A 144,179-nucleotide genomic window follows, 5' to 3' on the forward strand; every position below is an offset into this window, starting at 1 on the left:
AAGTAAAGAATATCAATAAATGCACACGGAAGAATAAATAGAACGATGTAAATCTCATAATTTCTGTGAGATAGAATATATATATATATATACATATTCACTAGTCTATTTTTATGCTCGCTGGTATCATTTTAAGACTAATAATGCTACCAAAACTGACAAAACAAGCAGGTTACATAATCCAATTCCAATTTACAGGAAAAAATCTTGGATCAAACATGAGTCAAGTAAAGTTTATTTATGTATCGTACACAGAAAGAGCACTTGAAGCCTCATCCCCAGGACACACATAGATACACACATATACACAGACACACACATGCGTACAATACACACACATGCACATACACACAAACACACACATACAGTACGCACGTACACACATGCAATACACACATACGCATGTATATACACATACACACATACAACACACATATACACACAATACATACACATAAACACACGTGTACACACATACACATACACACAGATATACACATACACACACATTTAATGATACAGTGCACTTAGCATCACTTTGGGTGTTTTCATATCCAAATATACTTGACACATTTAGTCTGGGTCTATCCCATAAATAAGCATTCACAGGAGTGCCATGAAAAGTGACTCAGATTTGATTGGCTGTTTTGTTTTACTTTGCTTCCTACATGAGTCTCTGCTAAGGAAGGGGCAGAAAGAGTGCTTCAGATCCATGTCTCCAGATTTCATGGGACATGCACTCTCTTGCATCTCCATTTTTTTAAATGCCCCTTTTGTCTTTTTCAGACGTGCATCTTCTGTGTCATCAGCCGGACTACCAGCTCCGAGCATGGATCGGGGACACATCTCAGAACACACCAGGCCTACGGCAATCACCACCCGACCAGCTGACCTCTGACCAGGTCTGCAGTCTACAGCTTCACTCTTGGTGAACTGAAGACAGTCACCTAATCTCATTCCATCTACACTGATATTGCTACTGATGGCAGACCTTTTCCAAAGTACTGGACAGCTCTTCCAATGGATCGCTTGCTTAGGTGACCGGAGGGAACATTTTGATCAACCTCAGACCTACCAGAGGATGATGGCTCTGGCTTTTTCACAGAGGCGGGAGACCAGAGATACTGACTCAAAATTTCCAAGTGACAATCACATTTGCTTAGTTTCAGGAACATCTCAGGGTCATCTGTATTAGACCTGGGAGTCGCTTTCAAAAAAAAAAAAAATAAGTGCAACATCCGAGGCTCAAGCCTCGACTCTCCAAATAGCATCTCTAGAGGTGGAGCTCCAGAATCTGGATGTATACAACGTTTTCCAGGAGGTTTATTCGTTCACTGAAGTTTGAGGGCAACTACCTCATGGCTTCAAGAGAATGTTGCTCTAGACAGAAGGACAGATCCATTTTCTGGAGAGAATGGTATCCTCAGAGAAGCATTCAGTTCTCCCAGACGGTTACCATTCAATCTCTTAGATCCCAAAGCTGAACATTTCCCCTCCTCTGACCATTTTGAAATTGTACCCCATTGTTTATCTTTCATCCAAATGATCCTCAACTTCTCAGTAATTACCAGTGCATTTCCAAGGTGACAGGATGTTTCTGAGGTTTAATTCATGAAGGCTTGGAGAGCATCTGGAGAAGTTTTGTATCAGCATTCAGTATTATTATTTATTTGTAATGCAATTTGAGAACTTTCTCTCCATAATGGGCAAAAATGACGAGTATCCATTTCATTCCTCAGGGTACTGAGGAGTAAAAATCTGGCTATAGGAAAGCAGGGAATTAGCCCCGTCTTTGCTATAATAACCACCAGCCTGGAGATGAAATAAGAATATGTTAACTGCAGGTGGAAGGTTTATCTGAAGCCCCTAAATGGGGCAGCTGCTGATACACTCATAGCGGGTATAAGCAGAAAACCAGACACTCAAACCCCTCCCCCATTTCCCTTTAAGACATCAGCACAAAAGCCCAGAAACACCCAGTGTGTGAAGATGTCAGTGACAATAAATATTTTTTTCAGTTAATGGGCTTCAAGAATACAGAGATTTTTAAAAGTTAAGACAATTACCTAATTTCAACTCACCACTTGCTAATTTACTAATTCATTAACTCTAGGAAACGGCCATCCTGCAAGATGCTGGCCTCCTGACAATGGAGTTGGTCTTGGCAGGGATTTATTTCCAACAACATCAGGGACAGAAAGCAAGAGATATTTTTGAAGAATAATAAAAAATGGATTAAAGGGAATAGAAATAATTTATCATGTGCAGATGTGCAGAAAGAAAAGATAGTGGCTCTGCAGTGCGGTTTTATAAAAACAAAACTATGGCGAAGGCGTCTCGTCCAATCACCCATTTGTGAACACAGGGCTCTAGGTGTCTGATGAGCTATCAGGTGTATTAGCTTGCATAAAAACTACATCATCAAAGGAATAGTCAGTAAATTTCCCCTCTTCTTACTAACCCATCTAGCAACCTTGATGAGAAGAGAAAGCAAAAAAAAAAAAAAAAAAAAAAAAATCTAGCAGGTTCTTTGTTGAAACCCAAAGGCTGTGTGCATGTCAGTGCCTCTCTAAGGAGGTTCACAGCTGCCAAAGGACTTGAAAGTCCTCTACCATTCTGCTATGTAAGAAAGGATGAAAGAGATAAATCCAAGAAAGGAAGGAAATATGAATTGAGGTATGACTTGCAGCTTCTAGAATATGCCAAGGAGGAAAGCACTTCCAGAAAATACTTAGGGGTACTTTTCCGCATCTCAGAAGTATATGAATTACCAGTGAGTCCCACTTTCGTAAAGGGCTAAAATATTTTATTCAGGGCATTTACTTAAAAAAAAAACACAAGAAAAAGTGTCGTGGTTTTCAGAAAGATTTACAATCAAAATACCTATTTTGTGCTTGTCACACTCTTAGATGTGCCCTTTGATGAGTAATTTATTAATCTTTTTCTTTCAAGTTAGTGCTTTTTCTGTCTTGTTCAAAAAATATTTTCATACCTTAAGATCATGAAAATATCCTTCCATAAAACCTCCCAAGATAACTTCTAAAAGCTCTACTCTTTTGGCTTTTACACTTTGGTCAAGACTCCATTTGGAACTGATTTTTTTCCACTATAGATATTTGTTTGTCCCAGAGGTGTTTTTTTTGTTTGTTTGTTTGTTCTTTTCAGTACGCGGGCCTCTCACTGTTGTGGCCTCTCCCGTTGCGGAGCACAGGCTCCGGACACGCAGGCTCAGCGGCCACGGCTCACGGGCCCAGACGCTCCGTGGCATGTGGGATCTTCCCACACCGGGGCACGAACCCGTGTCCCCTGCATCAGCAGGCGGACTGTCAAGCACTGCGCCACCAGGGAAGCCCTGTCCCAGAGCTTTTTAATTAATAAGACTGTCCTTTCTCCACTACTCTGAAAGGTTACCCCTGTATACAGCAAGTCTCTGTCTGTATATGGATCTGTCTCTGGATTTTCTCTTCTGTTCCACGAATCTGTATTCTTATCCTTGCACCAACACCATGTTGCCCTGTGCTTTGGTTTCCGAGGTGCCTTGATATCTGGTAGAGCAAGTCCTCCTTCTTCTCCTCTCCCTCCTCCTCCTTCATCATCATCTTCTTCTTCAGGAATATCTCGGCTATGTCAGTTTGCCTTTGCTTTTCCACATAAATGTTATAATAAGTTCACCAAATTCCATTAAAAAAGAGAAAAAAAACTATTGATATTTTAACTGGAATTGTATTACACTATAGAACAATTTGGGGAAGAATTTAAGTCTTTGCAATATTAATCTTCTAATACATGAGTACTCTCTGTGTATTCATTTAGACTTTCTCTAATTTTTCTCAATTATGTGTTATGATTTTCTACGTGGAGGTACCGTACATTTTTGGTTACATATATTCCCGTGTCTTAAATAATTTTGGGGATAATTTTTGATAATATTGTAAAAGCAATACATGTACACAGAAAAATATATGTTATATATTCAGGATATATTTTTTTGAAAATGTAAATAAAATCAAAGAGACAAAAAGCCCAGTAGGAAAGTAGCCAAGAAATTGGAAGAGTCCTTCATAGAAGAAGATACCCAAATGGTGAATAAAATCATAGAAGGCCCTCCATCTCTTCAGTCACCAGGGAAATGCAAATTAAAACCACAATGAAACTAAAAAGAAATTGACAAAATTAAAAAGATTGACAATAGCAAATGTTGGCAAGAATGTGAAGCAAAGGAGAACTTTCATAGACTACAGGTGGGAGTGTCAAGCTGCTTTGGGAAACAGTTTGATACCTTTTATTAAAGTTGGTGATATCCCCTGCGACCAAACAATTCTAACCTAGAATCTGCTAGACAAACGTGTATTTTTTCTCCAGAATTCATACGCAGGAACATTCACAGGAACATTCTTGATAATAATCAGATACTGGAAGGAGCTTAAATGTCTATGGCCAGAAGAATACTAAATAAATTGTGGAAAGTTCATTCAATGGAATATCATGGCAGAATTAAAACCAACAATGTCCAAGTACACATAAAAGCCAGGTAAATCTCACAAATGTAATGTTGATTGTAAGAGCCAGGCAGAAAATAATAAAAATTACATGATTCTATTTATGTCAAATGTATATCCAATTTAAAAACAGGCAAACATCATAAAGAAATGCAAGGTGCTAAATACCACAGAAATTAGTCTTGAAAAAGAAGGGACATGTGATGGGGAAAGAGAACCAGAGGGCTTCCAGGGTGTTGGGGAATGGACTTTTGCTGAACTGTGTGTGATGATTGATCTTATAACCTTTGAGTAAGATATAGATTTTCTGTTTTTCATAATTTTCTATATGTGGTTACATTACAAAATGCTGACAGTAAATAAGATTTTTACAATTTAAAAAGCTTAGAAAATCACACACACACACACACACACACACACACACACACAGTACCTGATTCTTCAAAGTTTGAGGATTGTGTCTGTAGGCATGTAATGCAACATGGAGGTTATATGCTGGCTCATAAGTATTTCAAATCTTCAATTGCTAATTTACCAATTCAATAACTTGAATAATCTTTATGATGTGAACCTGTTGATTATAATGCTCAGCTTTGAAGAAATTTATTCTCAGCACCTTATTATATCAATATATATTTAATTGTAAATATATGTCCATAAAAATATTGAGGGATTTATTCTTTTTGCATGAAGGTTAGTAAATAGGTACTTTTGATAATGAGACTTTCTCCTGGGAGAAAGCATATGTCCAATTACATTCTATTTTGCATTTTCTGTTAGGTACTCATCTGTGTTTTGAATTTATAAACATTTAGATGATGCGAGTATAATCTCCCATAAAGCTGCTGAATGACTTTTATATGGCTTAGGAACCACCAGAAATAATTTCCTTTCCTCATTGGCTAAAATGAGACTTCTTATGGCCTTCATAAATAACAAAAAAAATGATTAAACAGAGTGGATCTCTATTAGAAAGACACAATGCTACCTGAATTTGGATCATTTATTTTCCCCATTTATAGTGTGTGGGAACCACCCCATTTATACCCTCACATATCTCTTGTAATGTACCACAGAAGCAATTACGTGCTAAGCAGAGTTATTTCAAATAATGATAGATTACTGGCCGGTTCTCTAGTAGATTCTCAGTAACCAGCAGTTGAAGAAATAAAGAGGAAAGAAATAAAGAAGGGAGAAAAGAAAGAAGGGTAGGAAGAGTAAAAGAAACTGTAAGACAAAGTTAAAGCCTAAAGGGTCAATGCATAAAGCAGTAAATGGATGAATGGATAAAAAAATTAATGGATGGATGAAAAATGAATAGATGGATAAAAGAATTACTGACACTTTAAAATCAATGGATGAATGAGTAAATAAATAAAGAAAATATATAAGAAGAATAGAAGGAAATGAATTTTAAAAAGGATGAATGAATTTACTAATAGAAATGAGTGAATGAGAGAAAGAGTAGATGGATAAATGAAGGAAGAACAGAAATGAGTGAATGAGAGAATGACAGAAAGAGTAGATGGATAAATGAAGGAAGAATAGAAATGAGTGAATGAGTGAATGAGAGAAAGAGTAGATGGATAAATGAAGGAAGAATAGAAATGAGTGAATGAGTGAATGAGAGAAAGAGTAGATGGATAAATGAAGGAAGAATAGAAATGAGTGAATGAGTGAATGAGAGAAAGAGTAGATGGATAAATGAAGGAAGAATAGAAATGAGTGAATGAGTGAATGAGAGAAAGAGTAGATGGATAAATGAAGGAAGAATAGAAATGAGTGAATGAGAGAATGACAGAAAGAGTAGATGGATAAATGAAGGAAGAATAGAAATGAGTGAATGAGTGAATGAGAGAAAGAGTAGAAATGAGTGAATGAGAGAATGAGAGAAAGAGTAGATGGATAAATGAAGGAAGAATAGAAATGAGTGAATGAGAGAATGAGAGAAAGAGTAGATGGATAAATGAAGAATAGAAATGAGTGAATGAGTGAATGAGAGAAAGAGTAGAAATGAGTGAATGAGAGAATGAGAGAAAGAGTAGATGGATAAATGAAGGAAGAATAGAAATGAGTGAATGAGAGAATGACAGAAAGAGTAGATGGATAAATGAAGGAAGAATAGAAATGAGTGAATGAGAGAATGAGAGAAAGAGTAGATGGATAAATGAAGGAAGAATAGAAATGAGTGAATGAGTGAATGAGAGAAAGAGTAGATGGATAAATGAAGGAAGAATAGAAATGAGTGAATGAGTGAATGAGAGAAAGAGTAGATGGATAAATGAAGGAAGAATAGAAATGAGTGAATGAGTGAATGAGAGAAAGAGTAGAAATGAGTGAATGAGAGAATGAGAGAAAGAGTAGATGGATAAATGAAGGAAGAGTAGAAATGAGTGAATGAGAGAATGAGAGAAAGAGTAGATGGATAAATGAAGAATAGAAATGAGTGAATGAGTGAATGAGAGAAAGAGTAGAAATGAGTGAATGAGAGAATGAGAGAAAGAGTAGATGGATAAATGAAGGAAGAATAGAAATGAGTGAATGAGAGAATGACAGAAAGAGTAGATGGATAAATGAAGGAAGAATAGAAATGAGTGAATGAGAGAATGAGAGAAAGAGTAGATGGATAAATGAAGGAAGAATAGAAATGAGTGAATGAGAGAATGAGAGAAAGAGTAGATGGATAAATGAAGGAAGAATAGAAATGAGTGAATGAGAGAATGAGAGAAAGAGTAGATGGATAAATGAAGGAAGAATAGAAATGAGTGAATGAGAGAATGAGAGAAAGAGTAGATGGATAAATGAAGAATAGAAATGAGTGAATGAGTGAATGAGAGAAAGAGTAGATGGATAAATGAAGGAAGAGTAGAAATGAGTGAATGAGAGAATGAGAGAAAGAGTAGATGGATAAATGAAGGAAGAGTAGAAATGAGTGAATGAGTGAATGAGAGAAAGAGTAGATGGATAAATGAAGGAAGAGTAGAAATGAGTGAATGAGAGAATGAGAGAAAGAGTAGATGGATAAATGAAGGAAGAGTAGAAATGAGTGAATGAGAGAATGAGAGAAAGAGTAGATGGATAAATGAAGAATAGAAATGAGTGAATGAGTGAATGAGAGAAAGAGTAGAAATGAGTGAATGAGAGAATGAGAGAAAGAGTAGATGGATAAATGAAGGAAGAATAGAAATGAGTGAATGAGAGAATGACAGAAAGAGTAGATGGATAAATGAAGGAAGAATAGAAATGAGTGAATGAGAGAATGAGAGAAAGAGTAGATGGATAAATGAAGGAAGAATAGAAATGAGTGAATGAGAGAATGACAGAAAGAGTAGATGGATAAATGAAGGAAGAATAGAAATGAGTGAATGAGAGAATGAGAGAAAGAGTAGATGGATAAATGAAGGAAGAATAGAAATGAGTGAATGAGAGAATGAGAGAAAGAGTAGATGGATAAATGAAGAATAGAAATGAGTGAATGAGTGAATGAGAGAAAGAGTAGATGGATAAATGAAGGAAGAATAGAAATGAGTGAATGAGAGAATGACAGAAAGAGTAGATGGATAAATGAAGGAAGAATAGAAATGAGTGAATGAGTGAATGAGAGAAAGAGTAGAAATGAGTGAATGAGAGAATGAGAGAAAGAGTAGATGGATAAATGAAGGAAGAGTAGAAATGAGTGAATGAGAGAATGAGAGAAAGAGTAGATGGATAAATGAAGAATAGAAATGAGTGAATGAGTGAATGAGAGAAAGAGTAGAAATGAGTGAATGAGAGAATGAGAGAAAGAGTAGATGGATAAATGAAGGAAGAGTAGAAATGAGTGAATGAGAGAATGAGAGAAAGAGTAGATGGATAAATGAAGAATAGAAATGAGTGAATGAGTGAATGAGAGAAAGAGTAGAAATGAGTGAATGAGAGAATGAGAGAAAGAGTAGATGGATAAATGAAGGAAGAATAGAAATGAGTGAATGAGAGAATGACAGAAAGAGTAGATGGATAAATGAAGGAAGAATAGAAATGAGTGAATGAGAGAATGAGAGAAAGAGTAGATGGATAAATGAAGGAAGAATAGAAATGAGTGAATGAGTGAATGAGAGAAAGAGTAGATGGATAAATGAAGGAAGAATAGAAATGAGTGAATGAGTGAATGAGAGAAAGAGTAGATGGATAAATGAAGGAAGAATAGAAATGAGTGAATGAGTGAATGAGAGAAAGAGTAGAAATGAGTGAATGAGAGAATGAGAGAAAGAGTAGATGGATAAATGAAGGAAGAGTAGAAATGAGTGAATGAGAGAATGAGAGAAAGAGTAGATGGATAAATGAAGAATAGAAATGAGTGAATGAGTGAATGAGAGAAAGAGTAGAAATGAGTGAATTAGAGAATGAGAGAAAGAGTAGATGGATAAATGAAGGAAGAATAGAAATGAGTGAATGAGAGAATGACAGAAAGAGTAGATGGATAAATGAAGGAAGAATAGAAATGAGTGAATGAGAGAATGAGAGAAAGAGTAGATGGATAAATGAAGGAAGAATAGAAATGAGTGAATGAGAGAATGACAGAAAGAGTAGATGGATAAATGAAGGAAGAATAGAAATGAGTGAATGAGAGAATGAGAGAAAGAGTAGATGGATAAATGAAGGAAGAATAGAAATGAGTGAATGAGAGAATGAGAGAAAGAGTAGATGGATAAATGAAGAATAGAAATGAGTGAATGAGTGAATGAGAGAAAGAGTAGATGGATAAATGAAGGAAGAGTAGAAATGAGTGAATGAGAGAATGAGAGAAAGAGTAGATGGATAAATGAAGGAAGAGTAGAAATGAGTGAATGAGTGAATGAGAGAAAGAGTAGATGGATAAATGAAGGAAGAGTAGAAATGAGTGAATGAGAGAATGAGAGAAAGAGTAGATGGATAAATGAAGGAAGAGTAGAAATGAGTGAATGAGAGAATGAGAGAAAGAGTAGATGGATAAATGAAGAATAGAAATGAGTGAATGAGTGAATGAGAGAAAGAGTAGAAATGAGTGAATGAGAGAATGAGAGAAAGAGTAGATGGATAAATGAAGGAAGAATAGAAATGAGTGAATGAGAGAATGACAGAAAGAGTAGATGGATAAATGAAGGAAGAATAGAAATGAGTGAATGAGAGAATGAGAGAAAGAGTAGATGGATAAATGAAGGAAGAATAGAAATGAGTGAATGAGAGAATGAGAGAAAGAGTAGATGGATAAATGAAGGAAGAATAGAAATGAGTGAATGAGAGAATGAGAGAAAGAGTAGATGGATAAATGAAGAATAGAAATGAGTGAATGAGTGAATGAGAGAAAGAGTAGATGGATAAATGAAGGAAGAGTAGAAATGAGTGAATGAGAGAATGAGAGAAAGAGTAGATGGATAAATGAAGGAAGAGTAGAAATGAGTGAATGAGAGAATGAGAGAAAGAGTAGATGGATAAATGAAGGAAGAGTAGAAATGAGTGAATGAAAGAAGACATGACAGTGTGCATGAAAAACAAGTGAATAACTGAATTTGTGAAGGAATAAGAACCAAAGAGATTAGTCAGATACCTTCACTTTACAGTCATGGAAATAAGAGCTCCATGGGATTAAGTGACTTGCCTGTGATGGTGACAGAGCAGCTAGACCCTAGATTTGCTGAAAATGAGTCTTGTACACTTTTTACAGAGTGATTCAGCTTGGCTCTCCTCAGAGCAGAGCCTGAGACAAGGATTTTGTCCAGGTAATTTATTTGGGAGGTTGTCAGGGAGCAGGAGGAAAGCTACAGAATTAGAGAGTGTTGACCGAAAAAAAAAAAAGGCACAACCTAAAAGTTGGGAATTATGTTTTATTCGGGTGGATGTTCTGAGGACTCAAGCTAGGGAGGTGCCTCTCAGATTCCCTCTGAGGAACTGCTCCGAAGAGGTAGGTAGGACCCAGGATATATAGGAGTTTTGAAACAAAGCCCAAGTAGTCGAACATCAAAAGATAACCGTTAATTTAAAACCAAAAACAAAAAAAAGGAAATCTCAAGTTAATATATTTAGCACTTTTCTGTATATGGGAAGATGCAAGAGTCTGAGCTCATTGAAATCATTCCTTTGATAGGCACCTTAGCTCTCTAGAGCAGGTATTCTGCTTTTCTCCATCCTGAATCCCCTCAGGGTGCACAGTCGGGGGTGGCTGCAGTGGCCGATGGCCACAACAGCCTTTGATTATTGATATGGTGGGCAATATTTTTCATCCAGAAGTGTGTTTTTGAGGTCACTTCTGTAGGTGATGGGATGAGGGCAAATCCTTGGGAACTCCTCTCCCAGAATTGTCCACCCAAAGGATCGGGGCAGGAGCATATATCTGTCACTGCTCACTAACCTTTGGCTGAGTGTGGTGCCACGAGGATGTGAGCCCCAGGCTGTTCATGTATAATAGGCAGTGTGACCCCCAGCAGGGGTTGGATGAGCCCAGGGGACAGAAAGGAAGAAGGAAGCCTATGCCTGAGACTAAGGCTGCTGGCGGGAAGTGAGTGAAAGCCTTACTGCCTGTCCACCCTGAGGTGGCTAAAACCAGAGGTGAGCTTGTGAGTCATGGAACCAGAAGCACCAGGAGCACTTGAACACATGGATTTGTTCTAGGAAAGTTCTAGAAGGTTCTAGAAAAATGTTAGAGAAAAGATGACTAAACAGTCATGATTTAGTTGTATGGCTAATTATTACCAACCCAGCTACAAAAACAAAATCAGCTTGAAGTTTCTGTTTCCTTCAGGCTCCAGACATTTTATAATCCTGTGATAAATCATAGTACTAATAATAAACTATTCGAGACTTAAAAGTTGCTTTTATTTTTCTTTCAACTCATAGCAAATTATTAAATTTGAAATAAAACATAAAAGGCTTAAAAAAACAGTCAGTATGTAGAAACATTAAGAAAATGAGGTATTTCCCCTGTTGAAAAGCCCTTTAGCACCAAACAACAATGTGTAGATCTTATAAGTGTAGGGGAGGAAAAGAAAATTCTTTTCCTCTATCCTCTTATATTTAGTGTCTGGGGCCTGCAAATTAAACTTACAAAAGATAGATTCACAGGAGAAAAGGCATAAAAATTTTATCTGTTGTTAATATTTTAATGTTACATGCATGGAAACCTTCATAAAAAAGAAGTGAAGTCCCAGAGAAGGAGTTAGACCTGGGGGCTTATACATCATTTTCACAAAGGGCAATAAATTTGTAGAGGAGTGACAAGGGAAAGGAAAAGGGGATTGGCTTCTAGGAGCAGTAAATTGTGGGAAAGTAAATATATGGGAAACTAAAGGAAGATAAGGATTCTGTTAGTAAGGTTCTTTTGTGTAAACCCATCTCAGTGCTGACTTTTTGTTTCTTGTGATAGTGGATGTTTCTCCTCCTCCTGGTATGGGAGGGAAGGGAGGAGATCTTCTCAAAGAGATATTTATGTCCCAACTTTTAGGCAGATGGCAGAGGGCAGAGAGCTCTTTCTGAGTTTGCTGCTTCTTAATTGTCTTCAGGTCAAAACAATCCTTATGCCAAAGTGGCAGATTTGAGGGTGGCATATTCTCATGCCCTTCATAGGTAAAGCCCACTCTCCATGCATTGTTTCTTGTCTTCCCTCTCATCACAAGTTAGGGCAATTTTGCCAGAGTACACTTTAAACTTTGAGTGTGACTATTTTTCCAATCTCTGCACCAGTAACACCCAGTTCAGTACCCTGTCCTCTTCCACAGGCTGAGCAGGAGAGGAAGAAAGCATTCACTATTTAGAGGATGTTCTCCTTCACGTTCATGCTTGTCAGGGTTTCCCCAGTCATGCCTTCCTGATATCCCCTTAGCCTCCTAATGTGTTCCCAACTGCCTTCATCAGTAAGAGCCAGTGCTGAACTATGATTCTCCTTTAGGAGATAATATCTGCCTTCCTTCCATTGCCAACGGTTCCTCTTGCCAGAGGGCCAAGCTGATAATCTCATTCAAACTAACTTATTTAAGGCTGGTCATGGCAAATCAGGTCTCCTTCCAAAGTAGTGTCTATATTTTAACATGAATGTTGGTGTTGTAATCCCTAATAAGAAATAATACAGAAATTGCTGGAACTGTGGCAGGGCCAAAGGGGGAGATTGCAAGGGTCATGAAAGATTTTGCCTCCACTGCCCACCCCTGAGATAAGCCTTCCCTGGGCCAAGAGTTTTGCTCCCAAATGCCCCTCCCACCGGGAACCTTATTCGTCTCCTTTGTTCTTTAGCTCAGTTAGGATCCTCATCACCAAGCCAGTTCTCAACCCAGGAACCATGACATCAATCTCCACTCTTTCCCTTCCCTAACACTTCCCCATGCCAATCCTGCCAGCTCTCCTGCCTAGGCGCCTTGTCCAGTCATACTTTCCTCTCTTTCAGCTATTCCAACTCAGGCTTCCAGAGAGGTCTTCAGGTAACTTGTACCTGATCAGGACACCGTCCGCTTACGATCCTTCAATGTCTCCCCGTTGTCCTTAAAGTCTTCATTCCCTTTCATGTGACCCATCTGCCTGTCAACCCCGTTTTTGGCCACCCTCTCCTTACCTTGGAGACTACATCATGCTCCCTCCTGGCTCCAGGATTTCACACGTGTTCTTTCTTCCGCGTAGAAGATTTCTTTTCCGTCCCCTTCTCCTGAATATACTCAAAGCTTATCCTGAAATTCCAGCATGAGCTTCACTTCTCTCAGCAGCTTTCCTTGACCCTCACCAACTCAGATTTGGCCAGATGTCAGCCCTGCACCGTTCCCTTGCCCTACCAGGTTAGTCTCCTGTGGCTACTGTAAAATTGACCACAAACTGGGTGGCCTCAGACAATTGGAATGTATTCCCTTTCATTTCTGAAGGCCAGAAGTCCAAACTCAGTGTTGGTGGGTGGCGCTCCCTCCAGAGGCTCTAAGGGGAGGACCTGGCCCTTGCTTCCTTCAGCATCTGGTGTCCAGTGGTGCTCCTTGGCTCGTGGCTACATCCCCATGTTCCATCTTCACATCACCTTCTGACTTATAGGGATATTTGTGATGACATTTCGGGCCCACCTAGAGAATCCAAGATTATCTCCTTATCACAAGAGCCTTAAGGCAATCACATCTGCAAAAGACCTTCTTTTCCAAATAAGGTAACACTCACTTGTTCCAGGGATTTGATATGGATACATGGGTGCAAAGCATTTTCAACCTAACACATCAACACTACTCTAAGTGACCCCATCATTGCACTTCTTATTTTTCCCTTGTTTAATTAGTTCCCATCTTATAGACTTATCAAGCTTGTTTGCCTCTGATCCACAATTGAAAAGAGCAGTTCAGATCTCTTCAGACAGCCAAGTTCACTAAATATTTAATTTTTGCAGCCTCCCAAAACAGATCCTCTGCATGGTCCACCTTCGTGGTCAACACTCCAAGTATCTGCTCTCCCAACAGATTCTTCCCAGGATGGCGGCTAGAGGGAATTCCCTCACCAGTTCAGGAAGATTCTGACCCAGCAGATGATCCCTCCTGAACAACCAGTCAGAGCAGGGAAGGGTCTTCATACCTAACAGGGTGGACTTGACCTAGCCCAACTTGCTGCTTCTCCTGAAGAACCTCCCCAAGGGAGCTGGCATCCCTCCTAAAGACCATTATGCAGAAGAGCACAGGTCTGACAGCACAGACCCCCGAGGACCACAGGCCGGAGTTGGTCCTTTGCTTCCCCACTGGGGCCAGTGGTGGCCCCGTAGTCCTGGGCTTTGGTAGGAGGGGTCCCATAGACTTACTGCTGTGCTTGCCATTGCTGGCCTCACCCAGGGCATCTGATCTGTCCTCCCTCTCTCAAAATTTTCCAGGTCCATCACCTCACCCCTCAATGTCCTCACCAGCAGACAAAATCCAAACTCTCTTCAGTCTCTTTAGGGACTCTTTGGGCAAAAATAATTTCAGTCTTAAATTCAAGTGTTTATTCCAAAGATTGCTTCCTTCTTTTCACGCCTCAGCTAAGCAACCAATATCTTGTCTCTTTATTATTGAGGATCACCAGTTACAGGGATCCTGAGTCTGCGACATCATTAAAAGTGTCCCTCACACTTTTAGGGACAAGAGGAGGGTGTGCCCCTGATTTGGGACACAGAGTCAGGACTTCCTATGTCCTCGTTCTAGAGTGCACAGATACCTTCAGTTGTATCCTGTAGACCCTGTAGGTTTTAGTCACGTAAGATCACACGAACATAATTGTTAAGCATGCGGTCTCTGAAGTCACTCAAGGACTTGATTTGCATCTCAGGTCCATCAATAATTCATCTGTGTGATCTTGAGTACATTTCTTTAAGTCTCAGTTTCCTCATCTATGAAACGATGTAATACCCATTTGTTGTGAGTTTTGAATGAAAACACCCATACATAAAAAAGAGGAATTTCTCCAAGATTCTTAGAATGCAGGAGATGTTTTGGTCCTCTCTACTGATGACAGGCTTTGCCAGATGGACATTTTCAGGGCAGTTAATGGGCAGTTCTCCCTGGTCCTCACACAGAACACCTCTGAGAGCTGCAATCCAATAGAGTCTCCATAAAGTCGGCTTCTGAGTGGAATTTTTTTTTCATTTGCACAGGAATTGGAGAGCAAAACCCACCCATAAGTGTCAAGAGACACTAAGTGCTCCAGAGCTTAAAAAATCCAACTATATTTATTAAAGACTGAGATTGCCTGCAAGGAGGAGGGACAAGCATCTTCTTTCCTTTCTGGATGCTTGCTGAGCTAGTAAACCTGAGACCCATTCTGCTGCTGTCTGGGACGTGGAGAGGAATTGGATGAGAAATTTCTTGAGAGAGCTTGGCATGGGTCCTTGGGCAGGATACACAGGTGAACATTATTAACAGATAAACTACATATTGAAGACTTTATTTGAGCAAAAATTGATTTGAATCAGGCAGCATCCTGAAAGAAAGAGATGCTATGCATACCACCTACAATGGAGACCTCCATTCCAGCAGAAATGGAAGCTGACGAACCAGAGAGGATCCAGAGACATTCTCCACCACCACTGTGCCAGCAATGATAAAAGATGTTACTCTATCCTACTATCACTACTTGCCCTTCCACCTCTCACCTTTGACAGGGAAGAGGGGAGAGGTGGGTGCATATCTCAGGGCAGACTGGGTGCCGGAGTGGGAGGAGGGAGGAGAGAGCAGACAAGACACCTCCTCACTCCACAGACCCCTGGCCTCCCACCAAACCTACACCACGGGAAGCAGAGGTGCTGAGATTTAAGTTGAGTTTGAGGTTGGCATATTAAGCTGGGTAGGTTTTCTTTTTTACTAAATTTGTAAAATTGTAGTAAACTATACATAACATAAAATTTGTCATTTTAACCATTTAAAAGTATACGGTTCAGTGGCGATCCCAAACTGAAACTCAGTACCCGTTAAAAAATTACTCCCTATTCCTTCTTCCCCCGCAGGCTCTGGTAACCTCTATTCTACTTTCTGTCTCTAGGAATTTGCCTATTCTAGTACTTCATGTAAGTGAGATCATACGATATTTGTCCTTTTGTGTCTGGCTTTTTTCAGTTAGCATAATGTTTTCAAGGTTCGTCTATGTTGGAGCATGTATCAGCATCTCATTCCTTTTTAAGGCTGAATAAACTGTATGTATATACTATATTTTTTTAATCCATTCATCTTTTCATGGATATTTGGGTTATTTCCACCTTTTGGTGAGTAATGCTGTTATAAATATGGGTGTGCAAGCGTGAGTTTGAGTCCCTGCTTTCAATTATTTTGGGAATACAGCTAGGAGTAGAATTTCTGAATCCCATGGTAATTCTGTGTTTAATATTTTGAGGAAAAATCAAACTGTTTTACACAGTGGTTGCACCATTTTACATCCCTAAATGCACCAGCGTTTCAATTAATCCCCCTCTTCTCCAACGCTTATTTTCCATTTTTTGGATAATAGCCCAATGGAAACAAGACTTTCTCCTTGACCTAATTTCAGTCAGCCTCCTCTGAACTCTCTTCTTGACTAGGCCTCTTCCTTGGGTCCTATCTTCACCCTGGTGTACCTAGTCCAGTTGTAGCAAAAATCCTACTTCAGTTTAGTAAGGATGCCCCCACACTTGATATCTGATCAAGTTCCTCATCCCTCACCTTTGATGTCTATGCCCTTGACCTGCCTTCAGCAGGAACTCTGTTAAGTCGGTTTAGCAAGAATCCCTTCCCCTGATGTTTCCTCTTAGTAACATTCCATCCACTGACCCCCTCACCCTACTTGATGGCTGCAAGTCCCCAACTGTCTTTTTTGTATTCAAAATCGAGCCAGCTCTCTCCCCTGTTGCAGTAGTCTTGACACTTATCACCAAAGACCTGAATAAAGTCTTCCTTACCATTTTAACAAGTATCAGAAGAATTTTTTTCTTTAACAACAGGTGTGAAGTGGTATCTCATTGGGGTTTTGATTCACATTTCCCTAATGGTTATTGGTGAGCAACTGAATGGGCTTTTGATATCTGAAAGTATTTGGAAAATATGGTATGTGCCCCAAATTTAAGGGACAGGAAAGAGATTTTTGACAGAACATGGTTAAAGTCAATATATTAAAATAAAGAGAGAGAGAGAGACAGATTCATGTTTACCTCTCACCAAGGTGAGACTTCTCAACAAAAAGGTCCCCCCCCCACAAACCTCCACTCTTCTCACCTACAGGCAACCATCACATCTCTCTCCTTTCACTCTCAAAGCCCAAAGTCTCCATCTAACTGCTCCTTCCCCCTCCCCAAATTCCAGGTAATCCCTGGTTGGACCTACACTGTTTAAAGGCCAGATTCTCTGTGGGCAAGGAAAACCTAGGCCTTTAGCACTCAACTAACCTCTTAAGACATGGACACACAACAAGAAAACTGGATGATAAGTGCGTACACAGAGACATCACTTCTTCCTGACTCCACCCCTGAACACTAATCTTATATCATTCTTTGATTTTCATCCAAACAAAAGCATCTACCCCTGGACAGCAGGATGACTAGGGGAGGCAAATCTAGTTTAACAGATGAGAAAGATGAAAGTGGCCCATCAAGAAGGCAGGGCAATGTTGGTCCTTGGAATTGCAGACCTAAGAACTCTCTCCAAAGCAAACTACTTCACAATACCCTGTGGGGTTAATGTCTATTGGCCTTTTATGAATTGTATTAATTACACTCTTAAGCTCCATGCAAATTGCAAAATCATTTTTTCCAATTGAGTTAATAAAGCCAGTCTAGTACAGGCACGCTGTCTTCAGCAGAAAATTAGCCTGGCATACTCTTTGTAGATCACAGAAATTCGGCGGCTGGATGGTGTTCCTGGGTTATGATTGCAGTACGTGCTGGGATGCCTGCTTTGTGATTTTTCTTCTGTGTGAGTGTGATCCATTTCCCTCTGATGGAGCTGGATGTGCAGGGCACTGTCACACTTTCTGATGGTGTTTTATCCATCACTGGGGAGCTGCAAATTCATTCTCAAGGTCTCAATCCTGAGAGATGTTATTATCACTTGGGAACTTTCAGGGAAAACAAGACTATCTTTGAAAGTGGCTGGCCGCTTCTGACTGATCTCACCTCTAATAGTCTTAGTGTCCTTTCCTCATGAAACCCAGGCAGCAAAAGAGAAAGTATCTCCTCTCCCCTCCTGGCTGTCTGCAGAGGAACCCTGTAGGAACCGAAATTCCTCTGCGTTTTCTGACCTTGCGGTCTGGAAAGCAGCTGGCCTGAGCCATTCAGTAGGACCTGTGGCCCTTTTGCTTCCCTTATATTATCAATCTTGTTGGGAGGCTTAGAAAAAGATGTCACTTCCAGGCAAAGCAATTGCAATTAGCTACCCCTCTGGGAATCACCCCCTTTTGTGTATTATGGCCGCCGGTAGGTAGCTGTTACCTGTCTACTGACGGCTTGTGTGGGACAAAACCCACACACTGGTTCCTGGTGGCCTTTCCCACAAGGACAAGTCACAAGATGCAAATAGGTGGTTTGTCATGTGCGTTTTATAAGCTCCCTATTCTTTATTTCATAACCTTACGGCTATAGCCGTGGTAGGAATGAACCCAATGAAGAAAATTCACATTAAAGCAAGAATGGCTGTTAATAGTTTACTGTACCCTCTCCCAGAAGAGTTACCTTTATTCAAAAAAGACTGAAAATGTTGAAATATTCCATACGAGGGTTAGCCAGAGAGGGAACCGTACTTGGGTGAGGAGATTTCAGCTTGGGCCTCTCAAGCAAGACAGCTCTGGGCCCTCTAGTCAAAGCAGGAACACGTCAGCCACCTCCGCTCGCCAGGGGATGGGATTTGGAAGTGGTTTTGCTGCTGTGCAGTCCCAGGCACCACGTGACTCATTAACTACACTTTCCCTCTTTCCGCTGCTTTCCGCCACGTTGATCCATCCTCTTCCATTGCCTGGAGTTTGAAGCCTCCGTTAGAATTCTTTGCTTCACTTTGGTCTGGTACTGAGCCTCACCCTGTCTCTGAAGGTGGAGTTTTCAGCTCCATAACGCCCACTGCCGACTGGGGTCGCCTAGGAGGGGACTGGTTCTGCTCCCTCCACGACCCTGACCCACTGGGAAGGGCCTGTGTTCACTGAGCATGAGACTCTAGCTTCCCTAGAGGCTCCAGACTGCATCTGGGCTAACTCCCCAGTCCCTGGCACTGTCTATCCCCATTTATTCCTGTCCCACGTAGGTGGTCCCTGGAGGTCCCAGCATATCCAGTATCTTGAATCATCCCAAATTAATATCAAATAAACCTTTTCAGTATGGTTCCTCAAATCATATACAGTTGATCCAGGGACTAAATACCAGTCATTACACAAAAATTTATAATTACCATCTCATTTTATCCTGGCAACGATTTGAGTGAGGTAGATAAGTTTGGCATTACTATTCCAGGTGAGAAATAGTGATAGATGAGCAAATGGAGGTTCAACGTGTCCTACTTAGAATCACACAGCCAACTCGTGATGGAGCTTTTGTCCCAGTATCTCAACTCCCCTTCTTGTCACAATGCCAGGCTTCCCTCCTTGCCCATCAAGGTCAATTTTAATCTGGAAATGGTTCCCACAGGAGAGCATGGCAAACTGAACTCCATGCTCCACCGGCTAAACTTCCATTCTTCCAATTTTGCAAACGGAACAGTACTTTAGCCTGCAGTTTTCAGGAAACACAGGAGATGCCCTGCTGGAGGCAATTTAGATTTGGGACCTAGAAATAAGGAGATCCTGTGGTTCCACCTTCAGCAGAGAACCCACAGGGCTCCTTGTTCTTGGTTCCTGGTGACAAACCCTACCTACTCTGGGGTGCAGCGGGCCCTGCACAGATGGCTCCAAGGTGTCCTAAGGGAGGTGAAGCAGTGCATGTGAGGCTAGGCCAGGCAGGTACATTGAGTGTGGTGGTTTTTAAAAGGGGAGCAACTGTCCCACAATTGATGGGCAGAGGTCTGAATGTGGTGGAGACTACAAGTTTTTTAACTCCATTTCCATTCCAAGTCCCCAAATAAATGTGATTTATTTACCTTTTTTTCCCTTGGTTAACCTTGATCTCATTTTACCCAGTGCAGTTTAGACCAGGTGTCAGCAAATGTTTTTCCTAAAGGACCTGCTAGTAAATATTTTTAGCCTTTGAAGGCCCTATTTATGTAACTGAAGGGTGAGGCTGTGTTCCGATAAAACTTTATTTACAAAAACAAGCCGTGGGCCAAATTTGGCCTGGGGACATGGAGTGCCAAGTCCTGGTTTAGACGGATGTTGTCTGTGCATTTTTGAAACTAAAAAAAGTTACAGCATTCATTATCAGCAGGGGGCATCCCCATAAACTCCTTCCATGCTTACTCAAAACCATTATTCCAAGCATAAGTGTCTCACTAGAAATGAAAGCCCACCGAGGCCCAGTAAGAAAACCTTCTTACTGAATTCAGGAATAAAATCTCTGTTTACTACTCCAGGTCCAAAATCAACTTACTGCTTGAGTAAGAGAGTGTACCTCTATTAAAGATTTGATTAATGGAGACAATTGGCATTATACAAGAATTTTGGAACGTGAGAAGCTTCACCTTTTATTGGAAAAATTCGATGGTTTTCATTCTCTGACAAAGGTAGATGCTTTATCTAAACAACCCGATAAGTAAAGACAACTATGACAAAAAAACATGTGCAATCAATACATTTTAATTAATTTTTCCAAATAAAACTGTTAGCTCTAATTCCTTCTATACTATAAATATGTTAAATCATAAATAAAATATGAATAATTCTGTATTATCAAGATTCAGATTTATTCATATTTTATGATTTAGCATATTTATGATATAGAAGGCATTGCAGCTAGTATTTACAAAATTAATTTAAAGTATATGTGCTCTACATTATTATAGAATATGTGTAACTATATATAAATATGTGAGGACATCCTATCTATCTATCATCTATCTGTCTATCTGTATATGTGTAACTATATATAAATATATGAGGACATCCTATCTATCTATCATCTATCTGCCTATTTGTCTATCTGATCTCTTTAGCTCTTTGTGGAAATGCTGCTTATAGGACAATACTCAGTCGATTAGGGTGTGAGGGTCTGAGCACTCCTCTGCATCTTTGTCTCCCGGCTGGCAGGACCCTGGATCTTAACTTCTCTGTCATCCCACCTTTCAGAAGTGAGGGATGTTATTAATGGGAATTTGCTGCTCAGGAAAATGGTGTTAGGCGTGGAAAAAAAAAGAAAGAAAGAAAAAACCGTCAGAACCTCTACGCTCAAGCAATCAGCTCCTGTGTGTCATGATAACGGGTTGACTTTCTAGGGGCTTGGATTTCTTCTGGAGCCTCAGCCTCAGCGCAATCATGTCCAGTGGCTCTCTTATCACACTACGCGGTCCTAGTAGCCATGTCTTCATGTACATAGCGCAGAAAGAACACATTATAGCTGCACAAGCACCGTGCTCAATGCCCTTTCCCGTGTTGGACTTTAGTAAAGATATTGAAGCAAGAGGCACTGAGGCCGAAGGTCCGTAATATACAAGATTTTATGAGGCAGCATCCAGTGAACTCCAAACCAGATGAAAAGGGGCCGAAGGTGAGGAATCCCAGAGGGACGTCTCTACTCAGGCTTCCTTAAGCTCATCCTCACAGAGGAAACAGAAGACAAACAAAAGTTCTTCAGCCCTCACACTGGGGATGGGCCGATAGAGCATCCTTACCCCCGACCACCTGACTACATCTATACATGGACCTGAAGGTAAGCTCTTCCCAAGACCAGATTCAATTTAAGCCCCGGTTCGGTGCCTTTCATTAACGATCTCTGTAAGGATTTGACGCTCTGAAATGGATGGCACATGCTTGGCATTTTTGTCAACCTATGAAATGCACGCTTTAAGCTCGGAGGTGCCCCTTCCTGGTTTCAGCTGGTCATTTAAGCAAGTTCTTCAAGTAAATGCATATCCTGAAGCATGAGGAAAAGGGCTAGCCTCTCCAATTCCTTTAGAGCTTTTCAGCCATCCTCACTGAAATAAATGTACTGGAAACAGCAGAAGTAGGAAATAGCACAAAGACGATAATGTTTGCATAAAGAACCCATTAGGAAGGTGTGCCAGTGGAACGACTGTGTGATGTCACATAACAAATGCACGCTTTGGTTTAGTTATTTTAAAGATTCTGTTTATCTAGTAGTTTTTTGCATTTAAAGAGCATGATGCTGAATGATTATCCACCCCTGAGATGCCAGCGGCTCTTGGAAAAGGATTCACAGAATGATTAAAAGCATAATAAAAAAGAGTAAATCCCGATGTAATATTTATCCAGCGTGAATTTTCGGCTTAATACATCCAAACCCATCCCATCCCCCAATTTGCACAATCACAGCTTAATAAAGGACATATTTTAAAATGTAGGCCGTTAGAACAGTGAGAGAAGCCAGAAACAGAACCACAAAACTCTCCCAAATGCCTCCAAGATGGAGACGTACAGACTCGAAACTGGATGGAGATTTCTAGGTGTTGCCTTTTAAGTTCCTCTCAAAGCGGGGAGCGGAAAGGTCCTGGATGGCCCAGCAGGAGTGGTCCTACAAGAGTATGAAATTCAAGAAAACTAAGTGTAGATGCCCAGAAAGAATATGGAGAAGGCAGCCTCACAAGTAATGCAAATTAAAAGGAGAAATATTGTTCTAATCTATCAAGTTAGCAACAAGTAGGTGGTCCCTTAACTGGGGCCCCTGTAGTCTCATCTGAGATGCAGCCTGAGTGCCAAGCCTGCGGCAAGTGGAGTCTCTCCCCTGCTCAGGACCTTCTGGGCTCCTTCCCACTAGGAACAACCTTCCATCACCTGCTGCCCACCGGCTGTGGCTCCAAGCATGAGCTCACCCCTCCCCCTCTCACTGCCCTGCTCACACCAGCCTCCTTGTCAGCTCTCAAAATGATGGGGCAGTGCCAACCTCAGGGCCCTTGTCCCTGCTCTTCTGCTTGCTGGAATGCTGTTTCCTTGGAACTTCACAAGACTTCGTTTCATTCTGTTCTGGGCTCGGGTGTCATCTCCTGTCTAAACTAGGTAGACAGATCCATCCAGAGTAGCATCAACCCACTAGCCTGCTTTACCTTCTTTGCAGGACTTAGTGCTGCACAACGACATACTGTGACTGTATTTATTTATTTTTGTCCGTCTTCCTACAGGATCTGAGTGCCTTGAAGACAGGAAATTCTGTTTGTTGTTGTTTGTGGCTGTTATCTCAAGGGCCCAGAACCGTACCTAACGCACGGTAAATAAGTGCTGATGGAATGGACTTAAATGGCACGATCTGGGATCGTCAAGGCTGTTCTACCTGTGTTCCCATTCCAGGACAGTGGGGAGAGGTGTGGGTACAATCAGGATGGGAAATAATCTGACATATGTTATCAAACACCTCTAAAAATTTTCTATCCTTTGACTCCATTTACCACTTTTAGAAATTTACACTAGAGAAATACTCAGAGAGCCATACAAGAGTTTACATACGAAGACATTTATTGCGGTGTTATTTATAACAGTGAAAAATGGAAATGGCTGGAATAAATAGGGAAAGAGGTCCAAGAGATAGGTGATATATGTATACATATAGCAGATTCACTTCATTGGACAGCAGGAACTAACACATTGTAAAGCAATTATACCCCAATAAAAAAATAATAAAAAAAATTAAAACAACAAAAAAAATAGTAATACTGGTAATGAAATAGAATGGCTACACTGATTGAGAGCAGTTATTAAGTGTCGGGTAAGGTGCTAAGCGATTTAACTGTTGTGTAAACGAGTTGTGTCCAATTTGCAGGTGAAGACACAGAGGTAACTGGCCCGGGGCATCATTCACGGGCCTTGGGAAAAACTGGAACTCAAGTTCTTTCTGGCCAGCCTGAGCTAAGAAATCATAAACTGCCTGAATTACAAAGCTATGCTGAGCGTTCTGTCGTACTCGGGAGAGGCTACCTGCGAGAGAGGAGAATCAGGGGCACACTGGAGCGACCAGGATCTCAGTGGTGCTTTGAGCATCCCCAGCTCCCCTGGGCTGTGCACAGGGAACTGGATCCCTCGGTCCTCTGAAGTTCGTTGTGTGCAGCCTGAGGACTTTGCAAACATTTCTCCCTGACCTTTAGTAGATCAACATTAAGCAAACAAACTCTTTCCTCTACCCCCGCCCTCCCTTTTTCTTATTGTTGCCAGGGTCCACGGTTTCCTCTCGAATCCCTGAACCATTCTCCGTGGAGTCTCGCTCATTTCCTGTCCGGGGAGCCTTGGCATCCGATCCGCGGGCCAGAAGCAGGCGGAGGAGCCGGCAGCCCTGGGCCCTGTCTCTCTTCATTGGCCTCGGGGAACCCACGGGCTGCTCTGCTCTCCTCGCAGCACCCAGAGCCGAGCCCTGGGTAGGATGCCCCCAGACCTGTGGATGGGTCCCCTTCCGCCCTCGCTCCACCCCACCCTTGTGCCCCTTCCCCGGGAGGAGACTCAGCGCCCCAGATCTCGCAGCTCCACTGACTCCCATCCTCAGCTCCAGATGGTCTGGATTCACTTTTCCAAATGGCTCTGCCTCTAATTCCTGGGCTCACTTTAAGATTGTGTCCCATCCATGTTTTCTCCTGCTACATTTGAAATTGTTTTAATTTAAAGCTGATACTGCTCGGCTAATTAATCAAATTTCTGCCAACCACACCACCCTCCACTGCATTTCAGTGTGTGTGACTGTGTGTGTGAGTGTGAGTGTGTGTGTGTGTAAGAGGGAAAATTCCTTTCACATGGCCTCTTGTCCCCAGAAATCTGAAAGTGCCTTTGTGTTGGCAGTTGTCCCAGAAACGCCACCCTCTGCCCTTTTCTTTGGCCTATTCTTAGGGTATGTTGAGAAAAGCCCAAGGGTTCCTGCACTGCTGACTTTCACAACTGCTAGGAGTAACAGGGCCAGCTTGACCCGGTTAGGGAAATCCAAATTTACCCAATGGAGGATTCGCTGGAGCGGAATTATGACTGTTTCCCTTGGACCCTGGACCCCTTTCGTTGATCCTTTTGTCACCTCCCCTCCCACCATCCCCTGACCTTAAGTAGCGGAGGACCCCTGACTATAAGCAGAGGTTCCAGACCATTTCTTCTTTACCTGCCTTAAGTGTCAATTCCTCGGATCCTTTCTGGGGAAATAAATAATGTGATCAGTTAATTAAACAAGCATTCAGAGCTGATGGGCAACAGTAACCTCAGGCAATATCCCTAGCACTTAACATTTTGCTGTAGAATCAACAACATCTTAATCCAAAGGAGTCCTTCATATGGGAACTTCAACCCCACAGAGTGGGCAAATATTTTCAGTCACCCCACTTCTCAATTTGGTTTGTTTTTGGCCTCTTTCCTGTGACTTTAGACCACAGGGCAGTGCCTCCCCGTGAGGGTGGCTCTGACCTTGAACCTGAGCAGGGCTTGATCTTGGAGGCGAAGCCCTGAAGTTACTCAGGGCTGCTCTGCTCACCATGGACGTTTCCCTGGGAACAGGAACGTTCAAACCAACAGATCCAATGAGAACCTCAGTATGGACTGGATTTCTAGGGGCCTTCTTTCTAATATTGTTTTTATTGATGAACAATCATCTCACTCCATTTCCTGGCTCTCTCCCCGGCTGCAGTGCACTCAATTATAGCCTTAGGATTGTGTGCTACAGAGATCATTCTGCCTTATTCTTTTAGAAACTGGTTGGAATTTCAAACAAAGGGGAGTGTGTTTTTAAGGAGGAAAGAGAGGGAGGGAAGACTCCTCTGTCTTTCTGGCTGCAGACAAATGACTATTTGGAGAGCTTGCGAAACCTGCCAGGCTGCTCTCTTTGTCCCTGTGTTCATTTCTCCAGCTCCAAAGGATGCCCTGAGTCTCTGCTAGAAGACTCTGCTCCAAGGAACTGCACTCCCAGTTACTGGAAAGACAGAAGCTGCGTGCGGACCAGTGTGCAGGGTAGACCTGGCCCCCATGGTTCTTAGAATGACCAGTCAACGCAGACAGAAAAAACTGTCAAACCAATCCACCAGTGCCAATAGTTAAGAAGGTGAGTGGATTCATGTAATCTCCGGGTGGTAGAACGGGTCAGTAGCCAAGAGAACTAAGTGTAGTTTTTAGCTCTCCACTTGGCCAGCTGTAGGTCATGAAACACAACTTCAGCCTCCCTCCAGGTCCTAGTCTGCTAGTTGGTGGAATAAGGCTAGGAACATCGGAGCTGAAGATGGGGTAAAGTGTCAGTGGTGAAACACGAATCTTACTCGTGAGGGTTACGGATACATAACCAGTTGATCTGTGTAATAGGAAGTAGTTTGGTCTTAAGAGCATGTCCCCCACGCCTGTCCCACAAAAGGGAAGGCACCCTGTCTAGCCCCCAAGCCTGAAGGGGAGAGAAGACAGTGCAGGAAACTGGGTGGCTTGGAGAGTTGTTTGGCCCTTTCTAACTCTAAAGGAAGCCACACGTTTCCTGTATAGTTTTGTAGATGCTGTAGAATCACTGTGGGGTCCATCCTGAGTCAGAGAGGCGGTCTGTGCTTCTCAAGGATGCAACACCTCTGCGAAGGACCATCTTTCTTACACACACAGAGCTGCCTGCAGGGCCTCCATACGTGGGGCCTCATCAGGGCATTCCTTTTCTGGTGAAGAGGAAGGAGCCATATGATTTATGGTAACATATGGACTGTGATTTATTTGCTGGTGCCTTGGCTTCTGGCAAAAGAGTATTAGCTGTAATAACCGCCATCTAAGCATTTCTCAACTAAACTTCACAGGCCTGTGAACCTGAGGGATTAGCTCCCTGCACCAGGCTGAGTTGCCTCATCCAAAATTAGTTCCGAAGACGTACCTTGGGGATTCCTACTGTCAGTTTCTTAATTTTAAAATAAAGCCCCAGTTTTCTTAGTTGAGTCCTTTTATGTTTTCTTGTTCCTGAATGCTCCTTTGACACCAAAGGTATTGATATATTCTACCCTGCAGGGAAATCAATAAAAACTTTAATCACAAAATTAAATAAAAACCAAAGCTACTGACATTACACGGTAACACTCACTGAAGCAACAACTTCAAGTTTTATGGTTCTCCTGCGGCTGGACTTATTATTTGCAGGAAAATCAATATCATCTTTAGAGTAATTTGGGATGCATCTTGTCGTCACAGAAAACAAGTTCCTGGTAGACTTTACTAAAAAGGTACGAATGAGGCATCAGAATGTGTTTGCCCATCCAGAAACGGATGAGGCCTCGATAGCAGGAAAGAACACAAGTAGGGTGGTCTCAAATTATGTCGCCAACTGTGTCCCAAAGTGTGTCAACATCCAGGGCCACCTTCTACAAACATACTCTGCTGCATTCGTCGATGGGTCACAGGACTTTCCTGGAATGATGAAAAGCTTGGGGGAGTACATGAGTTAAAATGTCCCCGGAAATGCTGCCCACGCTTCAGAGAACATATAGTAATAACACCATTTGTCTATGACCTTAGTGCTGTTAGGTAACGAAAGGTCCTATTTCATGTTTTGGAAAAAAAAAAAAAAAAAACTTTTGCAAGTCACAGGATCATAGAATCAGATGTAACATTAAGAGGCCTTAAGCTCAATAGGTCTGACCTCTCTGGAACACGGGGAGCTGCCGTAGTTATCCCTGAGGGATGCAATTCCTCTGAACTGTCATACTTCCGGTCTCATCATTTAGCAGCAGTGCAGATCCAGAAGCATGCGTCTGTATACAACGCTTTATCTTCATGAGCCACACGCTTTCCAGTTCTAATGAATTATTAGGCTACAGGCTTGTTCTCCTCCCCATAACACAGTCTGTGTGGTAAGCCACAGAGCGTAAAGTGAAACCATTGGCAGCCCGTACCATTCATATCTTCTCAGATGGGGAAGTGGTAACACACTTGCAGTGAACTTTCGGAGAACTCTGAGTTGCTGCAAAGGTTTATCAGAGTCTAACTCAATATGCTCAGTACGCTTCAGTCCCCTGTGCTCTTGTTTCAGAACTTCAAAACACCTTTTTTCCAAGACTTGAGACTGCTCACTCGGAATACAAAGCAGAAGCAGAGTGTGCAGCCCGATCACACGTGGCAGGAGCCAGCTGGATGAAGAGTAGACATTTGGAAAGTCAGGAAATGAAAACCAAAAGATTTTCCAAGGGTGAGACCAATCACACACCCAGCCAAGGTCAGTGCTTAGGGGCCCGGAGTCACCAACTTTGTACCAGCAGAGCGGGGCTTAGAATCCAGACCCTGAGCTTAAGAACCGTTTTCCAAAGCAAGAGTCAAAATCCATGGCTGGATGACATCACCCTTGGGAAGCAGGAGGGCTCGACATAAGAGATGACCGTGAATCAATAAGATGCTCAAGGTCTAATATCGGGGTACCACGTATTAGAGGGATTGCTGGTCAGGGACACTGCCCCAGGGACTGAGGTAAGAGTCAGGTAGATAGAGGTTCTCGGGCGCTCCAGGCCAGTAACTGCAAAGAAATCGGGGTGATTCAGACACTTGCTGGCTTCTGCGTCGGCTCCCTCGGTCATAGCCCTTCAGTTCTAACATTCTTCTCATTTGGAGCAACTTCCCTGATTAAACAACTAAGAGCCTCTTCAGTATAATGTTTTGTTTTGTTTTTTCAATGTTGAGCCTTCTTTTAATTTATTTATTTTTATTTCTGGCTGCGTTGGGTCTTCGTTTCTGTGCGAGAGCTTTCTCTAGTTGTGGCAAGCGGGGGCCACTCTTCATCGCGGTACGCGGGCCTCTCACTATGGCAGCCTCTCTTGTTGCGGAGCACAGGCTCCAGACGCGTAGGCTCAGTAGTTGTGGCTCACAGGCCTAGTTGCTCCACGGCATGTGGGATCCTCCCAGACCAGGGCTCGAACCCGTGTCCCCTGCATTAGCAGGCAGATTCTCAACCACTGCGCCACCAGGGAAGCCCCAGGATAATGTTTTAAAGGCAATCTGTTCCAGACGGTTCTCCTTACGTGCATAGCCCACATATTCATCTTTTGTGACCAGGGCTCCCCCAGCAAGCCTACCCAGCCACTTCTGCCCCATCTTCAATCCACACTCCCCAGCCGAACTGCCCTTTCTTATGCTAAAGGCAAAGAAATAACTACAGCAAAAAACATGCATATTTCTATCACTGAGTGTAACAAATGGTATCTGAAAGTTTACACCATATGAAATGGTCAATAGCAATCTTTCTGGACATAACAATTGGCTTTGAACCAATTTCATATGGTTCAAATGAATAATTCTCCCTTTCTGTGTCTATATCCTCAACCAGACTATGATGAAGGACTTTGGTTTTCTGCTTGTATAATCAGACTTTAATACATCCTGGCACACCATTGGTCTCAGTTAATGGCTGATGGATGAATGATTAAGTTGATTCTGGGCTTTAGGACCCTGGCCATCTTCTTGGGGAGATGGCTGGGGCCGAGTATCTGACAGTAAAGAAGTTATGTGACCTAGAAACAACCCCTCCATCTGACAGACTATAAACAGTACACATTTCTCTAGATAATCTACTTCCTCAATAAAAACATGGCTACACTGACAGATAAACACACTATTTTATGCCCTGTCCCAGTGACTTTTCTCCCAGGTTAGCATGTCCTCAGCACCTCACAGGATGAGAGCCAGGCTGGGGTCTTGCCCTTTTGTCGGCTATTTACATGTGGTCAGCTGACAACAAAGGCCAACGCATGTCGGCTGAAGACACTGGCTTTAAACATTACTGTACAGCATCACACGTGGCCAATATGTTTCCTGGTTAGATGCTGACAGCCGTACAGTTCTCACTTCCTTCTCTAGGTGTTGACGGTGTCGAGCTCACAACCGTGCTGTTTCTCTTGCCACACTTGATTCAAGGATCAAGTAACTTGAGAATTCGTGATCAATCTGCTTTAATCATCAACTTGCAACATTTCTGAGGAATCCTGCAGAAATGTCTTTAAGTCAAGATATTTTCATAACGATTGTCTTTGGACTTCTTCCAGAATCAGATGAAGACATTCTTCCAACCAAACGTAGGATCATTTCTAGCACAAAACCTTCTTTTAAGCAAAGTGACATCACCTAAAAATTAAGACCAGGAACTTCTAGGAAAAAGATGGAGGAGGACAAGGAAAAGCATCCTGCTAAGAAATGTTTGAAGATGATTTTGGCTAAAAATGATGTTCATTTCAAAATACGTACATCGGCTTTAACGACTCTTCAGTGAATCTATGGGTAAAATTAGTGCATTTGTTTTTCGTTCAGCTTTCACCATTTTTTCTCTCTTTTCGGTGGGCGTTGCGGGGTGGGTTGAAAAAGTCAGCAAATTTGGAAAAATAAAGTTCTTGCTCTTAATGTTCAATTTCATTCCTAAAGTCGATGGGTTAGTTGCTCTAATGACTGGGCTTCTTTAAGATCTGCTCAGAGTTTAAGAGTCAGATACTGTCCACAGGGAGGGCCAGGCGCAGCAAGTGATGTGTGGGGAGGGGCTGTTGTGAGCTGGGGGGCCATCGCCGTTCAGACTGAATTTCAGTGTCCACACTCCTTTGGCTCATGAGGCCAAAGACAGAAGCCATGTGAGATATAAAGCTCCATAGGTTTGTAAAGGCATATTTTACACCAACGAGTTGATCTGCACTTGACCTTCCGATGTCAGCACCTTTCCATGAGGAATCAAATCAGATTAGCAGTTTCTTAGTCCTGAGAGCAGTGGGTGGGTTAAGTGATAAACTATGAAGCCGACTTAAAAGTTTCGAGAAGGCAGTGAAAAGCAGAGTTCCGCTTAGGGACCTCAGAGTTTTGTTTCCCACTGCCCCTCTGGGTTTGCCTGATTTAGGGGATCAAGAGAAACAGGTGGTGAGATCTACCGTAACGTGTAGCTTAAGTCGAACGTGTTCTATTTATGTTTGGATTTAGATGATGTTGTATAAAACCTAACTCCTGGTTTCCCAGACTCTGTCCGCCTGGGGATCCTCTGGGGCTTGGGTGACAGCAATCCCAGTGGTGTTTGGTGCTGGGGCCGCACCCTGCTTCATTACTGAATTCCACCTCCCTCTGCAGAGGGGACCCAAGGGCCCAGGCTGCTTTGTTCTCCTGGGTGGTTGCCACTGTATCCCCGTTCACCTGGCAGGTGTTTCTGCTGAGTCTGGCACCGAAAGTGTCCCCTCTCGTCATCTGCTAATGCCCTAAGTAAGGGTGTACGCACTTCCAACCTCTCTATGCAGGACAAGTTCTTGGATTTCTAGGGGCAATGATTCACTTCCCTCACTCTCATCCAGTTGGACCCTTCTGTGCTTCTCTCTTTGTTCGAGTCGTTTTTTTTTTTTGGATTTTTGAATTTTATTGTATTTATTTTTTTATACAGCAAGTTCTTATTAGTTATCCATTTTATACATATTAGTGTATATACGTTCAGGAGTCTTAAGAGTACTTTTTTCTTTGAAGTATAGTTGACTTACAATGTTGTCTTCATTACTGCTGTACAGCAAAGTGATTCAGTTATACACATATATACATTCTTTTTTTAATATTCTTTTCCATTATGGTTTATCATAGAATACTGAATATAGTTCTCTGTGCTATACAGTAGGACCTTAGTGTTTATCCAGCTGGTATGTAAAAGTTTACATCTACTAACCCCAACTTCCCACTCCTTCCCTCCCCCAACCCCCCACTCCTTCCCTCCCCCTTGGCAACCATCACTCTGTTCTTTTTTTTTTTTTTTTTCTTTTGCGAGTCGCAGACCTCTCACTGTTGTGGCCTCTCCTGTTGCGGAGCACAGGCTCCGGACGCGCAGGCTCAGCGGCCATGGCTCACGGGCCCAGCCGCTCCGCGGCATGTGGGATCTTCCCGGACCGGGGCACGAACCCGTGTCCCCTGCATCAGCAGGCGGACTCTCAACCACTGCGCCACCAGGGAAGCCCATCATCAGTCAGCTCTTTATGTCTGTGATTTTGTTTCTGTTTCATAGATAGGTTCGTTTGTGCCATATTTCAGATTCCACATATAAGTGATATTATATGGTATTTGTCTTTCTCTTTCTGAAGAATCTTAATCTCAGTTGAGTGTCCTGAGGACCTGAGTAGCAGTCTCAATATTCCTTTCACCATTTCTCTCCAGGATGTGTGGGGAGTACAGGGATTTTATGCATAGAAAAATCTGCTTGATACACCAGAGTTTTCAAATAACGGTTACCTTCCCGGACCCACATATTTGACATGACCCTCAAGACAACTGCAGATCTTCAAGCACCTAGTGGAAACCTCCCAGGAATAAAATTCAACAGCTCTGTTTTTATGGAAAAGGAAATGGAGACAAAAGTGGTCGTTATATAAATAGTGAACAATTTGTAGGGATCAGTTATTCATAGAAATGGTCCAGTTAGGAAAGGAGGCGGTGAGTTACTTGTCACTGGCCTGACACAGAGCTGCCTGGTGGGACAGAGATCTCTTCCAGAATCGAACAATAACACCCGTGATGGAAGAAAAACAAGATTTTCACTTACCTTCTCCAAGGAAAAATAGGATTTCCTTTAAAAGAAGTTCTAACTTTTAAGTGGGAAAAAAGTAACTGGTCAATAGGCAACTATGTTTTAAAACATCCACTTAGATGTGTTTTCATATGGTTTTTAGTAGACACATCCCCTCAGGCTAAAATAACATTTAAAAGAAAATCTTTGAACAATGTGTAAATGTTCAGTAGGTCATATAAATGCATGGACTTTTTATGTATTTGACTTCTCAGCATATGAAATGCTAGGGCTGCTCACTGTTATTTCACAATACCCCAGGACTACTCTGCTTGGGCTTGAATTTTAATTTTGGAGCGCTTTCTCACAGAAGTCGGGAGATTTATGCAGAAGAGAGAGACACACTTGATCAGGGGTGATAAAGTTTCCCTCCAGAGAGCATACAGATGTTTCAAGGCAAGCTCTCAGGATTTTAAAGGGCTTGCTAGGAACCAGAAGAAGCCCTATGGGAGGGATTGGCACAAGCCAGAGCCTGGGGCTTCAGCCTTGGAAGAGCAAAGGCTGGGAATTTAGAAATGGTCCCCAGAGCCAACTTCCTGGAGACAGTGAAGCTAAACCAGCATGTTGGAACCAAGGCCAGCCCTCAGCACAATTACAAGTTTGTTCTCAGCACTTCTTTTCTTCATCTTCCCCGTCCACGTGATACCATTATGCACTCGAGATTTACATCTGAGAATGAAGGCCCTGAAGCTCAGACCACGCCTCCACGATCACATTCTGTTCTGAGCCCCTGCTCTGAACCCTGGCTGCCCTGGTATCTGTGAACCCATCTAGGCTCATGGGCTATCTTCCACTCAGAAGATATGTTCATTTAAAAAGGGGCACCTTGGAAAAGCTATTTGCCTTCATCCAAATGAATTCAATCATGGAAACATTAAATGCTGGAGACTCAAGTGGGGACCTATTTGGAAGACAAGCCGGGCCCCTTAAATCACATGATGTAAATGGCTCTTCTGTCACATGCAAGTGTGACCTGCTCTTACACTCTGAGGTCCTTTCTACGTCCCCAAGACATCAGAGATCAACGTCAGCTTTATCACTAAGAGCTGTTCTCGGTCCAAGAGCAAGCAGAAACCTTTCTCACTCAGATTGTCAAAAAGGACAATCTGAATCAGCAGAGGGTGAACCGTGGAATGTGTTCCTATAAAATGCATACAATTTATAGATCTCGATTTTTTTCAAGTCTAGTAGAGGTCCTCGGGGAGCTTGTTTTAATGAACTGATAAGAATGATTTGTAATTCAGGCCTTAATTGCTTGTATGTAAATAGCTACTTCTGAAATGCTTAGGGGTCTGTCTGAAACCAGTTTGTTCTCCTTACACCTTAGCCTGCCATTTAATTTGCATTTGCAGTTTACTCCCAAACCCTTTATTTTGTTGCTCATGCAAAGGTAAATTTCAGCAAACGAATCCATATATGAGATCCAAATTTCTGTGGTTTTTACCAGAGTTGCTGGCTTTGAGTCCTGGGGTATCTGGTGTTTTATTATGACGAATGCTCAGTTTTAAGGCACATTTAAAACATGCAGTTTTGCTCTCCTTGCTTCGTGATGCTAATTTTAGCCAAGGCTGCAGTTATAAAAATCTACATAAATAAATACATAAATAAATAAAATCTACAAGGCTTCCTGGAACTACCACTTTCCTGAAACAATAGTTTCCAGAAATGATTCTAATTAGTGAGTGTTCCATTGGCTCCAGTGGGCAGTTTTATAGATGGTTTCCATTTGCAGTAACTTGTTCACAACACGCATCTACTTTCATAAACACACACATACACATGTGTGTGCTTTGTTAGCTTGTTGGCTTTGGTATGTGCCATCCACAGTTCAAAATATCCTGAAACCACATATTAAACATGGATTTGTAGGGTTCTGCTGACACTCTGAGCACATATCACGGTGGAAATAAACAGAGCTCTCTTTTAAGAGATCTGGTTGCTGATAAATCTGTAATCCCTTTTATAACATTTCTGTACATTGAAAAATAGGGATCCAAGATCCTAGAAATACACACAATGGAAATCCCAATGGCAACGAAGGGGATATTTTGCAGGTGGCCTCTTCAGTCTTGGGAAAGAGTTGACTTCCCATGTAGCTCTTCCAAACAGCTGGAGAAATCCAACCCCAGTGTCAATCAGATTCCAGCGAGTAGAGGTCAGTGCTCACATCTGGCTAGCTCAGCTTCCTGCAGCATACCCTCACATTCTGATCCTTCCCGCACGTGTTCACTCTCCAGGAAATATTTTATTTATTCCACCATCTGCAAAACAAGATGGCCTCTGGAGCATAGACAAGGGATGGACCTCTTCTTCCAATTTGTCTTAGGTCAGTGAACAACTGTGCAGCAGAAAGGGATATTTCTGCACTGACAGAGTGATTAACAACACTCACCTCTCTTTGGGGGGAGTTGGGGCTTTTATTACGTCTCCTATGAGCAGAGACGAAGCCATGAACTTATAGCGATTTTCTTTTACAGGGTGAGAGAATGACAGCATCATATCAATTAATGTTGGCACAAGAAAAATGAAACTCAATAGTTTTCGATGCCCCAGCCTCGGGAAAGCGCCCACTGTTGGAGTTATCCAAGAGACTCATGACGTCAGAGGTCCACACCACTGACTTTCCATCATGAACCCTCTTCTGATCCAGAGGGAGGGGCTGCCAGGAGACCTCAGGCAATGGACAGGCTCCAGACTTGGGGACTCTCTAAAGATGTAAATTTCTGTTTGTGTTGGAGGAGCACCCTCCAAATGTTGGCGGACCATGTAAGGATTTTTCTTTTGTTTTGGAACTTGCTTGAATGGAACCGGGCTCTGCTGGAATTCTCGTCAGAACAGGCTCTCTCATGGTTTCTACCATTTCCTGTCTCTGGCCAGGCTGCAGCAATCCCAGCAGAGCTTCTCATAGTATTTTATCCTGTTTGGACTCAGTTCCAGTACAAACCTGAGATTAAGTTGAGGCAATGGAAAACAAGAGAAAAACTGTTGAGGAAAAGATTGGCCTGGCACCTCGATCCCGGCTAGAAGAGCGTGAAAGTTTATTATCGTTGTTTATTTTAGTCGTAGGTCAGTGGAGAGGAAAGCTCACCACATTAAAGCCAGGGACCTGAGCTCCGGCTCTTATTCTGCCGCTGCCTAAGGTTGAATTTGCAAAGATATTTGGCCTCATCTGTAAAGGGGACTGGAATTTCTCTCAAAGCCCATCCAGCTTTCACAGAGCCTATGCATGTTCAGAGGGCCTATGCATTCCATTCTGAAAAGGCTTAAATACTTGGAAAGGCTGCTTTTCTGACCTAGTTCTTGACCTTAAGTCAGAGCACTGATCATCCGTGGAGACTCTATAACTGGGCATTTTCACTTTACCACCGATAGTAACATTTCAAGCAGGTACCGTAGGAATTAGTTACAAACACATTATCTGTAGTTGACAGTTTTGCTGATCCAGGAAAAAACAAAGCTTTTTGTCCTTTTAAAAATAAGAGAATCTGATGCCATTTCTCCCTTCAAATCTTCCCCTGTGTAACAAGAGAAAGAGGAAAAAGGGGTCTCCCTTCCCAAGCTTACCCAGGTCCTCCGTGCCCAGCCTCTCAGGTTATGCACTAGACCACCCCACAAGATTCTATTCACCTGGGAGACAATGAAACGATGCCTTTTGGAATCATGCAGAGTGATGGCCTTGACCTCCTTCACACCTTCCTGTTCTAATCACAATGGATTACTTGCCTTTCCCGTAATAAGTCAGGCACTTTCCTGCCTCTGTATTTTTGTCCACAAGGTTCCCCTGTCTGAGACCTCCACTACTGCATTAAAAGTATTGCTTTTAGTCTAGTTCCTCAAACACAATACAATTCTCAAAGGCATGCATTCTGCATGGTGCCTCACTGCACAGGTAAATAAAAGTCTTCGGAAAGCGGGCCGACTTGCTGTGTCTTGCCCAGTTTACATTTTCCAGAAACACAACTAATGAGGAGAGGGAGAGATTAAACATTACATTGTAGGGCTTCCCTGGTGGCGCAGTGGTTGGGAGTCTGCCTGCCGATGCTAGGGGACACGGGTTCGTGCCCCGGTCCGGGAGGGTCCCGCGTGCCGCGGAGCGGCTGGGCCCGTGAGCCATGGCCGCTGAGCCTGCGCATCCGGATCCTGTGCTCCACAACGGGAGAGGCCACAACAGTGAGAGGCCCGCGTACCGCAAAAAGAAAAACAAACAAACAAAAAACATTACACTGTAAGTGACACACAATTAAAAATGCCTTGTGGCAATCTACACAAACCAATTTTAACCTGTCTTCTCTTGCTTCTGACTTAACATCCCCAAATCAGTCAGAGTCTGTCTCCCTCTGTCGTCTTTCTCTGTACCGGCTTGTCATCGAGGCTCTGAACTTTCAGAACATTCCAGAGGGGCAATAACGATTTTCCATATTTCTTTCAGTTTGATCTTTCTTCCATTGTTCGGCATACTGCCATTTTAAAGTGCATTTTAATACCAAAAGAAAAAGGAAACATAAAAGAAGGCCCACAGCGCATTAAAATTCAGGGAAGTGGGATAAGACAGACATATAAGGGGCCAGCAAATAGAAAAGGCATCAATGGAACTGTAACAGCACAGCCCTGACAGGGCGGTGGTTGGGAGCATGGACACTGGGCCCTGAACCTTCCAGATTGAATCACAGCTCCAACACCCGTTTAACATCTCTGTGCCTCAGGGTTCTCAGCTCTAAAATGGGAATTATAGGGTTGTTCTAGGATTAAACGCATTAACATACGGTTGAATTGCGTTATCTGCAGTTACCTGCGGTATTTATGTTCTATCAAGTTGCCAAGAACTTTGAATTAGTGAATACTGAACCTGGCTCCTAGGAGAAACACGGGCTTAGCTTTCCGTGAGCCTCTGGTCCCAACATTTTGGTCAATGGACCAATACATAACCCTACTTTGTGTATGTTTTTTTCTTTTAATAAGACTTTTCTTTTTTATTGAAGTCTAGTTGATTTACAATGTTGTGTTAGTTTCAGGTATACAGCAAGGTGATTCAGTTTTATATATATATATATATATATATATATATATATATATATACATATACATATATATTCTTTTTCAGATTTGCTCCCACTAAAGTTTATTACAAGATATTGAATATAGTTCCCTGAGCTATACAGCAGGTCCTTGTTGTTTATGTATTTTATATATAGTAGTATGTATCTGTTAATCCCAAACTCCTAATTTATCCCACCCCCTGTTCCCTTTGGTAACCACAAGTTTGTTTTCTATTGTCTGTAAGTCTAGTCCTGATTTGTAAATAAGTTCATTTGTATCATTTTTGAAGATTCCACATATAAGTGATGTCATATGATATTTGTCTTTGTCTGACTTACTTCACTTAATATGATAATCTCTACATCCACGTTGCTGCATATGGCAATATCTCATTCCTTTTTATGGCTGAGCAGTATTCCATTGTATATATGTACCACATCTTCTTTATCCATTCTGCTGCTGATGGACATTTAGGTTGCTTCCATGTCTTGGCTATTGTAAATAGTGCTGCTGTGAACATTGGTGTTGCATGTAACTTTTCAAATTAGCGTTTTCCTCTCTTCTAGATATATGCCCAGGTATGTGTGTTTCTTTACATAAAGACACTTTATTTAATATACATTGTTGACTCATTAACATTGACCTCACATTCACAGCCAACAGCAGTGTATAACTCGTGCCTGAATGAAGCTTATCTGACACACGTATTTTCTTCGTAAAGCACATCTCAGCCTTCTTGTGTTTAGGACGCTGGACGGCACTTTAGCACTTGCCTGGGGGCCACTTTAAACAGCATAACCACCACCAAAAAGCACAAAAATGCAAAACTGTGGCACTAAATGGTCAGCGGGAAGGATGACTGTTTACAGTCAGAGCTGAAACAAGCAGGCAGAATGTTACCCTGCTCGACCTCAGACAGAAACGTGCGTGTGTGGTGACAACGATTGCTCATCCGTGTCCACAGATGACCATGAAGTGACCACATGGATTGATGTGGGGATTACAAATAAATTTTAGTGTGTAGATGGATCTACATATACAGAATCCACAAATGATTAGGATCAACCATTTATTTTAAGATCTAAGGACTGTTTCTGGCACATGGTAAGCCCCATGTACGTGTTTTTTATTATCATACACGGTATTATTATACAAGGTAGTATGCATGCGTGATGGCTCATTTCTTTGCTGTGATGGTGAATTTTACCTGTCAACTTGGCTAAGTTCTAGTACCGAGGTGTTTAATCAAACAATAGCCTAAATGTTGCTGTGAAGGTACTTTGTGGATGTGATTAACATCTATAATTAGTTGAATAAGTGAAGGTGGTTACCCTCAGTAAGGTGGGTGGGCCTCATCCAATCAGGTGAAGGCTCTAGGAGCAGATTCTGAGGTTTCCTGGAGAAAAAAATTCTGCCTCAAGACAGCAGCATCAACTGCTAGCTAGTTTCCAGCCTGTTAGCTTGTCACTCCCCACAGTCACATGAGCAAATTCCTTAAAGTAAAGCTCTCTCTCAGACACACACACACACACACACACACACACACACACGCACGCATCTTCTATTGCTTTCCTCTGGAGAGCCCTAACTGATAAATTCACTTTTGATGATTTTCTCGCTTGTGATGACCAGTCAAGAGGGAGGGGCACTGGACTGGAAATCGGGAGGACCAGTCCTCGTCTCATCTGTGACTCCCCATTCCCGTGGTTGCACTGGCCATTCTCTGTGGGTTTTTCCAGTTCCCTGATTCCCCAGGTAGCGGAAATAGCTGAGCAAAGCCTTCCCCTCCCCCACCCTCTCTTCGGATTCTTCCCATGGAGTGTGAGAGTTGGATAGAACCTTCAAGATTATATCATCCGAGCTTTTTGTTTCTCTATTTCTTCAAGTACAAATGGCTCGCATTCCCTTTCTCCCTCCTAACACGGGGCATAAACTCTCATAAGACTTGCTCGGTCTGTTGCCAGATTCTCTGAACCCTTGGGAAGTCCTGCCAAGCGCGGCTCCGACAACAAAAAATTAGGAGAAATTAGTGGTGGGAGTGGGAAGGAGTGGGGGAGATGGGACTCTTTGAAAGCCCTGAAATGCCCCAGAAAATTGATCAAAGCTGAGATGAATTTCACCCACCTCTTCTAACGAGCTGCTAACATTGGAGTGGCAGCCTTGTCATGATAATTTGTCACACATGCCACCGTGTGGGCTGAAGCCCCTTCAGAGTCATCTTCCCAACCCACTGCCACAGGCAACTTGTCTGAAACAAAGCTCTAAGACATAATGGAAAGGGAAATGCGGGAGGTGAGGGGGTGGGGAATGACCACCCACTCCCCCAAGTCTCCCCGTCCTCAAGTATCCACCCTCATTAGGCTTGAAGAGCCTGCTGGGACTTCCATTACATTTGTGCTGTTGCCGCGGCTGCAATGCCCACTGCCACAAAGATGCTGTCCAGGAAAAAACACCACCTCCTGAAAAATAACACGGTGTCAACACTTGTTAGCCGACCAATAAAGCTCTGTGATAAGCGAGACTCCCCCCTGAGGCAGGCTGGCAGGGATCCCTCCACCAGGGCGAAGTTCTCTCGGGCAGAATGACTGCTTGTGACCCCAGAGGGCCCTGGATCTGAGCATCAGACGTGGGATGTGTGCTCACACAGTGAGTCCATCCATCAGAGGGGACCCTGGTACTCGCCTAAGTGGCTCTCGGGCAAACCATCAGTTGGCCGACGCTGTTGTCACCACTGAGGCTCACAAAGGTCCCATTCTTTCTACTTTTAACATAAAAACATCAACAAAACATCTATTGTGTGTAGACCAGAAAACAAAAAGATGGAACAGAATCCAAGGTGCAGTGGGTACTGGGGAGAAAAATAATGCCCATGTCAGAGGCCAGGTTATACAAGGTCTCTTCTGAACTGAGCTGTTCAATGTGGAGAAGAGAAGGCATAATTTCCCCTTATTTTTCTGTAGCTTTAACAACATGCCAAATTATAAAAAAGCTGCATTGTGTTTTTTCAAGAAAGACTTCAAATTTACCTAGAGGTTGATAGATCTATTTATACACAGCCCGCTCCAACCAAAATAGGTTTGAAGATACATCATTTCTGTAACAATGTTAATCGCATAACCTTTTTATATGGAAGCTACTCAACTAAGGCAAGTTAAAGACTAGTCACGCTTATTCTAGGATGGTATCTTCAATACCATCCAGCCGGGCCAAATCCATCTTTTATCAGAAAAGTGATTTGCCCAGATTGGTGAAGTGACTTTTCAAAACTCATACAGCTAGTGCATGGCAAGGCATGTTTCAAACCTAGATGTCCTCAAAACCCAGTGTTTCCCCTATGACCACCATGTTAATTTTATAGGAGTAAAGAAAGAATGAAAGCCTAGGGGGAGCTCTCTGTGAACAGGGAGGGGCATCTCAAATTCAAATCCTCAATTAGGGCTCAAAAGTCATGCCATCTGGACTGGACAGGCAGCTAGAAAGTCAGGCTTAATGCCAGGAAGGCAAGGAAATAGGATCCTAGCTAGGGAAGGATGTAAAAATGGCGGCAACCAGGAGATAATACCAACTTAAACAGTGGAGCAGAGAAGGAGTTAGGTTAATATGGAGTAGACTTGAAAACCTTAGGAAAAAAATTATTCAGACTATGAAATCACTAAATCCAACTGAAGTTTTACACTAGGAAAAGCAGAGTGTATAACCGTGTTGCCAGCCTCTTCTGAGTAATGTACAGGTTTACTTACCCGTCAGTCAAGGTGTTCCTTAACCTCCAGATGTGAAATTGCAGTGCTGATGACAGGTAACCTAGAAGTTGAGTTAGAGAACATGGCACAGGTACATCCCCACACCCCACCCAAAGGTGGGTGGTGACAACGTAGGGGAAGAAAGGGAAGCAAAACTCTCGTGAAGTTTTAAATAATCTTCCAGGAGGAACAGCAAGGCGGCATCATGCTATAGAAACAGCAAAGGAGCGTGAACAAATGTTTTCTTGCCCCTTTACTCTGCTCTCTGCCTTCCCCTCTGCCGTATTTCATGTCTTTTTCCATCTGTGCTCTATATGAGAAGGAAATATACAGCAAGTAAATTCGGCAGGTACTTTTTTGGGGAAAAAGTCCAGAGAGAAATATTCCTCTAACCGGATGTTGGTAGTCAATTTTACCCATCTTTCTTCTGTTGTACTTTTTCGTCCTTGTTCTCCTTCCCCAGTCAGCCAAAGTAAACAGAATCTAGATGTTCAAGATCTTCGTGAGGCAGAGTTTTAAAGAGACCCATTTATCATACATCATAAAAGCAACTGGGAAGCAGAGGAGTAAAGGGCTCAAATGCATGACCCCAGCAGCTGGGGGTCTCCATGTCTTTCAACTTTTCCCAACAAAGGAATCGTTGCAGAGTTTCTCAGTCCTTCTTAACCCTGTTGCTGAGTTGCTGAATTCCCCTGCCACTTTCATTGATCCACGAATGATCCAAATCCTCAACTGCAGAGCACAGAGAGGCTCCAAACAGGTAATGAAGATAACGCATGTAAAGCACAGAGCACAGGGCCTGGCGTGTATAAGCATATTGTAGCCACTCTTGTCATAATTCCTATCCTCTGTCTCCTCTTCCTCTTGTTTCTTCTCCTCATCATCTTTATTATCATCTCCAAGGAATGATCTGGTTGTTAGGTCATATTTTGTGTTCCAAGTTTGCTATCAAGAATGAATGAATGAATGTTAAATTTTCTTAGAGTCTTTCAAATGTCTCTAGGGTCTTTGATGAGTTTGGGGAGTAGCTCAGAGTTTAGCAGATCCAGAGTTTCCTTCTCTCTCTCTCTCTCTCTCTCTCTCTATTTCTCTCTATCTCTATCTCTCCTTAACTTATTTCTTGGGAAGATAGAATGTATTAAATATTTTGAACCAATATATGACTATATGAGATCCTGTGATTTTTAATGATAAAATTTCACTTTCATGGTATATATAATTGAAAAATCATTTAATGGTTTAGTGACCAATTTTGATAACTAAAACTATGAATTACCTTGCACTTAATATCATTTTGTATTATTATAATATTTTTAACATTATGCAAGTAATACAACTGCTTTATCCATTGCTTCTTGCATTTTTTTCCCTGAAAATATGTTTATTGTATTCTACCTTTGAATGATAATTTAGCTAGGTATAGAAGACTAGCTTTTATAAGTTAGGAATTGCATCTGGCTGCATGAAGAGCAATTTGATCGATGAGGTTGGTTTGGGAGACTTACCAAAACAGAGATTATTTCTTTTTAATGTAGTAAGTAGTTGGAGATTGGAAGTCTTAGGGTGTTGCAGTTGCTCAGAGAAGTCATCAAAAGCTCCTTCTACTTTACAAGTCTGCATCCCTCACCATGTGGTTTTAGTTCTTAGTGTCACAAATGGTTCACATATCTATATTCATTAAGTCTATGTTCCAGGCAGGAAGAAGGAATAGGGTAAGGACAACATGTACAGGCAGCTTTGTCTGTCTCTTTTATTAAGTAAGTAACAGATTTCCAGAGACCACAGCCCAAATAACTTTCTGCTTCTATTTCTGTGTCACGTGGCCAATCCTAGTCCCAAGGGAGTTTGGGGAAATGAGTATTTTTAAGCGGGTACATTGCTGTTCTAAGTAATAGTAGACTTATGTTAGTTAGCAAGAGGTGAAAATAAAATAAATACTATGTAGAAAACTAGCAGTGTTTGCCACAAAGATTCATAATTATTTCTTTTCTGTACAGGAAATTGCTCCATATTTTTTTTTTTTTTTTTTTTTTTTTTGCGGTATGCGGGCCTCTCACTGTTGTGGCCTCTTTCATTGCGGAGCACAGGCTCCGGATGCGCAGGCCCAGCGGCCATGGCTCACGGGCCCAGTCGCTCTGCGGCACGTGGGATCTTCCTGGACCGGGGCACGAACCCGTGTCCCCTGCATCCGCAGGCGGACTCTCAACCACTGCGCCACCAGGGAAGCCCTCCATATTTGTTTTAATCTAGTTGATGGAAAATCTGATACTAGTCTTTTTTTTTTAAGTCCTCTTCTAATTATTCCATTGATTCTATAGTCTTTGTGTAAATTCTTCCATTTGTTGATGGTATTGCTTCTCTTTCATCATGTTGGCTTTCATCAAATATTGGAGGATTCTCACTTGAGCACCTGTTTCTGTAACTGAGTTTCTAGGCTAGTTTGCTGGCTGGCTCTATTGTACTGCTGCTTGACTTGACCTTCCAGGGTAATCTGGGGAGTGGGGGCGGGGGGGGCGGCGGCTGCTGTAGCACAGGGCATCTCAGCATTTAATCCTCCATATGGGGCAACCCTGTACTTTCTGGGAGTTGCAAGCCAGCTCAGGCTCTGCCAGTTCTCTCTTTCTTAAGATCTGAGAGTCGTTCCTCTTTTATGAGTCAGATGCATCTACTACTGCTGCTTGTAGAGTAGGAAGAGCAAAGTACAGGGATAAACCCACCTGGCCCCTCCCTCTGAGGTATCACGATGAATCACCCTCCTGGTTGTTCTTGGTCTCATTAGCCTGCAGTTCCCTCCACCTCCAGGCAGAAAGATTGTTCAGTGCTTCTTCCATCTGTGTGTTGCAGCTTCCTCCTAGGCTTGTCCTGGCCTCCAGCCTCACTCCCTGGCTGATGTTGCCTCTGCCGTTTTCCATTTGCATTCTTTTAAGATTTCTCATAGTTCCTCTCCTCTCTTCTTTCCAAGTAAGACAATACATATGCATTCATTTCCAAAGATATGATGGATTTGATGTGAGAAGAGGAAGTCTGCAGTCTATGCTTTTTTCCAACTTGAAAATTAAAGCCTTTTTCAAATATGTTATGAAACACATCTATATGTTTTCTCTCATGAGATTATCTCTGTTGCCCCATAAAGTAGCTTGTGTAGTTAATATGACATGAAATTCACAGATGAGGAAACAGCGAGTAGGGTTAATTATGCTAATCTCCTACATCTAAGAAATACCTTTCTCTTTGCATAGCATTTGCGTTTTTATAGTTTCATTTGCTGTATGTCCTTCTGCTTATATTTTCACTCCTGAAGGCCACTTGTTTCACCATTAGGGAAATTTGAAAGACAAAGCACCAGCTCTTTCTTTCCTGAGTGATAAAGCCCTAATCAGCACAGTAACCCACATGGCATCCCAGACTGAGTCTGTCTCCCACCTTCTCTTGTGCCTGGTGTTCTTGCTTCCACATGGATATTTCTGCCTTGGTCTCTCCAGTGCCTTCTAAAACTTGTAAATTTACCTCTCTTGTGTTTTCAGCTCCTTACCCTCCAACCTAGAAAGAGGTCAGAAAAGTAACTGACCCTAAGCTTTGGTGCTTGAAACCAGAACTATAATAGCATAAAATTCATGTCCCAAATGTTCAAGGTAGGGAGAGTCCAAAGGGAATCGAATCCTGTCCTTTACAAAGTTAAAAGGAAGAAACCCAGGGAAATGAATAATCTCAAGGGATAAAAGTGGTGCTAGACAGAATCAGAGCCGAAGAGTAAAAATATAGAAGAATAAGAAATGACAAAGAGAAACAAAAAGAAGAAGAAGGGGGCTTCCCTGGTGGCGCAGTTGTTGAGAGTCCACCTGCCGATGCAGGGGACACGGGTTCGTGCCCCAGTCCGGGAGGATCCCACATGCCGCGGAGCGGCTGGGCCCCTGAGCCATGGCCGCTGGGCCTGCGCGTCTGGAGCCTGTGCTCCGCAACGGGAGAGGCCGCAACAGTGAGAGGCCCGTGTACCGCAAAAAAAAAAAAAAGAAGAAGAAGAGGAAAAAGAACAGGAGAAGGAGGAGTAGGAGAAGCAGAAGAACAATGATTACTGCCACAATCACCATCACCACGGATTAAGGGCCTTAGATAATTTTCTCAGACTGAATTATGGTATATGAGGCTCAAATGTTCTGGCTCCTGGTAATCTGGACTGTGGGTGGGTAATGTTGACGTAAAGACACAGGTTTAGAGTTAGCACCCCTCACCTTTTCTCTCAGGCCCTTTCTCACCATCAAAGCTAGAAGTTCTGATGAATTTAGGAGACTAACATGTTATTCTCTTCTATGCAGTGTATTTAGAATTAATTTCAGGTCCTACATACATCTCTTTAATTTACTAATGAGAATTTGGGGCTTCATAAGAATGCTAGAGTAGGTCATTTGGAAGATGTAATAGAGAGTCTATATTCTCTGGAAATTTGGAATTATCTTATTGTCCAAGGGGAACCTTGCCAAGAACAACAGTAATTATTTTCAATTACTCTAGACATTCCACATCTGAGTGAAGATGAGGTGTGTTTATGCACATAATAAATTAATGGATGATATACCATCTTAGCTATAAATACCTCTTTCAAGATGGTGCAACCAATATCAGATGTAATAATAATTAGGGGGAAGAGAAATAATAGCTTTGGGGAGCTTTGATAGTCCTATGAAGTAGATATTGATAGGCAGAGTATATTTGCCCAGTTTCACTTTTAGAGCTTTTTCACCTTAACTGTTACAGATAAAAGCCTAATGAAACTGAAGGGTAGAAGACGACAGAGCTCTCTGTATTTCTAGCATATTCTTTACAAATGATGCCTATTTATAGATCTTGCCATCTTTCCTGGTGTACATGACTCCTTTTCTTTCTACCAGATCAGCTTGCCTCCTGAGAGCTTGCTTTTGTAACTCCCAGGACCTTGCTATTCCCGTGGCATACTGAGCTGCAGAGCAAGCAAGAGGAAAGTACGATGACAAAAACAAACTCCAAAGTAGAAAGTTCAGTTCTATGGATCCCTGCAAAATCTCGCAGCTGTGATACAGAGAGATGCCCATTTTGCATATTTCTTCACTAAACTCTCTCAGGTGTACCCTCACACCACCAGCTTTGTTATGAAATGACCCCATTCTTCCTGTGGGTTCTGGAGGAAGGAGCCTGAAATGACCCGTGGGATAGACTAATGGTCCTAGGAAGAAGGTTTAACGGGATGGAGGTTGCTCTGAGCTTACTTAAATTTCATCTCCTTCATAAAAATTTACCTGGCTACCCAACTGAGGATGCTTTTCCAGTTCTCTGAATTCCTAAAACCCTCAGAATATATTCTGATTTTTAGCTTATATTCCTAAGTACATTTTTCTGGTTGCTGTTGGTTTAGAACTGGGTCTTCCCCACGGAGGATCATCTCCATATGTTCAGGGATGATGGCTCCCAGCTCTCAGGGCTACAGAGAACCCAGAACACTGGACACAGGGACTTAGTAAATACTGGTTCACTTGACCTTAGAGAAATTGACCTCAGGCCAATAAGCTTTTATTTAAAGAAAATGAAGCCATTTTTAATGTCCACAGAGTCCTAAACAAAAGGAGTCTGACATGAATCCAAGAAGGAGAGATTCCTTCAGTCAGGCCCAGAATATATGCAAAAAACCTCTGCAGCCGTGGCTGGTGCATATAGGAATGCTTTGCTCCATGAATGCTGGCGACTAATGAGATATCAACTGAAAGTTTCTCGGGTAGGTAGGAGGCTGCTCCCTGACTCTTTGCTATAAACCTACTTAAATCACAGGGTAATAGTATGAAGTGAAAAATAAAATGCTTGTAAGATAAATCCAGCAGAGAGATGTTTTTAAAAATAAAGCAACAATATTGAGGTTTCTTTACAATAAAATGGACATATAATAAAACGTACCCATTTAAAGTGGGTTTGATAAGTTTGGACAAATGTACACATTCATGTACCCAACACTCCAGTTAAGATAGAGAATATTTCCAAATCTGCAAAAGGTCCTTGCTGTTCTTTTGCTGTCAATTCCAACTTGCCCCCCTACTCACAGCTGCAGGCAACAACGAATATGCATTCTGTGGCTGTAGGTTACTTGCATCAAAAACAATAAAATACTTAGGAATAAATTTAACTGAGAAGGTGAAAGACCTGTATATCGAGAACTACAAAACACTGATAAAAGTAATTGAGGAAGACACATATAAATGGACACATATAAACAAATAAATGGAAAGGTATTCCATGTTCATGGATGGGTAGAATTTATATTGCTAAAACGTCTATACTACCCAAAATGATCTATAAAGTCAATACAATCTCTATCAAAATCCCAGTGGCGTTTTTCACAGAAATAGAAAAAAAATCCTAAAAGTCTTATGGTATCACTAAAGACCCTGAATAGCCAAAACAATATTAAGAAAGGAAAACAAAGTTGGAGGCATCATACTTTCTGATTTCAAACTATATCAGAAAGCTATAATAACCAAAACAGTATGGTATTGGCATTAAAAACATACTCACAGACCAGTGGAAAAGAATAGAGACCAGGCATAAACCCAAGCATATACAGTCAACTGATATTTGACAAGGTTGCCAAGAACATACATTGGGAAAGGATAGTCTCTTCAATACATGCTTCTTGGAAAACTGGATAATTACATGCAAAAGAATGAAACTGAACTCCTATTTTATTATTTTCTTTGAACCCCTATTTTATACCACTGCATTGGGGAGCTCATAGTTGATGTATTAAATTAAGAATATGCAGATCATGACCTGCTGAGTGAGGAGGCACAAGCTACCCACATGAATTGGCAGGTAACTCACTTAGCATCCGAATTCCTACTCTGGGGAAGTGAAAACCCCGGGGTTGTTTTCATTTAAGGCACAGATTCAATGCACCCACACAAAGGAAGCAGAGGGAGAAGGACACAACGAGCTGGGGAAATGCAGTCTTCCATCCTAGGTCACAAGTGAACAGGAAATAGAAAGCAGGGTAGCAAGTGCCTATTATTTATAAGGTGGCTGGGGAGGAGGTCACTGACTTTTTCCAGGCTCAACTCTAAGTGTTTATTCTAAAAGGTGCCCCAGGAAAAGCAAAGCAGGAGCTTGAGGCAGGAATTCTAAGCTTGGGTCCTTATCTAAATGACCAGACTCTGGTGTGAGCAAGGTCGTCATACTGTAAATGCCAAGGCAGCAACTCAAAGTAGTTTTTTTTTCTCATCTCAACCATTCACAAACATCAAGTCAAAATGGATTACAGACCTAAAACCATAAACCTGCTAGAAGAAAATATTGGAACAAAACTTCCTTGACATTGGTTTTGGCAATGATTTTTTGGATATTATATCAAAAGTACAAGAAACAAAACAAAAATAAACAAGAGGAAGTGTATTAACTAAAAATCTGCACAGCAAAGAAAACAGTCAACAAAACAAAAAGGCAACCTATAGAATGAGAGAAAATATTTGCAAATCACATATCTGATAAAGGGTTAATATCCAAAATATGTAAAGAACTCATACAACTTAATATCAAAAAAACAAATAAACTGATTTAAAAAAATGGGTAAAGGTCCTGAATAGAATTTTTTCAAAGAAGGCATACAAATATCCAGGTATGTGAAAAGATGCTCAACATCAATAATCGTCATGCAAATGCAAATCAAAACCATAATGAGATATGACCTCATACCTATTAGGATGGCTTTTATCAAAAAGACAAGAGATAACAAGTGTTTGTGAGGATGTGGAGAAAAGGAAACCATTGTACATGTTGGTAGAAAGTAAATTGGTATAGCTGTTATGAAAAACAGTATGGAGCTTCCTCAAAAGGTTAAAAATAGAAATACCATATGATCCAGCAATCTCACTTCTGGGTATATATCTGAAGGAAACAAAATCAGTATCTCAAAGAGATAGTGGACCCACATATTTATTGCGGCATTGTTTACAAAGCCAAGATATGGGAACAACCTAAGTTTCACAATGGATAAATGGACAAAGAAGATATGGTATCAATTATGATTCAGCCACGAGAAAGCAGGAAATCCTCTCGTTTGCAACAACATAGATGAATCTAGAGGACATTATGCTAAGTGAAGTTAGCCAGACAAAGACATATTCTGTATGGTGTCACTTATATATGGAATCTAAAAAGAAAAAGTCGAACTCGTAGAAATAGAGTGGAATGATGGTTACCGGGAACTGGGAGGGTAGGGGAGATGGGGAGGTGACAGTCAAAGGGTACAAACCTTCAGTTATAAGGTGAATAAGCGCTGAGGATCGAATCTATAGCAGGGTGATTATAGTTAGTAATACTGTAGTGTGTAGTCGAAATTTGTTAAGTGAGTAAACCTTAATTATTCTCATCACACAAATAGTAACAAAGTGAGGTGGTAGATGCATTAATTAACCTGATTGTGGCAATCATTTCACAAAGTATACTATGTCAAATCATCACGTTGTACACTTTAAATATACACAACTGTATTTGTGAATATTACTTCAATAAAGCTGATAAATAAATACATACTTACATAAATGCACAAATACGTACATACATAAATTTTTTTTATTTTTGCGGTACGCGGGCCTCTCACTGTTGTGGCCCCTCCCGTTGCGGAGCACAGGCTCCGGACGCGCAGGCTCAGCGGCCATGGCTCACGGGCCCAGCCGCTCCGCGGCATGTGGGATCCTCCCGGACCGGGGCACGAACCCGTGTCCCCTGCTTCGGCAGGCGGACTCTCAACCACTGCGCCACCAGGGAAGCCCCATACATAAATTTTTAAAACAGACTCCTTTCCACATTAAATTACCTTGGCACCTCTTTCAAAATCAGTTAACCGTATAAGAGTAGGAGTATTTCTGGACTCTCTATTTTTTTCCATTGATATACATGTTTATTTTTATGCCAGCACCCCACTGTCCTGATTACTGTAGCTTTACGGTCGTGTTTGAAATCTGGTAGTGTATGTTCTTCAGCTTTATTCTAGTTCTTCTCTTTTTTTTTTTCAAAACTGGTTTGGTTTTTATAAGTACTTTGTTTTTATAATATAAAGATTAGAACCAGCTTGTTTACTGGGATTTGTGTTGTGATAGCATTGATTCTATTGATCGGTGCAGGGAGAACTGTCATTTTTTAGCAATATTAAATCTTCCAGTTCACAAACATGTTATATGTCTGCATTTGTTTACATTTTGTTTATTTTCTCTCAGGTGTGTCATATACTATTTCCACAGGTATTAAGCATATTTTGTTAAATTTGCCTCTAAGTATTTCATATTTTGGATACTAATAACAGTATTCTTTCCTTTCGATTTTCAGTTTTTCAGTCTCTCTTCCTATTGGCGGCTCGCCTGGGCGTGATGAAGTTAGGGTCCCACTCCTGCTTCTTGTGTCAGCTCTCACACTTCTTAGCATGAGGTCTGGGTGTCTTATAATTTGGCCGTGAGAACAAGATGCTGAATACAGATGTGCCTTCAGAAACCCAGCTGCCTGACCATCCCCTCCCCCTTGAACACTGGTCCACAGGCTTCTCCCTCTGCCTAAGGTTTTCAATTGCTCGGACAATTAAGAAGATATTTACTAAAGAGGTCTGCAGTGTCTAGATTCCAGTTGTTGTTTTCTAAACAGTGGCTACTAAACGAGCAGCTGTGCTTGTTCAGATCTGATTGCCATGCGCGTTTCCTATTCTATTCATTAAGGGGTGAATCATGTGTTTGTTAGTTGAAGCACACCCCTGGAAGTATGCTTGTATTATTAGTCCCATCTGAGAGCAAAGGAATGAGTTTCAGTGAAAGAACATCATTAAAATGCCTCCTCTTTGCATACTACCCTACACCTTCGCTTGCATGATCTCATCTGGTTTTCAGAGACCCTCCTGGCTGGGTGAGTTACTTGCTATGACCTCTATTGCAGCAGATGAAGAGACAAGGATGGTTTGACATCCACGGTCCTATAGAAGGTCAGTGGTGGAGCATAAAGACAGAATGCTGGCCTTCTGCTTCCCGGCTCAACCCTCTCTCCACCCCTACATGCTCTTAAATTATAGTGACTCAGTGGGATGGGAGGACGGGAACAGAGCCTGGACAGAAGACAAGGCAGCGCTGACATCAGTGGACTGAAAGGAAGCCAAATCAAGGACACGTCCTAATTGCCCAGAAAAGGATGAGGACTCTGTTGAAGGTCCTTCCTAATTGAAGGTGCATGTCTCACTGCTTGGGCACATCTCCCAGCCCCAGTGGTCCTCCAGCCCAGAGAGATCAATGTCTAGAGTCTTGGGCTCAAGATCTCCATTCACTGCTAGCCTAGAAGCTTCTGCAGAAAGCTGCTCCTCTGTGATTTAACATCTTCTCTTTTGCTTCTCCCCTCCCTCCAGCCTATTGGGTACACCGACTGGAGCTCATCAGAAGCTCTCACCGGAATGCAAAACGGTTTCAGAGGGGATGTTCCCTAGAGGAATGGGATGCTCTCCTGTCGCTTTTGTACTGACCTGGGTTTTCATCGGGGCTGGTGCCCTTTGCTCAAGAGAAGAGAGCTGGATTTTTTTTTTTTTTTTCTAATGCATTTTCAAGCACTTAGAACTATTTCTCTAGAGGGGAAAAGGGTGATTATTAGTAGGAAGAAAGAGGTGATAGAGGACCAAGTCCAAACATGTCCTGCCAGGAAAGGGGCTCAGTATTTCCCTTTATTTGCTCCAGCGAAAAGAAAATGCCAAAGGTGACTCCAAGGTCAGCGACTAACAGCCCCCTTCTCCTCTACTTTGAATGAGATCTTTGCATCAATTCTACTCGTTTTCGGAGAGTAGGCGAAAAAGGAAATTGACATTTCAAACCGATGTGGGAAGAAAAATATTTGGGGAGAAGCCTAATGAATATTATAGTTTCGGGATTAAGATACAAACAGTGAGGGAATCCCAATGGTAACAACAATATCTCTAGAGATAATTATTATTGAAGTAAGGCAAAATGACTTGCCCAAGGCCTAAAGTTTGTAAATAGTGTAAATAGAGTTTGGAATTAATTCTATTTGGTTCCCCAGACCATAATCCTTGGTAAATGTTTATATGTTTAGCACTGTGATCAAAATGCTTATTTCTCTAAAATGACAATATTAGGGACTCTGGTGTCCCAGACTGAGGCTCCAATGAGTATCGCACCTCAGTGGGGTCACCACATATGTCAAACACTGAAGGTTTGGAGACTCAGCTACATGCATTCATCCAAGGATGACAAAGCCTTGGTGAGTTGATCTGTAATAGCCAAATTTATAAGAGCATGATATTTATACCAGTAGACTGTCCACTCATAGCAGGGTGATTTCTCCTTTCTGAGCATATTTAGATCAATTCCTTAGAAGGATTAATCTAGCACTTGGAGGTAGGTAGGATTGGATCACATCAAAGAGGAAGATGGGGAGAACACTTTGGAATAAAAGTAATAAGTACAAGAACTAGGATAATGGAACTGGAAATAGACAAGAGCTACTGAAACTAAACTCTACCTGACTTGGCAGCTGTCTGACTTTAGTGGGGGGTGGGGGGGAAGAGGAATTAAAGGTTTTTCAGTTTTTTAGCCTCATGCGGAAAAACAGGTGATCTCTTTTTAGGGAAGTAAATAATTACAGCATGAGGTGCATATAGATTTGAACATGGGGACTTTAAATTTCAAGTAAGTTCAAAAGAAGATGCCGATTTAGCAGCTAACATTGCAGGATTAATTAGGATAAAACAATGGTTTAGGGTTTTCAGGGAGCACTGAAGATACAGAGGACACCTAGATTGAAATTTTATTGGGGGCAGGAATTATGACTATTAGTTATTTGTATCCCCCTATAACACATCCCCCTCCTACTATCCAGCTCCAATGCCACCTCCATTCTCAGCACCCTAGATTCTTCTGTAACTTCATGTCATGGACTTTGAACAAGCTTTGGTTGAATGATACAGTAAAGCATATACACTGGGGTCCCTTTGTTTTCAGCACTAGAGAAGCATTACCTGCCATTCAGGAATGTTGCCTTTAGTTGGGGGAGGATGTTTCCCTACTTAGTTTAGATACTGAGCGTTGCTATAGGGCCCACCTACAGGCTTTTATTTATTTATTTATGGTTTGCATTGGGTCCTCGTTGCTGCGCGTGGGCTTTCTCTAGGTGCAGAGAGCGGGGGCTACCCTTCGTCGTGGTGCGCAGGCTTCTCATTACGGTGGGTTCTCTTGTTGTGGAGCCCAGGCTCCAGGCGCGTGGGCTCAGTAGTTGTGGCTCGTGGGCTCTAGAGCTCAGGCTCAGTAGTTGTGGTACATGGGCTTAGCTGCTCCGCGGCATGTGGGATCTTCCCGGGCCAGGGCTCGAACCCGTGTCCCCTGCATTGGCAGGCGGATTTTATCTTATTAATAATAATCCAACAATAGCAACAGTTCACACTTGCTATGTGCCAGACTCTGTGCCACACTTCACACTCTTCAAATTTAATCCTCACAGAGCTTTTGTCTAATATTTTTATTTGGTATTTTTTTAATCCCCATTTTGTAATCCTAGACTCTCAGAAGGGAGAGCTATTTCGAGACCACCCAGGCCAGACCCAGTCATGAACCTGACAGTCCATGTTATCTAAGAGTAGGCCTGTCTGATTCCTACTTTTTCTAGCCTTCTTAAACCTACCTATCGGTTGTATCTTGGATTCTTTATCTCTCAGAGTGTCTGTCGCAGTCTTCATCTTCTCAACTGCCAAAGAACACCTAATCCTACATCCCGAGGCCCACAAGATTCTGAGAGTCCTTTTTGTCCATATGCAAAAATACCAAACTCATTTATTCCCATTAATCTCACCCGGTATGTACCAGAAATCCATTTTTTACTCTAAAGTTACCCAAAGAGCCAATCATTCCCCTAGATTGTTTTGAATTAAAAATAACCTTGCGGGGACTTCCCTGGCGGTGCAGCGGTTAAGACTTCGCCTTCCAAGTCAGGGGGTGTGGGTTCGATCCCTGCTTGCGGAGCTAAGATCCCACAGGCTTCACGGCCGAACACCAAAACATTAGTCAGAAGCAATATTGAAACAAATTCAATAAAGACTTTAAAAAAAGTAACCTTGAGTACTCATATGTGCACCCTCTCCTGCCCTACCTGGACATCACTCCTGAGTTCTTGGGAAGTGCTTACCCCCCTTAACAGGTTCACTGATGATCTAGCCACTCACCAAATAGCAAATGATAGCACTGAAAAGTATACCACAGGAAACTACTCGAAATCGTGACTCAGAATCTCCTCTAGACGGTTGTCGTTTATTAAATAACATGACAAAAGAATGTGAAATTTCACATCACAAATATTTGCTTAGAACAGGTCTGTGAATCTCTTAACACACAGAGTTGGCAATTCTGGATTGTGAATTTAATGTCATCCAGGTGGATGTTGAACCGCCGACACTTTGCCCATAGGCAGCTGGGTCTCGGCTTATGGAACACGAGCAGGTAACCTGTGTAGAAGGACTAATTGGCAGGTGACATAATCAGCCCCCACTTCCACAGCGGACACTGTTGTAGGGATTCTCAAGACGGGACGCACAGAGCACATCGACGTGAGCGTGAGCTAAGTGCCTTCCCTCGCAGGTCAACAACAAAGAGTCTGTTGTGTCACGATTCACATGTCAGCAATTCACCTGTGTGTGAATTCCCATTTCTTGAGCGCTAAATTCAGAGACTCTGAAAGGCATTCCTTTTAGCTTCCAAATTCCTTGCCAGTATTGGTCTATTGGATCAAATTGTTCCATTCAGTCTTTTTTCTACCAGACAGCTGGAACTTGGGGTAGAAGTCACGAAAGAGTGCTGTGACTGGTTTCACGTTGGTTCTGGTGTATTTTAATTGAAGAAATATGACGTCCTAGTGCAGATTATACAACCTCTGCTCAGGAATCAGAATGGTGTGCCCTAATATCCAAACCATGCTGGCTAACTTAGTGTCCTGGAGCCCTGTGACCTGCAGTAAGAAGAATGACCGACTCCCCAGGCCTCATTTTCTAAGAGGCATTAACTCTACTGCATCGTGGACCTGAGGGTTGAGAGCAGCATGGAGAGTGTCCAGCTTTTTGGAAAAGCTAGTCCCTGTCTTGAAACAAGATCCACTTGTGCTTAGCTTATTTACATCTGAATTTTATTTTTCCAAGAATCCCAAATTAAACCACTTTTAAGGGCATGATTCAAATATTTTTCAATCTATGGTGGTTTCTGTGTTTTTCATCTCCATTTTGCCGACTTTTTTTTCTGCTGCAGAACAAAGGCAGACTTGAAGGGAGACAGATGGGGTAAACGTGTAAGGTGAGGGCTGCTTTAAATGACAGCTCTGGGGAAGGACAAAAATGGGCTCTCGTCCTCATGTTCATGGAACACCAAATATGAGGGAATCAAGCTGCTTTAGGACTCAAACGCTTATGGTAGTTCATATTGCATTGGGAGAAAATGCTAACATTAATAAGTTACATAAGAAAAGTTTCCAAGATCAACACGTTCAAGGCCAGCATATACATTCAGACATGCAATTACACCAGCCACGTGAACTCACAGGAAAAGAAAATTCCAGTTTGCATGGCTGTGAGGTTTCTTTCGGTTGCCAGCAGTTTCGAGAGTGTATTGAAATTTTCAAATTAGCTGGGGATGTTTTACTCAATTGTATCTCTCAACGATTTTGTGTCAGTTTTTCTTCAAGGTCTGTGCATTTTACTGATTGAAATGCTCACACGCTGACTCATTGCAAAGGAGCAGATCATCGTTATGAGTTTTTGTGTTTTTTTTGAAAGAAGAGTGTCAGAACTTTCTACAATTCCTTTCTGTGTCTTCTCTCCATTTGCTTTCCCTCTTCATTACCCTTCCCTCTCTTTATCTGCATCACCTCCCCCTAAGTCATTTCCTACTACTTCTCTGAGAAACTTTTTCATCTGGTCTTTAAAAAGGATCCCTCCTTAATCCTAATGCATTCTATGGAGAACCAGCTTCCTAAAGTCAGAGTAAGATTCCCTGAGAATACCTGGCTATGGAACAGGGTACAGGAGACCTGGAAATGCTGGTGTATAATCTTAAAATTCAAATCCTGTTCAGTAGAGCAATACCATCTGAGCTAGCTGCAAATGGTAAATAAACCCAGCTTATAACTTAACGATCCTTGTGTTTGTGTGTCTGTGAATACATTAAGAGCTCTCAAAGAAAATAATTGTGTAATCGTAAGTAAAAGATAGCAGTGAATCACAGGCAGTCACATAGAAACAGGTCTCAGTCCTCTGGCTCTATCAGTGGGGTTATGAACACAGGGTTCTTCCCCCTTTCAGCTCACAGTGGCAGCGTGAATCCCACTCTAGATGCAGTGGCTCAGGGTGTGAGGTTTGAGGGTCTTCATTACATATTGTCTGCCCTGCAAAAATCATCTGCTTTACTTGGAATTGATTTCAAAGCCAGTTTCATGTGGTGCCTGCTATACCAAAATAAACAAATAAATTAGCCTCTGAGATACAAAAATTTACATGATTCGGTGTACTTAAAAACTGTTAACTGTGAACTTATTAATTGAAAACCGCAGGACAATAATCAGCATGTCCTTCAGTGGAAAAAAAACCAAATCGCTTGTTTAAAGTGAATTTGTAAGGCAATAAAGATGTGTATTTCAAATAAACCCATGCCTGCAGCCTCTTGATATGGTATTTTTAACTTTATCTTTGAGCAGCCCGTGCTTTGTTTGTGGACTACGTATTGATTGCTTTCCGAAAAAGTGCGGTAGAACTCTATTTCTCCACATGGGCTTTTTTTTTTTTTTTCACTGCTCCTTGCAGGTTATCTTCATTCCAGTCATTCTTGTTTCTCTGCCTCCTGTCTAGAGAACTTTAATTAAAATGGTCTGCTAAAGCTTGAATCTCTTAAAGGGAGCGCTTGAAATCTTAAATGACGTTGTCATCACAAAACTCCCGAGGAACATACGCCTTCCCCCTCAAACGTATGCTCCAAGGGGAATGTTTGTCTAGAAGTTACTAGGTAGCACTGAGGACTGAAACATAACAAACTCTGGGAGGAAAATGACAATGATTTTTACATCCAGGAATTTAATCAGGCACATTTCTGAGGTTTGGCCAGTCGAGCTGGCCAACCCACAATCCACCACGATCCTCACTGGATCTCAAAAAGAGGTCAGTAGAAGACGATGCTGTCTGTTCGCTGCCCCAACAGGCAGAGCCCATGGCCTCTTAGAGCTTGTCTTCCAAACTGTCCCACTGTGGCTGATGTTCAGACTCCCCTGAGAACAAGGTTTCTGAACAGTAGTTTCATGTGATGATAAAAAACATGAAATCTGGCTTAGACTATTTAGGTAAAAATTTAGTTAAAAATTTTTTTCAATGTCTATCATGTCACTTTACCAATGCTACTGGTTTCCTGTAAGAATCATATGACACCTTCTCCTTCATTCTTCATCTTTTTCCCCTGTATTTTCCTTTCCCGGTTGACTTATCCTGAGCTACCTGCGAAGTGGAAAAATCCACCTGTTGCTCTTGATGTTTTCCTTCCCACAGAATTTAATCCTGAGGGTTGTGAGAGTTTCAGAGAAGGCCGAGTGCCACGAGCCCTCAGCTCTCCTGGGTCAGAGCAAGACACCCCCTCCTGCAGTGCTCCGTGAGCTGGAGCTCCGGCTTCAACAGCAACTCGGCACCAGCGGCCACGTTCAGGGTCAACAATCAGACTATTTTGAAGAAGACATTGATGAAGTGCAGAAATTATATGCATGGTTCATTAGGGCCTTGACTACCATGTGCCATTATACTACACTCAACCCACCAAATACAATGCTTTTAAGTGTTCCACTGATCTTTAGACATGCCTCCAAAGCTGACATGCTAAAACAAACAGAAGGTCCATACGGGTCGGGCATTACAAATGCGTAGCCCATTTCTATGTTCATCCTTGCTTTCCCTCTCTGAAGAAAGCCTTAACAAAAATGTATTCTCATTTTATAAGACTTGATAGATTTGGAAAGTGGTCAATCAGATGCCAGTCAGATATGTTTTTAAAAGAATGACCTCAACTTCTTTGACATTATTCCACTGATAGGCGGTGGTGGTGGTGGGGGGGGCTCTTCCCTTGAATCTGGGCAACCGGTAGAGTAAAAGATGCTTTGTGACTTGCGAGGCTGGGTCAGAGAAGACTCAGCAGCTCCCCCTCTGGTTCTCTAGGAACATTCTCTCTCTGGATGCTTCTTCTTGGACCCAGCCCCATGCTGTGAGACGCCTGAGCCGCGTGGAGATGCCACATGTCAGTGTTCAGGGGACGGCCACAGCTGAGCCCATGTGCCTGGCGTGTGAGTGAGGAAGCTTCCAGATGATCTCGGCTCCCAGCTTTTTGAGCCACTGGCAGCCATTCACATCTTCCCAGCTGAGACCCCAAGCATCACAGAGCGGAGACAAGAGACCCTGCTGTGCCCTGTCCAGATTCCTGAGCCACCATCAGCCAGCGTCAATAAAATGCCGGTTGTTTCATGTCACTACATCTACAGATAACTGGGACATACGAAATAACAGCAGGCAAGGAAGGTGAGTACAGGATACAAATAAAGATGGTTTCATATATTCCAGCCAAATGATTTGAAACGGGAAAGAGACTCAAAAGCCATTGTCATGTCCTGGAAGGTAGACTTAGATGAAGACATAGAAGGTGGCTTTATTTGCTCTGCAGCTCACACAAAGTTTAGAAGGAGAGAAAAAGGTGGGATCATGGAACCAGCTCAGTAAGTGCTTGTCAGAATGATACGATAAACCAAATCTCACAAGATGAAATAAAGCAGAGATAAATGTAAAATATTCCATCTGTGTTCAAAAATAAATAACCTGAACAATATGGTATGAAGAAGACGTGACTTAATTAACCAGCAACAAGATAAAAGGTTTCGACGTTGAGAGTAAGCTTCACATAAACCAAGAACCCAAAGAGGTTGCCTTGAGTGAGAAAGTGGTCTGAGGCCACACTAAAAGGAAGAAAGCAGCCAGAATGAGGAATTAGAAGGAGTATTGGAAGGTCCTCCTCTGCTCTCTGGAATCTGGGAGTTCATTCTGGCCATTTCTCTTCAAGACCAACTGAAGCAGGCAACGTGGTCTAAGAGGGTACTTGTGAAAGATCTGTCATGGATGGAGAACCTGGATTATTTACTTGGAAAACGATAGTATATGGGTTTCATAATAACAGTCTTCGATTTTATGGAGGCAAGTAAAGTTGCAGAGGTTGAGAATCCTCGTGTACAGCCCCAAGGATGGGGCCATGAACACTGAGTGGAAACTCCAGGGAGCCACACCGAATCAATATAAAGAAGAATTTTACACAAAGTCATCCAAAGTCGTTCATTCTGTCCAAAGCTGGAGCTAAGTGCTGAGAGTGGCAGTGAGTATCTCAAAATAAAAAGTGCTTGGTAGAGATGGTGTAGAGGAGATTAAAGAACCAAACATCTTTACTAGCCATTTAACCACTGAGTTTCTCTGATTCTTTTGGAGATCATTTATAGTTCAACTTGTTTGAATAAAATGTCATTTACTCACTCATTTGTCCATTTATTCAACAAATAATTATTAAGAGCCTATGAGCTAGTACTGCACCAGGGCACGTAGGGGACAGAAGAATGACTAAAAATTTATCCCTACCCTCTAGGATCTCATGTTATGGTCAATGGCTTGAGGTAAATATTGGAGTTGAAAGTATAAAAGAAAAACCTGCAAAGAAGTAGAGTCAAAATGCTTTTAATTACATGTAGAGTGCAGTGCAGTGATCCTGAAATTTTTCACTGCTGCCTTTTAATGGTATGCTGAGATAGACCCTGATACACGGTACAAGTAAGAATCTCACATCACTACCTATTTGCATCAGCTTCGGGCTCAGTGCTTGGGTTCTGTTTGAGAAATCTATGAAATCTATACTGACATTTTGTTTCAGAAGCATTCATTCAGAGCTCCCCAATTCCCCAATTTTCTGATTTTTATCCCCCCTCAAAAAGAGACTTTAGCAATAGGAGGGAGCGATGAATTAAGAAGATTATTTATTGTGGTTAAAGAGGAAATAAATAGAAAAGTAGCACAGCCCCCGGGGTATTCAAACCAAACACAAAGATTACAACATTTATCACTACGCTAATAAAGTGCCATTCGTTGTAACTATCACCTCAGTGATAATTACATTGGCTTTCCCAGGAGAACTCTTAGTATCATATAGACTTAAGTGACTTACTTAAGGTTGGTTTAGTTTTGAACACATTGTCTGCTCTCTTACTGCTGCAGTGAAATCTCATGCCCCCCGCCCACTCGCAAATCCAGAATACTGGGTGCTTTGACAGTTGACATCAGGGATCTTCTTCGGCCAGCTGTCAGAGGTGTTTCTTCCTTGGAGGTGGCACGCATTATGGAAGTGACACGGGTGTGCAACTCCTCCCAGCCCGGCAGCCAAGGCAGGCAGAGCAGCGAGCCAGCAGCCCTGGCTTCCCCGTGCAACCGGCTGCGGCGCCCCCAGCACCTCGGCTCTTCATCAGGAAGGAGAACAAAGCGTCGGAGAGGGATCTAGGACCATCTTGGCTTTGGGTCTGAGAAGTTTTAGGGTTATTTAGTTCCCCTTCTCATCCCACAGCTGCGGCAATCTATTAAACATCACCGAAAGATGGCCATTCAGAGCAGAGAGAGATCACGACTTTGGGGTGACTCCTCATTCTTTTATAAGTTCTCTGTGTATTGAAATAAGACTGGAACCCCTACAATAGCTGATGTGGCTGTCGTGGACCCGCCCTCCACTGACTTTAGAACATATGGAGAGTAACGTATGTCACTCCTTACCTCCGATCTACTCGATCCAGACTAAGCAACTCTCGCCCCTCTTATTTCTTTTATGGCCTGATTTCCATGTTCTCATCCTCGCCACTGTCTGCTTGGACACTAGTCTTCTAATGGTCCTCTTCATGTGGTTTGCAGCTTTCAATACTGCAGCTGAGATAACTTCTTCAGGGAACTGTGCAGCTAGCACTTCCTTAAATTGGGCACATCCTTCCTAGATTTGACATATTTATCTTCTATGTCTTCATTTGTGCCCATTCCAAGGCCAAGTCCAGGCCCAGACAGAGCTAAGATTAAAACCCTGATAAAGACCTTCCTCTATGTAAATATAGATCCATTGTTCAAACTGCACAATTCCACCTAACTTCATGATCTAAATCACTATTTACCTTCTTCCTAAGGATGTTGTTCATGCATTAATTCAACAAAGATTAATTGAGCACCTATTCTGTGCCAAGCACTGCACTAACTTTGATAAATTCTTTGCTGAAAACAATTTATGTTAAGACCGTGTCACATTGCCCGCTCCAAGGGGGAGCGAGCTGGGTTTGATGTGGTGAGACCATGCTGTTTCTCAGGCATTCCGCTTATTCTCAAAGTACTCGCAAGCCCTCACGTAAATCATCTATTTCTGGGGTTGCTGTGGGTCCTATTAAGCTTACCAAACTGGGGCTGCCGTTACCTCCTTTTCTCTGCTTTTTGAAAATCAGGGTGTTTGACCAGCTCCAGTATCCGGACTCTCAATCTATAAATTCTCATAAGCCCTGGGGTAAAATTCTCCAAAGCCTAGGGGTCTGGACCCATTTTAAAGGTTAGATGATCTCCTTGACCAACTAGATTTCTATCCTTTCCAGTTCTTGAAGGAGAACAAGGAAGCAAAGGGAGGCTGGGAGGCTCTGTTCCCTCTGACAGCTGTGAACTTCACACCATCTGCTCCAGTCGGGGCCTGGTTCCTTTCTGCCTCTCCTCCAAACAGAAGGAAAAGTTGTTTCTGTTGCCTTCAGTTTCAGCTTTTCCTGGCACACGATGCCCCTTGATAATTTTATGGAGCGGATCCCATATTTTGTACGTGCCCTTTTATCAGAGAACACTGTAAAAAGCAGCAAAGTTCCCTCTCGTCTCTGCATCTCTTTTTTTTCCTCCGTGTAATCATGTATGGCTGTGTCGTCAGAGATCGCTCTTCTCTTAGATCCTTCCCTCCTCGTGAAGCACATTCACGTTTACAGTCTGTAACCAGGAGGCTATAACACATCTCCTTTGAAGTCTTTGAAATCTGCTTTCCTAAAGTCCAATGTTTAGGTCTAACTGCTGAATATTTAACTTCCTTGCTCCTCTGGACTCCTGGATGAGACTTTCACTTAATTCCACTGTTTCTGTCGTCTCTTCATCCTCAGTAAGATCAGAACAAGTCTGAAGTAGACTGTATCTTCTGAACCGGGAAATGATCAGCTACGAAAAGCAAGGCTTTATGAGCCCCATGTTGCAGTAATAACTGCAATGGTTAGGTAACTGAATTCTAACAACCTCCTGATGACGCAAGTATAATTATTCTCCTTTACAAATGGAGACATGGAGGTTGTCCAGGATAATGTCCTTGCCTGAACTCAGGTAGCTTCTTCCTGGGACTGACCACGCTTCCTAGCCTCCCTTGAAGTTCAAGCCAATGGAATGTGAATGTAAGCAATTCGTGCCATTCTGGTCCAACCCATTAAAAAGTCCCCCTCACCCAATCCCCACGCTCTTTCTTCTTCCACTGGTGTGACGCAGACGCCGGAGGGTCCTGGAAGCCAAATGTGGAATACAGCAGAGATAAAAGAATGAAGGAAGCTGGGTTACTGAGGCTGTGTTTGAAAAAGAGCCTCCCATTAATCAGGAACACCTTTTTTGAACTTAACATAAGTAAGAATGAATCTTTTATGTCATTGAGACTTGAGATTTTACCTGCTACTATCACCAATGTTACCCACATTACAACAGTAAGAGCAATTAAAACTATCTGGAATGAAAACCCATATTTAGTTACCACCTCCAATCTTCAGGTTCCTCCCTCATATAATAGGGATAGTAACAGTACTATCTCAGTGGTTGCTGTGGGCGCTATGTGAGATAATGCTGGTGAAGTGCTTGGCAATGAACGGTGTGCCCAGCATTTAGGATCTGCTCAGCAAATACACAGCAGGACTTATATGATCAAGACACTGCACCTCCCTGGAGCCAGATCTGCCTCTAGAACCACTTTGTAAACTCTTTACAGTGACTTTATCTATGCCATTTCCTTGGCTGAGTGGTCTTTTATATCATAACCCCGGCACATTCTTTCTAATTATCTTTCCCTTACCTACACCTACATGTTCTTCTCTGTGACTTTTTCCCTCAGGTTAGTACAATCCTATATAGAAAAATGAAGACCTTTTTTATTGATTTCTATGGGTGTAATCCATTTATTTCAGATTAAGTATACACTTCCTTCATTGTCATCATGTTACCAAATATAATGATATATAGTCATCCCTCAGTATTCATGGGAGATTGGTTCCAGGACCCTCATGGATACCAAAATCCAGGGGTGCTCAAGTCCCTTATATGTAATGGCATAGTATTTCCATGTAACAAATGTGCACACTGCAGTATACTTTAAATCAGCTCTAGATGGCTTATAATACCTAATCCAATGTAAGTGCTAGGTAAATAGTTGCTGGCACATGGCAAATTCAACTTTTGCTTTTTGGAATTTTCTAGAAAATTTTGAATATTTTCTATCTGTAGTTGGTTGAATATGCAGATTTGGAACCCACAGATATGGAGTGCCAACTGTATTACCCTGGAGATAAGATTTGACTGCTTGGCTAAAATTTACAAGTGACTTTACTCCAACTTCTGAAATAACATTTAAGGTCTGAGACAGTCTTTTAGAGCAGTGCGTCACAAACTTTTATTTGTAGACAAATCACCTGGTTACCTTGTTAGGATACAGAATCTGGTTCAGTGGAGCTGGGGTGGAGACAGAGATTTTGCAGAATCAACGAGCTTGGAGTAGCAAGACTCTAGAGGTTTATAAAAATATTCGTCAACCACCAGTTTGGTTGCATTTCCTTTAATGCATGCCAGGTTGCGTTTCCTTTAATGCATGCCAGATAAAGAGGAAACTAAGCCATTCAATAAAGAAGAAGAGAAATTAATAGGTCTTTTAGGGCCAGAATAAGAAAAGTCAATGCAGAACGTAAAACTCCATTTTCAAAAGATTTAGAGAAACAGTCTCAGAGTCTTTTAATGTATTATACAAGGAAATAGAGAAATACATTAAGAATGAGAAGGATAAGAGAAAATGTTGTCTTTTATTAGCAGTAGTTCTCAAATTCTCAAATTGAGCGCACATCAGAATCGCCTCAAGGCTGGTTAAAACATAGACTGATTATTCTGTGGTCAGGACTACCTGACAATTTGCATTTCTAACAAGTGCCCAGGTAATGGTGATGCTGCTGGTCAGGGGACCACACATTGAGAACCTCTGGATGAAAGGATGGGAAAAATCGTTGGCAAACGTCCAAAAAGTCAGGTTATTCTATTTCAGTCTATACACAGGGAAACCTGTGAATAGAGGAAAGGAAAATGAAGCAAAATAAGAGAAACAGTTAAAATCCATTCCAGGCCCTGAAAACTTGAACTACAAACACTTAGGAACATGCCCAGAGTAATTTCAGGATCATCAGCTTTAAAATCATTTTAAAGATTTTTTTTGGAGGGTAAACAATTTGACCAAAGCAGGAATGGAACAATTCAGATTCTTCTCCTAAAGGGAGAAAGAAATGACCCTGAAAAAGCCTGGACTTCTAACTTCTCTACATAGGAAGTTAGGGGAAAAGACAGGAAATAATCACAAAAACTATTGTCAAGCACCTTGAAAAGAAGAGGGCAATGAGTAATAACAAGGACTGCTTTCCAAAGAAAACGTTCTTTCACATGGTTTTGGATTTGGAAAGGATCTTAGAATCACATGGCCCCAGCAGCTTATTTTAAAGCGAAGAAAACTGATGTACAAAGACATTGTTTTGCACCCAAGGTCATGCAGCAGCTAGAGATGAGGGTCTCAGTCTCCTGGGTCATTCCTGAAGCAGCTGCGGGTTCTGCTGCTTTTAACTGGTAGGCTTAGCTACACCTAGTCCTTGAGCTGGTCTGACGAGGGAAGGCAGCACCTTGGGAGCCACAGTGTACATCGTGGCCAAGTTCAACCCATGTGCAGCATCCTAGGTCCTATGCCCAAGCACTGTCCTGTATGTCACATGGCCACTCAGACTCTTCCGGTCAGGTGGGACAGGGGTGGCAGAGAGGCGGCTATCTGGCTGTCCTGGAGAAGCCCTGAATCTATCTGCCTTATGACAAGACTGCTCACTCCATGTGTAAAATGGACTCATCAATACCTTGGGGAAGAATAAAGTATATGGTCATCCATCCAGCACTAGTAAGTGCCTACAACACACAAGGGAGCGTTGCTCCAGACACCTGGGAGCATCAAAGGAGAAAAGGTTTCCTTATCCCCAAGTGCTTACTGGGCCCACAGCTGTATCATCAAAGGGCCCTCATCTCCACACTCACAGAACAGAGCACTTAGTACCATCTTTGGCACAAAGTGTGCAACGTGAGGGAGTTTAGAACGCTTCAAGTCCGATACCTTCAGGTTACGGCACCCACAGGTGAGGCTTGGTGCATCAGATCATCACTCTTTGGTGAAGAGCTCGGACTAAACTCTGAGATCCTGGCTCCTGATTCAGAGTCCTTTCTACTTGACTGCATTGCTGTCAAGACAGATCTTCTTCATGTTAATGGAAGGCCTTCCTATTATTGTCACACTGAGGGAAGGAGAAAAGGCTGTGGAATACGTATTTAAGTCACTCTGTTCTGTGAATGAAAGGGATTCTCCATAGCAAGCTCGACTTCTCAACCTCAGCTGCATGCTACAGTCACCCGGGGAGTGCCGCCTGGCGTCCACCCCAGAGACTTGTACTCAGTAGTCCGGTGTAGTCTAAGCACTGGGGGCTTCAAAAGATGCCAGATGATTCTAATGTATGGACAAAGTTGAGAGAATCATTGCTCTCTAGGAATTACCCTGAGTCCATTTTGACCTAATAGAGGCAGAGAGCTTCGGAGACGCTGGCGGTGTGGCTTCTTACAAAGAGAGCGCACATCCCAACAAAGGAATGAAATCCAGAATCTCCTGGTTCCACTCGTGAAGGGAATTTCCAGGCAAGGGGGAAAGGCTGAGGGTCCTCCATGCCCTTCGCCCAAGTTTCAGCTTTCCTTGGGAGTCTCTTCTACTACCATCACCACCACCACCACCATCGCCATCGCCACTGCATGTTCACATCAGCCGTGGCCCAGAGGCCTTTCCTTGGCTCCTGTGGTGGAGTTGATAAAGGCTCTAACATCAGTCATATCGCAGAGGACAAGAGGAGAGAAGTAGAGCCAGAGCATGGGATAGACATATTCTGCCTTGCAAAGTACAACATCTGGAGTCTACCTGAGCCCTTTGCTCCCTGACATATGGCCGTTCCAGTCATGAGTCCAGGAGAGGGGTCCCTTCCAGGGAAGCCCCCTCTCAACCCCCCTTTAATGTTCTGTCTCTTTTTCCCAGCTGAGATCAGGCTCTGTGTGGCTCTCCAGCAGCGCCTTCTGTGACGAGGGAAACATCCTGCACCGCCCTGTCCCACGCCGCAGGCACTAGTCAACACCAGCCACAGGAGCTACTGAGCTAGTGCAACCATTGAACTGAATTCTTGTTGTATTAATTTTAATCAGTTTAAATTTAAGTTGTTATATGTGGCCAGTGGCCAATGTGTTCAATGGGAACACAAGAGGATGCTGTCTAGGACATATTCTATTCTGCAATACTTTACAGCCTCACTCATGTAGCTCTTAGTTCTGAAATGAAAAAAAAAAAAAAAAATAGTGCCCTTTCGTGGAGTTGCTTCAGAAAGGACAGTGAAACACTGTCCATGACCTCAACATGAGCTAGAAGGCTCTGCCATCTGGCCAAGACACGACCCAGGTAAAAGTTAAACGCATCATTGGCAAAAACCTCTGACAAACCAACACTTTATTTGAACTGGGGAAAAAGTCAAGTCGAAATGTTGCAATAACCATCTTTTTTTCAAGTTTCCAGCACTTCCTGATTTCTTTGGTATCAAATGACTCTGCCTGTCACATTCCTGTTACATTAGCACTTCCTGGTTCCATAAATACTGGAAATAGACATTCGGGATCCCCAAACCAAACAAAGCAAAACACCAAGGTTTTTGTTTTTAGTAACTTAACCTTTTGAACCTCCTTGTTGTTCATTCCAGTGGGTAACAAGGGCTGGATTTAGATCCTCAGATAATCTGAAAGACAAGGAGGGCTGGATTTAGATCCTCAAATAATCTGAAAGACAAGGAAGCAGTGTTTAACTCAGAGTTAGAAAGTAAACGATTAGTTAAGATCTGCAATTAACATCTGAGCTCATTAAACCCTTAACAGTTGCCTTGGCCCGAACTGACTTGCCCCCCACCCGTTTTCCCTCCCTCTGTCTGGCCCCTCTGGCTCTGTGCCTTTGTGGTTAAGAGCTGACCTCTGGACTCAGATTGCCTAGAGCTGAAGACTCACCTGAGTAGCTGGGTGGCCTTGGGCCAGCTACTTAATCCCTTGCCTGCATCTTTCTCACATGCTAAGTGGGGATGATAATAATCTCATTCACAGAGTTAAGAAATAGATGAGTTCATGCTTATAAAACACTTAGAAAAATGCCTAGTACATACTCATTTCTTAATTCACTTAAGCCATCGCAACTAGTGACATTAAATTTTTACTCTGCAGACCACTGGTTATGTAACCTTCATCTACCTGCTTCCCTTCTAGGAACCTCGGTTTGTCTCCATTGAAAAAGGGCAATACACTCATGCTCAGAGGGCTGTCGTGAAAAGTGGAGGAGAGGATGGGAGTGGCATTAGACAGGAAGCAGGTGGACGTTCCCAAAGGTTCAAGGGCAATGGCAGCTGGGCTCCCCCATTGCCTCAGGAGGGTCCAGGTCTACATGCTGGACCTCAGCTTCGTAGACTTGAAATCTAATGGGCAGCACAAGCGGCAGACCCATCCCGCCGGGGGGAGAGGGAACTGACCACAGCCGTGCCGTGGTGCACTCCAGACAAAGGGGTTTCCTGGGCACAGGTGGTGACTCCACGTGTGTCCCTGTCTGCAACAGGCTGAGGATCCAAGCTGGGGCCAGACTGGTTCCTTCCTCTGGCCTGAGCACTCTCTCCCATTCGGTGTTGAAATAATATCACCAGAATCTTGCCCCCAAGACCCACCCACACGGATTGCTGACAAGTATGTAGCTTCATGGACGCGCACATGCTCACCGGTTATTTCCTCGTCCTGAGGACCAGGAAGTCATCTGGTCCTTTTTTACTTGTCTCCATGCTCATCCTTTAGATGTCAGTGTCAGCGTTTGATGCTCACAGGGTAACCTTTTTGCCTCTCGGTTCTCAGGGACTGCTTCCCAAGTGCCTATAAGAAAAGGCTAAACAAATATGTGATTGCTTTTATGCAGCTAGTGATTTAAGGTGATTTCAGTTACCTCCTGAGAGAGTCTGAGGCCATTTTTGTCCCTGGGGCGTGTTTATTTGTTTCTTTGTGTGACAGATGCCTTCTCTTTGATCCTCCAGAACCACACTGTCTTCTCCACCCTCCTTCCTGCCCCAGAAGGCTGAGGGATATGGATTCCGTCAGTGGACTCCCCGACTCCAGACTTGGCGGAAGGCAGGGAGGGAGGAGAGGAGCTCAGGTTATTTACTGCCCTCAGCCCCATTTCTGAGATATTGCGATGGCCTATTTGCGTTGCTCAAGCCAACGTCCCTGCCCCTCTCCGGAAGGTCTCCGCTATTAGTGGCTTAAGAATTCCAGACATCACTCCCTCCCGTTGTCTCCCCAGCCTTAGTCATGGTGGCTTCTCTGCTGCTATTAACCCCAGGTTACTGCAATATTCCTTTGTGCTTCCCTACATTTTCATAAAGAGTCGCTTTGTGAACCAGCCTTTGAAATTTCCTAATTCAAGTGAGCCATCTGTTCCTTGTTGATATCCTGAATGATGCGCTTTGTTTCGGGTCTTAGTGTTTGCAATTTTCCACGTCGATGTATGGAATGTTAACATCTTAAGGGGTGAGTGAGCAACCTCATGGCAGAAATACTTCAATGGCGTGGGAGGCAGGGACTCTGGGTTCCCTGGCTCAGACCCCAATAGCATCATCCACCACCCCAAATCCCTACCCACAGCCCCATGCCCCGAGCCACAGCAGCTGGGATGCAGGAAACATGAGTGTGCATGGCCCCTCCGACATCCAAGAAAGAACAGGCAGGGACCTGAACAGCAGCATCAGGAGAATTCACATTTAGTGTATTTTTATTAATTACAGACACAAAATTTTTAGAGCTAGAAAGTTCATTACAGACCCCAACCCTTCATTTCCCTTGTAAGGAAACAAGCCCAGTTCTACCAAGCCATCGGAGATAAGATGTTTCACGGAACCTGGTCAGGGACTCAGCTTCTTCATTTCCAGTCCGGTGACTTCTAAAAGAAGACAGCTACTCCTTAAAATTTAAGGAGCCAGACTTCCATCAGAGGTTTTAAAATATTGAAGACATTTCATTTGCTTAATGCAGAAGTTGTACCAACTTGCTTCCGATTTAGAGTTCCATTAAAACTCATCAAAAAAAAAAAAAAAGCACGGGAATAAAAAGAAAATTTCAGACACCTCTATTACATTTGCACATATGTGCGTGAAGGTATGTATACCCATATGTGTGTATGTATCATGTGCTGTGTGTGTGTGTTTCCTTCTTAGCCTGAACTTGGCTCTCATTACTTTAGCTTGCTATAGCCCTAGGCAATGCCTCTCTTCATGGCTGGTTTAGCATTCACACTTGGGAATTGTGACAGGCTCTTTCAAACCATGAGGAGAGAGCTGGATATTCGAGAGAAAAATAACCCATCAAATCACATTTTCTTGATAGGAGTTAACTTACAAAAAATTAAGAAGAGTCATTTCTTAAACTTGCTATCTGAGGGTAAAAAGGGACTTAAGGCAATGCCAGAATATTGAAATTCAGGCAAAATAGGGAGGATTGGGTTCACCGAAGGCTTGTATGTACTTTGACTTTTTATTCAAATCCTTTATGGGGGGACTTTTTGAAATTTGAAGTTTCATTTTGTCACTTGAGAATGTCAAAAGCAAACATTTTCCCTTTTGATATAATTTTCTTATTTGGACAAAATCAAGTTTAAAAGGCCATGGCATCTACAAAGCAATGTTATACTTCAAAACCCAGGAGTTAAACCCAAACTCTGCCACGTGGGGGCCCAAACCCCAGGAGTCAAGGAGTGAGATTTCCTTCTGGGCTGTCTCTTGTCTCTGGTGAGCTGGAAGACGCGGCACCAGCCTGCAGAAGAAGGCTGCCACTGATGTGTGCAGAAGAGAAAGTGCAAGCATCTGGGGCATGAGATGTGTGAGGGTGATTCCAGAGAAGGTGCCCAGCGAGCTAGTGAGTGAAGGGCAGAGGCCACTAAAAGCCAAGACAAAGCTTTCTAACAATACCCTGGGCTTTTATTAATGATTCCAGGATGATTTCCAGAAGCTTCTTCCTGTTGATAAATGCTGGCATCTTAGCTCATGTAAAGAAAATGAAACCTGACCTTGATGTGCTTCTTTTTTTTCCAACTTCCCTCCCAGAGCAGCACCTGCTGGGCTGGTGTCTCAGGGCTTGGGTGTCAGCGGTTAGACATCGAGGTTGAGCCAGAGACAGCACCCAGGAGAAAGCTGTGCCCGAGAGCACGCAAACGGTTCAAAAGAGGCATCAGTCTGAAGAAGCTATTAAAGGCAGGTCCAGGTGTGAAGCTGCAGGACTCAAAGCAGGAGTGAAAGGGGTTGTCATGGGGACGGGGCAGCATCTGGAGGGAACACCTGAGTCACTGGAGCACGACAACCAGGAGGTTTTATGGGAGCCTAGCGGGGCTGCTAGGACACCTTGCTGCCCCAGAGACAGAGGGCCTCGCTTTGGAAAGCAGTTTTTCTTTGCCTGACAATTTGTATTTGGAAATCGACCTACTTAGAAAGATAAACTAAAAGAAACTAAAGCACAAAGGAAAGTCTAAGGCTTTCTCATAAAATTGGTTTGCAAATGTCCAGATGGCATCTGGAAGGTAAGAGCAGCATGGAGGCGGGTAGAGGAACGCACTCAGGGGGTGCCCAAGTCTGCGCTCTTCAGCTCAGCCTCATGGAAGTTTCCGTGATCTTCTCCCCTTGGGGCAGGGCAGGCCTGCCTGAGGTGCAGTGGCCTAGGAGTGTTAGAAGAGTTAACCTGGTTTGTAACCCTTAAAAGTCCAGGGGTCCTTCAGTGGCAAGAGGCGTATATGCCTGTGGATTTTCATCAAATGGACTTTCTCACCACCATGCACCACGAGGAGAGTCGCTGTGGCCAGGAGCCACTCACTGAGGAAGGGGCCTTACCCTGCAGGGGCTTTGGGGCATAAAAATGGATGAAAGTGCAGCCTTTGTTGGTTCCATTCCTGCCTTTGTGATTCCTTCACCTTTATCTACCCTCCAGTCACATCCCCCAGTGGAACATTTGGACATCTGCTGGCGCCGAGACCCTGGTGAGTTTTACACACATAAACGTGGATCTACTAGGGCATCTCGTCCTTAGCGCTGACCACAGCTTGCCATCTTCTGTTTTTCCACTTTCCATTTTTATTTATATTTATCATGCAGCCACCACGTTATTTCACTGACAACATAGATTTAAAAGGTTCTATTGGCTTGAGATTCTTTTCCCCTCCAAGATTATTCATTTGGGGAGAGGACAAACCACAGGAGATCCTGTCAACTTGAGCTCCCCAAAGGACAAGACCTTGATATGTTAAAACGGCACTAGGTGTCTTCCCAGCCCCGCTCTCAGGATGCTGGTTCTGGTTTTGAAAGCCGACCAGCTGGGTTCATGTCTCGTCTCCACCATGGACTGGCTGTGAGAACTTCTTCCACAAGCTACTAGACCTCTCCTAGCCTCAGTTTCCTCCTTTACCCAGTGGGGATAATGAGAGTGTCTAGCTGAGATTGTTGGGAAGATCAACAGTGTTTGTATCTGTAAACACTCAGAATGGAGTGTGGTACAGAGTAAACGCTGGCCCTGGGGATTGGTGAGGATGGTGACTCTACTCCACGCTGGTGTGAGAACTTTCTTGGGTTCCAGGAGCTGAGTTACAATACCAAACAGGTGTGGAATAAACGGAACACTTCCCCTACCACTGGGAAGGCCCTCGTGGTGAGGCATATTTAGCTTGAAAACTTGCCCTGCCCCTGCACCAGTGCATGCCAGAGACCTTAAAACAAATACTGGTAGTTGTTAGGGCTCTGCAAGTGACTGTTAAACAACCCTCTCCACTTCCCAGGGTCACTGTCAACTACCAAAGCCTCCTCTTCACTTACATGCTGATGATTTTCCTTGAGATGTTGGGCTGAGCCCCCTCTCTGAATAGACCAGCAAGTAATCACCAAGGATTTGGAATCTGTGTTTATTAATGTACCTTTACCTTCCATTCAGACTGTTTTTAATCTTGTACATCAGTAACCAACCAAGGTGATTGCTGCTGATTTTAAATACTTCATGTTGTTTTTAATGGGTTTTACAGAGCTGGGGTCTGAGGAGCATATATGTAATAAAAAGACATCCTCCTTTTTTTTTTTTTCTTAAACACATTTTCCTCATACGATTTGGCAAAAAGACAGATACTTATAGAGTAAGTTCTTTTGCTGTTTATATTTCTCCTGGCAGAGCTCCAAAGATCCAGCTGAATACTCAGCGCTCTGGTTGAGCCCAAAATGTCTTTTCAGTGTATATTGAATTCACGGATTGCCTATTCTCACCTTTCCCTTCCAGGTGAAGGCAGAGATTGCTAGTGGGATTGTGGCAGATAGGAACCATTTGCCCCTCTAGACCTCGGGGGGGTGGGGGGAGGAAAGGGTGAGCTCTCTCTTACTCATATTACACCTTAGAAATGTCCAACAGGATTGCCAATAAGGTCGTAAGATGAACATAGCCATGAAAATGGGACAGTGTGATTAGTTATCCTCTCCTTGGTGACGGATTTGAACAGGGGTGGCAGGGGCAAGCTAGACTTGAATGAAATTCAGCTGCCAAGTTTTTTTAAAGTAAGAATGGAATAAAAAGATGAAATGGATTTTGGATATTTTTGTACAAGAAAATCCAAAAAGTCAATTTATCTTCCTTTATTAGATGTGCATAGATCTAGGAAATATCATAAATTTCAAGCAATCTAGCAGCTTTTCTCTAGAAAGCTGTGCTTCTAGGTCTTCCGAGGCAAGAGTTGCTTCTTGCCTTGTCTATTCTTCTTGGAGACTTTATATAATAAGCTGAACGTGTGAGTTGCCAGCTCTCAATTACACAAGAGAAAGGAACGCTGATCTCAGAGGCCCTGAGCACTGAAGTAATTGCCTCAAGGAGTATGAAGTCAACAGTGTGCCCGGCACTGGCAGGAATAATCTAGAACGAATAGCCACCATATCAGCAAAATCCCTGGACATGAGCATTTTTTAAATTGGCCTTATTGCCTCTAGTTGTGAATTGTGTGTGTGTGTGTGTGTTTGTGTGTGTACGTGCCCACGCACACACACATTTGCACTCAAAGATATAGAGCTATGCCATGAAAACCTAGCCTGGTTTACAAACTGCCCCCAAACAAACTTCTGAGCATAATATTTCCATAAAGGTATGTCTTGCAAACAAGGAAGGCTCCTATATTTGTATATTTTCTCTAACTCTGTTTTATTCTTGGAAATCTGAGGAGTTGATTCCCTGGGGCCTGTGTCTAACGATGCGATGCTTCGGGTTCAGCTGTGTGTCCCCTTTGGCTTTCTTCCTGAAGTGGAGAAGCATTTGCACAGAGCACACCAGGTGTTACTTTCATATCCGTAGACATACTAGAATACATGAGCGCAAACACTAAATCAAAACATAGCAAAATTAATGATCATCGCCGGGGTATCTAGGCCAAACTCCTTATTACTGCACAGGATCTGCGTGCATTGTGTCTCTCTTCTCATTTGATACTGAGATTGGACAATTTGATACTGATACTAATCAGTATTTTTAACTGTTAGTTGATGTTCACATAAATTATAGACCAGAATTCATCTCTTTTAGCCAGCGTCATGGCATCCATTTCCTTTGGCTTGTTAGGTAATGACATATCCAAAGACCGAGTTCTTGGGGTTTCATTCTGCTGGCCTGGACCCAAAGAAAACTCACTCCTCTGGCTTGAGCCCCAATTTCATGCCTGGGAGCTAAAGCACGTGACAACTGTTCATCATTCCCATTTCTTTCTTTTATTTTTTTCCCCCACTATCTGGAAACCAAGTCAACAAAGGAAACTGGTAAAACTCTTTTGTAAAACGTTAAAGAAACTGAAGTGGGTGGGTGTAGCTTTCCTAAAGATGCCAAGGGCACAGGGTTACTGGACATTCCACAGACCTTTTTTTTTTTTTTGCGGTACGCGGGCCTCTCACTGCTGTGGCCTCTCCCGTTGCGGAGCACAGGCTCCGGACGCGCAGGCTCAGCGGCCATGGCTCACGGGCCCAGCCGCTCCGCGGCATGTGGGATCTTCCCGGACCGGGGCACGAACCCGTGTCCCCTGCATCGGCAGGCGGACTGTCAACCACTGCGCCACCAGGGAAGCCCACCACAGACCTTTTTAATTGTATCCACACCAGGCAGCTGTATATGAGCCCACTCCTCTCCGAGATAAACTCCATCCCATGCAGCTCAAGCAAAGACATAATTACCTGTCACCTCTTCTATTAGCTGTACATTCTTCTATTATGCTCTAATACAAATGTTTCTAGATAAAATATCATCTTTCTGATTATACTTTCCGGGTTCAGCCGTGGTAACCCAGCAAAAGGGAATGTATAATTTGCTCAAAACCTATGGATTTGGAAAACAAAGTTGCTGTAAGCTACCTCAATTTATCCGGCTTACAAAAACCGCAGAGGTGGACGTAATCGGTTGCCACGAAGAGAGAAATGCAAACAAATAAATCTCACTCGAATTTCTCAGTAACTGGGTGTTTCCCCTTCCCCACAAAGGAATGACCAGTTTTCCTCTTACAGTGGCAATGGAGGAGTGGGGAAGCTCCTGTCAATCCACTGGAAAAAATATTGGGGAAGGATTTGATCCACAGGATCCTTGGGGACCACCTTTCTGGACTCCAGGTACATTTCTCTGTCTATGATAAACCCGAATCACATTCCTGAGAAAGTTCCTGAAAGGCCAGGACGTGTATTGAATGATAGGTGACCAAAGGAGATAGGGAATTCCCCAAAAGAAAGCAGAAGATGATTTATTCACCAACAGGGGAGTTAGATATTGCAAAAATTATTGAGTCAAAACTTTGCCCTTTCATTCACAAAGGAAGTTGGGGAGAGCTATCAGAAGCAGATGGTAATTTCCCAGATGGGGATGGAGGAAACCCTATGTAAAAGAATAAGGAATGTTCTGGTCTCACAATGAGTCAAGGACTTAGAATCCTTAGGAGATTGTGCAATTTCATGGCCCCATGGGTCTGTCTCTAAATTCTGAAGTAAAGAGAGGACGAAATGAAAAGAATTAACCTATCTAAGCTTTGATAAGTAACTGTAAACTTGAGTAAATATTTTAAGAGTCTGAATGAGGACAAAAGATGAGAGAGCGACAGTGCAGGGGATTATTTTGGGGTCCATCAGTGGTGCTTCTCTACACCTGCTGCCTCAACCTCCCCAATTCTCTCTCTGTTCTGTATCTACTCCTAGGCACTCACCGGCAAAGGAGTTAATGTCTGGTTCATTTTCTCAGTTCCCAGGATCCTGACAAAGAGAAGATGCCTACAACAAACCTGGTCCCCTCAGAAATTACTGCAGGTGTTTCTTCCTACTCTTTTGTTTCACTTTGATTTACTTCAATTCGAACCAAAAAGTGACTGGTAGGCACTTAGTGTGTGCTAAGCCCTGGACACGGATGACAAAGATGGGCAGGACCAAGTCCTGACCACGAGATGCTCAGGATGTAGTGCGGAGGTGGGAGGGGGCAAGAAACCAGCCAAAGACCCAGTGATGGGTGTGATGTGGTGATGAAGAGGATGAAGAGCAGAGGAAAGGGCGACTCTAACTCTGCACCAGGGGATCCGGGAAGGCTTCCCAGAGTACATCAGAGACGTGTCTCAAAAAGGGAGGTGAAGTGTGCAGGGAGGGCAAGGTGGAGAGGGAGTCCAGGGAGTGTGGGGAAGGGCGCTGAGGAGGTACCAGGAATGCGCCTTGCTTTAGAAGCTACGGGGAGTTTGATGTGGGTAGGCTTTTTTTCTATGGGAGATGAGAGGGAGAGAAGAGGCTGGAGAGGAGTGCAGAGTCCAGAGGGAGCCGGGCCTCACATGACAGACCAAGGAGCTCACACGTATCTGTAGAGGAAGAGGTGCCACTAAAGGACTGTAAGCAGAGAAGTGCCACCATCAGCTCTGGGTACTGGCGTAGGGCATAGGCTGGAAGAAGGCAAAACTAGAAAGTCTGGTAGACGTGAGGTCCCTGCAGTACTCCAGGTGAGGAAGTACAGCATCCAAATGACCGATCAGCAAAGGTCCTTCTGTTGACCAGAACAGATTGAAGCAAACGCTCTGCCTTATATCAGGTCCTGCTTTCCTTCTTGGGACAGTGCTGTGGTCCTCCAAACTCATGCAGGTTATGCAGTCAGGTAAGGAACACCTGAGAATATGGAAAGAGAATAAAAATGGGCTGCTTCTCTGGGCTGCAAATGGTCCCAAAGTCACCTGATGGAATACATCCCCATTAATGGTACCTGTCACATAGTTCCATGAGTGGCAGCTCTGCAAGTGACCAGGGGTCTCAGCAGCCCTCGGCCACAGACTGGTGCTCAAGTCCACATTCTGCCTCAGCACGAGCCAGTGCAAAAGCTCACCTTTCGGGGCCACCTTAGTTAAGTGCAGTATTTTGAGCACTGGCCAATTTAAATCTATAATTCAACTAAAGAGTGACAATAAAAAGTTTTTCAAACTTTTCTCTTAATGTGATTTTTCCAGGGTTCAGAATTTCCTCACCCATTAACCTCACCACCAAAGTCAAGACTTACAGCAACATAAAAAACATTCCATTTACCTGAGTGCTTTAATAATGCTTTTTTTTTAATTCCCCTACCAGAATTTGCTGCCGCTACTGGTCAACACTTAGAGCTTTAGTTCACCAATATGACATGACTTAAGGAAGGTTTCATCAGTCAGTAAGTTAACAAATATTTATGGTATGTCTCCTGGATCAGGATGCTTTCAGTTGTGGAAGATGAAGACCCAATTAAAAGTGGCTTGAACAGCCACAGATGTGCATTATCTCGCATAAGAAGTTGGCAGATCGGTTGGTTCCAAGGTTGGTTAATCAGTAGTTGCTCAACAGTGTTGTTAAGTCCCCAGAATCTTTCTTCTTCCCACTCTGCCATCAATGGATCTTAGCTTGTGGTCTTGGGTTGACTCCCCTCGTGATGCCAAGATGGCTGCCACAAATCCAGGCATCACATTGCCCTTTTCTAGGGTCAAGGACAACAGTCACAAAAGCATAGAACATGCCCATTCCTAAGCCAACCGCTAGCAACAAGAATAGGAAAACCTAGGACTGACTTAGAATGATTACGGCACATCCTCTGGGCCAGGTTGAGGGCTAGCCTTTTCTGAAGCAGTCAAAATTAGGGTTGTGTCAGCAAGGAAGCAAGGGCAGCAGCCGATAGCTAAGCAGCTAATGAGAGCTGCTCTGTTATTCTTAGTACCAGAGACCCATCAGCACACAAGCCCCACAAGATTCTGGCTCTCAGGAAGTTTGTTTTCTAGTTGAGAGATGGGAATGCTGGTGGTCAGCTTAAAAGGAGAGAGGGGCTTAGCTGAAGTAGCTACCAACCTCAAGGAGTAAAGTAACACGATGCACATATCTCTTGTTGGGTGAGTTTTAGTTCCATCAGGTGTATGTGAAATGTATTGAGTATCAGTACAATAGACTTCACAATTGTGAGAGAGAAACATTTTAGACGTGGGAATGTAATGGGCAAAGAGGAATAGGATGGGAATAAATAAATCCTCACTTAATTTCTGAGTATCTAATGCATGCAGAACACTGGGCAGGACTCAGAAAAGGTATAAGATATAAACCTTGGCCCTGAGAACGTCAACATAGCTGGGTGACAATGGACATGTGATGGGTATGAAATGTAGCAGGAGTTCCGAAGAGGACCAGAGATAACAGGGTTGTCACTGGAATAAATCCCATCAACTCGGTATTTGGAAAATAATACAGGAGGAAAGAATATAAAGGGAGTAATTTTTTAAATTATATAAATTAATGGGTACCTAAGAAGGAAGGTAACAAAATTAAAATTGGAAGGACCAAGTGTAAGAGCATAAGCTTGAAAATAATCCCAATGCATGTCATTGACTAATATCTAGAAAAATTAATTTTATAAGAACAAGTTCTACACACATCAAGCAAGATTCATCTCAGCAGTAACTACTGGATAAATAATACCGATATGATAATAATGGTAGCTAACACTTACATAGCACTTTCCATATACCAGGCCCTGTTCTAAGCACTTTACCTATCAGGCTATGTAATCATTACATAAACCCTAAGTGCTACTTTTATCCTTATTTTACAGATGAGGAAAATTCTGGAGTAGGGAGATTAAGTAACTTGCTTAAACTCACATAAGCCAGTGTCAGAGCCAGATTCAATCCCAGGCAGTTGGATTCCCGAGTCTCCGATTTCAACCACTGCTTTAGCAGGAAGGAAGCAAGCCCTGAAAAAGCCAGATTATCAGAGGGAAAATAAAGCCCATCTGAGCAGCTTCCTTCTCAAGTTGGAGAAGAGGCCCGGTGAATCTGGAGCATAATTCTTTGCAACTCCGGCCACCTACGTAAAAGCTGTTTCAAAAATGAGGTGCTCCCAGGGGTGTCCGGCTGCTGTCAGGGACGTGTGGGCAGGAAGCATCCTACCTGCAGAGGATTTAGGGGGGCTGAGCAGAGAGCTCCAGTGGTCCTATGCCCCCAGGCACACATGTGGAGGGATCACCCCGGGAGTCTGTAGGTAAGACCATCAGGTCTTAAAGGGTGCTGCCCCCATCCTTCTGATGGGGACTCATAGAATGGAAGCTCAGCAGTCATAGCAGGGACACACAGTGTAGAAGCTTCCAGAGCAGCCGACAGCCAGGAGGACACATCGCAGGATGTCCCCAGCTCACGCCTGACGCTTCGCCCGCCCATGCTTCCCAGTTCAGCCTCCACTGGGTTGCCCCAGGCTTGTCTTTTGGCATCATGGTTGCCAATTCCTGCAGTTTCCATCTTGTCCTCCGTCTCATAAAAAGACCCTGCTGGGCTCCCTCATAGCTGCTCTCCAGCTACTCCACACCTGGGAACTGGGCCCCTTGGCCGTCATACAGATGCTGAAAACCACGAAAGAACTGAAATTTTCACCAGCCCAGCAGAAGTCCCTCGGCCTCATCCACCTGGAGATGCTCTGCATAGTGAAAAGGATACTGGATCAGGCTGCACTGGCCCCGGAACGCCAACCCGCGGGGCGATTTCAGACAAATTACCTAAATTATGTAGCCTGTTTAATACCTCAGTTTCACCAGCTGTAAAAAGGCAATAAAACGACTGGACACCAGCAAAGGGTCATAAAGGTATTATGAGAACTGAATGAAACGCCGTGCATGAAAGCCACCTGAGAGGGACGAGTCACAGGACACCAGCACAGGGTTATTGTTCCTCTCGTCCTCTTGCCACAAACCTGGTGTAAGGGAGGGCACACACCTGTCAGGGGCTCAGACCTGCCCTCCCCACTGATCACCACACAAACAGCTAGGCTTGAGGGTACCTCTCAAGATACCACAGAGTAGCGGCTTAAACAACGCAAACTTACCTTCTCACGGTTCTGCAGGCTGGGTGTCCAAGGTCAAGGTTCTGTCAGGGTTGGTGTCTGCTGGGGCCTCTCCTCCTGGCTTGAGGATGGCTGCCGCTCTTTCCACATGGCTTCCCTCTGTGTGGGAACAAGGACAGAGGCCTCTGGCGTCTCTTCCTCTCCTTATGGGGACACCAGTCCTATCAGATCTGCGCCCCACCCTTAGGATTTCATGGAGCCTTAATTATCTCTTCAAAGGACCCATCTCCGAAGACAGTCACATTAGGGGTTAGGGTTTCAAATAAGAATTTTAAGGGAGCCCAATTCAGTTCATAACAGACACCCAGAGACAGGAGCGGGCTGGCTGAGTCTTTTTAAGGAGGCAGGCAGTCTCTGCCCTGTGCTGTGGGCATTGTCTGTAACAGGGAGTCCCAGCCAAGCCCCTGGGGCATCTATTTTGGCTATTTCTAGAACAAGAGGACTGGGGACCAGTCAGTATCCATCAGCATAAATCAATATACAGGAGGGTGCCGTGCTTTTAAATGAAAGGAGAGGGGTTTTTTTTTGCCAATGTCGTTGTTTTATTGATTTGGACAGAACCACCTGAGAACAGGGCAGGGTGACATCTGCCCCAAGCCACACTTCATGGCGGCTTGGAGTCCTCTGCAGGGTAGGGTTAGCAGCAGAGGCTGAGGGAGGGCTTAGAACCCATCACTCCTGGGACTTGGTAGATCTGAAACATGACAGGCTGGAACCCCAGCGCCCCTTCAATCGAGTTCCCAGCCAGCAGAGCTGGATGGATAGGTGCGGGGTGGGAGCTGTTTGGCTGCATCTGTGAGCACCCCAGACCTCAGGAGACAAGCGTCAGGGGAAGGAGGTGAAATGGAGATTGGCTTCACAAGATTGCAGGCAAGAATATTTAAATATCGTATTTACATTACTTTTTGAGTTAGATGCTCACGGTGCTAGATTTCAGGGCCCAGATTGAGGAAAGGGATGAGAAAAAGCCGAGAGAGCAATTTCTGACGGTGACCTCATGGGGCCTTACCTCCCCAGTACAGGTAGAGCTCAATCCCGCAGGTACTGACAGAGAGAGGTTTGAGGCGGACTCTACTGGTCCCACATCTCCTGGGACAGGACACCCATGGTGTCTAATCAAAGCACAAGGTACGAAGAGGATCAGCCCATTCAAGGGTTGTAACCGAATAGAGGAGCCAGGGTCCAAGCCTCTCTTCTCCCCTGGAGCAAGGTCAGCAGAGTCAGAAGACCCGCTCTAACCTTGACCTTGTTCACCTGACCAGGGTAGTCAGTACCTGTCATAGCAAGGATTTAGTGCCGTCCTTACACCCCGATAGAGATCAGATGTAGGGACCCTTAAACTTTACTAATGCTTTAACCAGGGAGACAGTTTCCTTGGGTCGCTCACTTGCTCACGTGAACGCCGTCTGAACAAAGCCCGTGAATTCACAGCAGGGACTGAGTGCCAGCAGCAGAGCGGCCCGTTGCCAGAGATGGGGACTCGGGAATATGCTGTCCTGGGCTCGGAAATCTCCCTAGCCGTGGCTCTGTCGCCAGAAGAGACAGCCGGAGTGTGCAATGACTTAATCGGAATCCGCTGCTTCAGCCAACAGGGCAGGTGGGAGGATGCTTAGAAGTTGGTCTTGGGAAAAGCCAGAGAGGGTAAGCATCTGCCTCGAGTTGGCCGGAGGATCGCAGGCAAGCAGGCAGGCAGGGAGGCTGGACCTTGAATAAAGCTCACAGTTGTGAAAGAAAAAAAAATCTCCGTTAAGATCTCCCGCTCGCAATCTCTGAATGAGTTCCGATTTATTTCAAGAACACATTTTCCCCCGGCCCTGAAATAAGTGTGAACCGAACTGTGAAAAACAGACCGTGACCATATTGTTGTCACTACCAATTCACAGCAACAAACTTCAGATTCGAATTCTCACCCTCTCTTTCTTTTTTGCATGGAAGGATTTGGAGATTTAAAGAAATCTCTAGCCAAGATGACTCAAAAGATTTCCATGTTCGCAATTGTGATGCTTCTTCTCCCATCCTGCAGCTCTGCAGGGCATCACCCAGGGGTGCTGCCTGGGACGTGCCTCAGGAGAGGAGACCTTCTTTCCCCTGGGTCTCCGGTGAGGTCCCTCCAACATAACTGAGCTCTCCTCTTCAATGAGGGGGAACTCCCTGGGGAAGTCAGACCTCCAGCAAAAACCTGTTCTTTTCCATCATGTTCTCAGTCCATCTGAATGCATTACAAACCACAGAGCCGCAAATTGTATTTGATTATTTATAACCATAAAATAAATGGAATAATGTAGATTTTGTGAATTTTTTTTTTCAGTGACAGATAAGGCAAGGAACAGAAAACTCCTGGTGGGGCTAAATGATTAATGCATGATGAATTCGTAACCTCTTGCATTTGATGACCTTTCTTGAAGGAGTGGGAACAAGTTTCCAGGGTGCGATGCCTAAAGCTTCCACAACTTTCAGGTTTCCTAGCCCTGAGCTCTTTCATGAACTACTGGGGTTCAGAGAAATGCATAAAATTTGAAGAAGAATACATATTTTTTCCCCGCTCTGGGCAACTCATCTCATGGCAAAGGCAATAGCATCCTTTCACCTGCTTTTAATTTGGTATAAAGGCAAAAATAATATGCCTAGGTATTTACTTCTAAAATCATGCTAGAAGAACACTTTGAGATGAAAGGGAGTCTTGTGAGTTACTATTTGTCATTGGCTTCCCATGATTAAAGGTAGGGTACCTATGCAACCTGGACAAACCACATCAAAGCCTTTATCAGGCTGACAGGTACGGTGCCTAGAATCTGGCTACAGTGATGCTCTGAAGTTAATACGCTTTCATTTGATGAAAGTCTGGACTCCTGACGAAACGGTGATATGGAGACAGCAATGCTGTTTCTCTGTGCTCCCTCCTTTGCATGGACGTCTCTCCTTTGTGAAACTTCGGGTAGCTGGACCACAGATTCCCTTGGTTGTTGCTGTTAGTTTGTTAATGGCTGACATTCGTTGACTTACGTGCTCAGCACTACGCCAATTACTTCAGCCACATTATCTCATGTAATTTCTACACTGAGACTCTGAGATGGGTTTTACAGGTAAGGAAGGTGTCTAACATCCCACAGCAAGGAAGGGGCACAGCCAGGGTCCCCAGGCTAGACTACCTCCCCATTTCAACTTCCTACTATCTACTCAGTGAGAGGAGCTTAAAAAACCCAGAGCAGCCTGGCCTGTGAGTTCATTCAAGGATACCGTCAAAGGGCCCCTTATCAGCAAGGAGTCGTGCAAAAGTCAGGTTAGCCTGCCTGGTGGCTGCTGTCTTTTGGAGCAAAAGCTAAGGAAAAAAATCACCAATTTGTTTCTTTCTGTTCCTAAACCTCAAAGTCTTTGCAAAGCAGTCTAAATGAACCCAAGAGTTCCCCTGCCCCCCTAAAGCATTCATAATCCTATACTGGTCCCCTAAGGGTTACAACAATGAAGATCTTAAGCTCCAGCGGAGGGGAAGGGGAAAACAGTAAATACAAGAAGCTTCCAGCCCCACAGTGCAAGAACCTTCTTTGAGAACACCTGCAGTTCCATGGGCAGGACGTGGGAGCTGGAAGTAATTGCCCGTAAAGTAGATATTACGGCTGTGAGTGCTGCCAACACTCCCATCCGACGTGTGCTAACAGGTCACATGTAGGATGCGTGGAACTATTCCACCGGGAGAAATCTGTCCCATCAGCCATGCAAGTGCAGCCCGGAACAGCCCCGCTGAGCAGGCTTTTTTTTGTGGCAGGTAGTTTTTCGTGGCAAAAACTACCCCTGCCTTGAAAAGAGAATGTGCTAGAAACTTAGGACCTCTACTATACCTAGACTTAGGAACCGAATATCCACCAGCCTTCCACAAACAGCTGTGAAGTCTGAACCCAGACAGCAAATTGACATGACATTGCTGCTGAAACAAACATGCTTACCACAGAGAACTATTGTGCCTAGGACACTCTTTTTAAGTGGTAACAAACTCCATGGCTGCACAATTGGACAGGCATCATCTGTACCCATCTACGCCATCAAACTTCCTGGTGTTCCTGAAAGTTCGTCTAGAGTAAACGGTCCACATCTTAATATCTTGCCATACATTTTACTCTCTAGAATTGGGGCAAGGTGAAGAAACGTTTGCCTAATACAAAATTAAATCGGCAGGTGTCAGAACACTCCAGTGCTTTCCTCTGCCCAACACTTTGCATGATGGGAAGACACAAAGGTACAGAAAAAGCATCCAGGACTGCAAGCATGCTGATGTGTCTGGAATCTGGAGTTCTTTTTCGTCTTTTATTGCTAACTTTCAGAAGTAGTTAGGGCACTCATTTCTAAACTAATGTCTTCTAATGGTCACTTAATTCTGAACAAACTGCAGACTAGTACGCTTTTGAAACTAGAATTAATTGTTTAAAAGACACTATTGGGGTTAGTCTGGAAATGTAGAGAGAGAGAAAAAAGAGCTTTTACTGAGACATTAAAAATAATGAAGTCCCCTCCAGTTCCAGACCTCATACATTTCATGGGGTTTTTTCTTTCTTTTTCGGAAAGTAATCAGCCAAAAGAATGAGGCAACACCAGAGAACTTTACACCTGTTTATGAGAGTTCAGTGATGTCTGCTATAATTGTATCAGATCAGTCAGACTAAGAAAGGGAACACACAGAGCCAGAGTGGGCTTTGCTGCAATTATTTTTCTCTCCTCTGTCATTTCAAAACATCCATCTAATCACTGCTGTGTTCAGAGTCTCAAAAAAGCTCGTATAGGGCTTCCCTGGTGGCGCAGGGAGTCCGCCTGCCGATGCAGGGGACACGGGTTCGTGCCCCGGTCCAGGAGGATCCCACGTGCTGTGGAGCGGCTGGGCCCGTGAGCCGTGGCCGCTGAGCCTGTGCTCCGCAATGGGAGAGGCCACAACAGTGAGAGGCCCGCGTACCGTAAAAAAAAAAAAAGCTCGTATAAAGCACAAAGGGAATAAGTTTCAGTCTTCTATAGCTACAAGCTACCGAGGGAAAAAGCCTAAACCGCAAAGAGCACAGAGGCAAATGCTATGACCAAAGTGCAGAGAGGATTCAGTAAGAGTCCATCAGGTGAGAGAATTTTGAGTGGGAAAAAGCTGGGCATGTTTCAAAACCTTGACATGTGTGTCGACCCCAGTGGTTGGATAAGGAAAGGAAGGAAATGCCAGGCTCAAGGGGCAACTGGAGCAAAGACCCCGAAGTAGAAAAATCATCACGGAGCTTACAGGTATCTGACTGTCCTGGGGTAAAGGCAAGAGGGTGGCCACATCAGGGGAAAGCCTGAATGCTACAGAAAGAGTCAGGATGTTGGTGTATGAATAACCATGAGCCATGAATGGTTTTTGAGTAGGAAACTGCATTAATCAAAGTTGTAAGTTCAAGCTGGCATTTTGAGTTTCTTTCCTCCCCACAGGAAAGATAAGACAGCTATAATGGAAGCATGAAAAGGAAAAAGGAGGAAGAACCATGGGAAAAAAGACGGAAAACAGGACTGGGAACCTCAATGATACATATTTCTACTTTGCCATGTTGTTTGGGGCAAACCTATCATTTTCTTTATCTACCTTCTCATTTCCTGTTTGTTGTTAAGTGCTGACATTCTTCTCTCTTTAACTTCTTGGCAATATTTAAATATCACTTCAAAACTGCATCACCATACTGGACTTCCATCCTGAGCTTCTGTCCCAAATTTTCAAATGCAAGCTTGCACGTGAAGATAGATAATGGCATTGATCTTCAAACTCAACAGAGCCAAACTGAGTTTCTCTTCCACCAGATCCCTGATTTATTCTGTATTCCCATCACTTGACATCACCTCCATCCTCCAAATCATCTAGACTGAAACTACAAAAATTATTTTAGACTATGCTTCCTCTCAACCCATCAACATATAACACCTGGTCAAATGCTATTACAAAACCTCTCTTAATATCTCTGCATCCACCCCCTTCACTTCATCCCCTCTGCCACGGGCCTGTTTCTAGTCCCCTGGCTTCACTTCAGCCCTGGACCACCAGATTCATCTCCTGATTGGTTTCCTTATCTCCAGTCTCTTCCCTCACTAATCTATCCCTCGATGTGTGGCAAAAAACACAGATCAGAAGGTGTTATGCACTTCCTCACGAAACGTTTGCTGTTCTCTTCCCACTGAAGTCAGCTACCTGAGTGTGGCATCCAGCGTCTGGAATGATCAGCCCCAAACCTCCGACAAACCCTCCGCACTTTCTAGACCCCCTGTTCTCCAAGCCCACACCTTGTCCTCCAGATCTGCCTGCCTGCTGAAATCCTGCTTTCTTCAAGTGCTAGCTTGTAGGTTAGCTCCTCCACAAAACCTTTCTGATTTCCCCAGCTCAGCTGAATAAACGGCTATTTCCTCTTTGTGTGTGTCTGCACGCACACGCACACACACACACACACACAGTTCCTTGAGTGTCTTATTTCTGTCTGTCATTTATTATTTTCTACATGCTTTCTCAATTTTAAATTCCTTGCATACAGAGTCATGTTACATTCATCAATATATTTATTCCCTACGATCTAGCATAATGGTCTGCAAGTAACAGGCTCTCAGAGAAGGAATGCAGATTTGATTTATTCTTAAATTTCTTCCCAGGTATTAAAATTTCTAGAATTCTAAGTTTCCTGACCAGGAACCAAATCAGCTGATCAAACAGGGAAATTGTGTCCTTACTAGTTTGTTAAGTAATTTGGGCCTTAAGTTTCTAATAGTTAATCAAATATGGCTTGGGTCCTAACTATGCATTCTAATTAATAATTTATTTACTTACTCATTAAACAAATATTTATTAAACATCTACTTTGTTCCTAGGACTGTTCTAGGTGCTACAGATACAGCGATGAATGAGTGAATTGGTTCGATTTCATCTAGTTTACATTCTAACAGGGAAACTGATTTTTTAAACTGGATAGAGGGCTTCCCTGGTGGCGCAGCGGTTGAGAGTCCACCTGCCGACGCAGGGGACACGGGTTCGTGCCCCGGTCCGGGAAGATCTCACATGCCGCGGAGCGGCTGGGCCCGTGAGCCGTGGCCGCTGGGCCTGCGCGTCCGGAGCCTGTGCTCCGCAATGGGAGAGGCCACAACAGTGAGAGTTCCACGTACCGCAAAAGCAAACAAACAAACAAACAAAAAACCGGACAGAAATACATAGGGGAAGGAAGATAAAACAGAGTAATAGGATAGTTACTTGCGTGGTCAAGAAAAGCCTCTCCAGTGAGATGACATGTCATCCTACAAACCCAGGTGCTTGCAGGTAATAGGGGTACATGTTAGGAACTCTAAGGAACACCAGGCTTTTTTTTTTGTCTGTGAGTTCCTGGATCAGAAGTAACGTTGCGCGTTAGACCATGATGACACTTTCCTCTCCAAGATGGAAAGCCTCCCACTGGATTACTACTGGCTGCCCACACCCCCAGCCCAGGGATATAATATATCCGGGTTTCAGGAACGCTCACGGATGCCAATGAGGCTCTTGGGGATGGCAGTATCAGATAAACTTTACCGACAAAATGTCCAAGTTGTTGAAGCTATGCTCTGTCTCACCCCTGCCACCATGGTCACCCGTGAAAGAGCCTGAAATAGTTGGGCAATTAGGTTAACTAATACCCACAAGGATACTCCTCTCAAAAATCTAACAACTGAGACATATTTCTGTCGTGGAATCCTCTTGGTGAGCATTAGTATGAGACACGAGTATCTCATTCTGGACCCACTCCAGTAGGTCCACCTGCATGCTGCCCTGCAAACCTCATTGTCTCACAAGTCCTCCAACATTGTTCCTTCTGTGTAGCTGACAACAGACCTACCATTAACCAAGCCCTGAGCATAAGTTGGTATAGATTTCTCATCTCACGTTCTCTCTCCTTTCTGACAGCGTGGCTCTGAGATATTCTATTCAGTTATTTGTGCTGGAAAAAAATGTCCCTTCTCCACTCTCCTGAGGGCCACCTGTGATAAATGCAGCTGTAATAACACAGCAGTCCCTTTCCAGTGGGACTAGCGCACTCACACTTAGCAGAGCCATCTGGAAACCAGGCTTAAAAATGATTCCTCTGTAGCCATTTTTCATGGGGACCTCCTAGGAGGTTATAGGGCAGATTCAAGAGGGCGTGGCGGGGGGCGGGGAGTAGTTACCCTGGGAATGTGAGCCACGTGCTTATGTAATTGACTTGTGCTCTCACAACCTGCTTGATCCCTGCCTCATAGACATTGTTTCCGTGTGATGAAGGCTCTCTGGGGATGTCTGAGTTTATGGCAAGGGGAATCAGATAATCCTTAATCCATCACCGGCACCATGAATCACACGGGGGCTTGAAGTTTGCGATACCAAAGCCCAGTATAAAAAAGATTTCTTTCAAAAGGAGATTTTCTAAAGAAGGCATTGTTTTGCTCCAAAATTCTGGTGATACCCCATTGGGTGTTGCCAGTGTTTCACGTGGTATTTCTATTTTCCAAGACGCTGAAAGCACCAGAATTCTGCTGGGCCGTGAGGATCAAATAGTCAGCACATCCCCAGCTTGCATTACCAGATCAACATTTTGCTCTAGTTTGCACCCAAGTCTTTCAATTCACCTTGTAAATGGATTAGAACAGGACGTGCAAATGTTGTTTATATTACCTCCAAAACCCAAAGAGGTGCCCCTCTTAGTGATATGAAGCCAAGGCCCAGTTTTGCCTGGAGCACCTAGAGGTTAGCAGTCCCCATAATGTCACCAATGCGGTTGTGCCCTATATTTTCAAGGGATTTATCTCCGATATCCTCTGGTTAGCATGTGTCTTACTGAGGCATCTAGAACTATCCTTTCAGTTTTCTAGGTATCAGCAGCAAAACACTATAAATGTAATGGACCGGTACGATGCTGTGTGGGCTGGAGAAAAGATCAGTTTGTTTCTGGACCATATGTGGCCCAGAGTGAGAGTAATCTGAGGCATAATTGTGACAATGTATTATAAACTCTACCAGGTAAAAGCAAATGAATTCTGGTGTTCGTTGTTTAATAAGACGGAGAAAAAATATTCTTTAACTTAATACCGTATTCCAGGTTGCAGAAATGCAATCATTTACTTCAGTAAAGAAAACACATCTGAAACAGCAAGTGAAATTGGAGTCACCCTTCATTTGACTGATGTAACAATAATATACTATGATTCTCCAAGACCCATCAACAAGCCACAGTGGAACATGAAATTAGGATGTGATAAAAATCACCATACCTCTGCACTTTTCAAGTCTTTAAAGATGTAGGATTGCTCTTGTAATACTATGTTGGTGAAGAGAGGACACCCAAGGATATTGATTTGGTCCTCCCTTCACAGATCAGGGAGCCAGTGTGCATGGCTTTTGTCTGTTGTCAATGTTACCTGTTAACTCGATGTGGTTGGACTGGGGTAAACACAAGGGGTAGGTTTAGGGTCCCACTGAGTCATGATGCGGCAGACGTGGGTCAAAACTCCATTTATCACCTGACCTACTGCTTTTTATCCTCCGTTGAGGACTTCTCCCTCTCCGTCAGATCTCTAATCACTGAGGGCTGTGGTCCAGGGCTCTGACTGGCACTCATCTCTGTGTATTTCTATGCACGAATACACGCATATATACATATATGCCTGAACTTCTCCCCTGGGCTTCTATCTTTTCCCACTACATACCTCCATTTGGATGTTAATAAGCATCTTAAACTAATAAAAGAGAACAGTTGATTTCTGTTCCCCACCAGGCAAGCCTGCTCTTTCCCACACAAGGCTTCCACCATCTACCTAGTTTCCCAGAATAAAAATCTTTGATGTTATTTTTTATCCCACTCCCATGTCCACATTTAATCCATCTGTAAGATCTATTTACAAAATATACCTCAAATCTGATTGTATTACTCAATAGCTGTGGCTACAACAACACTTGTCTATACAGTACCACTATCATCTCTTCTTTGATGAAGGTAACAGGATCCTAAATAATTTTCACTCTCTCACCCTTGGCTGCCTACGGTACACACCAGAATCGAGGGGGTAGTTTTTCCAAACGGACATCAAAACATGTCCCTCCCATGCCTTAAATTCTCAAACATTTTTCCACTTCGAACCCTTCAGTGGCTTTCAAATATGGACTGTGCAGTAACATCCAAACTCCTGGTCACAGCCTACAAGTTTCTTCTGGGTCCAGCTAACCCTCTGCTACCAACTTTTCCTAATCTCCTTCACCTTCTATATACTGTGACCTACACTAGCCTTATTTCTCTCCCTGGAGACAATGACGTACTTTTCCATCTCAGGATCCTTGATCATCTGTTTCCTTTGTTTGGAACTCTATTCCATGACTACGTCTTCCTCATACTTCAGGATACAATTCAAACAGTACTCCTTAGCAATGCCCCCAATCACTCTTTAGTCTCTTCCCACTTATCCTTTTCAGAGCACCTATCAGCTCCTGAAATTAACTTATTTATTTATTACCTCTTTCTTCCACTATAATATAAGCATCTTAAGGACTCTATTTTGCTCACCACTGCATTTCCTGCATTTATTTGGCTACGCCACGTGGCTTGTGGGATCTTAGTTCCCCGACCAGGGATCAAACCCGTGCCCCCTGCAGTGGAAGCATGGAGTCCTAACAACTGGACCACCAGGGAATTCCCCGTATTTCCTGCATTTAGAATAGCGCTTATCACATAGTAGGTGTTCAATACATATTTGTTGACTGAATTACTGACCCCCTGCAATTCCTCACTTTGCTTGGTAGACAGCAGCATTATTTGGGGTACCAGAAATTAATATTAGCTCAATCCAAGGTCTAATGACCCCTGGAATGCTTGGGTATCTCCTTTGTCTCATATATGGTTACCCTGATTACCCTTGCTTTTTTTGAGGAAACCTAGGAGGATGTTTCATGGCCCTACTTGGGGTTTTACTGCACAGTTTTCAAGGATTCTGTCCTTTCCCTTCACTTCAAGGGCTCCAGCACTAGCACAGCTCTGGGAATAGAATGAGGGTTTTTCACTTTCTCAATGTGCCTCATTTCAAACCTTTCTTCATGCATCCTAGAATTTTGTTGTCTACTTAATATAAATAGGGTTTTAATATAAAGTGGGACCTTAAAGGAACGCCTCTCTCTCTCACTGTTAGGATCCATCATTGATTCACTATGGGCCCTGGGATACCCTGTTGGTCAACACATTCTGTTCACCAGGAGGAACCTAAAGCCAGCCATGCTCACCTTTCTCAGTTTGCCTCTGGCTCTTACTCATTGTTGCTTAACCTCTGTCACCCCAGGATTCTTCTAACCACATGGAAAGAGGTATGTTAATTGTACGACTCATAGAAAACAGGCACTAACAAGTTTTTCAGAGATGATGGTACATTTTTACCAAAGTCCTCATGAATAATGTCTTCTAGGTACTCTTTTTTTTTTTTTTTTTTTTTGCGGTACGCGGGCCTCTCACTGTTGTGGCCTCTCCCGTTGCGGAGCACAGGCTCCAGACGCGCAGGCTCAGCGGCCATGGCTCACGGGCCCAGCCGCTCCGCGGCATGTGGGAGCTTTCCGGACCGGGGCACGAACCCATCTCTCCTGCATCGGCAGGCGGACTCTCAACCACTGTGCCACCAGGGAAGCCCACTAGGCACTCTTGAGGGTGAAAAAATAGGACAACTTACATGAGTAAATTCACTCCAGCATTTCTAATGCTGAGGAATTTGAATTTCTTATTTTTAATTTTACCAAAGTACCTCCCATCTCAGCCTCATTTAATATAGTCCACTGTTGAACATGGGTTGAGTCATCTAATGCAGAAGCAAGTAAGCCACTACGGCAATCAGGAAGAACAAATCTGATTCCATATTAGATCTGCTCCTTTTCCTGTGCTCAGTCATGCTGGCTGTGCACCTTTTGTAAAAGAACGTTGCCTATACCCAGAAATATACAGGATAGCCCATTCTCAAGGCTTTGACCTTTAAGAGTCCATTCACATAGAGATAAAAAGGTGCAGAACAGAGAATAACATTTGTCCCATTGGAGGTTTACAGGAACATTGTGACCTGACCTACATGGACAGCTGCAAAAAGAAAGGATTCTGACATTAAGAAGTTTGCAACAGCCAACCACGTCCTTCCCTCCACTTTGCCTTTAAAAGTGCTTTGCTGAAACCTTCGGAGGAGTTCCGGGTTTTCTGGGCATGAGCTACCCCGTCCTCTTGCACAGCCCTGAAATAAACCTTTCTCTGCTCCAAACTCTGACGTTTCGGTTTGTTTGGCCTCACTGTGCACTGAACACATGAACTTGTGTTCGGTAACGCTACCAGGGCTCAGAGTAACTCACTGGAAGAGGTATGGTCTTGTCTCTCACTAAGATTCACACAGTGATGTGTTCTCACCCAAGTAGGCAGGGGGATTCAGATTCTAGGAAGCTAAAAAATGTCACATATAGACTATGCAGGGGTGGTAGGAGAGGATATAGGCTATGTGAAAGGTGGATTATCAAGGGAAAAGAGTAAAAGCAGGAATCCATCTGTGGGGATATGGCAGCTACCCAGGTGAGCGAGGATGGTGGCTTGGTCTAAGGAGATAGCCAATGAGATGGTGTAAAAAAGTAGGACTAGAAATGGATTTTGATCACAGAGCTGACTGGATTTACTCTCTGGATAAAGACAGGACATAAATAGAGAAAGAACAAGAATGAGGTCTACATTTTTGGCTTGATATCAGTAACTAAGGTGAAGAAAGCATGTGGAGTAGTGGGAAGTGAAAGGGGTATTCTGACTCTGCCTTGGTGCTTCCAATCAGTTTGTGACTCTCAACAGACACCTGTTAACAACTAACAGAACTTGGTCTGTGCCATAGTTGTGACTGAGGTAATCAGACACAAGAGAGGAGGTACAGCTAGATTTGTTAGGAGCGACTTTACAAAAAAAGCTGAAGCCAGTGATCCTGCAATCCCACTCCTAGGCATATACCCAGAGCAAACGCTAATTTGAAAAGATACATACACCCCAATGTTCACAGCAACACTATTTACAATAGCCCCAAGATATGGAAACAACCTAAATGTCCATCAGCAGATGAATGGATAAAGAAGATGTGGTACATACATACAATGGAATATTACTCAGCCACAAAAAGAATGAAATACTGCCATTGGCAATACCATGGATGGACCTAGAGATTATCATATTAAGTGAATTAAGTCAGAAAGAGAAAGACAAATATATGACATCACTTATACGTGGAATCTAGAAAAATGATACAAATGAACTTATTTGCAAAACAGAAGCAGACTCACTGACATAGAAAACAAACTTATGGTTACGAAAGGGGAAAGGGGGAGAGGGATAAATTAAGAGTTTGGGATTAGCAGATACAAAATACTATATATAAAATAGATAAGCAACAAGGTTCTACTGTATAGCACAGGGAACCATGCTTAATATCTTGTAATAAACTATAATGGAAAAGAATATGAAAAATACATATACATATAAAACTGAATCACTTTGCTGTACACCAGAAACTAACAAAATATTGTAAATCAACTATACCTCAATAAAAATAAACCAACCAACCAACCAACAAATAAATAAAGCTGAAGCCAGGAGGATGAGTAGGACTTCAACTGAGAAGCATGGGGAGTAGGTACCTGGTCCCAGGGAAGAGGGACCTGTTCAGGGCCACTGCATCTGCTTTGCACCACACACCTCTGGGTCTGCCGTCACCCTGGCCGTGTGTAAGTTCAGACGTAGAGGCGGAGGAATGCCAGGCACAGCGTTGGGATGGTAAATGAACCAGCATAGCCAAAGCAAAGGGTAGAGTTAAAGAAGGTTAGTGGAATTAAGACATTAGATGAATCTATGATTTGGCCATTAAAGGATTCATTTTTAGGCATATTTGAACAATCTTAACTCCACAGAATCCAGCAGGCGTGGGAAATGTTAATAGGCACTCTAGTCACCCAAATCCCCTGTTAACTCATTATCAAGTATTAGCTCATCCCAGCTCCAGGAGCAGAGGGGTCATAAACATTTTTGATGAGAAACTTTTTTCTTTCATGTGTTCAGGTGAGACAGATGAATCCTCTAGTCCTTGTTCCAAGAAAGCACTCTGACTGCTGAGATTAGACTTGGTTTCGTCAATACGTGAGCTGTTAAAATTGATTTCTCCTCATTGAAAGGCACTTCATTCACAATATCGTCTGCCACATGGAGACCATTTTAGTCCACAGTCTGGGCTGTTCCAAATGGAGCTCTTTCATTACAAGCGTGCCTTTCAGAACTCTTACTGGTGGTATCAGCGTGTAACGTGCTATATTTTTCCACATATTCGCAGTACCTCCAACTTGAATGCCAGTCAGGGTTTCAGGGCTCTTTCATCCTTAGAAACAATGCTTGTGTAGATAGAAAGCATTTTATTCCTGTCACAGCCCCCAGTGAGCTATTTGGGAAGGATAAGTATCACTTAAGGAAAGGTGACTTGTGATTGCCTTCTTTATATCTCGTGATAGCATGATTCCATGTAGCACGTGGGCAAGAGAACATTTACTATGTTACTGCCATTTTCAGGGAGAAAAATACCTCTACCAGAATAACATTGGTCATATTTTTGGAAATCAGGGAAATGTACAAAAATATGGCTTTAGAAAAATATGTGGGCTGTCAAATAACATCTCCGTTCTTTTGACAGACTAGAGTGAGAAATTAACAAGCCAGCACGGGGTTGGGAGACCTCAGGAGTGGAAAATGCCCGTGGACACCATCTCCCTGTCCCATTTTTGCTGCCTATCTATTTTGTTTCACTCTGAGATTCAAAGAAGGAACATATAACAATGTGTAAATTCATCGGCAAGCACATTTGAAAAGATGTCTGGGATCAACCTATTGTGAAATAAATATAATTTTGTGGATAGTATCCTGAAAGTGCCTGACAAGAAATGTTTAAATTACTGAGTCAAGATGGTTAATATTGTTTCATTAGGAGTTAGACTCAGCAAACTCCTTGTCGAACCCCTGGTCCACTGTTCCCCACACAGTCCAAGGTGGACGCTCCTTCTGTACTACTCCACACCCCAGAAAAGCTCTTTATGTGTCTGTGCCTAGTGCTATATGTTTCTTGTGACATCTGCTGGTATTTCCATTTAAAATAAGAAGATCGTTGTAATTTCCAACCATATCTGTTCTTATTTTGGGATGTGAGCCATTTTGCAACGCCTTATCCTTGAAGACTATGTGTTTGGGTTCTATGTATAACATCTCGGTTTAGGAAAATGCCTTTTTTTGCAGAAATATTTGAAAACAGTCCAGGGCGGGAGCTCAGCACTGGGGTAGACATGAGACAATGAAGTATTCTTATTCTTTACCTTTTGCTTTTTCTCAAACTGTTTACAATAAGAAAGGGAGGGCAGGTTTTGTTCCTTAGAAATTAAGAAGGAAAGAAGAAAAATGATTATCCATTACAGATAATGGGTGGCCAGCAATTACATAAAAATGGAACAAACATTTGAAGGGCCAAGCTGTTCTATCAGCACAGCTGCACAATGACAACCATATGCTCTGGCCTGAGGGGTTAACTATTATGTTGAAACTGATTCGAGCAGTTTATCTTCACGGAAAACAGCTTCATTTGAACTGATCATTACTAGCAATAGGTAAACGTCAATGGGTTAAGAGCTTGCTTTACATACCTCCAACTATGCTCAGAACGATGTGCAGGTTAAAAGAATTGATGATCCAATCAGATGTAAATTCACACACTGACATTAAGCAAGTGTTTTAATAGCATGAGGCTCTAGGCAGCTGAAAGGAATTAGGAAAAATTGAAGGCAGGAGACGGTTCAAGAACGATTCCCATTTTGTTGGAACCCCATGTTAGAGAGACGGAGCCTTAAGTATGTGAGACAGTGGTTCTCAATGGATGGGAGAGATGGACAGAGTTATCTGGGTGGCTTTATCAGTCTGCCTACCAGCCCCACACTTGCCCTCTTCAATTCTGATACGCCTCCATATGATCAAGGTAGTGTGTGTGCGTGTGTGTGCGTGTGCGTGTGTGCGCGCACACACGCACGTGCACACATGTCAATCTTTCTTCCACTGTTTTTTTTCTCCAGAATTACAAAATACGTGTGGGAACCCAAATGGAAAGCTGCTTCTTTTCTCCTGATTAACTGATTCATCCATTCATTCAATGATGTTTATTGAGACATTGTTTTAGGCGTTGGGATATACTGGTAAACAAGACATAGAAAGGCACTAAATAAATGACAGATATAAATGTCGACTTATCTTGAACCTAAACTAGGAGGTAAAGAAGGACAGAGACAATCCGTAAAATAACCTGCGTGACGGGGAAGTGGTGATCATGCTTATTGTTAATAAAACCTGATGCTTGTGTAGTCATTTAATGTGTATAGGATTTCGAGTGTTTTGAACTATTATCAAGTGGTATGCCACCTGTCTACATTGTATGCATCAGTTTATAATGACTTGCTTGACTAATTATCTTATACCTGTATATGTGTGATCTTCCTGGCTAGGTTGTAAATCCCACAAAAGCAGGTACTGTGCCTTTCATTTCTTGATCTTTCCTAGTGACCATCAATGTGCTCAGATGAAAGCAGTTACTCAAATATCACCTCCCATTTATACAGGTCTTAATAGTTTTCAAACACTTTTTATAGATTATCTCATTTGATTTTTATAATATCTTGTTAGTGAATTTCAATGATGAGAAATGAGAGATTCAAAGAGGATACATTATTTATTTACTGAAGGTCACATAATTAGAAGCAAAGTCCTTTGTCTTTTGGCTTTTTTATCTTTTTGTCTAATGCTTTTCTTCTTTTTCATTGTACTATGTGGCTTCTCATATGCTGTGTATACATACCAGATTTTTCAGGCATATGTCAGATATATATCAAATATCTATTTATATACTGTGAGGAACGAACTCATTTTTGGAAATTAGAGATGCAAGCAGAGAAGATTAGATTGCTTGATAACTCAAATCAAGCTGTTTATCTTTGGATAGCCAAGATGGTCTGAGAATTATGTGAGCAAAGGCAGAGATGTAACTGCACCACAGCTGTGGTTCAGGAAGAATGATGAGCTGAGGGCAGAATAAGTCATGAACACCCAGAGTCAGATGAAGAGGAAGCTCCATCATCAAAGAACACATTCGAGGGCGTGGCAGCAAACATAGCACCGTGGAAACGATAACAGGGCAGAAGTGAAGGAGTTACCCCAGCCTGCACCCCAGCCATGCTCTTTATGTCTTCTCCTTGCTTTTCTGAAAAATGAATGCCAATACCATTCTAGGGTTTTCTTAATTCATGCTGGAAGCCCCCAGAGCTTGACATAGAATATGACTGTATGTCTACAGAATGTGCAGTCTGTCTGATTATCAAGCAAGAGATGTAAAAACTGTTAAAGCTCCCAATAGCCCTAGAACTCACAATGGGAGACAGAACAGAGACTGATTATGTTTCTGCTGTTTCTGAACATCACACGGTTCCAGCCAGACTCAGCCTTATTTGTTGCCAATGCACGCACAGAAAAATCAATCAGGGATTCATGTCTTGCTTTTCATTTGACAGCAAGCATCAAAAAGCAGCAATGTCAGCCATGGAACATAACTTTTATGCCAGTTACAGCTATACCCTATAAAGTTTTTTTCTCAAATCCATAAGGTCACAAAGACTTTCTCCTTCAAGAGCACAGCTTAGATGTACAAATTAAAATTCCAATCCCTGTATACCTTCCATTCATAAGAAGCAATTAAAGTAGAGGATCTAATATACTCTATGATGCTGGCGAGGGCCTTAATCTTTATTTACCTCAATGGGCTCTGCCAAAATATCTCTTTCATTTATTAAACCCATTTGCGATTGCCACCAACTTTGAGCTGAATGGCATCCCAAGGCCAAATCTGTTCATTCATCCACTTGTTTAAAGAAACAAAAACCACCAGAGGAGCCATCAACTGATTAACCTGTGGCAGTTCATTACATTAGCATCTTTATCTGTATGTTGAAACAAAATATACAGTAATGGAAGCAACTTTTTGCAGTAAAGGCCCTCAGCAGGAAACCCCTTCTCTTGTCAACTGAGCAAAGCTACATTGTAACTAACTTTTTAAACAAGAGATCCTTATTGGAGTATAATTGCCTCACAATACTGCGTTAGTTTCTGTTGTACACCAGAGTGAATCAGCCATATGCATACTTATGTCCCCATATCCCCTCCCTCTTGAGCCTCCCTCCCATCTTCCCTATCCCACCTCTCTAGGTGGTCACAAAGCACCGAGCTGATCTCCTGTGCTATGCTGCTTCCCACTAGTTACTTTACATTCGGTAGTGTAAATATGTCGATGCTACTCTCACTTCACGACAGCTTTCCCCTCCCACTCCGTGTCCTCAAGTCCATTCTCTATGTCTACATCTTTATTCCTGCCCTGCAACGAGGTTCATCAGTACCATTTTTTTCCCCCTTAGATTCCATATATATGCGTTAGTATACGGTATTTGTTTTTCTCTTTCTGACTTACTTCACTCTGTATGACAGACTGTAGGTCCATCCACCTCCCTACAAATAACTCTGTTTCGTTTCTTTTTATGGCTGAGTAATATTCCATTGTATATATGTGCCACATCTTCTTTATCCATTCATCTGTCGATGGAACCAGGCACCCTCATGCTCTACTCTTCTCCGGCCCTGGCACACCATTCAAATCTTTGATCACACAATACCTTACCTAACCTGTTGGTTCTTTCCATAGATCAAAGAAGTAGAAATGAAGAATAAGTATTTAACAGAGGATCAGATGTCTTCCCTAGCTTCCCCTTCAGCCTTCTCACGAACAAACTCTGTGAACAAGATGGCATCTAAAGAAAGATCACAAGAAGTTGACAAGCTTGCATGCAGTCTGACCCCCTATCTCAATGATTAACTGAGAGTACTTCCCTTTTGCCCTTTAAAAACTTTCATGGCTGAGAAGAATCTTTGGAGTTGGTTTCTGGGGGTCATGAGTCCACCTTCTCCCCAGATCGCCAACATTCTGATTAAAAGTGATTTTCCTTTCTACCAACACTTGCCTCTCTTGGTATTGATTTCCGTCGGCGAGCAGCCAGACCTGAGTTCCGTAACAGTAAGCCTCTATAGAACATGCGAAGCTGTGCCAGAAGCTACAGGGAGACTGATTTTCCTTTCTACCAACACTTGCCTCTCTTGGTATTGATTTCCGTCGGCGAGCAGCCAGACCTGAGTTCCGTAACAGTAAGCCTCTATAGAACATGCGAAGCTGTGCCAGAAGCTACAGGGAGACTGTTCTGCAGTTTTAACCTTTTGTTTGGGATACTCAGAGTTTGACTACCTGTGGCCATACACCCTCAGGAATCAAGCTGGGCTGTCCAGGGAGTAATAGAAGCCCACTTGGCCACGCCCCTTGGACTGCTGGTCATTGCAGATAACGAAGTGGAGAAACGTGTGTAGTCTTCCAATGATATCTTGGATAGTTAAAGAAAAAAAATTGGGGGGTATATATTTTTTACATCAAATGACAGATATGGTGGATGATAACAGAAACACTATTGTAAGGGTGGAAGCTGGGGAAGACAGTCGCTCAGAATTCTGTCCTTTATGGCAATTCACTGAATGCTTGCCTAAAGTAGAATCCATATGATAACCCAAGCGGAAACTACCCAGCTTCTAAGAACCCTCCAAAGAGGTCTGATAATGATTTGTTTATTTTTGATTCATTTCCCTCCTAAATATTAATCATACAGAAAACCTACTAGATTATGTCTTAATGACAGGGGTCATATCTAATTTATCTTTAAATACTCAATGGCTTGAAAGTATCTTGGTATATGGCGGGTGTTTATTAAGTATTAGGAGAGGAAAATTAGCCAAGTGAAACCTACCCTTCGATAGTTGGCATCGTGTTAGCTGACTTGGTTAGTCAGGCCTTTACTGGAAGCTCACCAGTTAAGTGGGACAAGAGAAAGGATACAGCCCATTTCCACATGGAAAAGCTTACCAGTCTAGCCCAGGGAAGAAACATTTTTTTTTTAAATGTATACTACACAAAGCAGATACCAGAAACGTGTGCCTGAGATCTAGCTACTCAAAGAACTTATTATGCTTGGGACGTCTTCTTAGCTCACAAGGATTCCTCTTTCTTGGGGAAATGACTTTGATGTCCAGACCTTTCTCCAGAGAAAGCAAATGAGTCTCTACAAAACGCCGGTCCCCTTGGCTCTAAGTCCTTCATGCAGGACTGGGCCATTGGGCAACCAGAGCTAAACTGGGTCAATCAGGTTCTTCTCTGTGGGAAGTCAGAATTTTCAATCAAGTGTCTCCTGGGTAGGAGTCTTTGCAGCTGAATAATGTTGGGGGTGATACTCAAGAAAGGAAGTTTATGTTGTCTTGTCCCCGAAATCACTAGAGCTGCCCTTCTTTCTTCCCTTCTGAAGTTTTATTTGTTCAGTTCTTCCTGGAATTCTGTGATATATTCCACTATCCTTCCACTTCATTCCTTCTCTTGCTTGAGCTGCTCAAGAGGTGGCTTCTATTATGTGCAACAGAAAGAAACGTAAATGCTTTGGAAGTGCAGATGGATGGCTCTAAGAATCAGTGTAGCCAGAGCTAAGTGAGCTGAAACTGGAGAGAAAGCAAATATGCAAAGTTGGGTACAGGAAGAAACACTTTTATAGTACAATAGAGTGAAATAAAACAACCCAAAGTGAAGGAGTGGAGTAAGTGACATGGAAAACATAGCATGGAGTCAAATTGGGAAATTGAGAGTGAGGGGCAAAGCTCTGTTGCCAGGGGAACAGTGGGATCCATGGCAACAGTCAAGAGAAGGTAACTGTGATGGAGGAGGCTGGCCAGATACTTAGGTGAAATTTAACGGTATCTTTTTTTTTCTTTGGTCTGGGGCTTTATGAAGTGACATTCCATTTTACAGGTGCAGATCACAGTAACTTCATGCTGTGGCTTGGCATATCATAGCATTGCTGGTTTTGCTATATGAAAGGACATTTAATGAGGAACGTCTTGAATAGAACTTCAAATGTGAGGGACTTCGAGGGATGAATGGCCCTGGCGGCTGTCACAGAACAGCTGAACCCCAGCTGCAACATGGGGCTGCCTTGTGCTTGGCCAAGACCTTCCACGCCACAGCCCTGAATCTCCAGACCCTCCTGGTGACTGGACCTGCCTGAGGACTGGATGGGGCAGTCATGGTCACACCCAACACCTCCCTAGGCAGGAGAGGTCACCTGTAGCCACACACTGGCAAAATCGGGGAAAAGGACTTGATTTGAGTTTTATTTTGGAAGATGCAGACCAAGCGCCTCATTGGCTCTGGAGGGGTAGGGGGCGGGGTCCAGTCCATTTCAGTGTCAGCGCAAGGAAGTGGCATACATGGGAACAGAAACTGTGACTGCACAGCCCATCACAAATCTGGTTTTCTCAGATCACCATCCACTGCTGCAGCTTTTGGGTTCGGTTCTCCAGTGCTGTCAGCCCAAAGAAGCGTATGAGGCTTTTATTAATTTTACTTGTTCAACCTAATGGAAGGAAAGTTAGACATATTTTGTTCCAAGGCCCAATTTTCAGGAACTAAGTTCATACATATCGAAAGCCCACGAAATCAGAAGGTAGTGTGGTTCTTGTGTTAAATCTGTTCCTATCACATCTTCTATTCAGTGTCTTCCAATATGTCCTTTGAATTCTTCCAGTAAACTTAGCCTGAGGAGTTGGAGACCAAAAGGTAATTTTGAGAGCGATGGCTGAATATATTTGACCGACTGGATCTTCTTCAATTAAAAGTTAAGGCTGATATAGAATATTTCTCACCATGTTACAAGCATTTAGAGAAATGGTTAATTCTTAACATGATGAGTAACTATTTTCTTTCCAGTGGGTTATATAATTTTCATTGAGAACTAAGATTTTGTTCTATAAATTTAAGTGCCAAATAAACAGTATACCCTAAACTCCAGTCCAGACTCTGTCCTGGCCCAGAGGAATTTGCTAAACAACTTTTCATTTGTACCAACATTTTACTTTTTCTTTTTGTCAGAGTCATAAGTGAAGCACAGAAATAACCCCAGAAAGTCCATCCCCTTGGTATTTGCAACCTGGCAGGAAGCTCTAAAAGTCTCCTGGGAGCAGATTAGCTAAGTTCTATGAAACTTCCAGTGTACGGCAGGATATTTATCCCAACCCAAATCTTAGTTTTTAAAAAGATTCATTTATTCCTAGTTTCAGATTTCACACCAGGCTTTTCCACTGACCACAGAAATGTAGCAATAATCTTTGCTTGAGCCTCTGCAGAAAATATTAGGCAATCTGAAGCAAAATCATGAACTATAATAGCTCTTAAGCCACCAGTTCATCTTAATAACATATCTCTCCCATCAGCTTTCCCAAACCATTCCAAGGCATTTGGAGCCTGTGTTTTCATATTGTAGTCTTGAGAACCAAAATTTGTCTGAGTTCCTCTTGCAAGATTAATTAAAATGGACATGCTGTGGAAGCATAAACAAGACTAGGATTTCTTTACTATAAATGCTTGTCATGACAGCATTTGCTATAATGCCATTATGACATCTTGCTTTATTTCTTTAAATATGAAAAAATAAATAAGGGAAGCAGACTTGCAGTGAAAAAAAGAAATTATGCCAGCTCTATTCCTTATCGTGAACATAAAGAAATAGAGGGCTAAGAGCTCTTACCTCTCTCTGGTGGGATAAGAATAGCACTAGAAAGAAAAGACAAATCTGGCATTAATAAGACAGGATCGTTAGTAATAATCAATACAGAGAAAAATGCTTTCTGAGGACCAGTGTTTGGCAAATAATTGTGGAAAATACAAAATCAGTGCACGTATGTGTGTAACCGAATCACTTTGCTGTACACCTGAAACTAACACAACATTGTTGATCAACTCTACTCCAATGTAAAATTTAAAATTTTAGAAAGTGCTCCTGATAACTTACTTGGGGAGTAAGAAATAAGAATATGGGGCAAGTTAATTGTGAAAGAAACAAGGTATAAATTCTTTCTGAAAATGGACTTGACTCTTGAGGTTAGGATGATTGGAAAAGACTTAGGGAAGGAAAGAGCGAGGTCTTCAAATTCCAGTGTTATGTGCAAAGTCAAGGAGAAACTGGCTTGAGGAAGAAGATGATGGGTTCAGGTTTGGAAACGCTGGGAGGGGTGGGTGCCTGAGACTCCCCGGTGGAGAGCCTGGTGGAGCTGGAAATGTGTAACTAGAACTCAGGGGGCCTTCGGGGCTGGAGATGGAGGTGGCAGACGTCAGCACGCGGGCATTAAAGGAAGTTGTGGTCAGAGTTGAGCTCATTCAGGAAACTGAAGGAGGGGCTTGCTGAGGACAAGTACCTTCATTATTCCAGGTTGGAATAGAGGAAGCAATCTGTGAAAAACAGACGGAGAAAAGCATTCGATGAAAGAAAACGAGGAGGGGGCAATGTCGGGAAAGACAGAAACGGAAGGATCTGCAGTGAGAGTGTAGACCACAGTGTAAGGTGCTCTGGTGGAGTCGGGGTCTGGGTGCGTGGGGACTTGGAATCACATGGCCTCGTGCCTACAGTGCTCTTGTAAGGAAACCAAGCCCAGGGGAAGTTAAGGCGCTTGTTAATCACACAACTAGTTAGGAGGGAGCCAAGACCAGAATGCAGGAGCTGGACCCCTTTCTCTGCTGTCTCTGCTCTGTCATGCCGCACCTTTGGGTGAGTGAAGCCCAGGTTTCACCAAGAGAAGGAGTGGGAGATCAGGCTTAGCAAGATAAGTCCAAGCAATGCTGGAAACTCGCTAAAGTAGGGGTTGAAATATTATCCTGAGGAATGGAGACTCACGAAAGAGCTTTGAGCAGGACAGGCTTCCTAATCAAAGAAGTACTTGGTTGGGGAAATTTCACGTGGTAGTTTTCAGATGTATTGTCACTATTTTGCTTAGCTCGGTCATAGATTAAACAATTATGAATTAATTGCTTCCCAAAATAGTTGTAAGTTGTGTTGAATAAAACTCCTTCATCATATCAGAAATTAATAACCAATAAATAAGTAAAATCTCAATTATAAATTAAGTCATCTGTTGCTTAGATCTACCATACCACCTAAAAAATATCTAGAAATACAATGAAAGTTCACCCCAGGCCTTAGATCAAGGCCAGCTTTGGCCTGAGTCCACTGTAGCCGACTCTTACATACTTCCATAACTCTCTTAAGATGAGTGATTAGTGCCATATGGTGATAGATTATTTTACACGAGTCCTTCCCTTTTCTCTTTTTCTTCTGTACATGTACATCTATTAGAAAGAGGAATAAAAACATATTCCTCGGGCTTCCCTGGTGGCACAGTGGTTGAGAGTCCGCCTGCCGATGCAGGGGACACGGGTTCGTGCCCCGGCCCAGGAAGTTCCCACATGCCGCGGAGCGGCTGGGCCTGTGAGCCATGGCCGCTGAGCCTGCGCGTCCGGAGCCTGTGCTCCGCAACGGGAGAGGCCACAACAGTGAGAGACCCAAGTGCCGCAAAACAAAACAAAACAAAACTAAACCATATTCCTCTACCTTTGGAAGAACGCCTTGGGGAAAACGCCCCTCACACAGGGTGGGCTTTCTCTAAAGGAGTTGCCATTGCACAGGCGGGTTGCACTGGGTCCAGCTGAAGCCCTGGATGAGCTTTGTCAAGGCCTCCCAGCCACTTTATCCTCTCTCTACTCAGAGCTTTACAGCCTTGAGATTCTCCAAAGCCAAGATAATGGTCTGCCTCATAGGGGGCAGTACACCAATGGGTAGAAATTGACCTGACACTCCGGAAACCCCAAGATCCCATGGTCCCCGAAGTCTGATTGGGTGGTTCATTGCAAGACGAACATCAGGCGTGGAACACAGAAAAAGGTCACAAATGGTGCTTCAAACTGAGTTTAGGGTCACGGCCACCTGCACTTCTGACCCTGACTTTGACCCTCATCACATCTCGCTTTCCATCTCTGCTGCTATTCTGACGGTTCACACTCGGCAGAGAGAACCCACCCTGCTTTACATGTGCCCGGCTGAACACCTCCGTGGGACTGTTGCTGGGCAACGGCAGCCAGAACAAGTTGTTTGGGGAGCATTTCGAGAATGATTACACTTGCAGGGCTGGGGTGGGTTGGTCGTGAGGCGTTCTTTTTTTTTTCCCTTCCTGTGGTACCTATTCCTGGAGGTTGTAAATATTCATCTGAATTTTGCATCTATGAGGGGAAAATGTTATTTAAATGAGCTTGGGAGGGTAATTTGCTCCGGTGCATCCCTGCACTCTTTTATGGGTTGCAGGTAGTCTGCTGCAGAAGGAGCAAAAGCCATTTTGTGACCTTATTGACACAGATGACAACGCTGTGCTGCCTTGTTTCAGTTCCGTAGAACAATGGGAGCCAAAGATGCAGTTTAGCAAAAGGCGTTTAGTAAATTGCTGGTAAATGGTGAGGATGCGAAAGCCCCAGCAAAGTCATCAGGCGCATTTCCTCTCTAATGTGGCTGCAGTTACTCTCCTGGCCTCCTCTCTCCCCCTCTCGAGAGGCAAACTTCCTCTTCCTCTCCTTTACATGCTGAAATACAGCACTTGGCTAAACCCGGGAGAGCTGATTTGAAAGGTAATGGGAAGAAACACTTCCTTTGGAAAGGAATCTGGCAGCCTTGAAGGATTTGCAGTGCACTGGTTTCAGATGCATCAGTCGGGGAGGAACTGCAAATACTTAGAAAATCATTGGGGTCAATGTTGCCCACACCCCTGGAATATTAATATGGACACATCCCCATGTACCCCCCTGGAGATGTGTTTATTTCATAATTCACAAATGGTAAAGACACCTTTTCTGAAATTTTTTTCTTAGGGACTTGGGGAGCCAGCAGTCGAACTGTGATTCTTCCAAATGCTTCCCCATATGCCTTAAATACTCCCATTAAAGATAATTTCCTCAGTCTACACACATTCTGTGGGTCTTAGTGACCCCCTCCCTACCTCATGAAAGAGAGTCTTTCCTTGAGGCTGCTGTGTCCCCTCTCAGCTATGACCTGGCAGAATTCGAGGCTGTATCGTCAGCCAAACACAACAGTTGTTTTTAGGACCCAGTCAGTTACAGACTCCATCTCTCCACCCCCAGGGACATGTCTGTGGTTATAAAATATGCCTCTGCGCCATCTGACAATGTGGGCCCCAAAGCTGTCCCGTGGCCATAATCCCAGATTCTCAGGCTAATTTTGTCGGCTCTCTTGCCTAGGAGGCAGCCTTTGGCCAAGAATCCAGTAAAACTCTTCCTCGTTCTTGGTTTACCTCAGGAACATGAATTAATGATGCAGTTTCATTTTGGGTGAGAGCACTTAAATGTCCAGGATTCAAACTGCAGTGGAAGGAGCCTCGATACTGTTCTCCATAGAGCTACCATATGATCCAGCAATCCCACTCCTGGGCACACACCCTGAGAAAACTCTAATTTGCAAAGATAAATGCACCACAGCAATGTTCATAGCAGCAGTAGCCGAGACATGGGAGCAACCTAAGTGTCCATCGACAGATGAATGGATAAAGATGTGGTACATATATACAATGGAATATTACTCAGCCATAAAAAGAAACGAAATACTGCCATTTGCAGCAACATGGATGGACCTAGAGATTATCATACTAAGAGAAGTAAGTCAGATTGAGAAAGACAGATATCATATGATATCGCTTATATGAGGAATCTGAAAAAAACTGATACAAACGAACTTATTTATAAAACAGAAACAGAGCCATAGACATAGAAAACAAACTTACGGTTACCAAAGGGGAAAGGTGAAGGGGAGGGATAAATTAGGAGTTTGGGATTAACATACATACACTACTATATATAAGACAGATAAACAACAAGGACCTACTGTGTAGCACAGGGAACTCAATATTTTGTAATAATCTATAAGGGAAAATAATTTGAAAAAGAATATATATATGCATATTTATACATATAACTGAATCACTTTGCTGTACACCTGAAATTAATACAACATTATAAATAAACGATACTTCAAAAAAAAATTGGGGTGGAAGAGTCAACAGTAAGGAGGACAGAGATGTACAGGAGAAGAAATTCAAAAACGAACACGTTCTTTGCCATTCATCATGGCCGCCAGCGCTGAGTTAGAACATTAGTTCCTTCAAACGTCTCAGTCTGGACACTCCCTTCAAGACGGCCTTGGAAGCCCACACCTTCCATATTTCCACCAGACCTTCTGTTTGTTGAGTGCCTGTTAGGTGCAAGCCATGGTCATAGGTCTTGCATAAGCTGCTAGAGGGTAAAATGCCTACTCTCCCCTCAGGATTGCAGGCACAGGCTTTCTCTTGGCTTTGGGGAGAGAAAGTCAGCCTCAGGCAACAGCACCTGTATCAAGCCAACACTGCGATATAGCACGCAGCTCTCAGAGAGAACGTCTGACTCCACTGAAGACCCGCAGCCCCCTTTGCTTTTCCTTTCCTTTGAAAAACGTCCTACATCTTCTGATTCAAAGTTTACCGCTAGGAACAACGCTTCTCTTGCTTACACCTCTAGGCAAGGAACATATGTCACAAATGCCACAGCCATATTTAGAAATGTCTGTTGTTCAGATCCACTGAGCCTGCCCCCAAGTTACCTTTTCCATGGCAATTACTCACGAAATCTGAAAACACCTGCAAATTAGCATTAGGTTGCTTTCATTTCCCAATTAACTGCCCACCTGCTAGTATAAGATTCAAGTGCGTCATGGTCAGCCTTTTCCCCTTCAGATTTTAGGAAGAAAAAAAAAGGTTCCCACCTACCTTATGCGGAGAACAATTATTGTGCAGAAGTCTACCAAAGGCAGCAATGAAACATGTACTGTGGCTGTATTCAAAGAGCTGGACAAGGAAGAAAAGAATTCCATGGTATAAACATTGGACAGACAGGTGGATGGGTTTGGATAGACCATATGGCCCCCTTCTGTCTTGAAACGTACTGTGAGATTATATTTTTGCAAAATCCCTTCAAGAACTAAGTTGATGTCTTAACAGTAAACTATGGCAAAGAAAATGCTCGTGGTACCTCAACCACATCCATTATTTCGATGTCAATTTTGTATTTCTGGGGATATGTTTTCAAGATGGAGCTAACACACTTGTCATGGCATAAATGAGGTGGCAGAAGGTAAGGTGGAGAGACAGGGAAGAAGAATTTAGTCTTGTTTTCTCAAGAGAAATGGATACGTACTTGTCAAACTTGTGGCAGAGGAAAACGCGGGTACCCCCGTGCAGCCCCTGGAAACAACCACTGTGATGCGAATCCAAGGTACTGAGCTGCACGACAGACGTGAAATGCACCAGATAATGAAAAACAGTGTCATTTCTGGAAAACATTAGAGAATATTTTTCTCCCCCTCAGGAAGGCAGAGCATATGATTCCCATTCTCACATTATGACAGAAATGCTGCATGCACTATATGTGGAGGATTGCTGCCTGAAATTCCAAGAGATCATACATGATTGGGAGCTACAAACATGCTTCTTCAAGCCCGGTTTAATTGACACCCCGGTTGACAAGATAACACGGTTTTGACAGCAACTCTGCACTGAAAGAGTTTCTCTTCGGATTTTCAAAAAGTAATTCTTGCCAACAGATTGGGATACAAGAAATCCATAGCCTTTCCGAGCAGCTTAGGGTGAACCTTTGAAACACGGCGCACGTTGGGTGACACCGCCGCCCCCAGCCTAAGAACAGCAGTAAGGTCACTCTCATTGTGACAAAGTGGAATTTCTCCGTCTCACTCTCCTCTGACCACACAAATGCAGAAAGGCCCGCTCCTCCAACCCTCGTGCTCCCTCCCAGGGGGCTCTGCAGGTTATTTCCTGGGTGATTGAGTCCTCTCAGGTAAGGTGTGGTGCCTGCCATTGTCCTTTAATCTGGCGTCTTGCTGAGATGCTTCCAGTTGCTACAGACACACAAGTTGCCACAGTTGATGCCAGTGGGCTGATCCTTCCACCAGTGTCTAAAGGCTCCAGTGTAACCGTGGTACTTCTGAGATGGCACCAGAGCCTGAAATGCCCATGAAAATGCACCTGCCCAGAAACACCTGTGCTGCTACAGTGCTGGGGCGAAGGCCCTTTGCTGGAGCTGTTTCACATCCCAGCCACAGGCTTAAAGGGAGAGTGTGCCCCCTGTCTACACTGGTGCTGTACTCTCAGGCTGGCCATGAGGCTGCTGCCCCTAGCGTTTGTTACAGGGCTCTTAGGAAAACAGCTCTTTTCTGTGTCGTTGAGGTTTTTATTATAGCTTTCTCTTCCTAGGACTGCTGTGTGAGCCTTTGCAGTTTCGGGCGAATGATACTAGAGACACAGATGTTAGAGTGCCCTTAATAATGTTCTTCCACGTGCCTCAATACATACCTTACTTAGGCTGAGACTTTCCCCAGGAGGGTTCCCCTCATAATGCAACTAGATGCCTAGAAGAGTCACATCAGGACTCTCAGGACATTGTCACCAAACTGGGTGCCATGTCGCAGTGTTAAAAATTGAACAGAATAATAATACTCCCTTGAATTTCACTTTTATATAAACCAATACTCAATCTCCAGTGAGATAGCCTAGTAGGTGTTACATGATTCTAGCAAGTAAAAAGAGAATCCATGAATCTATAAAGAGGAATTTTTTCACTTTTTTCTCTGTTCTCTTGGCATGGATGAGGCTATGGGAGAGTGTCAGGAAGTAAGTTGTTCCTGCTGAGCTTGGGAGAATCCCATTGTCCCCAACAAAGAGAAAAGCAGTAAAATAATACTAAACGTATAGAAAGCAAAGGAGCTAATCAGAGAGTCTTTTCAGTCTTGGGTCTACTCTGCCTCCAAAACTAACGTGGACTATAGCTACAGGGCATCATGCCAAACCTACCGGCGAGTGAAAAAATTAGGTCATTTAACCAATCCTTTTAGCTATATAAGGCCAAGTAATTGCTTTGACCCACTTTTTCCCGCACTAACATGACTGAGTCATAGATTTGCTTGGTTGATCGGCATTTGATAAACACACTCGTAGGAGACTCCAGAAGGAAGTCATCACCAGCCTCCATTTAAAAATATCCTTTCTTTTTTAATGCATCAAACACAATAAAAATAATTTTGTAAGCGCTGTTATATGTTTTCTCAGTTCATTTAATCATGCATTCTATATGGCTCAAGAAATAAGGAACATGTTTATAACCTTTCGAGGAATCTGATATCCTTCTAAACTTTTAAAAAACTTCTAAATTTATTTTTAAAAGTTCAAGTCTGGGTAAAAGATAATGCTTTTCAACTATTTCCCGTTATGAAAATGCCAACAGTACAAACCTTCTTGTTTTATTTTATAGCTTAGACTTACTGAAGCAACGCAAGATGACAACAATCAATGTTTGTTAGAAGACCAACGTGAGAAATCCACCTCTCAGATGCTGAAAACTGCAAAAGGGTGCTACGCCCCTCCCCCAAAACAACCTAAAATGCTACATACACATCAGGGTTCACCCTGATGTTAGAAATCTGCCCATTTCAGAGGGAGATAAGCATCTCCTCTGAAGTATTTATAGCCTTTTCACCATTTCCTTGTATCATTTTACAAAACAAATACGGTCAGCCAATACAACCCCAGAAAGAATATCAATGTGTTGCCTTTTCAGTTTATTGTGAATTCTAGGCCATTAAAGATATAATTAAAACACTTCCACAAAAAGAAAGCCCAAACTGAGGTGGCTTCAATCCACAATCCCTGTCTCTTCAGAACCTATAATTACTCCGTTCACTCAGTGCATGAAATAACAGTTGCGTGTGATCTGGGGACCGTACTATTTCCTATACATACAAAGAAGCACCTGTATCAAACGACACCCACTTTCATGGGACGGCAGCTCTTCCTGCACTACAAAACGATGGCAGTCAGCTACTGGCCACCCTGACGTGGTCCCAGGATGGGAGGATGACAGTGAATATAACAGAAAACTCACGTTTTTATAAACTATCTCAAGAGATAACAATAATTTTAATCCTCCTCACATTCTAGCTCATGGGTCTAAAGTATAAGCTTTTAGAAGACAAGGAGATTTGAGGATCGCAGAACCCCGGTGATAAAGTGTTGGCAGTTACCCAAAGATTGGGAGTCCGCAGGCTAATTCATCTGTCAAAAAGCAGCAGCATCTGTATTTGGGAAATCGGCCCCAAAACAGTGGCTTCTCAGACTTCCCACCATTTCCAATTTACCCTGAGTTATGGGCTGTCCTGGGTCAGGGGAGGTAGTTCACTTGTCTCTGCTGGGTGCCTGGTGAAGCCAGAGGTGGTGGGGATGGATTTCTTGTGGAGATCCCTCTGTGTGTATCCTGATAGAGCAAAGGGCTTCAGGAGGAAAAAAAATGTACCGAAACACAAGCATTTGTGCTCATCCACTCCCCTTAAGACATTCAAAGCACCAACCAGAGCACGCGTTTTGTGCTAAAAACAGTGATAGACACTTGAGACGAGAAGCCTTCAAATGTGCTTTACAACCAGGGGCTGGCACACATCCATTACTGGTTGAATCTCTCATTTCTCAGCTACTCTCTGATGCCTAAGTGTGAAAAAGTCAGTATGCCTGAATCGAATTTTTATGTTGCTTTACGTCAATACACATTTGTTTGTTTTCCAAATCAACAACAAACGCAACGGTAAATACTTGGGCTGCTCAGTTGTGCAGCCTTGGCTACTGCCTTGCGCTGAAACGGGGTTCAGCTCCTTCACTTCCAGACTGAGCCAGTGGTGCCGGTAGACTCCTCATTCCATGAAGTGGAATAAATGATTTTCCCTATAGAAAACAAGCGTGGGTATTTGTGCATGCCTCTGTGTGTATGTGTGTGCACACCTGTGTGTACACGTGCAAGCAGTTGTTTCCACGTAGCTCAGAAATAGCTAAGAGGCAATCATAAGAGGGTGGGTGCGAAGGCAGTGTACCCCGTTTTGCCTGGGGCTGACAGAGCCAACTGGAACCCATGTTTAGTTCTGATTCTGAAGTGAAGCTGCAATTTGTACTGTCCACAAGTTGGAGAAGGTTCTAGTCCCTCTGAAGAAGCAAACATGTGGGAAAAGGCTGACTGGATTGAATGAATATCAGAAATTTTGTTTCCAGTTAGTTACACAAATCCCATGGATACAGCCTAGAGTTAAAGAAAAAAGAAAACAACAGAAATATGCAAACGTAAAAAAATCCGTAACTTAATAAAGACAAAACCCTTCATGATTTCTGAAAAGAATTTCTTCTTAACCAGGCAGTGGAAGAAGTACCAGCTGTTCTTCCTGTAAGGGAGAGATGTCCCCCTCAGATCCCAGAGGGCATGCCTGCCTCCGGGGGTGCACCACCCACCCAGGCATCTTCTCCCACTGCTCTTTCACCCTGTGAAAAACATCAGGTTGAGAAGCTTCAGCATATTAATTTAGTGAAAGACTTCCATCCTCTCATTCATTCATTCAGTTGTGTACTAACTCTTTCTATCTATGTATGTCTATGGATGACTCCTTGTTACTAAGTCCAAGCTTGTACTGCTTACCACACAATAGGCCAATAAGTTGAGAGTCTCAAAGAATAGTGACTTTATTCAGAAAGCCCGCAAAGAAGATAGTGGAGTAGTGTCCCAAAGAACCATCTTACCTGTTAGGATTCAGGCTTCTTTTAGACTAAAAGGGGAGCGGCTGTAGCTGGTTGCTGCAAACTTCTTGGTGTGGAATCCTTGCTCTTGCGGCTGTCCAGGTAGGTCTGGTCACAGCGTTTCTATAAACCTCCAACAAGACGATTGTTATTCTCTGCTCTGCAACTTTTTATCTCTATATGAATGGAAAAGTGTTATACCTTTAAAGGTCAGAGCCTTGAGAATGGGCTTTCCTGTATATTTCAGGCTATAGGCAACATTCTTTCACAAAAGGAGCAGAGCCCACATGACCAAGCACAGGCAGCAGAGCCCAAAGGTTAGCGCTAAAGGAAGAGATCCAGTATGGAGTCAGGTTTGTTCTTCTGTGTTACATCCACAGTGCCACTTGCACTACAAATGTGGCAGGGGGGGAAGACTTAAACTTTACAGCATTTTCTTGAACTAATGAAGTCAGGGAAAGTATCTGTGGATAAAGAGAGCAAAGGAAAGAAACTAAAAGAAATGGAAATGTATTCAAATTTCCTGTAGCTCCCTTGCAGCTAGAAGAGTCTGACCACAAAGGTTGAAGCCATGTTTGACCATGGACGTGGTCCAGCGCACATGGTAGAGCTGGGAGCAGTTACCTATTGTGAGGGCTTCCTCCTGCCTGGGTGTCAGGGATCCCACTCCTAGGTAACCTGACCAGAGACAGGCTTCCTCTGAGGACACATTTCCTCTGGGGCCCCCAGTCTTATTACACCCATACCCTCTGATTCCCCTGCATTCAACAGTGACCACAAACATTCAAATTCTCTGGGGAAGGCCTATACAGATATCATGCTAGTTAATTTGCACTGGTCTATTTTATAATTCGCTTCAAATTGTATTGCATTTGTATTATAAGTCTTTTATCTGACCAGGTAAGTTTTTCCACCTGGGGAGTAGACATCTCACAGTCAGAGGTCATTATGGTCGGACAGAATCTGGCTGCCTTTTTTTCTGAGCTTACCTTCTCTGTGGTCTCCAGGGCCAGACCTGAAGATAAAAAAGCTCCTGGTGAGACACAGGTATCTGAGGAGAGGCTGCTGTGTGCAGAGAGCAGTGGAGTGTTTGCTTTGCTGGGTTCAGGTTGGGGAGGCAGGTGAGGTGAGGCATTAGTTTCCTAGGGCTGCTCTAACAAATTACTACAAACTGGGTGACTTAAAACCACAGCAATTTATTGTTTCGTGGTTCTGGAAGTCGGAAGTCCAAATCAAGGTGTCGGCAGGATGGGTTCATTCTGGAGGCTCTGAGGAAGAGCCAGGTCCGTGCTCGTCTCTTAGCTCCTGGTGGCTCCTTGTAATCTCTGACATCCTTTGGCTTGTAGCTGCATCACATGTCTCTGTAGTCATGTGGCTTTGCTCCCTCTGGGTGAATGTCCCTGTCTCTCTTTTTCTCTTCCTAAGAGGCCACTAGTCATGTTGAATTTGGGACCCACCCTACTCTCCAGGATGACCTCACCTCAACCATTTACATCTGCAAAAACCCTATTTCCAAATAAGGTCACATTCACAGGTATCAGAAATAGGACTTGAATCTCACGGGGGCACACAATTAGCCTACAATAGGCAGCAAGCATATTGTAGTAAAGGGCCTCTGTATACTAAAATGAGGTTTTATTAAAATAATTTTAATACTGTTCAGCAGGCAATACAAGGGAGCCAGGGAAAGACATGGGACACATAGCAAGAGAGGAGAAGCCTGGAAACCTAGACAGAGGCCACTGAAACAGCTCAGAGGAGGTGTGGCCAGAGCAGCGGCCCAGCACAGGGAGGGGAGGAGAGGCCACAAATCCCTCCTGTTTTGCTGTTCTGTGGACAGGACATCCCACACAGAGCCAAGGTCCAGGGTTTGGACCTAATAGCCTGTTTCCGTCACGTCAAACCTACAGTTGGCTACCTGTTTATCACGTGGTATCTTAAAAGACACAGACAAAATAACAGGGATATTTCCAACTGCTAGGGGGAGGAATCTGACTTGTAAGTAACTCTAAGGCCCTGAAAAACTCATCGGCAGAAGGAGTTCTTCAGTGTTCAGATGACCCTGACTTGGGAAGAGGTGGGTGTGTGTCTTCTCAAGACTCCCTCGGGATGAAGGAAGGCACGGGAGAGAGGGAGCTGATTCCATCCAGGAATCCCTCTGTCGGGACCTGAAAGAGAAGGAACAAGGGCAGACCCCCCAGTCTGTGGGTGGCCCTGCTCTCACCATAGGAGAGAGGAAACCACACCTAGCCAGGCACTCGGGGGGTGGAGCTCCCAGGGGGACACAAGGAGCTGCTGCTGGTAGAGGGGACGATGGGCTGGAAGTCCATCCTGCAGGTCAGAACTCCTGTCTCCTCCGTCATCCTCTGGTGCTGTATTCTGTAAAGCATATGCTTTTCATCAATCTGTATAGATGGAAACCACCTAAGAGAGACATTTTTTAAATATTCGGAAATTGTCAAAAGAAGGGAAAGCTCCTAGAACTTGTCGGTGCCGGTTATCATTTTAACATCACTCTGGGGTTCAATTGGCGGGGATGGGGGTGAGACTAATATCGTTATTTGATGTGAGGAACCCAACAGGGCCAAAGAGTGAAATTAAAGACTGAGGCACCTCACCTTCTCTGAATAGTTGTACTGTTTCCCACAGATTCATCCTGCTGCCCTCACCTTCCTGCCACCAACCAAAGATGGAATTTTCTATTTGTCTCTCATCATAAAGCTCATCACTTAAAAAAAAAAAATTGTGTTAAATTTGACTCAGGTAATAGAAATCTACAGGCTGCTGACTTGTGAGAAAACTAAGACAGCTGTTTTCATGTGTTAAAAAGAACTTGGATCGACAGTTCACATAATCTACTGTGAACATTTTTCCCCACTGTGGGTAGATAAGTATGTTTGGCTTGAGCTGTTAAACCTCTAAATTTGCACATATGTATTGATATGCGACGAGCCGCAGAGAACTAATTGTCCCCAGGATAGTTTGACAGCTCACATTCTGTACTGGGCACTCTTTCCTGGGGTCAATCACCTTCAAAAAGAAAAATAAATCTTAATGTTTTCCTCTCAGCCAACAGGGACCATTCCTGTGTGCCACTGATAAGATGTGGACAGACCAGGAGTCCCGAGGCTAACACTGCACAGGCCCCTGCGTTCACATTCAAGTGAGCACAGCCGGTGAACACAACCGCCCTCCAGTAGCTGTGCGAGCAGAGATGAGAACTCTCTGCCCTCCAGGGAGAAGGCAAAGCTGGCTTAAGTTGAAGGCAGGCCTGTCGGAGGGTTGCCCACAGGCAGGAAATGCTGATCGCGTTCTCTGAATTTTCAGAATGCCCAACAGGAGGGCAAACCCGGAAAAATAAGCATCAGTTCAAGCTAAAATGGGAAAGATTTCAACTTGACAAAGGAAGAAGGTCTGCGATCCCGGATGCAACACGCTGAAATGATGTACCGCATTTGGCGATCTCTATGACAACACGTACGTAGTGAGCGCTTGCTGTCTACCTTGCTCTCAAGAGATTTTCTTCTACCTTATTAAAAAATATATACAATAATAAATATGTAAATCCTATAATGAAGTAATAGTGTAATATCAAAAGTAAATTAAAAGTAATAAATAAATGAACTATACAAGCAATAAACACTAGTTATCCAAAATTTAAACATTACAAATAAAGCTGAGGTTCCCCTAGACCACGCTTCTCCCCCCACACCTAATTTCTGTTTCAAAATGTGTGCAACACAATAATTTTCTCTGTACTCTTCCAGATCTTTTACTTACATTCACACACACACCCACACCCAGTACATGTATCTAGTGGGGAGCATTCTATTTATATATGACAGATACTATCCTACTATACATATTATTCTATATTTTTCATTTCAGAAATATTCATCTTGCTTATCTTTCCATGTCAGTATATATTGATCCACCTTTTACAAAGTATTCCATGAAAAGGATCTGAAGAGTTTATTCCTTTACTGTCAACATTTAAGCTGTTTTTAATTTTTTCGATTACAGACAATGCTGAAAGTACCAACTTATAGGCAGCAGTGTCTAGGGAGAACACATTTCCTCCCATACTCGCCAATACTTGCTAGGAACAAAGTATAAGCCTGGTCTGTTCTGGGTGACTTGGTCATTCACTTACTGAAAGGCATCAGGTCAGAGAGAAGATCTCTCAAGGTCCATAGCAACTCCTTGATTCAATGACAATGAGTAAGAGGATTCTATGTGATGTCCTACAGGAAGTTCTCCTGGAATGCAAATATTTTTTTATAAAATACTTTTGCTTTAATGTTAATACACGTCCTCACTAGAGGGAACACAGGATCAGCAGAGGCACCTCTTCCCAGTTTTTTTCCCTAGTACAAATCTAAATGCTATAGGAAATATCTGTTATGTTAAGGCCCTTTCCCATGGATTCCTAGCCACAGTGTGGGCTCGGCCAAGTGCTGGCCTCTGAGGATGGAGATGAAGGAGGCACTGTCCATGTCTCCTTTCACAGAGCGCACATCCAAAAACCCATAACCTTCCAGCCCAAACCACAGAGAGACCGACGTGCTGAGGCAAAACAGTGATGTCTGGACGGTGTGGATGCCTCCCATGGGGGTTCCGAGTGCAATCGTAGTTATTAAACACCTGAATGTTCTTTACATGGACGTTGCCAACTGCTTCACTCCCACACGTCCTTTTCATTGTCCCTGTGGCCTGATAAACCTGGCTTCCACACTGGCTGCCATTTCAGAGCTGCTGTTTGAGGGCAGCCTGGGGAATGAACAGTGGCTAGAACGGGGGCTCCCTGAAGCCCCAAGAATAGTGTAATAATTGAAAACAGGGAGGCTACGTTTCTTTGTGATGCAGAGGAAAACAGATGTTTGCACAAAGTGACCGATGACCCTGGGTCACTGCCCTCCTTTAAACTTTAAACTACCCTAAAGTAAGATAACCATGTTTTTAACTTTGAAAATCCAAAGAAAACCAACTCCCCTTTGTCGTAAGGATAAATCACAGGCACCAACTTTATAAATGAGCATATTACCCAAATCAGTACTTAGGTACCGACTCAACTGAATTCACAGGTGGTAAAATCTGAATGTGCTATAGACAAAGCAATGTATCCATAGATGCTCACATTTTGCCAAAAATAGAATACAGCACCTTCCACAGATGCCCTTCCCACGTTAGTTCTTATTTTTCTAAAGAGAAATCGCTTCATCTAGTAGACTTTCGTTATCCTTCTCCCTCATATGGATAAGGAAGGGCGTTTGAGGGGTAAGCAGTTCACGTGGCTCTCCAGGGGCAGCTGGTGAACTGAAGGAGAGATGTAGCACCTGCACAAAGTTTATATCTCCGGCCAGCATCTCAATGGCCAACATTGTTTCCTCTGCCCATGATGAGCTCACTGTGGATGGACGGGCCTTCCTCCAGGGTCCAAAATGAACTCTGGGCAGGTAGAGGTAAAATCAGGCCTGGATGGAACCCACTGCTGCCGAGCTGACAGAGGCTTGCGTCTGCCAAAGGGGATGATCCCCATCATAAATTGGAACTGCTCATTGTGATGGACCACCCCTCGCCAAAGGAAACTGGCCTCAAATCAGTAACTCCTGGCACGGATGACTTTGAAAAACTGACCTGGGATCCAAACTTGGACTGCAAAGATGCTCATAATCTTTGACCTAGTCATTCTTCTCCTAGACGTTATTCTAAGAAAATGATCTATTTATCCAGCTATTTACACACAAGCACATACACAATTGTTCACTGAGGTAAACCTTTATAATAACTAGAATTGGAAACTAAATGGCATACAGTGAGGTAATATTAATTTGGGGATATCTATGAGATAGTAATCTGTTCGGTCTTCAAAAACCGCATTTCTGATATACAGCTAATGTTACGGTAAATGATCAAGATAAAAAATGTTACGTGGAAAGGAGTGGGCACGTAACTTTATATTTAATATGATGCTAGTGTAGTTTCTTTGTGAATGTGTATTTCTCTGCCAGATTCCCAAAAGAATTAAAGGTGGCAGGATTACCAATAGTTCTATTAAAAGGTTCTTCTTCATATTCTTCTTATTTTCCACTTCTACAATCCACACGTATTACAGTTAGAAAATAAATATGTATTTCAAAAATTTTAGTTTTACAGATGAATTTTATCATTCCACATCTCCTGAAGACATTTACTGGACTTCCTAATTGTATTATTTTAAAAAGTGCAAACCCCAAGTATCTCAAACTAGCCGAAGCCTTTCTAAAGGCTTAGAAGTATCTAAAGATACTTCTACACCTATGGAATTTAAAGTTCCAGTTTATTAATCCCTTAATACTACCTTTGAAATATTTAGCAGTTTCAAATATCCCTCTACCTGAAGGAGGGGGAAGGGTAAAGAAAAAAGAAATAAAATGAAGAGTAGATATTTAACATTTCATATTTTCCCAGTTATAGATTTTAAAATAAGCTTTCTGGCTGTTAGAGCCTAAAAAGTTGCCAGAGGTACTGACGACCCTGAATTTTGTTTATATACCACGTGCGACCTAGACCCTCCAGTCATTTCTTTCCATTCCCTTCTCACTCAGACCTTCTGGAAGCAAAGGAGTTAGGAGTCAGGCAAATGCACTGAGAAGGCCCATCTCTGGCTTGGCTTTTCTACGAGCTGGGAACCCCTCTGCTCGAACCCTTCTTCCCCGAGCCCACGACTGATAATCTCATGTCCGACGAGCACTTTACTCTGGGCTTAATACAGCATTTGTAGCAACTCAGGACATTTACCATGGGCTGGAGGCCTTCGTGTAAAGCACCTTGTCATTTTTATTGCCTCTCTTTGAAGAAATATTTGCACAACAATTTTTATTTTATTAATAGATATATTTTTCTTGTAGCAAGAAAGGATTATTTGCAGACACTAAAGTATTTATTTTTCCCATAACCTTTCAAAGTATTGGCCTCGGGTTTGGAATTCACTTTCCCTATCAGGAGACTTGGGATAGAAAGAATTCCTCAAACGTGACCCGTGAAGATAAACAGGCCAGTAGAGGAGCCTGCTTTTAGCAGCGCCAGTCATGCAAACATCTTTGTCTTGCCAGAGCAGAAAGGGCACATTCTGACCTTCTCACTACCATGTTCCCTTCTAAATCAGCCCAGGGACTCAGCCATAATAGAGAAAGAAACAATGCCATTTACAGCAACATGGATGGACCTAGAGATTATCATACTAAGTGAAGTAAGTCAGGGAGAGAAAGACAAATATCATATGATATCACTTATATGTGGAATCTGAAAGAAAATGATACAAATGAACTTATTTACAAAACAGAAACAGGCTCACAGGCATAGAAAACACACTTATGGTTACCAAAGGGGAAAGGGGGGACGGATAAACTAGGAGTCTGGGATTAACAGGTACACACTACTATATATAAAATATATAAGCAACATAATATTGTAAATCAACTTTACTTCAATTTAAAAATAATCTTCAAAAAAGATTAAATAAAGGTGCCCGGGGCGCCTACATACACAGAGAGTCAAGAAGAATCTGAAAAGACTGTAGCTGAAAAATCTCCTAAGTTGATGAAAAAAGGTAAGGCAAATCAAAAGGAATCAAAAAGCCCAGTATGTTACTGTTAAATTAGACTTTTAAATATGCCATTGATATCAGAGGGGTTTGAGTGCAATTGTCTCCTTAAATTTGGCAGGGAACTCATTAATCATTTGATGTTAAATTTATACAGATTGTTGAATAAATGAGCACCAGACCCACAGGGTGGTGAACCAAAAAGAAAGAGATGAGAGAACAGGGAGGGCAGAAAAAGGGAGATTTCCTCTTTGCAGGACACTGGAAAAGCAAATCCAAATTCGTGGTCATTTCAAGCCTTTGGACTCTTGCCTTCCTAAATGGCAAGTCATTTTAAGATCTCAAAAAAAGCTTGCCAGGTCCAAAGATAGAACTTACTCTAGTATCAAGCAGCTTCTAATAGATGTGAACTCAGGGCAGATATGAGTGTTGCATAACTCCAGGGCTTATGGCATCCACTTGTTTGTCATCTGATGAGCAGCCAGGGTTCCTGTCATCACTGGGCCCCGGCCAGCACAGTCCAGCTGCAGAACGGCGTTCAGGGGACTTCATGAGTGTGACTTTAGAACGTTCAATCTATGTGGCTCCCAGGTGACATAGGTTCCCTCCTGTCTCCTAACACAACCATACCAACCCAGGTTTAGAGACCCTGAGTTCTACTTTCTCTCACTGTTTGCCTAACAGCAGAGTGAGGGGAAACCTGCAACCCAGCCACAATCAGACAGCAGATCAAGGAAGCTGGAGAAATAGAAGTCTATCAGATTTCTGAAACAGGCTGTTTAAGCATGTCTTCTATTAACTGGCCATCTTATACAGTGAAAATTGTCAGTTGTGTAAACCTTCAATGGCAAAAACCCTGAACCAGCCATCCTGGACCTGCTTTGCCTTGTGATTATATAATTCAGATGTTCACAGGTTATTCAGTCAATTATCCATCAGAGTTTTTATTGAGCATCTATGCACTCAGGTCATAACACTATATAAAATACAGGGAACACAGGAATGGAGATGTGGTCCCTGCCACCAAAGACCATGCTGTTACCAAGCTTACTATTTATTTCCTAGCAGGAATTCCTAAATCACCTCCCCTTCCAGTCAAAGGCCTGTATTATTTTCTTGGGCAACTTGGGACTATTAGAGTCATCTCAGTCAGCATGAATGTTAAGCCATCACTAAACTTCTTTTTTTTTAAACATCTTTATTGGGGTATAATTGCTTTACAATGGTGTGTTAGTTTCTGCTTTATAACAAAGTGAATCAGCTATACATACACACATGTTCCCATATGTCTTCCCTCTTGCGTCTCCCTCCCTCCCACTCTCCCCATCCCACCCTTCCAGGCTGTCACAAAGCACCGAGCTAATATCCCTGTGCCTTGCGGCTGCTTCCCCCCAGCTATCTACCTTACTACGTTTGTTAGTGTGTATATGTCCATGACTCTCTCTCGCCCTGTCAAAACTCACCCCTCCCCCTCCCCATACCCTCAAGTCCGTTCTCCAGTAGGTCTGCGTCTTTATTCCTATCTTACCCCTAGGTTCTTCATGACATTTTTTTCCCTTAAATTCCATATATATGTGTTAGCATACGGTATTTGTCTTTTTCTTTCTGACTTACTTCACTCTGTATGACAGACTCTAGGTCTATCCATCTCATTACAAATAGCTCAATTTCATTTCTTTTTAAGGCTGAGTAATATTCCATTGTGTATATGTGCCACATCTTCTTTATCCATTCATCCGATGATGGGCGCTTAGGTTGTTTCCATGTCCTGGCTATTGTAAATAGAGCTGCAATGAACATTTTGGTACATGACTCTTTTTGAATTTTGGTTTTCTCAGGGTATATGCCAAGTAGTGGGATTGCTGGGTCATATGGTAATTCTATTTGTAGTTTTTTAAGGAACCTCCATACTGTTCTCCACAGTGGCTGAACCAATTCACATTCCCACCAGCAGTGCAAGAATGTCCCCTTTTCTCCACACCCTCTCCAGCATTTATTGTTTCTAGATTTTTTGATGATGGCCATTCTGACTGGTGTGAGATGATATCTCATTGTAGTTTTGATTTGCATTTCTCTAATGATTAATGATGTTGAGCATTCTTTCATGTGTTTGTTGGCATTCTGTATATCTTCTTTGGAGAAATGTCTATTTAGGTCTTCTGCCCATTTTTGGATGGGGTTGTTTGTTTTTTTGTTATTGAGCTGCATGAGCTGCTTGTAAATTTTGGAGATTAATCCTTTGTCAGTTGCTTCATTTGCAAATGTTTTCTCCCATTCTGAGGGTTGTCTTTTGGTCTTGGTTATGGTTTCCTTTGCTGTGCAAAAGCTTTGAAGTTTCATTAGGTCCCATTTGTTTATTTTTGTTTTTATTTCCATTACTCTAGGAGGTGGGTCAGAAAGGATCTTGCTGTGATTTATGTCATAGAGTGTTCTTCCTATGTTTTCTTCTAAGAGTTTGATAGTTTCTGGCCTTACATTTAGGTCTTTAATCCATTTTGAGCTTATTTTTGTGTATGGTGTTAGGGAGTGATCTAATCTCATACTTTTACATGTACCTGTCCAGTTTTCCCAGCACCATTTATTGAAGAGGCTGTCCTTTCTCCACTGTACATTCCTGCCTCCTTTATCAAAGATAAGGTGTCCATATGTGCGTGGGTTTATCTCTGGGCTTTCTATCCTGTTCCACTGATCTATCTTTCTGTTTTTGTGCCAGTACCATACTGTCTTGATTACTGTTGCTTTGTAATATAGTCTGAAGTCAGGGAGCCTTATTCCTCCAGCTCCTTTTTTCGTTCTCAAGATTGCTTTGGCTATTCGGGGTCTTTTGTGTTTCCATACAAATTGCAAAATTTTTTGTTCTAGTTCTGTGAAAAATGCCAGTGGTAGTTTGATAGGGATTGCATTGAATCTGTAGATTGCTTTGGGTAGTAGAGTCATTTTCACAATGTTGATTCTTCCCATCCAAGAACATGGTATATCTCTCCATCTATTTGTATCATCTTTAATTTCTTTCATCAGTGTCTTATAATTTTCTGCATACAGGTCTTTCGTATCCTTAGGTAGGTTTATTCCTAGATATTTTATTCTTTTTGTTGCAATGGTAAATGGGAGTGTTTTCTTGATTTCACTTTCAGATTTTTCATCATTAGTATATAGGAATGCCAGAGATTTCTGTACATTAATTTTGTATCCTGCTACTTTACCAAATTCATTGATTAGCTCTAGTAGTTTTCTGGTAGCATCTTTAGGATTCTCTATGTATAGTATCATGTCATCTGCAAACAGTGACAGCTTTACTTCTTCTTTTCCGATGTGGATTCCTTTTATTTCCTTTTCTTCTCTGATTGCTGTGGCTAAAACTTCCAAAACTATGTTGAATAAAAGTGGTGAGAGTGGGCAACCTTGTCTTGTTCCTGATCTTAGTGGAAATGCTTTCAGTTTTTCACCATTGAGGATGATGTTTGCTGTGGGCTTGTCATATATGGCTTTTATTATGTTTAGGAAAGTTCCCTCTATGCCTACTTTCTGGAGGGTTTTTATCATAAATGGGTGTTGAATTTTGTCGAAAGCTTTCTCTGCATCTATTGAGATGATCATATGGTTTTTCTCCTTCAATTTGTTAATATGGTTTATCACATTGATAGATTTGCGTATATTGAAGAATCCTTGCATTCCTGGAATAAACCCCACTTGATCATGGTGTATGATCCTTTTAATGTGCTGTTGGATTCTGTTTGCTAGTATTTTGTTGAGGATTTTTGCATCTATGTTCATCAGTGATATTGGCCTGTAGTTTTCTTTCTTTGTGACATCCTTGTCTGGTTTTGGTATCAAGGTGATGGTGGCTTCGTAGAAGGAATTTGGGAGTGTTCCTCCCTCTGCTATATTTTGGAAGAGTTTGAGAAGGATAGGTGTTAGCTCTTCTCTAAACGTTTGATAGAATTCACCTGTGAAGCCATCTGGTCCTGGGCTTTTGTTTGTTGGAAGGTTTTTAATCACAGTTTCAATTTCAGTGCTTGTGATTGGTCTGTTCATATTTTCTATTTCTTCCTGATTCAGTCTTGGCAGGTTGTGCATTTCTAAGAATTTGTCCATTTCTTCCAGATTGTCCATTTTATTGGCATAGAGTTGCTTGTAGTAATCTCTCATGATTTTTTTTATTTCTGCAGTGTCAGTTGTTACTTCTCCTTTTTCATTTCTAATTCTATTGATTTGGGTCTTCTCCCTTTTTTTCTTGATGAGTCTGGCTAGTGGTTTATCTATTTTGTTTATCTTCTCAAAGAACCAGCTTTTAGTTTTATTGACCTTTGCTATTGTTTCCTTCATTTCTTTTTCATTTATTTCTGATCTGATTTTTATGATTTCTTTCCTTCTGCTAGCTTTGGGGTTTTTTTGTTCTTCTTTCTCTAATTGCTTGAGGTGCAAGGTTAGGTTGTTTATTCGAGATGTTTCCTGCTTCTTAAGGTGGGCTTGTATTGCTATAAACTTCCCCCTTAGAACTGCTTTTGCTGCATCCCATAGGTTTTGGGTCGTTGTGTCTCCATTGTCATTTGTTTCTAGGCATTTTTTTATTTCCTCTTTGATTTCTTCAGTGATCACTTCATTATTAAGTAGTGTATTGTTTAGCCTCCATGTGTTTGTATTTTTTAAAGATCTTTTCCTGTAATTGATATCTAGTCTCATGGCGTTGTGGTCGGAAAAGATACTTGATACAATTTCAGTTTTCTTAAATTTACCAAGGCTTGATTTGTGACCCAAGATATGATCTATCCTGGAGAATGTTCCATGAGCACTTGAGAAAAATGTGTATTCTGTTGTTTTTGGATGGAGTGTCCTATAAATATCAATTAAGTCCATCTTGTTTAATGTATCATTTAAAGCTTGTGTTTCCTTATTTATTTTCATTTTGGATGATCTGTCCATGGGTGAAAGTGGGGTGTTAAAGTCCCCTACTATGAATGTGTTACTGTTGATCTCCCCTTTTATGGTTGTTAGTATTTGCCTTATGTATTGAGGTGCTCCTATGTTGGATGCATAAATATTTACAATTGTTATATCTTCTTCTTGGATTGATCCCTTGATCATTATGTAGTGTCCTTCTTTGTCCCTTTTAATAGTCCTTATTTTAAAGTCTATTTTGTCTGATATGAGAATTGCTACTCCAGCTTTCTTTTGGTTTCCATTTGCATGGAATATCTTTTTCCATCCCCTTACTTTCAGTCTGTATGTGTCTCTAGTTCTGAGGTGGGTCTCTTGTAGACAGCATATATAAGGGTCTTGTTTTTGTATCCATTCAGCCAATCTGTGTCTTTTGGTGGGAGCATTTAGTCCATTTACATTTAAGGTAATTATCGATATGTATGTTCCTATTTCCATTTTATATATTGTTTTGGGTTCGCTACTATAGGTCATTTCCTTCTCTTGTGTTTCGTGTCTAGAGAAGTTCCTTTAGCATTTGTTGTAAAGCTGGTTTGGTGGTGCTGAACTCTCTCAGCTTTTGCTTGTCTGTAAAGGTTTTAATTTCTCCATCAAATGTGAATGAGATCCTTGCTGGGTAGAGTAGTCTTGGTTGCAGGCTATTCTCCTTCATCACTTTCAGTATGTCCTGCCACTCCCTTCTGGCTTGTAGGGTTTCTGCTGAGAGATCAGCTGTTAACCTTATGGGGATTCCCTTGTGTGTTATTTGTTGTTTTTCCCTTGCTGCTTTTAATATGCTTTCTTTGTATTTAATTTTTGACAGTTTGATTAATATGTGTCTTGGCATGTTTCTCCTTGTATTTATCCTGTATGGGACCCTCTGTGCTTCCTGGACTTGATTAACTATTTCCTTTCCCATATTAGGGAAGTTTTCAACTATAATCTCTTCAAATATTTTCTCAGTCCCTTTCTTTCTTTCTTCTTCTTCTGGAACCCCTATAATTCGAATGTTGGTGCGTTTCATGTTGTCCCAGAGGTCTCTGAGACTGTCCTCAGTTCTTTTCATTCTTTTTTCTTTATTCTGCTCTGCAGTAGTTATTTCCACTACTTTATCTTCCAGGTCACTTATCCGTTCTTCTGCCTCAGTTATTCTGCTATTGATCCTATCTAGAGTGATTTTAATTTCATTTATTGCATTGTTCATCGTTGCTTGTTTCATCTTTAGTTCTTGTAGGTCCTTGTTAACTGTTTCTTGCATTTTGTCCATTCTACTTCCAAGATTTCGGATCATCCTTACTATCATTATTCTGAATTCTTTTTCAGGTAGATTGCCTATTTCCTCTTCATTTGTTAGGTCTGGTGGGTTTTTATCTTGCTCCTTCATCTGCTGTGTGTTTTTCTGTCTTCTCATTTTGCTTATCTTACTGTGTTTGGGGTCTCCTTTTTGCAGGCTGCAGGTTCGTAGTTCCCGTTGTTTTTGATGTCTGTCTCCAGTGGCTAAGGTTGTTTCAGTGGGTTGTGTAGGCTTCCTGGTGGAGGGGACTAGTGCCTGTGTTGTGCTGGATGAGGCTGGATCTTGTCTCTCTAGTGGGCAGGTTCACGTCTGGTGGTGTGTTTTGGGGTGTCTGTGGCCTTATTATGATTTTAGGCAGCCTCTCTGCTAATGGGTGGGGTTGTGTTCCTGTTTTGCTAGTTGTTTGGCATAGGTTGTCCAGCACTGTGGCTTGCTGGTCGTTGAGTGAAGCTGGGTGCTGGTGTTAAGATGGAGGTCTCTGGGAGATTTCCAGCGTTTAATATTATGTGGAGCTGGGAGGTCTCTTGTTGACCAGTGTCCTGAAGTTGGCTCTCCTACCTCAGAGGCAGAGCCCTGACTCCTGGCTGGAGCACCAAGAGCCTTTCATCCACACAGCTCAGAATAAAAGGGAGAAAAAGTAGGGAGAATTAGTAGAAGTATGAGTAAAGAAAGAAGGAAAGGAGGAAAGGAAGGAAGGAAGAAAGAAGCAAAGAAGGAAAGAAAGGAGGGAGGGAGGGAGGGAGGGAGGAAGGAAGGAAGGAGGGAAAGAAGGAAAAAGACAGAAAGAAAGATGATACAGTAAAAATAAAATAAAGTATAATATAGTTATTGAATTAAAAAATATTTAGAAAAAAAAAAAAAAAAGAGACGGATAGAACCTTAGGACAAATGTTGGAAGCAAAGCTATACAGAAAAAATCTTACACAGAAGCATACACATACACCTTCACAAAAAGAGGTAAAGGGGGAAAAATCATAAATCCTGCTCCCTGAGACCACCTCCTCAATTTGGGGTGATTCGTTGTCTAAAGGAGGGAAGGAAGGAAGGAAAGAAAGAACGAAGGTAAAGTATAATAAAGTTATTACAATTAAACTTAATTATTAAGAAAAAGAATTTTTAAAAAAAAGTCATGGACGGATAGAGCCCTAGGACAAATGGTGGAAGCAAGAGTATACAGACAGAATCTCACACAGAAGCATACACGTACACATTCACAAAAAGAGGAAAAGGGAAAAAAATCATAGATCTCGCTCCTAAATTCCACCTCTTCAATTTGGGATCATTCCTTGTCTATTCAGGTATTCCACAGATGCAGGGTATATCAAGTTGATTGTGGAGCTTTAATCCGCTGCTTCTGTGGCTGCTGGGAGAGATTTCCCTTTCTCTTCTTTGTTCTCACAGCTCACAGGAGCTCAGCTTTGGATTTGGCCCTGTCTCTGCGTGTAGGTCGCTGGAGGGCGTCTGTTTTTTCGCTCAGACAGGACGGGGTTAAAGGAGCCGCTGATTCGGGGTCTCCGGCTCACTCAGGCCGGGGGTTGGGGGATGGGGGTAGGAGGGGCACTACGTGCGGGGCGGGCCTGCGGCTGCAGAGGCAGCGTGACGTTGCGGCAGAGGCCGGCGTGATGTTGCACCAGCCTGAGACCCGCCGTGCGTACTCCCGGGGAAGTTGTCCCTGGATCCCGGGAACCTGGCAGTGGCGGGCTGCACAGGCTCCGCGGAAGAGGGGTGTGGAGAGTGACCTGTGCTCGCACACAGGCCCCTTGGTGGCGGCAGCAGCAGCCTTAGCGTCTCCCGCCCGTCTCTGGGGTCCGCGGTTTTAGCCGCGGCTCGCGCCCGTCTCTGGGGTTTGCGCTTTCAGCCGCGGCTCGCGCCCGTCTCGGGGGGCTCGCGCCCTCAGCCGCGGCTCGCGCCCGTCTCTGGGGTTCGCGCTTTTAGCCGCGGCTCGCGCCCGTCTCTGGAGTTCCTTTAAGCAGCGCTCTTAAACCCCTCTCCTCGCGCACCAGGAAACAAAGAGGGAAGAAAAAGTCTCTTGCCTCTTCGGCAGGTGCAGGCTTTTCCCCGAACTCCCTCCCGGCTAGTCGTGGTGCACTAACCCCTTCAGGCTATGTTCAAGCCGCCAACCCCAGTCCTCTCCCTGAGCTCCGTCCAAAACCAAAACCCGAGCCTCAGCTCGCAGCCCCGCCCGCCCCGGCGGGTGAGCAGACAAGCCACTCGGGCTGGTGAGTGCCGGTCGGCACCGATCGTCTGTGCAGGAATCTCCCCGCTTTGCCCTCCGCACCGGTCGCTGTGCACTACTCCGCGGTGCCGAAACTCCCCCCTCTGCCTCCCGCAGTCTCCGCCCGCGGAGGGGCTTCCTAGTGTGTGGAAACTTTTCCTCCTTCACAGCTCCCTCCCACTGGTGCAGGTGCCGTCCTTATTCTTTTGTCTCTGTTTTTTCTTTTGCCCTACCCAGTTACGTGGGGAGTTTCTTGCCTTTTGGGAGGTCTGAGGTCTTCTGCCAGCCTTCAGTAGGAGTTCTGTAGGAGTTGTTCCACGTGTGGATGTATTTCTGGTGTATCCGTGGGGAGGAAGGCGATCTCCGCGTCTTACTCTTCCGCCATCTTCAATGTCCCCCTCGCATGTGTCTTGTTGAATTATGGTTTCCTCTGGGTATAAGTCCAGTAGTGGGATTGCTGGGTCATATGGTAATTCTATTTTTAGTTTTTGAAGGAACCTCCATACTGTTCTCCATAGTGGCTGGAAAAGTCTTCTGTCACTAAACTTCTTTATCCACCCACTACCCGCCAGGTGCATTTCCCTTCCGGATTCCCAGGCCATGGTTTCCAGCCCACATGGTTTCACTGGTGATGGCCTCCTCTTGTGTCTCCAGACCTCAGGATCTGCCAATCACCCTGCAGAGGTGAACAAATTCATTTCGCAAAAATTCCAGTTCCATTATATCACCCTCCTGAAGAACCCACCGAAGTTCCCCGCCACCTACAAGATCCAATCCGGATCCCTCCGTGGGCACTCAGAACAGGACCCCATCATGGCACTGATATAAAATTAAGAGATGTAGTAACTAAAATAATCTAGCCAGTGAAGTTCCCGGCCAGGACTGAATATGTTAAGTGAGAATCACATTTGAACTGGCCTTACCTGCAGTACTTCGTGCTGCATTAATTTTTGTGAGTGGCAACCCCTTTATGCATATAAATTGGGTAATTACACTAGTAAATTGGAATTTTAGCATTTAGAATCAGCACCCGTAAATAACGGGAGGCAAGGGAAAGAAGGCCAGTTGAAACCGTGGCCCTTAATATTGGAAAGCAGCACTTCGTAGACAGCTTGAAGACCAAGAGGTTTTGAAGAGATCTCACAGAAAAAGAGTGGGAATAACAAGAGTACCTAACCATTTTGTTTGTACATTATTTTCTATTTAAAGATAATAAGGTGTTGCAGAAAAGCTGAAACACGAAAATCATACATTCGGTCATCTCATCTCAACTTCCCGCAGAGTAAAAATTGTCACAAGATTACCATACTTGTGTTGGACATAATTTGTTACAAGCTGATGGCCTGAAAGCTCACATCTACCCTAATACCACGAATCCTGGCCTCTGCCTTTCTAGAAAAAGCAGGGATGATCAACTGACTTTGTGGAGGATTAACTTTGTCGATCAGCCATCATTGGTAAAATTCTGTCAATTTCCATTGTACTGGTACATAGAAATATCTGCACTGATCTGGAATAAATCTTGAGTAAGTCAAAGCCCCATGTCTACCATGAGGAAACTGACTACGTGGGAAGTGAAACTAACATTGTAGGTAAGCCTGCAAGGCACCTAGCCATGTACCTGTGATGTCAACTCATCTCAACGACACTGCGAATTAGGTATTATTGTCACTGTTTTACAGATTTAGGAAACTAAGAGAGCTGCTGAGTGGCAGAACGAGGACTCAGCACCACTTGGTCCAGGTGAGTCGGTTCTTAACCAGAGATGCAGGAGTTGGCAGGAGGCCAAGTACCTTTTCGAGCTACTTGGCTCAGGCTCGGCCAGATGCCCGGGTGGTAAGAGGTGCAAGACAGCCCAGCCACTGTGGCCGCTGGGATGTTCTTCAGTAACGTTAATGCATAAAGCAAGATCGAAAGCTTTCAAAACTCTGCCACTATGTGTCTCCCCTACGTCTTGAAGTCCTCTTCCAACAATAAGCATTTTAATTTTTTAAATCACTAGTCATGAAGCTTAGGTCAATCAGGGCCTTTGGATTTGGCCTACGCATCATTTTCTCTCTAATATTAATTTCAAAGCCAACATGATATTCAGGCCACTCATATCGATGTTGCAGGACCTGAGAGACAGAGGAATCAAATTCCTTGGGCAACTTTCCCTGCTGGTCCTGACTCTGTGCCCAGGACTCTCTTTTTGGAATTAGGTCGTCACTGACGTTTGCTAAAATTTAAATCGAATCTGGGAGTTTAGCAAGCTCAACCACTAACATCTTTTGCAACACCTGCACTTGTGCTTCTATGCATACCCCCACACATACATGTACACAAACCCCACATGCACATGGACAAACACACACACACACACACGTGCGTGCAAAATTCACGGTAACTAGACTGAGTTTATCAGGTTATTCCTAGCCAAGTGCAGAGTCATAAGAAGACAGGCAAGAAAGCAAGTCTGTTTAGATGGAAAATGAGATCAGAGCAGATGCAGAACCTGGGCACTTCCTGAGGGGCCATCAGATGGGGACACTGAACAGCACAGAAGGACAGAAGAAGTGGTTTCAGGGCGTCTGGAAACCCCCTGCTTCCCAGCCGCTCCTGGAGCTGCCTCTGAGGACACTGCAGTACCCAGCGCTCTGCCTTGACAGTGTTAGTTTTCAAGACTTGGGCCTCAGACTCCGGGAGGGCTCATGCCAAGGAGTACTTCCCAGAAGTTCTGCTGCCAGTGTCCTTGGCCCTGCCGTAAGCCACAGCCACCACCCACCTCTGCAGGAGACCCTCCGACAGTAGCAGCCATGTGGCTGACAGGGTCTTGGTGCTCTGGCCAGGTGTCAGGCCTGTGCCTCTGAGATGGGATAGCCAAGATCAGGACATTGGTCCACCGGAGACCTCCCGGCTCCACATAACATCAAACAGCGAACGGTCTCCCAGAGATCTCCATCTCAATGCTAAGACCCAGCTCCACTCAATGACCAGCAAGCTATAGTGTTGGACATCCTATGCCAAACAACTAGCAAGACAGAAACACAACCCCACACATTAGCAGAGAGGCTACTCTGCTAATAATAAGGTCACAGACATCCCAAAACACACCACTGAATGTGGTCCTGCCCACCAGAAAGACAAGATCCAGCCTCATCCACCACAACACAGGCACCAGTCCCATCCACCAGGAAGCCTACACGACCCACTGAACCAAACTTAGCCACTGGGGGCAGACACCAAAAACAATGGGAACTACGAACGTGCAGCTTGCGAAAAGGACACCCCAAACACAGTGAGGTAAGCAAACTAAGAAGACAGAGAAACACACAGCAGATGAAGAAGCAAGGTAAAAACCCACCACACCAAACAAATGAAGAGGAAACAGGCAGTCTACCTGAAAACAAATTCAGAGTAATGACAGTAAAGATGATCCAAAATCTTGGAAATAGAATAGAGAAAATACAAGAAACGTTTAACAAGGACCTAGAAGAACTAAAGAGCGAACAAACAATGATGAACAACACAATAAATGAAATTAAAAATTCTCTAGAAGGAATCAATAGCAGAATAACTGAAGCAGAAGAATGGATAAGTGACCTGAAAGATAAAATAGTGGAAATAATTACCACAGAGCAGAAAAATGAAAAAAGAATGAAAAGAATTGAGGACAGTCTCAGAGACCTCTGGGACAATATTAAATGCACCAATATTCAAATTACAGGGGTCCCAGAAGAAGAAGAGAAAAAGAAAGGGACTGAGAAAATATTTGAAGAGATTATAGTTGAAAAACTCCCTAATATGGGAAAGGAAATAGTCTATCAAGTCCAGGAAGCGCAGAGTCCCATACAGGGTAAATCCAAGGAGAAACATGCCGAGACACATACTAATCAAACCATCAAAAATTAAAAACAAAGAAAAAATATTAAAAGCAGCAAGGGAAAGACAACAAATAACATACAAGGGAGTCCCCATAAGGTTAACAGCTGATCTTTCAGCAAAAACTCTGCAAGCCAGAAGGGAGTAGCAGGACATATTTAAAGTGATGAAAGGGAAAAACCTACAATGAGGATTACTCTACCCAGCAAGGATCTCATTCAGATTTGATGGAGAAATTAAAACTTTACAGACAAGCAAAAGCTAAAAGAATTCATCACCACCAAACCAGCTTTACAACCAGTGCTAAAGGAACTTCTCTAGGCAGGAAAAACAAGAGAAGGAAAAGACCTACAATAACAAACCCAAAACAATTAAGAAAATGGTAATACGAACATACATATCAATAACTACCTTAAATGTAAATGGATTAAATGCTCCAACCAAAAAGTAGACAGGCTGAACAGATACAAAAACAAGACCTGTATAAACGCTGTCTACAAGAAACCCACTTCAGACCTAGGGACACATGCAGACTGAAAGTGAGGGAATGGAAAAAGATATTCCATGCAAATGCAAATCGAAAGAAAGCTGGAGTAGCAATTCTCATATCAGACAAAATAGACTTTAAAATAAAGACTGTTAGAAGAGACGAGGAAGTACATTACATAATGATCAAGGGATCAATCCAAGAAGAAGATATAACAATTGTAAATATTTATGCACCCAACATAGAAGCACCTCAATACATAAGGCAAATGCTAAGAGCTATAAAAGGGGAAATTGACAGTAACACAATCATAGTAGGGGACTTTAACACCCCACTTTCACCAATGGACAGATCAGTCAAAGTGAAAACAAATAAGGAAACACAAGCTTTAAATGATACATTGAACAAGATGGACTTAATTGATATTTACAGGACATTCCATCCAAAACCAACAGAATACACTTTCTTCTCAAGTGCTCATGGAACATTCTCCAGGATAGATCATATATTGGGTCACATAGCAAGCCTTTGTAAATTTAAGAAAATTGAAATCTTATCAAGTATCTTTTCTGACTACCATGCTATGAGACTAAATATCAATTACAGGAAAACAATCTGTAAAAAATACAAACACATGGAGGCTAAACAATACACTACTAAATAACCAAGAGATCACTGAAGAAATCAAAGAGAAAATCAAAAAATACCTAGAAATGAATGACAATGAAAACACGACGACCCAAAACCTATGGGATGCAGCAAAAGCAGTTCTAATGGGAAGTTTATAGCAATACAATCCTACCTCAAGAAACCAGAAACATCTCAAATAAACAACCTAACCTTACACCTAAAGCAATTAGAGAAAGAAGAACAAAATAACCCCCAAAGTTAGCAGAAGGAAAGAAATCATAAAAGCAGATCAGAAATAAATGAAAAAGAAAAGAAGGAAACAATAGCAAAGGTCAATAAAACTAAAAGCTGGTTCTTTAAGAATTAAACAAAATTGATAAACCACTAGCCAGACTCATCAAGAAAAAAAGGGAAAAGACTCAAATCAACAGAATTGGAAATGAAAAAGGAGAAATAACGACTGACAGTGCAGTAATACAAAGGATCATGAGAGATTACTACAAGCAATGATATGCCAATAAAATGGACAACCTGGAAGAAATGGACAAATTCTTAGAAAAACACAACCTTCCAAGTCTGAACCAGGAAGAAATAGAAAATATAAACAGACCAATCACAAGCACTGAAATTGAAACTGTGATTAAAAATCTTCCAACAAACTAAAGCCCAGGACCAGATGGCTTCAGAGGTGAATTCTATCAAACATTTAGAGAAGAGCTAACACCTATCCTTCTCAAACTCTTCCAAAATATAGCAGAGGGAGGAACACTCCCAAACTCATTCTACGAGGCCACCATCACCTTGATACCAAAACCAGACAAGGATGTCACAAAGAAAACTACAGGCCAATATCACTGATGAACATAGATGCAAAAATCCTCAACAAAATACTAGCAAACAGAATCCAACAGCACATTAAAAGGATCATACACCATGATCAGGTGGGGTTTATTCCAGGAATGCAAGGATTCTTCAATATATGCAAATCAATCAATGTGATAAACCATATTAACAAATTGAAGAAGAAAAACCATATGATCATTTCAATAGCTGCAGAAAAAGTTTTGGACAAAATTCAACACCCATTTATGATAAAAGCCCTGCAGAAAGTAGGCATAGAGGGAACTTTCCTCAACATAATAAAGGCTATATATGACAAACCCACAGCTAACATCATTCTCAATGGTGAAAAACTGAAACCACTTCCTCTAAGATCAGGAACAAGACAAGGTTGTCCACCCCCACCACTATTATTCAACATAATTTTGGTAGTTTTAGCCACAGCAATCCAAGAAGAAAAAGAAATAAAAGGAATCCAAATCAGAAAAGAAGTAAAACTGTCACTGTTTGCAAATGACATGATATTATACATAGAAATCCTAAAGATGCTACCAGAAACCTACTAGAGCTAATCAATGAATTTGGTAAAGTAGCTGGATACAAAATTAATGCACAAAAACCTCTTGCATTCCTATGCACTAATGATGAAGAATTTGAAAGTGAAATTAAGGAAACACTCCCATTTACCACTGCAAGAAAAAGAATAAAATACCTACCTAAGGAGACAAAAGACCTGTATGCAGAAAACTATAAGACACTGATGAAAGAAATTAAAGAGGATATAAAGAGATGAAGAGATATACCATGTTCTTGGATTGGAAGAATCAACACTGTGAAAATGACTATACTACCCAAGGCAACCTACAGATTCAGTGCAATCCCTATCAAACTACCAATGGCATTTTTCACAGAACTAGAGCAAAAATTTCACAATTTGTATGGAAACACAAAAGACCCCGAATAGCCAAAGCAATCTTGAGAAAGAAGAAAGGAGCTGGAGGAATCAGGCTCCCTGACTTCAGACTATACTACAAAGCTACAGTAATCAAGGCAGTATGGTACTGGCACAAAAACCGAAATATAGATCAATGGAACAGGATAGAAAGCCCAGAGATAAATCCACACACATATGGTCACCTTATTTTTGATAAAGGAGGCAAGAATATACAATGTAGAAAAGACAGCCCCTTCAATAAGTGGTGCTGGGAAAACTGGACAGTTACATGTAAAAGAATGAAATTAGAACACTCCCTAACACCATACATAAAAATAAACTCAAAATGGATTAAAGACCTAAATGTAAGGCCAGACACTATAAACTCTTAGAGGAAAACATAGGCAGGACACTCTATGATATAAATCACAGCAAGACCCTTTTTTGACCCACCTCCTAGAAAAATGGAAATAAAACCAAAAATAAACAAATGGGACCTAATGAAACTCAAAAACTTTTGCACAGCAAAGGAAACCATAAACAAGATGAAAAAACAACCCTCAGAATGGGAGAAAATATTTGCAAATGAAGCAATGGACAAAGGATTAATCTCTAAAATTTACATGCAGCTCAATGTCAAAAATCAAACAACCCAATCCAAAAATGGGCAGAAGACCTAAAGAGACATTTCTCCAAAGAAGATATACAGATTGCCAACAAACACATCAAAGGATGCCCAACGTCACTAATCATTAGAGAAATGCATATCAAAACTGCAATGAGGTATTACCTCACACCGGTCAGAATGGCCATCATCAAAAAATCTACAAACAATAAATGCTGCAGAGGGTGTGGAGAAAAGGGAACCCTCTTGCACTGTTGGTGGGAATGTAAATTGATACAGCCACTATGGAGAACAGTATGGAGGTTCCTTAAAAAAGTAAAAGTAGAAGTACCATACGACCCAGCAATCCCACTACTGGGCATATACCCTGAGAAAACCATAATTCAAAAAGAGTCATGTACCACAATGTTCACTGAAGCTCTATTTACAATAGCCAGGACATGGAAGCAACCTAAGTGTCCATCGACAGATGAATGGATAAAGAAGATGTGGCGCCTATATACAATGGAATATTATTCAGCCATAAAACGAAAGGAAATTGAGTTATTTGTAGTGAGCTGGAAGGACCTAGAGTCTGTCATACAGGGTGAAGTAAGTCAGAAAGAGAAAAACAAATACAGTATGCTAACACATATATATGGAATCTAAAAAAAAGAAATGGTTCTGAAGAACCTAGGGGCAGGACAGGAATAAAGACGCAGACATAGAGAATGGACTTGAGGACGTGGGGAGGGGGAAGGGTAAGCTGGGACGAAGTGAGAGAATGGTATGGACATATATACACTACCAAATGTAAAATAGATAGCTAGTGGGAAGCAGCCGCATAGCACAGGGAGATCTGCTTGGTGCTTTGTGACCACCTAGAGGTGTGGGATAGGGAGGGTTGGAGGGAGATGCAAGAGGGAGGGGATATGGGGATATATGTATACATATAGGTGATTCACTTTGTTATACAGCAGAAACTAATACCACATTGTAAAGCAATTATACTCCAATAAAGATGTTTAAAAAAAAAGAAAAGACTTGGGCCTTTCTAATCCACTCTCTTTATAGCTGTTTCTTGGCCAAGAAAGAAAGAACTGTGGTCCCCGCAGCACCTGCGTGGGGACTGAGACAGGAGGATGCCGATGCACTCGAAGTGGCTGTGGTCCACTTGCTTTAGAAAGTTTATTCAGATGCCCTTCCGGCACTTAGAAGCCATCTTCATATATGAGTTGGGCCAAGTGTGTTTACGCAAATACCCACTTTCTGACTTAGCCGTAGTTTATCAATGAAACCCTCGTTCATGATACTGAAAAGCAAAGTTTGACCCAGGCAGGGGAACTTTGACTATTTGTCAATAGTTGATGCTACGTATTAAGCAAACGAGCGGCCGTTTTTAGGCTTTGAAGTTCTATTTTATTTCCATCGCAGCACTCATGTTCTACACAACAGACTCCCAAGGAAAATAAAGGGAGCGGTAGGCCAAAATGGTACTCCAGAGCTCCAGAAAATTACCGAAAGAGATGCCTAAATATAAATCGGTAGTTAAGTGAGACAATAATTGTAGTTAAAGTGATGACGGTGATAGCAGCGAACTAGGTCCCGCACATCTGTGCACTTGTTAAAAAGCCTGTTGAACTCTCCCAACAACAGTCACAGGAGGTAGGTACTGATATTATCCCTGTTTTACGGACAGAGACACCCAGGTACAGGAAGACTGAGTTGTCTTAAACCCAGGCAGGTGTGTCCTTACCCTCTTGAGATCTGAGTGACTCATCTGGACCAAGTCATCTCTCGGGGGTCTTACAGCCCTGCCTTTCCACAGGAGAGCATCTATTCCAGTGGTGGGCAGGGACAGAGGTATAAAATCAGAAGATAATGCAAATGGCCCATATCTGTGCTATTATATGCCAAGTAAAGGTGTGGAAAACTCCTAGAAGATCTAAGTTTTCACTTTTCTTCCACTTGTTTGGCATTTTACAGCAAAGAGCTCTTACATGGTGAGCTTATAGGTGATGGAATCCCTGTTGGTCATAAATAGCCTAAAACAACAACAAAAAGGACCAAAAACACACAAAAACTTATGAATAGCTTTAAGGTTTCTCTCTGGGAACTAAATACAGGCAGGATTTCTGTTATCTCTGGCATATTTTTGCAATAATCAATAAGAGGTCTTCTCCCCAGAGAGCAAATGGGGACTGGAAATATCAGCTGTATTAGGAGATGGGTTTTTTTTAACTATGGATCTATTTTCCTAGAAAAATGAGCTACTGACACCTCAAAGAAGTAGTTTTGCCCCAAATGTCTATGACAGGCCTTCTGAGATGAGCCAAGCATGGAGTCACTTAATACAGGTCTCAGCACCTGTTGTTCACATAGAATTATAGATAGGGCAGGAGCTGGGAAAGCTGAAAGGAAGCTATTTGAAGAGAGAGGCCTGAACAGTATCTGAAAACTAATTTAAAATAATAAAAATATCATCTTCCTTTATAATCAGGTAGTACTATTTTCTAAAGAGGTTTGGGGCTAATGATCTTGTCTTTTGCTAAACTGAACCCAGTTTTGACCACAGCCGTTACTGGCAAGGTGACCTTTCCCTAAACCATTAGCTTTGCCCCAGGCTTCCGTGGCCTAAAAGGCATCATTTGTTCTTTTAAGTACTGGCACTTGGCCACTTTTTCTAAAATTCCACATTCACGTGTCTGTCTGGTGATGAGCTTTCCATTTTTCTCTCCTTGCTCCAAGGATGTCCCCTGTCGTACAGCAGGGTTTTTTTTAAATTGACTCTCAAATGATCTTGAAGGTAGCTCATGAAATCAGATCCCAGGGCTCTCCACATGACTGTCAGCTCTTATAGCTCTGTATGAACTTTTTAACGGTTTTGGAGAAAGATGTGTGTGTGTGTGTGTGTGTGTGTGTGTGTGTGTGTACACGTGTGTGTGAACTAATTCAAGAATCCCCCAGAAACCTTGTATTCCTCAGACCCCCAGCAGCCGCAGGCTGTGTTTCCCATTAAGGATTTATTTTCCACTAAGAAGTGATCTTTCTGCCCCTGAAAGAGGTTCTATTTCCATTTAGTGCCTGTTAGAAGCTCCCTGAGATTGGATGGAGCAGTGGTCTCAGAATACAGATTTCAGGGCACATTATTCATACAGAAAATAAGATCAGGGCTGAGAAAATCCAGTTTTTGTGATAGGTGAGATGGAGAGATGTCATTCCCATCTGACTCCCGGTGATTCACTGAACCCATGTCTTCACCCCTCCAGAGAACAGAGGGAACTAGCTCCTACCTGCTCCTACCTCGTTAGAGCCTTGTGTGTGCAATGACTTGACGCTTTTGGAGTTCTGTGTACTTGCCTTGGGGGTGGAAGAATGATTGGTATTACCATGATTCAGCACTTACCAATGGCCCTGTGTGAGATGGGCATTCTTGGGCTGACACACCAGTAAGAACGGATCCGAGTTGCTTGAGATGCACCGAGTCACAGCCTGTTGATAAATAGGAATCCAGGAGTCACACACGGGCTGGCCTCAGGTAAACCAACGGCTGGCTCACACTCTATTTTTAGTTAATAGAGCTCTACTGAAATATGGCACAAGTACAAACCTTCTCACCCATGGTTCGTCTGAGTCACATGTAATAGCTGTACAGAGTAAGGAGGTCACACTGAGCTATGTAAAGGTATAAAACAAAAATTGAGCCTGGTGCGGGCTCCAATGGCCATACACACCCCAAAGTCACTGTCTCCCTCTGGGCAGTAATCATCCAACTGTCCCCCAGCGTTCTCACCAGAAGGCCCCACCTGCTCAGAGCTCACTCCACTTTCTGCTGAGCACCCCGTGTCCCCCACACGGGCACAACCTCGGTTTGAGACAATTATGTCCATCTCACTTTCTGCAGCAACTTGTCTCCATTTGGTTGTTTCATCCCTCCTGCCACAGCCAAGCCCTGCCTATTGACTCTGATACATCTTTCACAGAATCTCATTTTCATCCCTGTCACTGGAGTCCAAATGCCAACATACTGATTTTTCTCGCTGTGACAAATACAGTATCTCTTCAGCAATCTCTTCAGATCTCCATCTCCTGGGAAAACATCTCCCTCCCCTCCGAGCCTTTTCATAATATGGCATGCTCAGATCACCACCATCCCCCCCCACCCATCCTTCACAAGCTCATCCTGCACATTTCTCATATCTGTTCTGAAATGGCATTTTTGCCCAAGTTCAGCCTCACTGGTTTCCTGTGTGTCTCTGGGAAGCCCCTTGGTCCATGGGACAAATCCTTCTGCCCCTGTAGGCTGTTGTCAGGCTTAATTTTAGCACTCCACCAATTACAGCAAGTTCTGTAATCAGATCAAAGCATTGGTCCCTGTTTGCTGGACAGAATGGGGATGATTCCTCCTGACATAGCAAACAACCTCAAGAATTTCTTCTGAGTCAGCTGTGGGGCGCTCAGGCATGTGAAATCACAGGGCAAGTTCATACGTTCAAACATAATGATAGAGAGGATTATTTGACATGAAACTCATGCTCATGTGCTGGCTGCCTTGTCAGCTGGGCTGAAGGACGCACTTCTGCAGAGATGCCTCTTTGGAGAGTGTCACACTTAGGCCATCTCAAAACACCCCAACTTGGGCCAATGTGGCCTTTGTCCTAGGAGTCAATTTGGTGTCGTTTTGATGAAGAAGCCCAGAATGCCTGGTCGGTCCCTGCCATCTGTGACCACAGGGATGTCTTCCTTAAGCTTTTGGATTGAAAAACAGTCAAATGAATATTTCTATCAATATTTGATCAATTTTTGATCAATTATCAAAATTATCAATAAGAAATTATCAAGTAAATTATCAACCTTACTTCTTTCTGTTTTATATATGCCCACTAAACTCTTAAGCAAGCAAATGGTTCGTGGTTTGTAGAATCTTTTTATTGGCCTATTTTGCTATTAAAAAATGGTTGAGAAGACCTCTCCTCGGTTCTTCCCAATGGCGTCTGGGAGAGTAATGTGTGCACACAGCCGACTCCTGACTGTTTTCTCTGAGTATCTCTGGTATCTCAGGAATTTAAACGTTAGGGATGTTGACAGGCAGGCTGACATTCCCCATCTGAAGTCTGGAAGGAGATCAGTCCTGTGAAACAGATAGGCTGATCCTGAAATAAAGTTCCTTGGAGTATGAGTAAGGGAAAATCTCAGAAGCCAAGTATTATCAGGTAACAGAGGTGACTGCAGGGCCCACAGTGAGCAGTTAAAAAAATCAGAGAAGTTGCTATGTATGTGAAATCTATTTCATCTCAAAAACTGAGTAAAATTTTAAAAATAAAAAAAATAAATCAGGGCTTCCCTGGTGTCACAGTGGTTAAGAATCCACCTGCCAATGCAGGAGACACGGGTTCGAGCCCTGGTCCGGGAAGATCCCACATACCACGGAGCAAGTAAGCCCGTGAGCCACAATTACTGAGCCTGTGCACCACAACTACTGGAGCCCATGTGCCTAGAGCCCGTGCTCCGCAACAAGAGAAGCCACCACAATGAGAAGCCCACACACTGCAACGAAGAGTAGCCCCCGCTCACCACAACTAGAGAAAGCCCGCGCACAGCAATGAAGACCCGACACAGCCAAAAAATAAATAAATAAAAATAAATAAATAAATCAGAGAAGTTGGCTTTTGTTCTTTTTTTCACATTCCTTTCCTTTATCATGTAGAAATGTAGGGAAAACAGATCATCTACTCTTCTTCCTTCCACCCTACTTGCTACACATTTTATTAATAATCTTCCTATATATTATCACAAAAATATTCTAATCACCAAGTTAATTAAAATTTGATTCAAGTCACAAGTCAAGTCATATGAAATACACAAAATTAAAAGGTCTGAGAAGACAAGGAACACTGAGTTCCAGCACTTTGCACAATGCCAGCACGTAGTAGGTACTCACTAAACACTTTCATAAAGGGATGAATGAAGGAATTGAAGAAATCTACTTCACGAGCTTGGGTTAAGAATTAAATGAGATGACTATTCCTGGCACAGAGTAGGTATTCAATACTTTCTCTTTCCCTTCCCCCACAAAATAGCTAGAAAAATCTCTCTCTATTCCAGACCACCACTCAGTTTTCACAAATAGCAGGTCAAGGATGTTCAGTTCATTACTTGACCAGTTCACCAAGCATATCCAGGTCAGCAGGCAAAGCCCAATATGCTCATGAGGAGAGGTGGAACTCAGATTATAAAATCAGATACTGCCCCACACTGCCTCAGCTCTAGAACCCCCTGGATGGTCTCAGCAAATACCTCCCTATTGAAAGGATGTGTTCAAGAGAATCTCTCCCCTGAACAGTGACTAGTCAAGGCTGAGTCCTGCTGTGTCCCTGCCTGTTGCTGCCTTTGGCCAGAGAGAAGTCTGAAGAAGGAATCCAGTTCTTGTTTACCTGGTCAGCCACAAGAGCTGAGCAACAGAGGGATGGTGAGTAATTCTAGATTGCACTACACTTTTTATTTTAACGGTAAGCTGAGATCTTCCTGAGATGATTTGAGTATAATCCTTACCTAAGATATGGCAACAAACTTTCGACCTCTTGAGTTCCTTCCTTCCCTAGAAATCTTTGAACAATTTGTAAATACTCATATATTTACCCAAAAGAAGAAAATCCTGTGTGGAAGGGCTCACTTCATTCCTCCACAGAGAACCTTTCTCAGATGGTAGGACTCACATTATTACCTAGCATGCCATGAGTATAGTCTGGCTGAAGAAAACCATGGTTGAATAAACTTGCACATCAAACTCCTTAGAACAATTCCTACCAAACACTTAGCATTTTCCTCAAATAAAATAGCAATACCAACTGTAAATTTTATTTAAGTAAATGTTTGGAAGTTCATTAAAAAGTAAACATGGAAGATCAGAATTTTTTATTGTGACCTTGGATCAGTATTTGTACTAAAGAATTAAAGAGAAATGGAACCATTATGTAATAATTTAATTTTTTTCATGTAAAGTTTCAACTTTGGTTTTTTATTTAAACTTTCATTGGTGGATTAAAATTGTCATCCATATTTACTTGTATGTGCATAATTCGTTTTATGTACACATATGTGTACATTCCTAACTGAAACTTTGTTGTCAAATTCAAGTATCATTATCAACTTATGTAAAGTCCTTCTATAAGAGCCTCTTCTAACACCAACTTCTATATTGTGATTCATTTCTGGCAACAACCACCAGGAGTTAGCACAGACCCACAAGTAAAGGCACAGTGCACAGATGACTGCCCTCACTTCAGGTGCCAGCCTGCAGCAGTATCCCCAAGCCACCTGCACTTTTGTCCAACTGGCTCCAGATCCAGGGGATTTCCATGACCTAGGAAATAATTCACTAGGATAGCACTCAGGAGTCAGAAAAGCTCTACCGTTTTGTTATAAAGAATACACATCAGGACCAGCTAAATGAAGATGCTCACGGGAAAAGATCTGAGAGGACCTTGAACACAGAGCTTCCGTGCCCTCTCCTTGTGGAACTGGGTGCATCACCCTCCTGGTACATTGATGTATCACCAACTAGGAAGCTCAGTAAGGTCCAGAGTTTTAATTAAGATTTCATTACATAGGCATGGAACTCAATCTCTATCCCCACTTCCCTCCCTGGAGGTCAGGCTACCCAAAACCCCAACTCTCTCTCATCACATGGTTGGTCCTCACCCTGAAACACCTCATTAGCATGAACTCAGGGAACCAAGGGAGTCATGAATAACAAAGACACTCCTCTATCCCTTGAGAAATTCCAAGGGTGTCAGGAACCCAGGATAAAGACCAGACAAATTCTTTATTATAGTAAAGAGCCCAGTGACACAAAACCAAACGGGATCAGGTGAAGCAATTCTATACACACCCAGCCTATTTTGGCCCAGGTACG

Source organism: Phocoena sinus, chromosome 2 (genome assembly GCF_008692025.1).
Source record: "Phocoena sinus isolate mPhoSin1 chromosome 2, mPhoSin1.pri, whole genome shotgun sequence".
NCBI classification, from domain to species: Eukaryota; Metazoa; Chordata; class Mammalia; order Artiodactyla; family Phocoenidae; genus Phocoena; species Phocoena sinus.